Source organism: Podarcis vaucheri, assembly GCF_965113315.1.
Source record: "Podarcis vaucheri genome assembly, chromosome: 13".
Lineage (NCBI taxonomy): Eukaryota > Metazoa > Chordata > Lepidosauria > Squamata > Lacertidae > Podarcis > Podarcis vaucheri.
Window position 1 is genome coordinate 36,025,692 of NC_138751.1, and position 144,179 is coordinate 36,169,870.

The 144,179-nt window shown below is 47.6% G+C and overlaps 1 protein-coding gene and 2 long non-coding RNA genes across 4 annotated transcripts; 1 reads left to right on the forward strand and 2 right to left on the reverse strand.

Moving 5' to 3' along the window:
- Positions 1–4,086: 4,086 nt before the first annotated feature.
- Positions 4,087–32,103, forward strand: KAT7 (lysine acetyltransferase 7). 2 transcript variants are annotated; one of them, XM_082194376.1, is made up of 15 exons: positions 4,087–4,815; positions 8,316–8,463; positions 9,234–9,410; positions 10,269–10,508; positions 10,626–10,708; positions 12,171–12,260; positions 13,716–13,814; positions 15,223–15,351; positions 20,965–21,156; positions 21,349–21,438; positions 22,475–22,615; positions 24,975–25,068; positions 26,426–26,572; positions 27,366–27,472; positions 29,377–32,103. In XM_082194376.1, exons 1-15 carry the CDS (start codon positions 4,801–4,803, stop codon positions 29,476–29,478), a joined length of 1,854 nt encoding a protein of 617 aa, XP_082050502.1. In that variant the 5' UTR covers positions 4,087–4,800; the 3' UTR covers positions 29,479–32,103. The 2 variants fall into 2 exon arrangements, with proteins under 2 accessions (XP_082050502.1, XP_082050503.1); XM_082194377.1 differs by having other exon boundaries at positions 4,089–4,815; positions 15,223–15,333.
- Positions 17,263–20,951, reverse strand: LOC309516101. The gene is made up of 2 exons (XR_014212774.1): positions 17,755–20,951; positions 17,263–17,724 (listed from the first exon to the last, which is right to left on the reverse strand). It is a non-coding gene; the product is annotated as an uncharacterized lncRNA (long non-coding RNA).
- Positions 32,104–34,374: 2,271 nt separating the features above from the next.
- LOC309516069 lies at positions 34,375–80,304 on the reverse strand. The gene is made up of 4 exons (XR_014212743.1): positions 80,214–80,304; positions 40,162–40,242; positions 37,983–38,082; positions 34,375–34,604 (listed from the first exon to the last, which is right to left on the reverse strand). It is a non-coding gene; the product is annotated as an uncharacterized lncRNA (long non-coding RNA).
- Positions 80,305–144,179: the final 63,875 nt, after the last annotated feature.

Here is a 144,179-nt window from a genome sequence, read left to right on the forward strand (position 1 = left end):
TAAGAGGCAGGGATAAAGTAGCAGCAGGTGCTCCTGTTTCTGCAAGACAACTTCCTTGCACAGAACCTCAGGATAGATCTCCGCATCCTAGCCCCCCCCCAGTCTGTAAAGAGCCAGACGGTATACAAGAAAGACTTGCCAAGTGATTCACTGGATTTAAACCATTCTTGCAGGGCCAGAGAAGTCAACACCTAGCAGATTTACTTGCACATAAATTCCTTTGAAATGGATGGGCCTTGTTTCCATACAAGTGTGCTGAACACTAAAGCCTTGAGACTGCTATGCACATGTACTTAGATGTGACTAACCAGCCGGTTTTAAATTGTTTCAATGTCTTACAGGATTTACATTTATTTTATTTTTATAGCTTTATTCTGTTACAAGCCGCCACCCTGGACTCTATTAATGCTTGTCAGTAAACAAAATAAAAACCTACTTCAGTCTCTGGTCCTGACCAAATAAAAACAGGGGGGCAGCCATAATAAATCTGTTACAAGACTAACTTTCATTTTGTAGCACCTTAAAAAAACTAACAAATGTCTTAACATTGAAGGAACCCAAAGTCTCTGTTTTTAGGTGCAAGCAAGTCCCACTTAACTTAGTGCAATTTATTTCCAAGTAAATATTCAAAAGACTAGTGTGCACAATTTATTAATGTCACAGAAATGCCTTCACCTAAAGTACGGTAGGTCCTGCAACAATTGTTTAAAAAAAGAAAGAAAAATGGGGAAAAGGGGACAGTGTATGCCTACACTAGAAGTTTACGTTAATTCCACAGTTTAAATTACCATGGAGGAAACCACTCCACCCTTAAATCCTGGGAATTGTACTTTCGTGTAGGGGCAAAAATTCCATGCTACAGACCTCTTCATCTTATAGCTCAATTCAAGGTTCTAATACTGGAATACGGAACCTTTGACCTTCCAGGTGTTGTTGGACTCCAACTCCCAGGAGACCCGCCCAAGATGGCCAATGTCAGGGATGACTGGAGTTGTAGTCCACCAACATATGGTGGGTACCAGGTTCCCAAGTCCTTGTTCTAGTATGTCTGTAGTGTGCATGTGCTTGAGACGAGCTACATATCTTAAAATGTACATCCTAGATCTGGACACCTTGCATTTCCTTGCATCAAAGCTACTCACTTGCAAATGATTCTTATGTTAGGTTCTTATGCCTTTGGAACAACCCCCATTGTAATTCATATAAAGGGAAGATTGATAGCTTCTGCCTAACAGAACACTGTTGTAGTTTTGCCTGGGTAAGGAGATAGACGAGGGCAGCACTTGGCTTTTGTATTTTCAGAAATGAGGAATTAGCCATTTTATTTTTCTCTCTCCTAGTAGGCCTTGGTACAACCTGAAGCCTCCATATCATAGCCTCAATTGAAAGTCTGCTACCACCTCTCACATTCATCTTAAGATTCTTACCAGTTGCAACCTTTATCACTAGCTTCCTCCATTTTTGTCGGCCTGATGAAGGGTTCTGGAGAACTCGAAAGCTTACCACACTGTCTTGTGACATTTTGGTTGGCCTAAGAAAGGTATTACCCCAGCAGTGTTTTGGATTACGTCTTAAGGACCAAAACCGCAGCTTTGCTTTTTGTGGCACCCCGGAGTATATTATAATGATGAAGATGCATTCCTTATCCTGGTTTTATGGTTAGACTGCTGACCTACTCCCTCCCACGTCCTTTCTGCACCATATCCTGTCTCCACCCACTCGCACAGTTCAGGTTTATAGTGCAGCTGAGCCATTTAACCTCATTGCATCAATGATGGTCCAAGTGCAAGAACACTGACGTTCGCATCCCACCGCCCAACTGGCTGACACTTTCACACCAAACAAGCTCGGAGCATTTAGCTCCCTTTGGGGGTTGAACCACCATAAATTTAGCATTTGCATTTTTTAACTGCTTATGTCTGCATCTGGCTTTAACAAGTTTCCAGGTTTTAAGAGGCATAAATTCAACTTGTTGATAAGTTGTATGCCTACTTAAGGCAGTGGGGAGCTCACCCGTGGGTATGAGTAAGCTATTTATCAGTAGCACTAAGACAAGATAGGCTACAGATAGCTTGGATTTCAATATCAAAACTCTACTCATACTTAATTACAACACTATTACTAAATTCCAACCTTATTACCTGTTATTGTAATCTAGTTGTATTCAGAAACCTGGATATAGGATACACTGACTAGACCCACAAAGCATCTCAAACAGACTTACTATGCCACTGTCTTGAGTGCCACAAAGACTTTTTTTATTCTGCTTTGATTTTAATCTGTAAACCTCCTGCTGTGGCAATTTTTTTTTAAAGTGACACAGTTGTTTATGCCCCTCCCATGCACTGTTTTTTCTGTTTATGTATCGTGTTTTTTAAACTGCAAAAAAACCGAGATTTTAAAATCGACATCACCTCAGGGACCCATTTGGGGCTAAAAAGATGGGGGTAGAAATGTTGTGTGTTTGGTTGGTTTCCCCCCTTTATTTGAAGCTTTGAGCCAAATGCAACAACAGGGTATCTCATAGGGTATCTGAGTAACATGAATGTGTTACCATAAAGCAGCAATGCTGCAGCAAGCAAAGGCTCCAGCAGCTCAGTCAGCTGCTTGTGGCTGGAAAGCCAGACAGGATGTTTGTGACTGTTGCCATGGAAACAAAGGGGCAGTCCATTCTGTACTGAGCACCGGATGTTAGCTCAGTGTGTGTGTCATATGACCCGTACTGGAAGTACATGGGTGGAGTTTCTTCTTGCTGTTGTCGAGTGCAGACGTGTTTCTCTGTACTGATATGAGAGACAGAAATAAAAGATGTAAATAGTTTTCTGTCTGCTTCTTTCCCCTCCTGGGGGACACCAAAGGGGAGAGAGGATGAACGGTGTGTTCCTCTCACACATCTGAGATGAATCGCCGGGACCTCGCCTGCTTATCAGCAGAGTGGAGACGCGCGGAGGTCGACAGGAATATCTGCCGGTGCCTACGCTGTGGCACATTCCTCTGACCCAGGCAGAATTCCAACAGAATGATGGTGACTGGGGTGGCCCCAAGCTTGTTTTATACACACAGGAGTTCTTTAATTCTTTCTTTACTGAGAAATTGCAAGAGAGATTCCCAGGGAGTCTCTGCTTGAGCTGAAACAAAGCTGTGGGGCATACATTCTACAGTATTGGCAAATAAAGGCACAATATCTCAGGGAACAGTAGGGATGGCTCAAGAGCGTTGGTTCTGTGAACTTCATCTGAACCTCTGAAATGAATAAGGCACTAGGAACTGAAAGTAAAGAACCTGGAACAAGCCTCAACTGCAGGGTAGTTGTGAGGACAAAGAACAGAAAGATCACCAAGCCGTACAACATACACACTATATTTGAAGCATCTCCTGACCCCCAGCACAAGGAATTCTGGGCACTGTAGTTTGTTAAGATTTGCTGAGAATTCTGACTACTGTGCCTAGAATTCTCTGAAAGAATGTGCTTAAAGATAAGTGTGCTTGCAACTGTAGTCTGATCCTAAACAGCTAGTTAAGAGTGCGTTGCTGATAATATTGAGATTGCAGTTTCGATCCCTGTATGCGACAGCTTCTTATTCCTGCGTTGCAGGGGGTAGGATTAGAACTAGATGATCCCCAGGGTTCCTTCTAAATTTTATGAAGACTCAGAATTAAGCACTGACCTATGCATAGCTACCTGGTGGTGGGAGAACCCACTTTAATGGGGCTACTTCCAACCAAACATGCTTAGGAACAGGCTACAAATCTCAAGTAAGGCTTACAATTCATATTACAGTAAAAGATTTGCATTCAGGCTTCTTAGATGTAAGCCCCACAGAACACAACGGTACTTCCTTTTGCATAAGCATGCATTCAGGTAGGGGCCTGCCAAACCTGTTCTTTATAAATGATACAAGGCACCATATTTAATAATGATTTGCGTTTTAGTTAATTGACATATGAATAAAGCAGTATCGTTTAGTTTAGATTATGCATGCTGCTATACCATTAGAAGACTTCTCTCTTACTGTAAGGTAAAAAGCAAGGTTTTTCAGAAAACTACGACCTGACACCCCCAACCCCCAATGTACTTTATTAACTTCTTTTTTAAAAAAATGCATCGCTCAATTAGTCAGAAGTTTTAAACTGATTAATCGACCTAATCAGTCAACGAGATGGAGCCTTAGATTCAGTAATTCAGCCCTTTGTAAGTTCTCCAACATCCCAAGAGTTACTGAAAGAGATAATCGTGCACCTTTTTCTTACACATGGGGGAAGCACCGCCTCCGTTGCCCAAAGTAAAGATGGTTCTTCCACCACGAAGAACGCAGGCTGGGCCCCTAACCAAAGATGGCGGATCCAGCATCGGGGCGAGTGCGAACCGCACTGCACTTGAGGTCGCTCGACCTCGAATGCAGGAAACCACCAACGGTGCCCACCTCAAACATGGCCGCCCCCGCTATAGCGAGTGGAGGAGCTACCCACAACCAAGATGGCCGCAGCACTTCACCGGCGACTGGTTCTCGGAGGCGCCAATCCCGACTCCAAGATGGCGGAGCGCCGTCGGCGTGAGGTGAGGTTTGTCTGCGTCACGTGACAGGCAGGACGGGGGTGTGTGTATCCCCGTCGTGTGTCCCGGCGGAAGAGTGAAGGGAGTCGGCTGAAAGGTCGCAGCTGGAGGGAAAGGGAAAACAAAGCGGCGCGGCCTAGCGCTGGAGAACCGGAGACACGCCAGTCACCACGGATACAGCCGGAGCCAACGCGGCGGCCGGGGCGCAGCCACCCTCGCTGCCTCCGCCGCCTCCTCCGCCGAGGATGTCGCGTAGGAAGGTGAGAGAGCGCAAACCGAGCCAAACCCCCTTCCCGTCTCCTCTCCTTTAGCTGCATAGACCGTCAGGCTCGAAAACCAGTTAAAAACGTAGGCCTTCAAGCCCCTGCTTCATCTCGCGTCTTGATTGGTCGCCGCTGCCTCCCGCCGCAACTTCTATGGCCATCTTCGCCATCAGTCAAGCGCAGCCCCCACCCTCAACGGTTATTTGTTTCCCTCCACCCTTTCGGTGATTGTTGTGTCCCGCCTCCTTCGGTTGCTCATTGGTTCCGGCGCTGAAATGCCATTGGCTGCTTTCCCTATCACTTCCTACTGGCGCGGTTTTCTTTTCCCCTCCTCCCCCGTCGCTCCTGTTCCCAACGACTTCATACTTGGCTAGGTGCCTTGGGAGCGGGTGTTGAAGTAGCTGCTGATTGGCCGGGCATTCTGGCCTGAATTGGCGTCCAGGGAGTCCCGCCCCTCTCTTCTTTCTCCGTTTCCCATTGGGGGACAGGGTCGCGTAAAGGTCCTCCTCCTCGCTGTTATGATTGGAGGAGAGGGAAAATGGCACAGAGGGTTCAAAACACAGCAAGCAAGATGGACTGGGCCATGGGGATGGGTAGCAGCCATGGCTATAGTTTTGTGCCTACTCGGGTGTAAGTCCCATGGAATTCAATAGGGGTTTCTTATAAGTAAATCTTCTTACAATCGGTCTGCATGTATAAAAGGATTGATCATTCTGGATGCAAATCCAAGTCGTTTTTTGCAACTATCCAGTTTTAAGTACAGATAGAATTAGTTTTATTTCAGGAGAGTAGGAACTTTACACATTTTTTAGAGGACTTTCCATAGTCTCTTGCAACAAAGGAAGGGAGGCTGCAACGTGAATGACAATTCACCAAGAGGTTTAATAATAGGACATGTTTCGTAGTAGCTGTATTTTGAATTGGGCTGCAGTCTTGGTTTTGAACCATCGAGTCTTTTAATTTGGGCAAGAACCAAGTTTTGCTACGTTGTACAGATCTAGCTTAAAAGAGCAGATTTCTAGCCCACAACATGTTAAGCATGCAGTTGTTTCTCACAAGGAGCCTGGAAGGCTCAAAGTTCCAATCTTCATATTGCTTTTTAAAATGTATTTCTTTTATGAGACACACACATGCATATACACCATGGGGGTTCACCCGATTCCTACCTGCTTAGCATTGCTGTAGCATCTGCTCCTTCCAGGTTGTTCAGTGATCTCATTAGTCTGTATATTAAAAAATTTATGTTTCACTAAAGGTTCACAGCAACAAAATATAACATTTAGCAGACCAGTTTTTTACTTGTGCAGATTGTCTTAAAGCAACGAGTAATAACCTCATTTCATGCAAGTGGAAAGGAGGAACAAATATTGGGGGAAAGGAAGTCATGGGGGGGAGAGAGAGAGAGAGAGAGAGAGAGAGAAGGGGTACTTTAGGCTCTGGTCCTGACCACATTTGTCTCCAGCTGCACCACCCACCATGCAGCTCCACAATATATTACCCCCAGGTAAATGTGGCCCTCAACAGAAAAAAGGTTGACTGCCCCAGACATAATCAGAAATGAATTGGGATGGCACCTGCAGCATTCGAAGACCCAGCTTCATATCTGTTTGGAGTGCTATATAAATGAAATCCTCATTCCCTGCAACTCTTGATTATTTTCTGCCCCTTCCTTGGTATCCCTCTTGTCTCACACACATCCTTACAAGTGGGGAAATAGAGTTGGAGGGGGGGGGAAAGTGGGAGGAATTACAATAAAAATTGGAAAGCATGATGGAGGAATTTGCTCTCATGGTCAAACTTAAGGTCCTGAAAGAATCGTGAGTCAGAGGAGGGCTATTCTTTATGGTTGTTCAGTCCTGCAGTGGAAGCCAAATTGAGATGTTTGCCTTTCCCTGCAGTGTGCTGGCTTGTATCACATGCTTGAGTCTCTTGTAGAGCCATCTGGTCTGCAGCACACCTGTGCACCAGGTGTGTTGCATAGAGTGCAGCACACTCTATGCAACACACCTGGTGTCTGCTCCTGCTCTGGCTACTGAATATATTGCACTAGCTGTGTGTGAGGTGGGGTGCTTTCTGCTTGTGTACATGGATGGTGTGCAACTCTTCCTTTCCCACTTACCCCCTATAGGTAGCAACAGAACAGATTTCCCTATCACTGCATTTCTGTCACCTGTTATATTTCTGCCTGCCCGAACCAGGCAGCAACTCTTGAATGTGTGGGAAGTGGCCGATGGGTGAACGGTCTTTCATCTGTTGCAATGTCGTGATCCTACAAAAAGAGAATTGTTTTGTGACAGGTTCAAAATTGATGCCAATAGTAGCAGACTGTGAGTTCAAGAGCCAAACTTGGCTACTCTTTCCTGCAGAGTAGAGAATAGGCTTCCATGCTTGTAGTAAAAGATGCACTGTGCTGGCAAAAAAGGAAAAAAGTTATCGGCTTTAGACTGGCTATTTAAAAGGAGCGGCAGCTGCTTCTACAAATACAATGTTTGTTTCAGACTTGAGGAAAGCTAGTCTGTGTAGTAGGTTTGGCCCTCCAGATGTTGTTGGAGTATAAATTCCATCCTGCCTAACTGTTGGCTGTGCTGGCCGGGGCTGATGGGCATTGGAGCCCATCTGAAGAGCAACAGGTTTCCCATCCTTGCTGCATAACTTTCAGTCTTAAGTGGATTGCTGTGTGCCCCTGGATGAATTGCTCAGCTATAGCTTTTGTTCCCTGGGTTTTGAGATCTCATCCCTGTTTGGTGGCAATTGCAAAAACAGACTTTTGCTCAGAGTGTGTTGAGTCCTGTGATGTGAAGATTGTGGTATACACAGACTGGGTGGAGTTGCCACTTTTTGTCCGGTCCTGTGTCTTTTTAACAACAGAAATCAAGGAGGTGAACCTTTACCACTACATATCTTTATGCTAGGAAGAAGAATTGCCTGCACACTTGCGGCTTGCTAATGCACTGTACCATATCCTCCCCTATTGTGTTGACTGAATGAGCCTGAGACTTGGGTTACAGGCACAGTATGCTTCTCCTCAGGCTGAAGGCTGTTTTGAAGTTATGGTCAGCATACAACAGAGCTCATTTCTTCTGATGGGATTGTTCCTGTTGCCTTCTAGATAAAGTTCTGGAGAGTTTGGTTTGACCTATGCAATCCCTCTTGACTGAAATTAGAGATCAGTACCATCACCGTGTCCCATTGCAATCCCATATACTAAATGAGCACTCACATATAGCTGTATGCACGGTCCGGACAGCAAGAGCACAGAGAGAAATATTCTTGTGGATGTGTGGAGATTCATCAGTGCTTTAACCTAAGCGTTTTGTTCCAATCCGTTGTAAGAGGTTTCTGTTTTGGCTTGGTATTTCTGCAAGCACAGTGCGCAATACTTACTAGTTTACGATATCCGTTTTTCTGAAACATTTTAGTTAGTGCTGCTCCTCAAGGAGTAGGACCCCAGATAAATGATACATGTTGCTTATGTGGCTGAGTCTTTGGCCTTTCAGAGGAACGCGGGCAGCAGTTCTGATGGAACCGAAGACTCCGATTTCTCCACGGACCCAGAGCATACAGACAGTTCAGAAAGTGACGGGACGCCACGCCAGTCTGCGCGTGTGACTCGCTCTTCCGCCAGGCTCAGCCAGAGCTCCCAAGGTAGAGCCTTTGAATGTTTGGTCTTAAGCCTTATCCTAAATGGCATGAGCTGTATAATAACCCTCCCCACCCCACTCCAAAATCACAGCCAAAATCTTAATTGGAGACATGTTAGCCCTTAGTCCTACCCACCCCTGAAGCCCTGTAAGCCATTGCACATTCTGCATTAACCACCTTGTGGACATGCAACAGGTCAGTCTGTAAGAGAATGACCTCTAAATAATAACACCTTTAAAACGAGCTTGAGCATCAAGTTGAGGATATTGATGGGTCAATAATTAGGATTCTGTCTCCCTGGAGGATTTCCAGACTTCTGTTTGGTGTATGCAAAGAAGCAGCAAGGAGAGGCATTGCAAATGTTGGGTATTCCAGTATTATTCCTATATTCCAGAGAGAGGCTGAGAGAGTGGCTCTGAGATCAGAGCTGAACCTGGGATTTGAACCCAGGATCTGCTCTCTCACATTTGTAACTAACATTCACTCTCATATACTCAAAATCTGAACTTGGGCATGGAGTAGTATCAGAAAGAAGTTTGCTGTTCTTTGCTCCTTAACTTATGCTTTTGAAAATCCTGGCTATATTAAAATTATTAAATCCTCAGAACGTATGTTGATGATGTTGGGAAGGCAGGCTGCACTGTGTCCTTCCATGCAGGGGGCAGATGTTTTTGCAGTGTGAGTGTTGCAAATGGTTTCTCCTAATGAAGCACTTGCGTGCGTGTGTGTGTGTGTTTCCCCACTTCCTTACCTCCCCATCCTCTTAAAACTAGATTCCAGCCCGGTTCGCAACCCACCATCATTTGGAGCAGAGGAGCCTGTTTATTCCACCCGGAGGGTAACCCGTAGCCAGCAGCAACCCACACCCGTGACTCCCAAGAAATATCCCCTTCGACAGACCCGCTCGTCAGGATCTGAAACGGAGCAAGTGGTTGACTTTTCAGATAGAGGTTTGTAAATGGCTGGGCAGGATGTAGAGTGACTAAAACTGGCACAGTCTGGGATCATGCTGAATTTCTTTCTATCATGTTCTTCATTGGATTTCTTTAGAACTTTTATGACTTCTAGGTTAGGTTGAGGGGCACTAGCTTAGCCAAGGCTGCTTTCGAAATACTAGTTGCTGTGTTGATCCCAAAGAGAGGGAAAGCACAGCTGAGATGATGCCCAGTTGTAATCGTCTTTTATCTGCCCCTCTGATTTCTTTCTCCATCTCAAGATCACCCTGGCAGTTTTGGTCAGGAGAGCAACAATACATTTCCTAGTACAGTACAGTCATACCTTGGGTTACAGCTGCTTCAGGTTGCATTTTTTCGGGTTACGCACCCGCCGAAACCCAAAAGTACCAGAACGGGTTACTTCCGGGTTTCAGCAGTCGCGCATGCGCAGAAGCGCCGCTGCAGGTTGCGAACGTGCATCCTGCACGGACCACATTCGCAACCCGAGCGTCCACTGTACAGTGGTACCTCGGGTTAAGTACTTAATTTGTTCCGGAGGTCCATTCTTAACCTGAAACGGTTCTTAACCTGAAGCCCCACTTTAGCTAATGGGGCCTCCTGCTGCCGTCGCGCCGCCAGAGCACGATTTCTGTTCTCATCCTGAAGCAAAGTTCTTAACCCGAGGTAATATTTCTGGGTTAGCGGAGTCTGTAACCTGAAGCATATGTAACCTGAAGCGTATGTAACCCGAGGTACCACTGTATTGCTTTTTTAGGCCTGGCATTTTGACCTACAAGGGATTCTGGGGAGGACTCCCCCCCTCCCCAGTTTATTGGGCTCTGCTCACTTTTGTAACGTTGTGACTCTACACAGACACTAAAAACGCCGCCGACCACGATGAGTCGCCACCCCGCACGCCGACTGGGAACGCCCCGTCTTCCGAGTCCGACATCGACATCTCCAGCCCCAACATGTCTCACGATGAGAGTATTGCCAAGGATATGTCCATGAAGGATTCGGGGAGTGACCTGTCCCATCGTCCCAAACGCCGCCGATTCCATGAGAGCTACAACTTCAACATGAAATGTCCGACGCCCGGCTGCAATTCTTTAGGTAGGGTGGAACCTTCCATGATCTGAGATTTCATTAGCGGACTCTCCTCTTCCCCAAATCCCCCACATGCCCTTTCTTGTTACCAGCCCTAAGGCGTGTTCCTTTGGCTCTCCACAGGACACCTGACGGGAAAACACGAGCGGCATTTCTCCATATCTGGATGCCCACTGTATCATAACCTTTCAGCGGACGAATGCAAGGTAATTTATTCTCTTGGAAGATGAGCTTGTGGCAGTGGAAAGAGATCAGTCAGGAGGAATGGCATGGAGAGCGGAGAGAATTACAGCGCAGTTCATCCCACCCACCGTCTCTCCTCTTTTCAGTGCTGCTTTGCAGGAGAGAAGCGGTGCTCAGTGTTTGGACACACAGCATGGCCGTGTAATGTGCAGCACAGCCTTTGCCAACTTGCTGACCTTCAGATGTTTTGGATTACCATTTCTATCAGCGGTGCTGGCTGGATCTGATGAGAGCTGTAGTCAAAACCATCTGGAGAGCCCAGGTTGTCAAAGACTGGTGTAGTTCCTCTCCTCTGAGCGTTGTGATTTCTGAAACAGAAACAAACTCGGGGACAAAATTCTCACGGGAAGCACACTATTTGAAGCATACGTAGGAATTTCTGTTCTCAGGCTTGTCCAAAAATCCAGCAAGCCTATAATTTGAGTTTTAAAATGGTTATTTGAAACTTGAATCGAACCCTTCGTTTGTAGGCTTTGGGTGAGTCTGTATGTTGGTATTCAAAATTTCAATTTACAAATTTCCTTTTTGTTTTGTTTTTCCAAGAATGTTAACATTTAAAAAAAAGATAGTATGCTGTTGAACACCAGCTGTTTGCAGCAAATGTCTCTCTGTGCATGATATTCAGAGTCTTTTTTGCACGTGACTAAGATTATTTACTAGGGACTCTGGTAGTACAGTAGTGCCTCGCAAGACTAAATTAATCCGTTCCGCGAGTCTCTTCGTCTTGCGGTTTTTTCGTCTTGCGAAGCATGGCTATTAGCGGCTTAGCGGCTATTAACGGCTTAGCGGCTTTAAGAAAAAGGAAACAAACTCGCAAGAACTTGCAAGACGTTTCGTCTTGCGAAGCAAGCCCATAGGGAAATTCGTCTTGCGGAACGACAAAAAACCGGAAAACTCTTTCGTCTTGTGAGGCATTCGTCTTGCAAGGTACCACTGTAACTGCTGAAATGAACTTGAGGTGGTAAAATGGGGCAGGGAGAGGTGATCAGATTTTCTCATATTGAATGCGTGTGTAGGAATTAGTTAAATTATTCTTTATTTTGTAAAATTCTACACTACAACTTCAGCCACCATGGTTCCCGGGGCAGAAGACAATGCAAAAATACAACAATGAAATCTAAAATTCCACCTGTACTTTGGGGCAGAAATTCCTGATGGAGCTGCGTAGCTTGAAGCTGGGCTTGAGCCCTGCCACTTCTCTTTTGAAATATCAAACCTTGTTTGGTCAATTGCAAATTGAGGGCTTATGGCTCCTTGAATGTTCCTTTCCTGCTTGCAAGCCTGAGAGATGCCTGGGCTCAGGGCCAACAGTACCTTAACTCCCTCATATTGTGGTTTTGGTTGGACTGTTCTTACATTATCTGAGCAAGAATTTGCATGGCGTGAGAAGGGAAGGATTGATACAATCTCTCTCTGGATTTCAAGGTGAGAGCGCAGAGCCGCGATAAACAAGTTGAGGACAGAATGCTGTCTCACCGACAAGATGATAACAACAGGCATGCTACCAGACATCAGGTACTTCCATCTTACATTTTTACTGTTGCACCTTTATCAAGTATGCACTGGCTTTGACACCCCAACAGGACCATCTTTTTTCTAGTGATCATTGACATCTCAGTTTCAGAAGACAGTTAAAAAAATAAAAAACCCAGAATCAAAAGCAGTTTTGTGTGGAAATTCTGTCTGAACCTGTGTCTACTTATCTTGCTGACCACATTTTCTGAGTAATCTAAAACTCGGGGGGTGGGGGACAGGGATGATTCATTCTTCATTTTTACCAAGAAAAGAATAAATGTGTTTGTTTCTAAAATAATTGAATATAACTTGCCCCGTGATAACTTGAGAAGAATTCATTCTTTGTGCCTTGTTCGTGGGATGTGGTTCTTTAGATTGAGTTTACTCTGTGTATGTTCATCCTTCAGCAGTAGCAATAGATATGTGTGAAACCCCACCAAGATCTATGGGCATAGGGCAGTATACAAATTTAATAAATAATAATACAGTGGTACCTCGGGTTACAAACACTTCGGGTTGCAAACACTTCAGGTTACAGACTCCGCTAACCCGGAAGTAGTACCTGGGGTTAAGAACTTTACCTCAGGATGAGAACAGAAATTGTGCTCTGGTGGCATGGTGGCAGCAGGAGGCCCCATTAGCTAAGTGGCGCTTCAGGTTAAGAATGGTTTCAGGTTAAGAACGGACCTCCAGAACGAATTAAGTTCGTAACCCGAGATACCACTGTAATATGTTTTGTATCCTTTCAATTGCCATACACTTCTCTGAAGGCAGTTCTCACAGTCATCTTGTATGTTGCCATGTGAGGGACATGTAAATAATCCCTGATATTTTTCAAGCACAGTCCCAAGTATACAAGGCTCCTGGTTTGATACCATCTTGCTATACCGGGATAAAACAGACATAATACAATGCAGTGTGGCAAGAGTCCTGTTCTCCCATCCAGCAATAGTGCCCAATGATCAGGCTCATGTTGGTTTGCAAGGGATGGTCTGGACTGTTTGACATGGAAGTGCAATAGACGAGCATCTAACTCCTGCAAAAGCCTTTACAGTGGTACCTCGGGTTAAGAACTTAACCCGAGGTCCGTTCTTAACCTGAAACTGTTCTTAACTTGAGGTACCACTTTAGCTAGTGGGAGCAAAGTATATGCTTGTGCCATATTGCATATGTGACATTCGGTGCCAGAAAGGTGTGGCCTATAGCCCAGAGTTGGGGAACCTGTGGCCCTCCGGGTTGCTGGACTCCAGCTCCCGTCAGCCCCAACCAGCACAGCTTGATGGTCCTGAATGATGGGGGTTGTAGTCCAGCAACACCTGGAGGGGGCACCGCGGCTTCCCATCTCTCTTGTAGCAGATGAAGCAATAGTTGGCCTGCTTTGGGGTCAGATGGCTCAGGATCCCGGGCAGGTTGCCGCCTCCTATGCATGTCCTGTGTTTGTCATCCCCTGTGTAGGCACCAACTGAAAGACAGCTAAGGTACAAAGAGAAAGTAGCGGAGATGAGGAAGAAGAGGAATGCTGGGCTGACTAAGGAGCAGAAGGAAAAGTACATGGTACAGAAGCTTTCTCTCTCTCTCTCTCTCTCTCTCTCTCTCTCTCTCTCTCTGAGGAGTGTGTGTTTGGCAGAATCAGGCCACCCTTAATGTCATGGCGTATTTCACACCCTGCATAGAGGGAATAGTTGATTTCTAACTGCATCTGATCCCAAGATTCTAGGTCATAGTGCTATACAGTAGAACCAAAACAAGAATAGGCAGCCATGAGCCTAAACACTCCTCCAGTTATTTTGATTCAGTTTGTGAATTCCAGCCTTGCTGCTTCCCATCCCTTCTTGCACACAGACCTTCGTGTCCTTTGGCCCTGCGCGAGGCCATAGTTGGGGTGGGGGGCTTATAGGCCACCCAGCCCAGCCCCCTGTGCCATGTAAGAAATTAAGTGCTGGAGCAACCTCATCCGGTTCCTGCCGAGCCTCTGCATTGACTGCCTCCAACAAGGGAGAGCCAACTGCCTCTCTAGGTAACTGGTTCCCTTCCTAAACTGTTCTTACCAATAGGATATTTCTCTTAATGTTCAATCAATATTTATTCTCTAAATCCACTGGACTTAGTCCTGCCCTTTTGGACAGTAGAGAACAAGCCTCTGCCCTCTTCTGTCGAACAGCCTTTCATGCAGTTGAAGAGTGCTTCTGTAGAGTTCCCCTCTATTCCCCCCCCCCGGGTTAAACATAGTTCCTTCAGCCTTCCATCATAGGAGTTGTGTTCCATACTATATCTGTTGCCTCCCAGTTCATTCGGTCTCCACTGAGTGGGAAAGCTGTAGCCCTCCAGATGTCGTGGAACTACAGCTCCCATCAGCCTCTGCCAGCTGAGCCAGTGGTCAGGAATGATGGAAGCTGTAGCCCCAACAACACAGAGGAGGGCTGCCCCTTATCCACAGGCTTCTTAAAATGTGGTACCTAGAACTGGATACAGTACAGTGCTACATTGGTTCTCAAACGGCTTGGCTCCCAAAGAAATCGGTTCCCAAACGCCGCAAACCCGGAAGAAAGTGTTCCTGTTTGCGAACGTTTTTTGGAAGCTGAATGTCCGACGCAGCTTCTGCTTGAGTGCAGGAAGCTCCTGCAGCCAATCAGAAGCTGCGCCTTGGTTTTTGAACCGTTTTGAGAGTCGAACGGACTCCCGGAACAGATTAAGTTTGACAGCCAAGATACTACTGTATACGCTTCATCTCTGTATTGATTCCTTGCTTCTGCACTCACAACAGCCCACAACTCTTCTTGTCCTTATAAGCAATCCTGCACGAAGCTTTCCAGGCTCCCTCGGCCTTCTGCTTCCCTCAGAGCAGGAGCCAGTATAATTTCACTGTCGAGCAAGAAAGGGCAGAGGGTGGAGGCTGAGGGGATCCACTTTCCCCAGGACAGGCAAACTATTTCTAAGAGATCATTTCTTCTGTTTGCTGTAGGAGCACCGGCAAACCTACGGCAACACCAGAGAGCCCCTTCTAGAGAATCTGACCAGTGAGTACGACCTCGAGTTATTCCGACGAGCGCAAGCAAGAGCCTCTGAGGATCTGGTAAGAGGACTGGGCTGGGTAAGATACACATTCTTCCACCTTCTAGGCTTGAAGTAAAACCATTTGTACTCTTTTTTTGTACTAAGCTGAGTGTGAATCACTTGTGACTCAGTTTGGACAGAATCAAACTTCTGAGCAAGGGGTGGGGAGAAGTGAGCAGAAAGAAGGGAAAGCATCTTGGCGTATCCTCAGAGTCTAGATTTGGGCGCCAGCAGTTGTGTATAAATAAATGGGCTCCTTCCCCAAAAGGGCTCAGAAATTCAACAATATGCATTGCATGGAGGGAGAAAACAGGGTACGGAGAATCTGAGGCAACTGTTACTGGAGGCATTTGGCAGTAGACCCTCACCAATCACGGCAGCTGCGAGGGGAGTACAGTTGGGCAGGGGGCAGAAGCTGAATCAACAGAATGGACAGAGAGAGCCATGTGGTGTAGAGAATTGTGGTGGTCTCTCTTGGTTCCTGAGCCTGCGGAGGATTGGAGAAGCAATGATGGATCTTTAACTGGGTCCAGGTTGTGGGTTTCTGACTCCTCAGTTCTGAGAACAAGGTATTTGAGGAGCTGTATGTGGATTTTTTGTCTTTTGAGTTCCTGTTACTACACATGTGCTCAGTATTCTGAGCTTGGCTCAGCCTACTGGTCCCAATCTTTTGCTAGTCCGTTTCACTTGCTGTTTTTCCTGGGAATCACAGCTCTTGACCCCACTTTTGTTTGTGGGGATGGGGACCGCAAGCAAGTGCCTCTCCCACTTTTACCAGACTTAAGCTTGAAGAAGTGAGGAGAGGGTCTCAGTTTCCAATTGCGGGACACGCCCCACCTCTCCGTTCATTGATCCTTTTAGATTAATGTGAACTGAAGGCTAAGTGTATTTATGGCAGAACAGCAGAAGGAGATAAAGGAGCACCGTGCAACCATTCACATAGCAGAATGAAAGAGGATTGCCAGCTTCTCGACTGCTGTGCATCTGCTTATATTTTTAGAGTGTATCTATTGCCCTTCAGGAAACACTTCCAGATAGCTTACAAATAAAACCATTTTTAATAGTATAGAGGTACAGCAGGCCATTTCTTGGAAGCTGGACTGTTTCTGTCTGCTGTGGCCTTGATCAAGGTAAACTATGGTCACTCCCCTATTCTTATCTTCTCAGTGTCCTCTCCCCACCCCAAAATGTGGCCCTTTCTTGGATGTTTCCACTGCAAACCATTCACTAGATCAGTTAAGGTTTGCTTTTCTTTTTTATCGTATCTTTCTTTACAGTGGTACCTTGGTTTAAGAACAGCTTAGTTTATGAACAACTTGGATTAAGAATGTTGCAAACCCGGAAGTAGGTGTTTTAGTTTGTGAACTTTGCCTTGGAAGCAGAACATGTGCCGCTTCCTGTTGAGTGTAAATTGGGTCTTCCGCTGCTATGGGAAAGCACGCCTTGGTTTAAGAACGCTTTGGTTTAAGAAAGGACTTCCGGAACGGATTAAGTTCGTAAACCAAGGTACCACTTTTTTTGCAATTTAGATCACTCATAAACAGTGATTTTGGTTTTTGGTTTTACAATCTCCCCACCAGCATCAAATATCTATTTAGTTTTTCCCCTTGTGGGGGGGGGCAGGTGAATTCTATGTTTTTGACCAGGGTTTCAAGCTTTTTTTGGACTATGACTCCCGTGATCCCTGACCACTGGACCTGTTAGCTAGGGATGATGGGAGTTGTAGTCTCAAAACAGCTGGACACCCAAGTTTGGGAAACCCTGTCTTGGACGAAGGGCAGGTATTAAAGACACCGCAGTTGCAGTTGGAGGGAGCCTAATGCACCGTAAGAGCTGCGACAAATGTCGCATAATGGTTTTGCATTGGCCCCTTTTTAGATTTGTGATGAAATAATCAAAGCACATTTCCCAATGAGACCAGCCTCTCACTGTTTTCTTTTTTTCTAAAAAAAAAAATGCTAACAAAGGGCACATTTTTAAAAATGACAGCGAAGAGGCGTGCGGAAAGTGGACCGATCAATTGTGTGGGAAAGCTCTGGCAGCAGAACAAGTTTTTTTTAACCTGCCGATGGCAGCAGAACATGGATTCGGTCGGACCGGGGCTATGTCAGCTGAATGGCAGTTTCGCTGTAGATGCACTGGTCCTGCCAAAGGACCTCCAGAGAGAAAATGCCTAGAGAGAAAAGATGATGCTTTTGAAACCTCACTGCCTATCTGGAGATGCAGGTTTTAGGTTGCTTGAGGCTTAAGCTACATCTTAAGCGGAGTTGCGTCATTCTGTTTCTTTCTCAAACTCAAAGCAGGCTGCGGTGGGAGACTGTGCCTGAGAAGACATTCAGGTGGGAATATGCACCCTTCCCCTCCTGGTCCTTTACCAGCTCAAAACCTCCCTCCCCAAGCTTCTTTTCCACTTGAAGAGGATGTGGTGGCTCCTTCCCACCTCCCCAGAGTGAAAAAGCACCTTGAGTATAGCAATTTAGAGCTGCAAGACGACGAGAGCGCCATGGGTTAAGCAGGCTCTCTTGGCCTGCCCGTTTTCTGCTCAGAGCAGACCGAGCTGCTTAAGGTTTAAATAGAGAAGAAGAAAAGCCTGGAGGAAAGAATTGCAGAACTACATGTGCCATAATCTTTGGAAGCCAAGATATGCAGACGTATGTGCCCAGCCCCACTGTTTCTGAGCCAGCATTTCTTGGCCCTGCTGTTGGGGTGTGGATGGCTGTGTTGACGTGCCCTCGAGGACCGGCGCTGAAAAGGGTGAGAAGATGAAACAGCTTCGTAAGTGTTCTCATTTGGAAGAAGTGCCACTTTCTTTCCGCGGTGACAGTTACACTGAGCGCGGGCCTCCACCTCGCTGTCTTTTGCTGCGTAAGGAGGTGCCAGACTTCCGAAAGCAGTTGCCCGAGGTGCAGTCTGCATCTCTTTGGTTTCCCAGCTTGAAGAGTGCCAGAAGCCCTGGGGCAAGAGAATGGATCCTTTTTCATGTTTGATTGAAGCTCATTTGATGCTTTCCTTGTGATATGACCCCTCAGGCCCATGCTTCTCCCCCAGAAGATTAGGGAGAGACTTCTGGCTAATGTAGATCAAAGCATATAGAGCAAATCAAAACAACAAGAATCTTGGGGTTCTGCTGAGAGTGGACCACCGCTTCCAGAATAATGCTTTGGTACTTCTGTTAAGTCACGTGGAAGTGCTGAGCCCCCTATTCCACGTGGCCACGGCGGCTTTGAGAACAGCACTTTCTTCAGATTTGTGTTGGGAGTTAATCTGAAAAAGACTGCAAGCTGCAGGGACCTCCAAGCTCTCTGCATTGTTCAGGTCTTGGGGAGGGGAGCTTATTAACTGGCCTTCCAGATTTCCCGTCTCCAACGGCTAACTGCGATCAGAGCTGCGCAGCGGGTCAGGTTAACCACTGTGATGCCAGGGAGCCATGATTTACCACCAACTTCCTCCCCACAACCCCAGTCCTCGAGCCTCAGCAGGAATGCAGCGTTAAAAGCTACACATATGCCAGCTCGCCTCCGCTGCTGTGCCCTCATCTTGTTCACAACAAGAGAGGAAGAAAATACACACAGGCTTCGAAAATGAAAGGCAAGCAGTCAGTGTCTCCAGATTTTTCTCAGGACTTTTGAAAACCAGGCCCAGGATGTAAAGCACCAAGTCAATGTGGTCCAGGGCAGAGGGAAATCACAGAGCCCCAATAGCTGCTTGTTAACCACGCCTTCACCCACTTGTGCCCTCCTGCATCCTCAAGGAATCCTGCCTCCAATGAATGCCATTCAGGGGAAAGCAGGCATGCCCTTTGAAAGCATGTACAGTGGTACCTGGATTTACGAACTTAATCCATTCCGGAAGTCCGTTCTTAAACCAAGGCATGCTTTCCCATAGAAAGTAATAGAAAATGGATTAATCCATTCCAGACAATGAAAAACAATCCCTAAAACAGCAATTTCACATGAATTTTACTGTCTAACAAGACCATTGATCCATAAAATGAAAGCCTCTATATGGTACTATAAAATAATAAGACAGTATTGTAGATGATAAAAAAAAAAAATCTTACGTTCACTGATGATAATCATTGTTTGGATGTGGGGCTTTTATCTATTTCTGCAGTCACACAATCAACCAGTAACTGGACTGGGTTCCACACAGTCACAGAAACATGTCACAAAAGTGAAGTCGCAAGCCACAGTCACAAGTCAATCCCATAAAACAAAGAATAAGTCACAGTCAAAAAAATGAAATTCACAAACTGGAACACCTACTTCCGGGTTTGCAGCGCTCTTATTCTGTTCTAAAACCAAGGTACCACTGTACCTGAGACACAGAAGCTACAAATGTGTAAAGACATTGAGTGAACACTGAATAGAGCTCTTTGAATTGTTATTTTTTTAACTTGCCAAAAGACTCCTCTAAGACAAACACACTGGGAAATTTTATACAAGCAGTGAGAATATTTTAAATCCTTACTGCATGGATAGGCTGGAGTGTGTCCTGGGACTCTGATGATACTTGTTGTTTTCCTGGCTGTAGGAGGAGGATGATAATGATTATGATGATTTGGTATTATTTGGTATTTATATGCCGCCCACCAGACTGGGTTACCCTACCACTCGGAGAGGCTTCCAACAAACTAAAACACAACATATCAAACTTTAAAAAGTCTGCATAAAGGGACTGGTGAATGTGAGAAAACCTTCACTACTGCACAAAGGTGTAAATGACATGTTTTGCTCTGTCTGCATTTGCCTCTGGTCTCCTCCCCCACTATCATGTGATCCCAGAAGGTTGTTCAGAAGGGAATGGCCATCTGCCATGGATGCTTTAGCTGAGATTCCTGCATTGCAGGGGGGTTCGACTAGATGACCCTTGAGGTCCCTTCCAGCATTCTATGAATGTTGCCCTCAGGCTGAAGACAATTCCCTCCACAGCTGTTCTCAAGGCACCATGGTGAGGAAGAGGAGACAGAGGCTGTGGCTGCTGTCCTCTACCAGACACCTTCATGTAGAATTTACACACATTGGGCTTGATCCAGCCTAAATTAGATTGCCGTCCTACTTGTGCTAAACTGTGGTTAAGTCCCATTGAATTCATTGGGGCTGAGTAGACATGGCCCCAATGCCTTTGAACTCGAATGCCTTTGAAATCATTGGATCCAGCTAGTCTTGACTTTTAAATTCCATGGATTTGAAAGCACAGTTAACTTGGGAAGGATCCAGACCGTAGGTGGCCAATTCTGGGTTTCACAAGCTGCGGAGTTCAGTTTCCTAACAGTTTCAGTTTTCTGTTTGCAGCAAGTTTGTAGACCTTAAGGCTAAATAAAGAGAGGCTTGAATGTGGGTGGGGCAATTTGCATTTCCAAAGATCGGAGTGGGGCTTTGATGCTTTTTATAGCTCTGCCGCTCCCTGCGATTAGTGAAATAAACTGCAAAATAAGCAACTCCGCATAAATTTCCTTAATCTGTGTATCACTTATACAAAACTCAGTTCTTCCCGATACTGGAGTTTGTTTTGATTGTAGAGGAGTTTTTGGGGTGGGAGGGATTTTTTTCTGTTTTCACATGGGTCTAGCATAGATCGTATGAATAAAGAGCATGGTGAACTGTTTCTTTTTAAAAATAAATTTGATTCCCCTTCTCTCTCTCTATAGGAAAAGCTGCGACTTCAGGGCCAGATCACGGAAGGGAGCAACATGATCAAGACGATTGCTTTTGGCCGCTATGAGCTCGACACATGGTACCATTCTCCCTACCCAGAGGAGTATGCGCGACTGGGGCGCCTCTACATGTGCGAGTTCTGCCTCAAATACATGAAGAGCCAGACGATACTACGCAGGCACATGGTAAGTGTTGGGCACACCGCCTTTTTATTGGTTGAGCAGAAAATGCGTAGCTGCTTCTGCTGCTATGTTATTGTGCCCCCTAGTAAGTATCTTGTTCTTCCCCTCGCGATTCTCTCTTCCGCCTCTTTGTGCTTCTGATGCCGTTGGCCACACTAGGCAACTGTGCTAATGCTTGTGCAATGCTCTCCGTAGGCGAAATGTGTCTGGAAGCATCCTCCGGGTGACGAAATTTACCGTAAAGGCTCCATTTCGGTGTTTGAAGTCGATGGGAAAAAGAACAAGGTAACATACTTAACTGGAATTGGTTTCGGAGGAGGAGGAGGGGAGAATTTGTGCAACACGTTGTCTTTTGTGGGCCATAGGCAGGCTGCCCAGCTGGCTCTCCTTGAAGTCTGTCGCCCCAACTTCTCCCAGCTCTCTGTGAAAAATGCTAAGGCTCTCATTAGGACCAGTGCCAAGGGTTGGCATTACTGGGCATCTGGCAAGAGGTCATACACTAGCAGGGGCCCATTGACAAGAGCCCTGGGGCCTGCTGCAGGAGGTTGTCCTATAGAGGATGTCTTGCCCTAAGGCCTTTCAAAACCTGGATATGGTACTGGTCATTATATTGGTCTAACTCCATCGCCTTTGAGGGTATTAGACAGGTAGTCTTGCGTGGCTTACTAGTGTCCACCGAACCCCAGCATTATTTTTATTATTATTTATTTAATGTATATGCTTGTGCATGCTTGAAGCAGACTTTCTCTCAGACCGCTACCACAGTTTCTTTAAATAATTATATGCCACCCACTGACTAGGTTGCCCCAGGCACTCTGGGCGACTCCCAACAGAATATTAAAAACACAGTCAAACATCAAACATTACAAACATCCCTTCACAGGGCAGCCTTCAGATATATTCTAAAGGTCATATAGTTACTCCTTGACATCTGATGGGAGGGCGTTCCACAGGGCAGGCACCACCACCGAGAAGCCCCTCTGCCTGGTTCCCTGTAACTTCACTTCTCGCAGTGAGGGAACCGGCAGAAGGCCCTCGGTGCTGGATCTCAGTGTCTGGGCTGAATGATGGGGGTGGAGATGCTTCTTCAGGTCTGCAGGTCAGAGGCTGCTTAGGGCTTCAAAGATCAGCACCAACACTTTGAATTGTGCTTGGAAGCAAACTGGGACCAGTGCCAGAAAACCAGAGATGGGCCAGTCACAGTTTCAAAGAAGCAGATTTGGCCAAAGAGATTTTTCAGGATTTGGGGGCAGTGAGAGTGGTGCCTAGAATTGGCCACCTCTTCCCAACACATCCTTGACATGCCTTCTGGTTCTTCCAGATCTACTGTCAGAACCTCTGCCTTCTGGCAAAGCTCTTTTTGGACCACAAGACCCTGTATTACGATGTGGAGCCCTTCCTCTTCTACGTCATGACGGAAGCCGACAACACCGGCTGTCACCTGATAGGCTATTTCTCCAAGGTCGGTAACAGCCTCTCGAGCTCTGCTCCACAACCAGGGCACTGGCCACGACTTAGGCATTAAATCAGAACGGTGGGCCTGCTCTGGGCACTGAATCTGTAAGAGTTGGTTTGTGAAATATAGTTAACAGCGGAAAGCAAGCTTATAGTCCAAAGACAAATGAAAGCCAGGCTGCTTCCTGGAATCTTATTCAGGCTTTGTTACAAGTGCAAACTTCTGGTGCCAAACAGAGCCAGTTATTCTTGGTATTCATGAGGCTCCTCCACCCCACTTATAGTTGCATGTGCAAACACCTGCTTCCAGTAACATAAGAGCTGGGTTTCGGAGATATATAAATCAGAAATCAGGACTTTGAATGCGCTCTTGCATTGTGTGACAAGGAGCACCACACCCCGCCTTAGATCCACAGTGGGAGCAGTTCCAACTGTAAATCTGCTGAGCTTTCTTGAAAAGACTGTTGGGTAGGTAGTGGTTCTGCTCATTGGTTTGCTGGCTTAGAATTGGATCAACATCAGGTTTGTGGACTGAATCCTCATCTTTTAAACCGGTGGTGGGCAAACTTGGCCCTCCAGCTGTTTTGGGACCACAGTTCCCATCATCCCTGACCACTGGTCCTGTTAGCTAGGGATGATGGGAGTTGTAGTCCAAAAACAGCTGGAGGGCCAAGTTTGGCCACCACTCTCTTAAATAGAGAAGGTGACTTCTAGCCTGCTCCTCAGTAAGGGCTTGTTAGCCCAGGCAGCCAAACTCTCCATCTCAATCTTAGTCTCTGTTTTGTTGGCAGAGGAATATTGCAAGTCCAGGTGTGATGTGAGGATAAATGAAGGCCTGTTGTGGGTTCTGTTTGTTCCTTTACATTTGACCTGAATTCCCAGATACAGTGCTTTGTCATGCTGATCAAAATAGAGCACAGGAACAATTTGAATTTCACTTTTTCTGGCAGTGTGAGAGGCCATTTTCCAAAACGGCCATTAGAACTATTGATTCTGTTTAACTTTGGTCTCTGACACGTGCACCATGGCCGCTAGGAGTGCTGCATCAAAAAACTTTAATAATTTGCCATTGGAAGTGCAGCACTTTCAAGTTTTTGCCCCATTCATTTTTACATGATAGGTTGGTAAAATCACCGTTTTGGTACAGTTTCAGTGAAAATATTAAACAAATCCTGTAAGAGAAATGGACTGTTGCCCAACTCTCAATTTGTGCAGGTTTTGAACACAGCACTCTGAGAAATAGAGATGGTGCTTGTCTAAAATTCAAGGGGAGGGAGGTCCAAAGAGTAGATGCCACCACAGTAAAGTCCCAATTCGTATATCCTATGGAACAGACCTCCTAATAAGATGGTATCTGCAGGATGCCCTCTCCTAAAGTGTGCACTGATAGATTGGGCATAAGAAGGGGTAAGACTGTCTTTTAGGTATCCTGGTCCCAAGCTGTACAGGGCTTTGCAGAAGCACCTCAAACCTAGCTCAGTAGTCTTGTGTGCATCCTATTCCAGGTATTAAGGATGAAGTTGAATGTTACGATCACTCACTTCCTTTTCCAGTTTGGCATTTCCCCTCACAAATAGTTTGGAATCTACTCATCGCCCAGGCAGACATTTGGGGAAACGGCCACCACAGCCAAACAAGGCCAATTCAAGTTGTCTCTGTATGAGCTAATACCAAAAGAGCTTTCGCTGGCATTCTCAAGACCTGAGGGGAGCTGATGTTTGAGAAATGCAGGCCCAAAGCCGGGGTAGGGAATCTGTTTCAGCCTGAGGGCCACATTGCCTAGCAGGTGGGACAAGAGGGTGGAGCCAAAGATGTTGCTTTTGTATAGTAGACTGCATCCAGACCATGCAGAAGACCGCGTTCTTCACCCACACCTGTCCATCTAGGCCAGGCATCCCCAAACTCAGCGCTCCAGCTGTTTTCGGACTACAACTCCCATCATGCCTAGCTAACAGGACCAGTGGTCAGGGATGATGGGAATTGTAGTCCCCAAATAGCTGGAGGGCCGAGTTTGGGGATGCCTGATCTAGGCAAGCAAGAGACATTGTCACCGTTCAAGGACGCATTCCAGCCAAACAAAAGCGTTCAGAGAGGGTGTAGAGCAGGTCCAGTGAGGACTGTGGCCTGGGAAGAGTCTTGAAGACCACATAGAGAGAGGCCTTGAAGGTCACATTTAACTCCTGGGCCCGAGGTTCCCCACCCCTGGTCTCATGCCTCCTAGGGTGTCCAGGACTAGCTTTGTGATTCTTTGCATTGCAGCCATTCTGTTTTGATCAGCTTGCAAAAGCCATGCATTTGAACTTTTGCCACGATGTGATCAGTTCTTGTCAAACATGACCCTTCGCGGCTATACTGTTTACTTCCAGGAGAAGAACTCATTCCTCAACTACAACGTTTCCTGTATCCTGACGATGCCTCAGTACATGAGGCAGGGTTACGGCAAAATGCTCATCGACTTCAGTAAGTGTGGACGGACACTCGCTTTTGTTCTTAATCCAATGCTTACATACTGCCACAAATCAGATGGTTTCATAGCCTCAAATGTGACACAGAGCAGTTGAGGGGTTTTTTAAATGCAGCATGGTTGTTAGGGTTATAACTTTTTGACTATTTTTCTCTCAAAACAATGATTTCCTGTATCATATAGGGATGAACTTTTGCTTAGAAACACTAAGCAATTAGGGACTAATTCTTCTCAGTTGTGAAAAAAAAGGTCACCCCGAAATGAAAGTTGGAATCGCTGTATATGTAATGTTACTACTCAGAAGTATTAGCACTTTAAAAAACTTTATGGAACTGTTTAGGACTTTTACAGCTGTCTGGAACTTCCTGAAACTGTATTGGAGAATCACTGGAAGCAGGAGCCATCCATACTCCAGATACCAAGAAGTAATCAATGCACAATCAAAGCGATGCGGAAACTTTATAGTGCTTGCGGCAGAAACAAAGAAGAAACTGCAACCTTGGTTTATTCTAAACAATAAGAAATAATGTACAATGTACAAAACCTTATACAGTGGTACCTCGGTTCTCGTACAAAATCCGTTCTGGAAGCCCGTTTGGCTTCCGAAACGTTCGAAAACCAAGGTGCAGCTTCCCATTGGTTGCTTCTTGCACTCAGCGGAAGCTGCGTCGCACGTTCGGGTTCCAAAAAATGTTAGAAAACGGAAGCATTTACTTCCAGGTTTTCGGCGTTTGGAAACTGAAATGTACAACAATGGAGCCGTTTGGAACCAAGGTTCCACTGTACAAGTGTTAGAAAATTTGCAAGCTCTATTTTTCCTGTATTATAATATATGCTATGCATATTACATAATGCATTATACAGTTGCATATACAAAAATCAATTTATTGATTTCGGGGGACCTTTTTTCAAGAGTTTTGGAAATGCAATTTCATTCCTCTGTTTTTAGGTAAAAGTTCATCTAACTAATTTTAATGGAGCATCAGGTTGTAAAAAAGTTATAACCCTAGTGACCGTATGACCAGGGTCTCAGGGCTGTTAAGAGGTAAATAAATGTGGTAGCTGCAATCTTAGTGATCACCATCTTTCCATAACAAACCCTTTTTGGTCGAGGGCCTGTTAGCTTGGAAGTAAAATTTGGCCACCTCCAAAATAAGGTGTCTTCTACATTTTTTGAGGTGCTTTAGCTTTGCAGTAGCACAAGCTTTTGTGATGTTAAAAGAAAATGACTTTTTAAAAAAGACTTTAAAACGAAACTGCCTGACAGGGAGCTACGAGCTTTTGACAGCAGCTAGGGGATGGTTGACCACTTCATTCAGGTTCCAGAGAGTCTGCTTTGTTCTCTTTCTACAGGCTATTTACTCTCCAAAGTGGAAGAAAAGGTTGGCTCCCCAGAAAGGCCCCTCTCTGACCTGGGCCTTATTAGCTACCGTAGTTACTGGAAGGAAGTTCTTCTCCGCTATCTGCATAACTTTCAAGGCAAAGAGATCTCCATTAAAGGTGGGTTCTAGCTGTTCCTCCCCAGTGCATCAGTAGCAAACAGCACCTTTTTACAACAACAACAACAACCCTTCTAGTCCAGGGGTCAGCAACGTGTGGCCCATGGGTCAGATGCGGCCCACAAATACCGTTTTACTGGCCCACGAGCCACTCCCGAACCAAGCGGCCTGCTCAGCAAGTTCCCCATGCACAGTGCAGCACAGGGACTTGCTGAGTGGCGCAGGAAATTGCGTCTGCGCACACGCACATACCAGAAGTTGCTTCTGCGCATGCCCAGACGCCGAAAATCACTTCTGCGCAGGCATGATTTTCAGTGTCGGGGCATGCGCAGAAGCGATTTCTGGCACCCTGGACATGCGCAGATGCAATTTCCAGCATCGCACTACGCCAGTCCAGCCCACAGGCAATCTCCGCAGGAGTGATCTAGCCCATGGCCGGTAAGCCTTGCCGACCCCTGTTCTAGTCTTTCTTCCCCAAAACTGTGAAATGTAATTTCTCCCACCTTTGCTCCTCGAATGCCAAAGGAGCAATGTGGGGTGCTGAACCCCTGTTTACCTTCCCCCTGTATACTGAGATTCTGCTAGCCTTGCTCATCTGCTTCCAACCTACCTTTCTCAGCCATCACTCTCGGGGATCTTGTCTGGAGTCGTGGAAGACGTTTGGTCCTGATGCTTCTATGCATTTATAGCTGGAGTTGGCAGGAGACAGTGAGAGCTCTCTTGGTGGTTTGCCCCATATATCCCCCTCTCCCCCAAGCCCCTCAGTAAAACACACTCTTGCTTCTCTGTTTCAGAAATCAGCCAGGAGACAGCCGTCAACCCTGTTGACATTGTTAGCACTCTGCAAGCGCTTCAGATGCTCAAGTATTGGAAGGGCAAACACCTAGTCTTAAAGAGGCAGGTAAGTTGTGGGGCTAATACCTGCGAGAGAGGTATCTACCTCTCTTGGGTCGCTGTGTTTCTCTCGAGAGATTTCTAAGAAAAGCCTCACTCTTCCGCCCGAGATTTGCTGTGAATGAAAAGCAGAGAGTCCAGCTTAGCGCAGAAACCTATGGCAGGATTGTTTTGTGCATGTAACCAGTCAGTGGGGAGAAATTGCTATGTTTACAGTGGTGTCCAAACTTTTCCCCAAGAGGGCCAGATTTGATGAAGTGAAGGGCCGTGAGGGCTGACCAAAGGGCCAACTAAAGTTGTTGACTTTTTTTTGAAGTTGTTGAGGTTTTTGTAGGATTTTACCCCAGGAAATAAACTGCCACAGGGGCTGGATTAAACCGACCAGCGGGCCGGATTACGCCCTCGAAACAGACTTTGGACATGCCTGGTTTAGGGCTAGGGATGGCTACCAGGAAAAGCGGGTGTGTGTAGCTTCCCTGTTCCTTGACTCCCCACCCACAGAGTCTCTCTTTCCTTCCTTGCCTCTGTATTTCTGCTCATGATGGTTGCTACTGCTGCAGTTCCAGCTACTGTGGTTCTTGACAACGTCAGACATGCGCCCAGTTGGTCACAACAAAGCTGCTTTCATGGAGCAGAAAAGCCACGGCAGTTGAAAAGAACAAAGTGTGCCGTACAGACAGACTGCAGGAATGAGGTTCCAGTGAGCCAGTGTTTCTCCAGCTTGGGTCCCCAGCTGTCGCTGGACTACAACTCCCATCATCCCCCAGCTAGCAGGACAAGTGGTCAGGGATGATGGGAGTTGTAGTCCAACAACAGCTGGGGACCCAAATTTGAGAAACATTTCATTAAGGGAACCCTCTTGTGGCTCCCGTTGCATGCTCCCTCTGCACTGCGTATCTCATTTACCTGTCAGGAGATGTTCGGGTTGTTTCACCCATCAGTCTCTTGTCTACAGTGTCATTTGAAGTGCTTTAGAGTCAACTCACCTGGTAGCCACAGGTGATAAGGAATTGCATGCTGATGAGTGATGAGCCTGCAGAATGGGAGGTGCAACATTACATCCTTTTTCTGCACCAAGCAGGATACTAGAGAAGACACGGGGCCCTTTCACTCCTTTGTCACCCCCCAGGAGGCTACTAATATTTTTTGGGCAAGCTGGCGAGTTTTGTGGGCTTAGGCTGCAAACCTAACCCTGTCTACTTAGGAGTAAGGCTCACTGAATTCCAGTGGGACCTACTGCTGAGTAGACGTAGTTAGGATTGTGCTCACACGTAAGTCTCACTTGTTCAGTGCAAGGCTTACTCCCCAGTAACTGTGGTTAGGGTTGCAGCCTCAAATGTTTAATCGCTACTTAGCTAGCGCGCAGAAAACCCTGTCTGCTAAGCAAAATCGCCTCCTTGCTACATTCGTGATGGGGCTCAGCAAACATCAGGTTAAGACGATAACCAGAATGTGGAGAGGTCAACGAAATCAGCCTTCTTCCTTCGTTAAGTCTTCTCTGTCCTCTTCTCCTTCCATCTCTAGTCTCTCTAGCATAGCATTAAAACACCCAGATATTTCAGGCTCCTGCAATCCCCCTCTAAAACATTAAGTCTGAAACCCCCCAGTGACAAGATTTGACCTGCAGAAAACGCAACACAGAAGCAGGAAATGTCCAGCAGATTCTCGAAAATGGAGGTCCACGTTTGCACGATGGTTACTCCTCGGCAGTTACACAGAAAGAGAGTTCCCCAGTACGGAAGCCCCGGCTGTTTAAACTGGGTCATTTTGCAGCACAAAACTACTACTGTGCTTGTTTCCTTGAATTTAGGGGCATCCTTATCAATGCTAGACACAGCTCTGTCATCTTGTTAGCAGCTTCCCCCAGACTTTTAACCTGCACCTTCCCTTTTTCTCCCCCTCTCCCTTCAGGATCTCATCGACGAATGGATAGCCAAAGAGGCCAAGCGGTCTAACAGCAATAAAAGCATGGATCCCAGCTGTTTGAAATGGACCCCTCCTAAGGGCACTTAATTTGACCAACCTCTCTGAGAAGTGTGGACACCTCCTTGCCGCCGACCACCACCACCACCATAACCCCCTTTCCTTTTCCAGCATTAGGAACTGCCTTTGGGATCGCAGATTTGTGACTTGCTGTTGGTACCAACCCTCCCCGCCCCTCTTTCACATTCCTTCAGGATGTTTCTCTTCTCCCCGGGACCGTTTTGACCCAGGTCCTTCCTCCGCACGGCAAGGTCGGGAAGATCAGAACGGATACAGTGTCAATGTGGCCCCGGGAAGGGGCAGTAAGATCCTCCAGCGCACCGTTTCAACTTGCCGCTCCGTGAACCACAAGGCCCTAGTCCATAAGATGGTGTCGTAACTCGTAATTTCTTAGTCGTTTCAGCCTCCTGCTTCCATGCAGCCTTGAAGGGCCTGGTTGGCGCCTGCTGTGAGGTGGTGAAGGTCCTCCATGATACAGAGGGCTGTACTGTTTCAGATTGCAAGTGTGGGGCACCGCGATTCCCCATGCAAAGAATTCCCTTTCAGTGGAAAACCAGCAGTGACAGGGATAAAGATTCTAGAAGGCTCTCTATCTCCTGTCCTTAGGTTTCTACTCACGGGGGGGGGGGGGGGTTAATACAAAGGAGAGCATTCGGAATCAATTATCTCCCATCAGTCATATGAAATTTTGGTCCAGTCCATTCTACCCCACATTCCCACCCCCCTCTTATTCTGCTGCACCTTTGGATCCGGCCTAAAGGTGGGTTTGCGGGACCATCCCCCCCCCCCCCGTCACTCTGCAAGTGGAAATGATCAGACACCCCCTTGGGCTCCTTTGAGACCATCAATTTCTCATACCTGTTTGCAGGTCTGAGCACTAACTGGATATTGCACACCAAGCGTGTGCAAACAGCAGTTATTTCTTCCTTCCCAGCAGGCCAGGAAATCTCTGGGAGGCTCTGACTGAATGTGGGGACGCCCTTTGGCTGCTTCCCCTTCCCTTCCCCCGAAAAGTTTGAACGTTAAGGCCCTGCTGCTATCTCTGTGGGCCACACAGCTGAGTCCCCGGTGGGGGAAAGCGGCCTAACGGAAAAAAAGCACCACTTCCCTCACTCCTGCAGTAGTTGTGCCCTCGCCCAGTGTCGCCTAACATGGAGCTCCTTGCTCTTCCTCGCAGCTGCTTTTGAGTGCTCTGACCACAAACCCTTCTGAAGAGCCAGCTATAACTGTTCCTTTGCAGGAAGAGAAATGGCAGGACCAGCAGCCCTTACCAGCCCCCTTGTCCTGGGTGCCTCCTCACTGCTTCTGGCCTTTTTTGTCCTTTGAGCTTCCGCCCACTCCGAAAGAAACCTGCACCTGGCAGGCCAAGGAGCCACACCGCAGCGGCTGCTCAGAGAGCACTGCCAGCCGGACGCCGCTCCTTTTGCCAGCCCAGCTTTGGCACTACTTTGAATTGTCAGATCTAGGCGGGAGTTAGCTGCAGTCGGCTGGCTTGCCTTCATGCAGTGGTAGTTTAGTTCCCGCCGATACGTTTTGGCTCCTTTTGCAGTCCACACTCCTGCATCTCTTGAACCCTCTGTGCTCATCCGGGGACAACCCTGGACCTTTTCCCACCTCCATTCTGGCCGAGGCAAACAGCCGTTGTTTTTAAAGGATTGCCAGGGGGAAACCAGCTTCCATTTTCCAGAACGTGTGCTTATTTCACCCATAGATTGCAAGAGCCCCTGAGGGCCACCATGGCCAGGCAGCCTACCCCATTCATTTCTGACCTTCTCTACTGGTTTTGTTTGATGGTCTCATAGAAGCATGAGGTCCCCCAGAAAGGCTGGGTTTCTCCCACACTTCTGGGATGCCGTACCTGGTTGCATGTGGGTCCTCATCCCAAGGCAAATTCGCCCTTAGAAAAATGGTGAAAATAGTTCCAAGAGCCTGGAAAGTGTGTGTGCAAGCACACATAGCACCAGTTTGACACAAATAATGGGTGTGCCCCTTTTCAAGGGGAGCCCTCCCATCTTTTAAGTGATTGTCACTCCCTGGCTTGGGATGGAAACCCCTGCCTGAGCTGTGTGGCACTTGTTCCCAAGGACTGGGAGGGGAAAGGCAGGAAGCTGGTGGACCTGATAGGCTGTCTGTGAAGGGGGAGGGTGCTTGACCCTTTTAAAATGTCTTGTAAAGTCAGAGATGGGGACTGCAGCTCCCATCAACCCCATGCTTAGGGGATGATGGGACGAGCCACAGGTTCCCCATCCCTGCTCTAGGTATTAAGCTCACAAATTCGCCTTAAGAAAGGGAAGCCTCCACCGAGCACACGTTGCCTAACCTTGCTATTCACAGAGAGGACAACCCGTTGAAAAGCTGCAGCTAGAGAGGTCTCTTTCCTTACAGAGTCAGAAACCTCTTGACAGGTTCGCTCTTTGAAGGTCTGTGCCCCTCACACGCCATTGGCGTGCTTTCAGAATTGTGAATCGTCGGGTGGCATTTGCCCTGCGCTGCTTCCGGCGACCTTTTGTGCAGGGCCGAGTCGCCTGGTGACACCCCAGCATTTGGGGGGGCCAAAAGCCCGCTCGCTTGAACGCTGAGGTGCTTTTGCACAAAGCCCAGGGTCTGAGGGCACATGTCACGAGCCACAGACCAAGCTGGGCTGTGTGTGTGTCACATGCAGCACAACCAAAGAGGCCACAAAGGAGAGTGGGGGGTGTGTGTGTACGTCACATATTTGCCCCCCTGCACCACCTCACTCCAGGTTGCATCTTAGTACTGTTTGTCATCCCTAGAACATAATTTTCTTTCCTTCCTAGAGATTACCTTGGCACAAGCCTTTGGACCTTGGGGATGCCTGGCCAGAGAGCGCAGTGTGTTTTCACCTGTCTTTCAGACTGCCGTCACGATCCATTTCCAGAAAGTCTGGTTTTCGATTGTAAGGTTTGGCAAACAAAACAAAACCCTTCCAACTCGAAGCAAAACACCCTGTCTTTGGCCTCTAGTCTGCTGCGTGTGTGGAACACAACCTCTTTGTTTCTAGCTGAACTCTCCCCCCCCAAAAAAAGAGAAACGCCTCTCCTTGTCTCCCATCTTGGGACAAAATGGATTCCAGTCGAAAGCCGATCCCTCTAGCACAGATCTTTCCGCAAGCACTCCTGTGGTTGGCTCTCGTGTTTGGTTTTGTCTTTTCATTGTCATCCTAAATCTGCCAAAGTTTAGATTTCTGTGCACATTACTGGCAATTGTCATCCAGCACCCTCAGCTTCTAGTTTTTAGCAAATGGTGAGGTGGCGCCCTCTCAGGTGGGGAGGGGAGGTTGGCCATTCTTGTACAGAAGTGAATCTCTGTTTCCTGGATATGTTAGAATATGCTACCAGTGTATCTACTTCTCAATAAAGCATGTTCTCTGCTCTAGTATTCCAAGCATGATCGTTCCTGGGGGGAAATGTCTGTGCAATGTGTCGATCTGAGCTTTGGACTTTTGGAGACTTCCCTGCCATCGCCCGTTTTGCAACAAAACTGATTCCCTATAAACTACGCAGGTGAAGCCATTTGCTTGTATTGGCTTCTGGCACATGTTTCTTTCCTTTTTTGACTCGCATTCTTCCAAGTTCCGGGAATACAATGGTACCTCAGGTTACAGACGCTTCAGGTTACAGACTCTGCTAACCCAGAAATAGTACCTCAGGTTAAGAACTTTGCTTCAGGATGAGAACAGAAATCATGCAGTGGCGGCGCAGCAGGAGGCCCCATTAGCTAAAGTGGTGCTTCAGGTTAAGAACAGTTTCAGGTTAAGTACGGACCTCCGGAACAAATTAAGTTCTTAACCCGAGGTACCACTGTACAAAGGGAAAGATAAAATCTTACCAGTGGCACAGCACATTTTTGAATGCTCAGTTCAGGTTTGGGGCCCTGGCATCTCCAGTCAAAAGGATATCGGGAAGCAAACCTGGAAGTGTCTCCCACCTGATAACTTGGAGCCGAAGCCATTAGGAGAGGAGAGTACTGAGCTAAATATCAGTTCTTGTATCTGTGGTCTGGCAGTGTAGGGCGATATGGAGAGCTGAGGCCAAGGCCAATTTAAATGCTAAGCCTGGGATACCTATGCTTTTCTCAGTGTACTTCATTGTCTCTGACCATAGACCATGATGGTTGCATGCTGGAATCTCAGAATTGTAGAGTTAGAAGGGACCATGAGGATAATCTACTCCAGCCCCCTGTAACGCAGGAATCTTGCCCAACACAGGGCCCGAACCCATGACCCCAGCTCCGAGGGCCTTCTGGCGGTTCCCTCACTGCGAGAAGTGAGGTTACAGGGAACCAGGCAGAGGGCCTTCTCGGTGGTGGCGCCAGCCCTGTGGAATGCTCTCCACAATGTCAAGGAAATAAACTATCTGACTTTTAGAAGACATCTGAAGGCAGCCCTTTTTAAGGAAGTTTTTAATGTTTGATGTTTTATCATGTTTTTAATATTCTGTTGGGAGCTGCCCAGAGTGGCTGGGGAGGCCAAGCCAGATGGGTGGGGAATAAGTAATAATAATAATAATAAGGAATTAATTACTACTCTCAACCCCAGTGGTGTGTGGTCTAATGGAGACAATGGAGCACCTACCTCAATCTGTCCCCACCTATCTGCCACCTGACAACCAGTTCTGCGGGACGAAGGCTATTATCTGCCAACTTCTTGGTTTTGAGTCAAGCCCTTGCAAAACTTGGCAAGGAGCAGGCAGCAGACAAAACTTGGAATTAGTTGACTGTACCTGTCACTGGCTATGGCTTGACCTGCTCGTCACCTGACCAGTCCCAATGAATGCTAGTCGCCACTGCCAACCCCAGTTAAAGCCACAAACTCTACGATGGACTTTTTTCTTTTTTAAACCTGCTGCCTCTCCATCCTTGCTTTATTTCACAAGAACGTGGTGCAGAGAAAGCGAAGACAGCCCACAGATTCGCAAACACATTTATGCCACTAGACTGGTGCTTAACAATGGAAGGAGATACAATGGGAACTGTAAAACACACAAAATGTTTGCCATTCTTGGCTACTGGAGAAACAGGCGACGTAATATCCACGGAGGCTGTAGAGAAGAGGGGGAAATGGTACTGAGCAGTAGATCTCGCTTAAGATGCCCAAGGTGGAAGTAGCTCTCTGCTTGACCGTTCCTGTGTCGGCTCTGGGAGAAGAAGAAATTGGGGATCAGCAAAAAAAAATAAAACACAAAATACGTAATTTTTTGTCTTGCCTGAGGCAAAGATGTTGCTCTCAATAAAACTCCATAAGAACAACAATGCTTGACCTATTTAGACAAATTCAATCTAATCACTAGGAGCATAATAACCAGTGGCAGAATTTGTGCTTTCAAATTTTAGCAGGGTCCTGTGCAACATGGAACCTCCCATCCCCCCGCCTCTCCTTCCGCTGTAAGTCATTGTTACGGTGCTGGAGAATCAGTCAACGCTCTCCCAAATCGGCCTCTGATAATAACACCACTACTAACCCAAAGACAGTGGTACCTCGGGTTAAGTACAGTGGTACCTCAGGTTAAGTATTTAATTCGTTCTGGAAGTCCGTACTTAACCTTAAACTGTTCTTAACCTGAAGCACCACTTTAGCTAATTGGGCCTCCTGCTGCGCTGCCGGAGCACGATTTCTGTTCTCATCCTGAAGCAAAGTTCTTAGCCTGAAGCACTATTCCTGGGTTAGCGGAGTCTGTAACCTGAAGTGTATGTAACCTGAAGCGTATGTAACCCGAGGTACCACTGTACAAGCAAACAAATTAAATTATTTCTTTGAGCAGATAGACACTTATGATTATCGAATTCCTTTGTCGCATAGCAGAAATTTCTGTTGCTATTGTCTTTCCATTGCTTATTGCAAAATCCCTGGAAATTATCAACGGAAAGGGCAGAGTATACACACACACACCGTATTTTTCGCTCTATAAGACACACCAGACCACAAGACACACCTAGTTTTTGGAGGAGGAAAACAAGAAAAAATATATTCTGAATCTCAGAAGCCAGAACAGCAAGAGGGATCTCTGCGCAGTGAAAGCAGCAATCCCTCTTGCTGTTCTGGCTTCTGGGATAGCTGCGCAGCCTGCATTCGCTCCATAAGACGCACACACATTTCCCCTTACTTTTTAGGAGGGAAAAAGTGAGTCTTATATATATATATACGCATTAAAGGGTTGGGTGGGGTGGAAACGATAAGAAATGTAGGGAAATGAGACCCTCAGTCTCAACCCACCTCAAGAGGAGCACCATCATCCCATCAGCCCTCTAAACATCTCTCCTTGGTGCCCTAGGGTGGCAAAGAGAGGAGCACAGGTTGGCACAGAGATTAGGCACTTCCACTCTCAAATGCATTTGGGGAGGAAGACGGTTCACAAACATAAGCAATGTATTTGGGACACCCCTTTCGGTGTGCTTCTGCTGGATATACCATACCTTGACTGTTCCCTGTGAAAGCTGGACGTCTCTCCTCAAAATTATGGATACCAGGAAAAGTGGGGAGGGCCACTTTACGTGTCACAAACCTACATACCTATAAAGCAGAGTGGAAGAGCACCTTGGCATGCAGAATGGATCCTAGACAGTGCCAGATTTACGTATAAGCTAAACAAGCTTTAGCTTAGGGCCTCCCTCTCTTGGGGGCCCCAAAAAATTTAAAGGAAAAAAACCTGGATGTACATTTCCAAAATATAAGGTAAAAAACAAATAAAATAAAACCTACATACAGCAATAGTGTTTTGTGTTGTGTAGGCTCCTGTGATGTAAGTAATGGGCCCCGCCTGCTCCCTAAAATATCACTGGTTTGCTCATTTCTATATCAATTACTTTGATAAAATGCATATTTTGTTATGTGCAAATAGCTTTAGATACCTGTTAGGTCCATAATTTACCATACAGCATATATTCAACACAAAAAACAGTGACAATTTGTTGTTGGCAAAGGACAGCTGGACATATAAAGGGCCCCATCACCTTCAGTAGCTTAGGGCCTCATCAAACCTAAATCTTGCCCTGGTCCTAGACCAGTGGTGGAGCATCTGACTTTGCATGCAGAAGTTCTCAGAGTTGACCATCTCCAGTTAGGGCTGCATGTCATGGGCTGGTTGGATTAAGGTTACCAGACGTCCCCGTATTTATAAATCGGTCCCCATACAAAATCCACTGCAGTTGAAAAATGTCCTTGGATTCATTGGAAAAAATCTGGTAACCTTAGGTGGGATGCGAGGACTGGTGGTGGGATGATGATGAGTGGTAGGAGGGAGAAGGAGGGGAAAGACGGGGAAGAGGAGGTGTCAGAAGTAGCAGAGGTAACAGGGCTTAGTGAGCGGAGTGTGACTGTGGCAGGACTTTCCAGGATCAACTCAGAAACAGGGACGGCTTCTGCAAATCTGGGACTGTCCCTTTCTGAAGGTAAAGACAGGGATTCATTTGGCGGAGCTGTTCACAGCATGGAGGTGCCAAGAAAAGCAAGGTTTGGTTCATTTATAACCGTTGGCTGTTAAAGGTACAGATGTAGGCTTGAAACGGGGGAGGGTGTGTCTTTTGCAACCCAAGGGCCACATCGCCTTCCAAGGGCCACAGGCCAGCAGTGGTTTGAGCCCAGAGGCAAAAGTATGCAGGGCAATGAATGGAAATATTATATTTGTAGGCTAGTTTCCACACACAAACATACCCCTCCATCTTGGTGAGCTTGAGGCATTAACAGAGTGGGATATTTTTAATATATATTGTATTTTTCTGTTGCAAACCACCCTGAGATCTGTGGATAAAGGGTGGCAAACACATTCAATAAATAAATAATAGAAACACTCAATATGGATTACATGGAAAAACATTATAGCAAGAAAATAATCATAACAGGTTGAAAAAAATACTTGGCAGTAGATGTTACAACGTGAGATTATGCAAGGTAACGAAAATAATTTGGCAGAGTAAGAAAATGCAGTTAAAAGGATAGTATATAGGAAACCATGGAAAGAGTGGAAGGGAAGTTTAACTCAAGATATATTGGATTTAAATAATCTTGGAAGAATGTAAGTATGTTATTATTACTATAATAGCCTCCTGCAGCCAATCGGAAGCCACACCTTGGTTTCTGAACGTTTTGGAAGTCGGACGCACTTCCGGAAAGGATTCCATTCAACTTCTGAAGTACCACTGTAAACAACGCTCCATACCCTCCAACATTTCTCTGGTGAAAACAGGGACTTCCACCTTCCGGGATCAAATCAGAAACCGGGATGGCTTCTGCAAATCTGGGACTGTCCCTGGAAAATAGGGACACTTGGAGAGTCTTCTCTCAAGGAGGGTGCAGGGCAGGTTTCGTGGCTTGGGAAGAAGGGGTGAGGTTGAGGAGAATCCAGAGGGACACATAGCAAGACTTGGAGGGTCAAGGTTCTCCTCTGGGCTTGAGGCATCCCCACCCATTGTTTAAAATGAAAAATTAGACACCCTAACAGAGCACTCCCTGCCACAGACAATGCCCCAAAGCAAGGGGCTTCTGCTGGAAGGCCGACTTGCAAGGAGTCCTTACTCACCTCTGGCCCGTTTCCCCATCAAGCCATAGAACTGCTGGAGTTTCCCCCTCTTCACCAAGTCAGCAAAGTCCTGGAAGGCTTTCCTCTGCAGACGGTCATCCTGGAAAAAGCCAGAGGTATTTTGACTGAGGAGTAGCTTGAAAGGCAAGCAAGAACCCACTCTAGGGAAGCACCCCAAGGAATGAGGCCAGGATCACACCTCCTGATTATTTCTTGGAATCCGCACAGCAAACGCAGGTTCTCCATGTTTTCAAGAAGCAAGTTGCTAGTCCTCATGGCACGAACGTGCCCTCATACCTGATCCAGGGAAGCTGATCTCTGTAGGTGGAGCTGCTGCTTGAGGCACAGCAAAGCTGGAAGCTCAGGCATCTAGCCATTCTGGCAACACAGACAAGATATCCAGGGTTGCCACTGCCAAGTGGAAGCCAGAACAATTGTGTGCTCACAGCCTCTTCTAGCTCTCTAAGCTGTGGCAAGTACATATCTGCAAAACAGGACCCCGTGGGACATGGATGCTAAATTTGCGCCTCCCGTGAGATATGGCTGGACGTCAGCTCCTATCATACCTGACCATTGACTATGCTGGCTGGAGCTAGTAAGAACTGGGAGTCCAGCCACATTTGGACGCACACACACACTGCACTCTTGGACCACTTTAGAAGGCAAGGCAAATCCTGGGAACTCTTGAGGGGTGCTGGGAGTTGTAGCTCTGTGAGGCCTGCACCCGGAACAAACTGCAGTTCCCAGGATGCTGATCCATGGCTGTTAAAGTGGCGCAAGAGTGTTTCTAATGGGTGGTGCAAATGGCGCATAACATGTTCTCCAGCCCTGAAGCAGGAGGATTTCGTACAAAAGAGCCTGGGGCAGCAAAATGCAATGTTTATCAATGAGGGAATGTACGCAGTACCTCTGTGCCTTGTGTTTTGTGCCAGGCATGGTTAGGCACTGGTTCTGGGTTCAAAGTATGTAACCTTCCGAACAGCACAGCACACCTGATCCACCTGATCAGGCGTTCTTTGTAACTCGAAAGTGTCCCACCTTCTGTATTGATGAAAACGGTTTAAGGCAACCTCTTGGTTGACCTCTTTTGTGTTTCACAGCTGCCTAGCATGTAAGATTATTTCCTACGTGACTGTCAACAGGAGAGCTCCTTGCACACCACAGCCAGAGTGAAACACAGCGACCGATTTCTTTCAAACAGTCATACAATGGTACCTTGGGTTAAGAACTTAATTCGTTCTGGAGGTCTGTTCTTAACCTGAAACTGTTCTTAACCTGAAGCACCACTTTAGCGAATGGGGCCTCCTGCTGCTGCCGCGCCACCAGAGCACAATTTCTGTTCTCATCCTGAAGCAAAGTTCTTAACCCAAGGTGCTATTTCTGGGTTAGCAAAGTCTGTAACCTGAAGCGTCTGTAACTCGAGGTACCACTGTATATCCCAAGTTTCACTCAGAGGACTTTTACTGCAGCTTACAATTAAAAAACAACAACAACAACAACAACACGAAACATCACCAGTGGTTTAAAGCACATGCACAAAGGTCTATCTTGTCATATTTGACTGTGCAAAGCATCCTATTTATAATTTACACACTCCTGGCTGCCCGAAAATAATACCGGTAATTTGAAATTTTGGTAAGCCACCTTGCCGGCTATTATGCTAGACAGTGGAGCATAAATATATAATTATTTGACCTTATATATCTCTTTTATATATATATATATTAGCAGGTGTAGAACTTATTGCACAGTGTTGATTTGTTCAGTAAATCGATTAATGTATTAATCTATTTAAATACTTAAAAATCATCCTGGGGGGTTGGGGGGGGGAGAATGTTAGCAGTCGTGATGTTCTGTTTCCCCACATTTGCAGTAAAATACACCCATCAAGAAATTCACCACTACTTTCATTCCTTCAGTCTCTCAGTCTTTAAAACCACGAACCCCGAGGCTGCGATCCGAACCCCACTCGCTTTGAGAAAGGGAGCCCCACTGATTTCAATAGGACTTGACCCTGAGCTGGCATTAATGTGTTATCGAAAGAATTTCGATCGTAGAGGAACAAAGCGATACAAGGCAAAAAAAGAAAAGAGGGGAAAAAGAGAAAAGTTGACACAGTTAAGCCCGTGCTCTCACAAAATACCTCCCGTGCCCAAATCCAGGAGTATCCCAAAGTTACCTTGGGGGCTAGGTCTCTCAAAGAGGCCTCCTCTTCTTGCGATGCTGGCACAACCACTGCTTCCCCTTCGAAACGAAACATCTGCAAAGATAGGAGGATGAGAGCCAAGAGTAGTTTGAGAGTGCCCATCTTGCCTGGCTGATGATCCCTCCTTTGACACTGTCTTTTGCCAGTAATCAGAAAAGCAAGGGAGTTTTAAAAGAGGGGGAAGCTGCTGCTTCTCCCAGTCTCTCCTCTCTCTCTCTCTCTCTCTCTCTCTCTCTCTCTCTCATTGCAGAAGCTACAAGTGCATCAATTTATGTCTCCTGCTCTCTTCTTTGCTCCTCCCAGTCTTGTCAGTGTCCCCTGCTCTGAGCCCAACCCCTTTCCCCATCTTCTGGTTAGTTATTTAACCCTGTCCAGAAGACTTCCCCCTTCCCCGACCTCCCAGACCTCCATTAACCCGCCCCACATGGACTGAACTCAAGCTCTGGTGTAGATTCCCCTAGCCCCAACCCCCAAAACAAGAGCAAGGCAGAGCCCTGTGGGATCCAGGGGTAGGTTTGCCATATTTCAAGAAGTGAAAATCCAGACACAAACATTCTTAAGCCTTTGAAGCTTTTGAGCCATTTTTAAAGAAATTCGCCAAAATCTACACTTCTGACATGGGTTGCCATACGTCAGGACTTTCCAGGACACGTCAGCGATTTCCAGCCAGACACTGATAGTGACTGCTGTGGTTTAAACCACTGAGCCTCTTGCGCTTGCCAATTGGAAGGTTGACGGTTCGAATCCCCGCAACAGGGTGAGCTCCTGTTGCTCTGTCCCAGCTTCTGCCAACCTAGCAGTTTGAAAGCACACCAGCGCAAGTAGATAAATAGGTATTGCTGCAGCGGGAAGGTAAATGCGTTTCCGTGCGCTCTGGCTTCCGTCAAGGTGTCCCGTTGCGCCAGAAGCGGTTTAGTCATGCTGGCCACATGACCCAGAGAGCTGTCTGTGGACAAACGCTGGCTCCCTCGGCCTGAAAGCGAGATGAGCGCCTCAACCTCATAGTTGCCTTTGACTGGATTTAACTGTCTGGGGGTCCTTTGCCTTTTACTCCAGCTGTGTCCGTGAAATAAGTAATTATGTATGGAAGTCAGAAAGAGGAGCTGGGAGAGGTCGATGCTCTGCTAGAGCAATGCTTGAATTTATTGTATTATGTATTGAAACTGTGATTATGATAAAAATGAAAAAGCAATAAAATTAGTATATATAAAAAAGGAATACAGTGTCCAATTCTGGGCAGCACAATTTAAGAAGGAGGTTGACATGTAAGAGCTCTTTGAAGCCCTTGTAAGGTGATGGACTCTCCTTCATTGGAGATTTTAAAGCAATGGTTGGATCACTGTTTGTCAGAGATTCTTTAGCTGAGATTCCAGCTTGGACTAGATGAGCCTTCCAACTCTATCGTTCTGTGATTCTAGGATCCTGATCCAAGCTGAGCATATGAAGCTGCCTGATAACCGGATCTGAAGTGGTGGCAGGTGGCAGGACTCAGGAAACGGCCAAGTGATTCGCTGCAATTCCTGCCTTGCAGGGGGTTGGTCTAGATGACCCTTGAGACCCCATCGCTGCACTTCTAGGATTTTACAGCAGCTGCCTGTCATTAGACCAGGAGGTGGGTGGCCTGTGGCTCTTGGACTAGTTTCAAGTGACTGGTGGACTAATTTCTAAAGCACTCTTCATGTTCTCAGTCAGACCTCTGGCAAGTGTGTTCTGTTCATCTCCCCACGCTTTGCTTGGCATCAAGAAAAGGGAACCAGGGCAGGGAGAGGGAGAGAGAGAGAGAGAGAGAGAGAGAGAGAGAGAGAGAGAGAGAGAGAAGGGGGACAGAGAGAAAGAGAAGTGGCAGAAAGAGGGTGGGGAATGGCCTTGGTTCCTTTTAGTTCTGGCCTAACCCCATAGCTGTCAACTTACAGATTTGAAAATAAGGGACCAGCAGCCTCGAAAATAAGGGATCGGCAGCCAAAATAAGGGATTTTAGTCAACCAGCTGAAATACCAAGTTTAAAGGGACCAGATCATTTGGGAGAGCAGCGCCACTTTTTAGCCCTTCATTTCCAGAGGTTGCTTCTCAAGACACCAGCTGATGAAACACTGCAATTAAATAACTACAAGCAGCAACCACTTTTCGCGCAAAACGAAGTCCAAGCTACGATGCTGCTGCTGCAGTTCTGTATCTTTTCTCTCATGCTCCATCTGCGGCTCTCAGTTCCATCAGGCGGGGGGCGGGAGGAAGGGGGGGGGGAATAAATAGCGCCTGAAGTAAACCCGCAGATCAGACCATTTTTGCTAGTCTACCACTACAAATCTATGGGAGAAGCGCTTGCGGTCCTTCCTCCGCTTCCCCCCTCTATGGCTAGCCCTTGGAACAGCTGCCTGCGCCTCCGCCTCCTCCTCCTCTTTCTGAACTGCTTTCTCTGTGGTTGCCCTCGCTCTCCTCTCAAGGCTCCTCAGCAATTCATAGAGCACAGCCGCAGTACGGCCTAGCGGGAGCGGCGGCGGGCAGAGGGGAGGTCCCAGGCAGAGATGCTCAGTTTGGCGGCCGCGAGGAGGATGGCGCCGGAACGGCCCAAGGCTCCCGCCAGTCCCAGCGGGGAGGGGCTCCTGGGGGCCGAGGAGGGAGGGGGGGAGAGGACCTGCTTCCTTTGAAACCCGGGAAATTTAAGGGACATCATCAATAAGGGACAGCAGCGGGACACAGCGCTGGGATAAGGGAGTTTCCCGCCAAATAAGGGACAGTTGACAGCTATGCCTAACCCACCGCTGGGTTCAATCCCATCCACCACCAGCAGATACCCCTAAGAGATTAACAAAAGTTTGCCCACCCCTGCATTGGACAGATGGTCTCCATCAATGACTGCAATGTGACCATGTTACCCAGATCTTGGCCGGAAAGAAGAGTTCTGTGTAACGCCAAAGCCTGCATGCTGCATTGCGAACATCCATAGACTGCTCGATAATGTAACTTGCAGTTGTTGGCATCCATCTGTCTTGAGCATGGGTAGGCAAACTAAGGCCCGGGGGCCGGATCTGGCCCAATCGCCTACTAAATCTGGCTCATGGATGGTCCAGGAATCAGCGTGTTTTTACATGAGTAGAATGTGTGCTTTTATTTAAAATGTATCTCTGGGTTTTTTGTGGGGCATAGGAATTCGTTCATCCCCCCCACCCCCAAAAAATATAGTCTGGCCCCCCACAAGGTCTGAGGGACAGTGGACCGGCCCCATGCTGAAAAAGGTTGCTGACCCCTGGTCTCGAGAGAAAATGAGCGGTAAAGTCAAACCACAGTGTTAGCAGCATCCCTGGTGCACAAACCTGGGCAAGTGTGTATGGCAGCCCTGGGCTGCTCAGATGACAAGACCTCCCTCTCGGCCTCGCTGATGTGGTCCAAAGGAAAGCAGAGCAAGACGTTCGGGGCCAGTTGGGCTGCCGGAGTTGCCAGAAGGAAGCGTACAAGGCGCCATCCAACTGTCTTAGGGATTCCACTCTGGATTTGTGTAGTGTTTACTCCTGAGTCGTTTCTCCTCCCGAAGATACCCCACAAGACAGAGGAGGTTGGGGATCAGAGCTTTTCCTTTCCTGGATGGGCTCCCTTCCCAGGTGGACAAGCCCCCCTTGCTCCTCACTTCCTTCTGCAGCATGCACAGAAACTGCCTTCTTGACCACTGGACCCACTATTGAAGAAGAAGAAGAGGAGGAGTTTGGATTTGATATCCTGCTTTATCACCACCCGAAGGAATCTCGAAGCAGCTAACATTCTCCTTTCCCTTCCTCCCCCACAACCAACACTCTGTGAGGTGAGTGGGGCTGAGAGACTTCAAAGAAGTGTGACTGGCCCAAGGTCACCCAGCAGCTGCATGTGGAGAAGTGGGGAAGCGAACCCGGTTCACCAGATTACGAGTCCACCGCTCCTAACCACCACACCACACTGGCTCTATTGGTCTTCTCCGCTCAATCTGCTGGAGCCTGTCCTTGCATGCAGGAGAAATCCCTCTCATTGAGCGTTGGAGACCCATTGGCTACCCTCTCCTGGTTTAGCCAGCCAGCCGAAGCCATTTCCCATGGTGTGGCTGTTGTCGCATGCTGGCAGCTTCTAGGAGCCACAGGTGAGAGCTGAGTCTGGGACGGGGAGCCAATGGTGGACAAGCTACTCCAGCAGGAGCACAATATTGTTCTTTATAGCTGAGTAGGGCAGGTGGCATCTCTCCAGGAAGAAGGCAGGCAGGTGAGGCAAGAATGAGGACCGACGGCCGTTGGTAGGGCAGGGCCCTGTTTGCCCTAACAAACCTGCCTCCATGGTCCACACACTGCAGAAAGAGATCTTGTTTTTACCAAGAACCGCATTGTATTTATGCAGAGCTTTCAGGGTTTAATGGAGCCGGTGGGTTTCAGCATCTCTTTTTAGAAATGAAATCACAGCTTCTGGGTCAAAACGATGCATCACTCCTTTGGAATGTGTCTGCTTGGGATGCTGCTATGGAGAGATCCTTGTATGGTGTGGTTTCAGCCCAGAACAGACTGGTTCTCAGCTTCAGAGGACAGGAAGGAAGCCAGGAAGCAGCTCAAATGTGCAGGTAGCGTGAATGTGAGACAACCCAGTTCCAGAATGCAAGAAGAGCCAGTTGGATCAAGCCAATGGGCCGCCTAGTCATAGAATTATAGAATTGGAAGGGACCCTGAGCGCCATATGGTCCAACCCTCTGCAATGCAGGAAATCTCAGCAGATGGTCCCCATCCAATTTGAAACCATACTGGACCCTGCTTAGCTTTGCAAATGTGCCAGCAACTTTATTGCTGAACCATTAGGAGGTACATTGATTTCAATGGGTCGACTCGGAGTAAAACTTAACCTGTTCTGTTTTTGTTTTTTTTTTTCTAGTGAGAAAAGAGAAGGGAGGAAATGAAGACCTGGTATATAAAACATTAATACCCTTTTTTGTTATTAGCAGCATGCCTGGAAATTGCAAAACGTTGGAAACCAGCAGACAAATGGACTTTTGAGTTATGGCTCCATAGACTATTAAATCATTTTGCTCTGGGAGGAAAAACTGACGTTCAGTATAAAAATTGGCCAAAGGCAAAGCAAAATCAATGGACTGCTGTTGTTTTTTGCCACCTGGAAGCCGTTCATGGACTACAATTGAGATGCAGAAATGGAAGCTGCACGTCTCTGCTGCCTTTTTGAGACTGTGGGATGCTGGTTAAAGCGATGATCATCTGGTTGACTTGTCACTTACCTCCTTGATTTCCCCCCCCACTTAGATATGTCCTCGAGTGCACTGTGGACGCTTGTTTTCCTGGGGGAAGGCATTTACCCTGTTTAACACTGTTGCTGTTTTGGTCTTCTGAAACTCAGGCTGAATTCTGTTTTGAAGCCAGTCAGGTATCTGAAACACACAGTGGCGTAGCGTGGGGGGTGCAGGGGGGGGGCCCGGCCGCACCGGGCGCAACATCTGGGGGTTAGGGTTAGGGGGCACAAATCCACGGGTTGGGGGTGCAAATCCACAGGTTAGGGGGCGCAAATTACTTGCCTTGCCCCGGGTGCTGACAACCCATGCTACGCCACTGGAAACACACAGTCCCTTCTTGTGTGGGGCACAGAATAGAGTCCCAGGGTACAGAGATGAACGAGTAAGTATCAAGGAAAGAACTCGGAATAATCTGCGACAGCAAAAGCAACAACTGAGGTTTGTTTGTACATGGTCTAATAATAATAATAATTTATTATTTATACCCCACCCATCTGGCTGCGTTTCCCCAGCAACTCTGGGCAGCCCCCAACAGAATATTAAAAACACGATAAAACATCAAACATTAAAAACTTCCCTAAACAGAGCTGCCTTCAGATGTCTTCTAAAAGCCAGATAGTTGTTTATTTCTTTGATATCTAATGGGAGGGCCTTCCACAGGGTGGGTGCTACTACCGAGAAGGCCCTCTGCCTGGTTCCCTGTAACCTCACTTCTCGCTAGGAGGGAACCCCAGAAGGCCCTCCTTGGAGCTGGACCTCAGTGTGTGGGCTGAACGATGGGGGTGGAGACGCTCCTTCAGGTGTACTGGGCCACAGCAGCCCTTGGTTTGAGGGTTATGTTTACTGAAGGTTACGTTTACTGGGAGGGGGGAGTCTTTGGGGAAATAGAAACAGCTGACCCAAGGGATCGTCATGTTTCTTTTGCTGCCTTCCGAATATCAGTGCATTTCCAAAAGGCATCGCTTGCTCACAGCCCCAGACATGGCATTGCTCAAAATCAGCAGAGCATCGATCTGTTTGCACTGCGGCAGCTAAATTAGGCACATTCAAAGCAGTTGTTAGGATTCACCTGGTTCTTTGTTTGTTAAAAAAAACATTCTGTCTCAAATAGGAAGCGGACGGTTCAACGAAAGCATTTGCCAATGGCGCCATCTAGTGTTTTCTGGTTTATTGCTTCAAAAACTTTGTTTTGCAGGAGGGGTTCCAATCGCATACAGTGGTACCTCGCGTCAAGTACTTAATTCGTTCTGGAGGTATGTTCTTAACCTGAAACTGTTCTTAACCTGAAGCACCACTTTAGCTAATGGGGCCTCCTGCTGCCGCCGCGCCACCAGAGCACAATTTCTGTTCTTATCCTGAAGCAAACTTCTTAACCTGAGGTAATATTTCTGGGTTAGTGGAGTCTGTAACCTGAAGCGTATGTAACCCGAGGTACCACTGTACCAGATATTTAGGTCTGTGCGATTTCTTTTATTTATTTAGTGAAATGCATATGCTGCTTGATTGCAAGAAAAACCTCAAAAGGCTTTAGAAAATATATATAAAATATATAAAATAAAACTGTAAGGTATGAACAGTTAAATAGGAATGTCCTAAGGAACAGCAGGGATGCGGGTGGCGCTGTGGGTTAAACCACAGAGCCTAGGGCTTGACGATCAGAAGGTCGGCGGTTTGAATCCCCGCGATGGGGTGAGCTCCTGTTGCTCGGTCCCTGCTCCTGCCAACCTAGCAGTTCGAAAGCACGTCAAAGTGCAAGTAGATAAATAGGTACTGCTCTGGTGGGAAGGTAATCGGCATTTCCATGCGCTGCTCTGGTTCTCCAGAAGCGACTTAGTCATGCTGGCCACATGACCCGGAAGCTGTCCGCCGGCTCCCTCGGCCAATAAAGCGAGATGAGCGCCGCAACCCCAGAGTCGGCCACGACTGGACCTAATGTTCAGGGGTCCCTTTACCTTTACCTTTAAGGAAAACCAGGCTCAGATCAGAAACCAGGATGGCTTCTGTAAAACCAGGACCGTCCCTGAAACAAAAGGGGCCCTTGGAGGGTCTGTTCTGTTTTTTGCAGTGACTGTATTGTACGATAAAAAATACTTTTTCTAAAGGAACATTTTAAAACAAGTATTTGAAAATATTCAGAAGGTGATTAAAACCAACAGTGGCTAAAAAAGAAACATAGCACATGTAACTTCTGCATATCTGCATAGGCTTGTCTAAGGAAAAATGTTTTAAGCAGGAGCTGAAAAGGTTACAGTGAAGGTCGCTGCCTGGTGTCAAGAGTCAGGGAGTTCCAAAGTCTAGCTGCTGCCACACTAAAAGATGGATTCCTTACAAGTGTGGAATAAGCATTTTGTGGCACCTGAATCAGTGCCCGTTCCACAGATTGAAGTGGTTGAGTGGGCATATATGGGGGGTGTTTGTTGCTCTGGCACATCAAATCCAGTTACCCCCCCCACCAGCCTATTTGTGATTAGGAAAGTGGGGAGATACACTGAAAAGTGTGGGGTAATGACTGAGGGGTGCAAAGACATATTGCCTCTGTTATGTACTGAAGTTCTCACCCTGGGCCAGCAGGGGGATACTGTAGATAGTTATGCAAATAAGGGATCAAAAGTGACGTTCAGTGATTGGATAGTTTTAGAAAGTTGTTACAGTAACGTTGTACTGGAGCTCTATATAAGCAGGCTGACTGAACCCTTCAGTTCAGTTCTGTCCTGGCCTGTGAATAAACAAGAGCTGTTTCAAGAATCGCTGTGTCGTCTGATATGTTCACCCACAACTTAACAGCCTCTGCGCAAACAAAGCAGGATGAATGCTCAGTATCTTATATCCTCCCTGCAAACATGTTTTCTCAATAAAGCACAGGCATGTAAACTGCTCTTTAAACTTTGTAAACTGTGTGCAAGCAAATCAGAATGAACGCTCCATAAGCAGGTCATTCGAAGGAGCCCATAATCTCCACAAAACGGTTATTGCACAGGCACGAATCCCTAAAATCTGAGCTGTCAATTCTGCTTCTGATCTTGTCCAGGAATTTAGAAGGCTCTGGAAGACGGGCTACAACGCCCTGTTTGCTCCTGGAGTGAGGATCTTCTGCCTGTGTTGTACAAATGCCTCCACTTCTCCCTCTGCGGTAAATAAAGCAAATATTTCAAAGGCACCCGCCGTCTCTGGTGCTCTCCCATCCGAAAGGAACTTGGATCAACAGCCTTTGAGCTTCTCACTGCTTGGCAAAGTGTGTGTGTTTGTGCAACGTATTGATTGCTACTTCGTTATAAATGGCCCGCTTTGCTATTTTTGGGAATTTTAAATGGCCTTGAATTCTCGTCTAGGAAATGCAAGTTTGTGTGTGTGTGTGTGTGTGTGTGAAAGAGACAGGTGGGCAGCTAGGGAGAGGCAGATCTCATTTTCTCACACACAAGGGATAACAGCAGGGCTTGGGGCAACTGCAAGGTTTACAGAAGTACAAAATATACCGTATTTATTGCTCTATAAGACTCACTTTTCCCCTCCTAAAAAGTAAGGGGAAATGTGTGTACGTCTTATGGAGCAAATGTAGGCTGCGCAGCTATCCCACAAGCCAGAACAGCAAGAGGGATCGCTGCTTTCACTGCGCAGCGATCCCTCTTGCTGTTCTGGCTTCTGAGATCCAGAATATTTTTTTTCTTGTTTTCCTCCTCCAAAAACTAGGTGCGTCTTGTGGTCTGGTGCGTCTTATAGAGCGAAAAATACGGTATTTTAAAGAAAAACAATCCTGACTCAATGAGGACAGAGTATGCTCCACAGGCATGACTGAGGCCCCATCTGAACTATACATTTAGAGCAGAATCATACCACTTTAAACAGCCAAAGCTTCCTCCCAAAGAATCCCGTAGTTTGCTAAGGGTTGTGAGGAGGCCCTCACAGAGCTACAATTCCCAGAGTCCACAGGGAACCATAGCTCTGCGAATGATAAAGGGTCTCCTCTTAACTCTCAACACCACCACCAGCAGCAGCAACAACAAAATTAATTTTATTATTTGTACCCTCCCCATCTGATTGGGTTGCCCTAGATTTTTGAGGGAAGCCACAACTGTTTACAGTGGTACGGTATTATTGCTTTAAATGCAGAGTGCAGATGAAGCCTGACTGTTGGGGTGCTGGAGGAATAGAGGAATGCCGGTGATGGGAATGAACAGTCTGGAAACCTGAACAGGAGCATTCCTCCTCGTAACAGTTCTGTTGGAAGCCCCACTTGCATGTTTCTGTTTGCAGATAGGAGGACACAACACCTCTGTCCCCTTTGTGCTCTGCCCCCTAGTGGCATTGGCATGTCAATACCCACCTGTCAGAAACGCTTTATGATTTTTTTTCATTTCTCCTGAACATCAAAGATCCTTTTTTAATGTGTGTATTGTTGAGATGGATGAAGTGAAATAGCCTTGGACAGCGCAAGCTAGGGACTCCTGAATCCTAGTTCCACTCCTGCCAAGTACTATGAATCTATCTATCTATCTATCTATCTATCTATCTATCTATCTATCTATCATCTATCTATCTGTATTCAAGTGTGTTATGCACATTTTGGAAATACAGTGGTACCTTGGGTTACATACACTTCAGGTTACAGACTCCGCTAACCCAGAAATAGTACCTCGGGTTAAGAACTTTGCTTCAGGATGAGAACGGAAATTGTGCTCCGGCGGCGCGGAAGCAGGAGGCCCCATTAGCTAAAGTGGTGCTTCAGGTTAAGAAGAGTTTCAGCTTAAAAATGGACCTCCGCAACAAATCAAGTACATAACCAGAGGTACCACTGTACTTGCCATTCTTTGTCCCTGGACCAACTTTTTTCCCTGGAAGGGAACCCAAGGGAAGGGAACATGAAAACAAGGACAAATCGCCAGGTCTGGATAGCACCTACCTTAGAGTTTTTAAAGAACTCAAATGTGAAATTGCTGGTCTTCTTTGGAAAATATGTAACTTGTCCCACAGAATCAGCCTTCAGACCTGAGGACTGCAAAGTGGACCAGATAACACCAGTTCCTAAATAAGGGGTCCAGAAGGGAAACTACAGGTATATTAGCTTAACACCTGTTCTGGGAAAACTGCTGGAAAGCATTATTAAAGATCATAGAATCGATAGTGTCGGAAGGAACCCTGAGGGCATCTAGGCCAACTCCTTGCAACTCAGGAATCCTGCCCACGGCTGTCCCTGGTTGGGCTCAAACCACCAATTCGGTAAAGTATGAGACTCTTTGTTGGGCAAAAGATTCCTGCATTGCTGGGGGTTGGGCTAAGATGACCCTCACGGTCCCCTTCCAACTCCACAATTCTATGGTTCTATAGACAGATCTGGGGAGTTTGCACAATTGCCCAAATTTTTCTCTCTCCCCCCCCCACCACATCCTGTTATTTTTAGCACCCTGTCCGATGGGGAGTTCTGGAGAACTTGAAAAGCTCAATCACTTATTTGGTGAAGCTGTTGAGCTGATCTTAACAGAGGTTTTTGTTTTACTGTGGATTTGGCGGGCAATGAATCAATATGACCACTTTTTGTAGGTGAAGATGTAAAGGAAGAAGATAAAGAAGAAGATTGGCAAAATAAATTATTGAATTATGCAGGACAAATTATTACAAAAAAGGGGAAATGTTTAATGCATATTTTAAAAAAGCTTTGGGTATAGATTTTTACATTAGTATAACTTTTAAAAGTCACTTGTAATAAGATGGAGAAGGTTTTAAAATTGGATCATTGAGGATATAAGGTTTTATGGACGTGCATGAACAAGCATATTGCAATGGAACCAAGAGGGAGAGTGGAGGGAAATCGACCAAAAAAACCTGTGGTTTAAAAATTTGGTTATGATTTATTTATTTATTTGTTATTTTTGGAAAATCAATAAAATGACATTTTAAAAAAAAGTATGTAAAGACCCTCCCTGCAAAAGCTGTGAACTGGTTGTGGCGCTCTCTCCCTCTCTCTCCCTCCCTGTGTGTGTGTGTGTGTGTGTTTGTATGTGGAATAGAAAACAAAAGGGAAACAGTGTTCACCCTTCTTCCATATGTAAGGGGTTACTTTGGCCCACAGCTGTGCAAAATCTGGGATGGCGACAGGGTGCATGGGAAAAATTGCTCCACCCCAAACTGTCTGTCCTTCTGAACTTCCTTTTTTATATAAAGTTTTTTATAAACAATTTCAACACAACAATATCTCAAAACATATCATATTCATTATTCCCCCCCCCCTTTCCCCATCAAAATGTACAAAACCAGGTCAAACATATGTTGGAAATGTAAAGAAAAGGAAGGGACCTTTTATCATATGTGGTGGGAATGCAGAGAAATTAATTTTTTTGGGGAAATGATATATAATGAATTGAAGAAAATGTTTAAAATGACATTTGTAAAAAAACCCAGAAGCATTTCTGTTAGGGATTGTAGGACAAGACCTGCCAAGGAAAACAAAGAATTTATTCATGTATGCTACAACAGCAGCAAGAGTCTTGAAAGCACAAGGATGGAAGAATGAGGAAACCCCGACAAAGGAACAGTGGCAAGAGAAATTGATGAACTATGCAGAATTGGCGAAACTGACATACAAATTGTGAGATAAGGACAACTGTGACTTTAAAGAAGAGTGGGAACTTTTTACAAAGTATTTAAAATATTTAAAAAGGCAACAAAATGAACTGGACTCCTTGGCATGTTTTGAATAAACATCCACAAATTTATTGATTGATAACATGGTAGATAGGTAATATAAGGATTTATATAATTTTATAATATGCAGAGAATAACATGTGCTGAGAAATCAGAGAGAGGAGCTGAGGGAAGTCTTGACGGGGGACATCCTTCTGAACTTCTGATACAATCGTGCTGATTTCCTTTCTCTGCTTTCCCAAACAATCAGACCGACACAGGCAGATCTCTCTCTTGCGCATCAAGTGAGCATTTCCCCTGGACTCTGCCCCTGCCCAAGGGACATGGCTCTTCATGCCTTTAGGCTGCCGGAAATAGAGATCGCTAATGGATGGAAGGCTAGGAAGCCAAACTCTCCCCTTGCCTGAAGAACAGCCCTGTGTGTAATTACCTCGATGTTTGTGTCTCTGAGATCCCATCTCTCCTAATGATCTGTGCGGCCGGAACCTGGTTTTGTCCATGTCGGGTCTGATCACTTTTCAGGCTTTGCAGCCAAGCAGAAAAGCCTACATTTGATCGCATTTGATTGCTTGCATGGCCCTGGTGCTTTTCCATTCTGACTCCGAACCTCTCTATCTGAGGTTTAACATGTCAGAAAGGACGGCACATCTAATTATTTGAGGTCTTCTTTAGGGTGACCTGGGTACTACTTTCCAGAAGACTCTTATCCAAAAGGCGGATGCAGAAAGCCATCCAATTAGACTTTCATTTGATTTGACCTGTTTTTAGGAGGTAATTTAATTGTTGTTTGATTTTATACTAATGTTATATATCTGGTGTTAGCCGCCCTGAGGCCCGACTTCGGCCAGGGAGGGTGAGATATAAATAAAAGTTGTTTGTTTATTATTATTATTCTTATTATTGTTGGGAGCACAATCCTCTATTCTCATAGAATTGGAAGGGACCCCAGGGGGCATCTAGTCCAACCCACTGCAATGCAAGAACCTCAATACACAGTCCCCCATCCTAGTTGCTCTGGCCTAGGAAGGGAATTCTTACTGAAGCTGAAGTGTAGACAAGACACAGTGATAACAGCAAGAACCATTATTGAACTACATAACTGGGAAACAGGGGCAAAACAACTGCTTATATACATTTCTGAAAAGCCTGGGCCGCTCCCACTCCCAACGTGATTGGCTGTCTAAACTTCCAAGCTGCGAATCACGACTCAGAGTTCAAAGGCCAATGGCAGAGGTCCAAGTCCTGAAATGTTCTGTGATTGGCCATCATGTATTGAATCAGAGCACAGGAGCTCAGAATCCTTAGTCCAGACTGAAGCTCAGGCAAACACAGACCCCACTGAATACATAACAGCAGCCAATCAGGATTCTGGGATTCTGATAGGATGCTTGGTCCATCTAGCTTAGCATGGTCCACTCCAATTGGCAGCAGCTTTCCAGGGTTTCTGGCAATGGCAATGAAGCATTCTCATCCCTATCTGGAGACACCAGGGTTCGAACCTGTGACCTTCTGAATGCAGTGCAGATGTCCTGCCACTGTCATGGACTGGTTGGATGCAGAGGAACGGTGGGAGGAACCAGCTGGGAAACCCGCAAGGGAAGGAGGTTCAGAACTTGGGGAATGGTGGTGGGATGACGATGAGTGGTCAGAGGGAGGAGACTGGGAGGAAGAAGTGTCAAAAGATGAAGAGGGGACAGGGCTTAGTGAGCTGGGAGAGTCTGGGGCAGAGAGAAGTCCAGAATCAGAGGCAGAAGCTGAAGCCAGTGAGTGGAAAAGGGAGGCCAAGAGGCAGAGATGAGCCAGGCCGGTGAAGAGTCACAGCTGCCTCCCCCTCCTGCTGCGACAAGCTCCCTTCTTCCTCATTCCCCCCCGCCTTACAGAACCAGAAGAGGGCTGAAATGGGCAGAGCAGTCTTGGCAAAGGATTTTTATGGGATAAGACCTACTGGGCATGAGCTGTTGCGCTGTGCTGGTCCCGGGGGAAGGTTACCGTGAGGCGTGGTCAGAGTCCGGTCCTGGGTCAAGGGTCTGGAGACTGTCCACCAAGGGGGAAGCGGGGTCCAAAGCAAGAAGCCGGGCGTGGTCGGGAACTCTGGAAGAACAGGTCTGGGTCTGGGAAAAACAGGCTTCCAACGACGTTGCTCCTGCAACCTGGGCTGACTGGCCTTTATTTCCTCTGAGGCCAGGGGCGGTCCCGGCCCACAGGTGACCCGCCTCTCCTGGCCTTAAGGCGAGCACTCCTCCTGAGAGATCCCAGTTCCCTCCGCCTCTCTGCCCTGAGCCTCTGCAGCTCAGGAGAGGCTGGAGGGCTAATGGACCCAGGGGCAGCTTCACCTTCCCCTGACAGGGCTGGGAGAGGCGTACCTGCAGGCAATGGGTCCTCAATCACCTCCGGAGCCAGAGTGGATACATTTGGTGCCTGCTCCTGAGGATCTGGCACAGGTGCAGGCCCTTCAGATTCAAGGCCCTGCCCCGGCTCATCCAGCCCTGGAGGCGGGGACTCCTGTGCAGGCTGGGACTCCTCAGGTTCAGCTTCTGAATCAGACTCCCAGGCCACCACATGCGCTCATTAGGCCTGACACTCGGCCGAGTCTGTGGAGATCCTGTTTCTGCTAATAAAGAGTTAAGTCCGAGGTTGACAGTGTGATTTACTGCCGGCTCGCTCTCTGGCAGCCACTGAGCTACGACCCTTCGCTTAATGGAAAGGGAATTCTTAATGCTGGCCCTTCAGGCTGCTGAGATAGACTTTTGCTCTGATCTAGGAAGGGGATTATTCTGGGAAAAGGGAAGGGTGGGATCGCCAAAGCGCCACTGCTGCTGAGAGATCTGTTGTGATCTCTCTTGAACGCAGGGGAGGTGGTTTGTGTGACTTTCTCCCTCCCCTTTGCCATTTTCCAGTAATGTGGAACACGAGAAAAGGCAAAATGCTTTGTACCTGAGGAGGGTGAAGCAGCCGATACAGCCGCCATCACCGCTTTGTTTTTGGAAAACACCCCCTATATATAATTAAATCCACTTTTAGCCTGCTTCCCTATCGACGTGTCACAGGGAGAGGGGAAAACAACAACAACGCCTTATCAGAGTCGGAGATGACAGCATCTTCCCAGGGGAAGGGGAAGAGGTAGGAGTGGAGAAGAACGAGAGGACAAAAATAGAGGCAAGAAGTAATTAGTCGCAAATAATTCACAGCAAGTCTCCCCCACTGCCACCAGTCTTCCAAGTCACTGAATAGATTCTGAAGGGGGGGGGGGCAGGATTGGAGACAGGGCTGGCCCTACCATTAGGCAGAGTGATGCAGCTGCTTCGGGCGGCAAATGTGGAGGGGTGAGTGCATAGTTTACAATCTGCCCTAAACTAGAGAAAGCCCTCTGGTGCCGTGCGGGATGCTGCCACAACTCCAGGGTTGAAGTAAGAGCCAACTAGCAGGCTTATTGGGAATGGACACATTGGGAATGTCCTCTGCCTCAGGCAGCAAAATGTATTGGGCTCCAGGATGGGAACAGCCTAAACAAAGGACACACAATGGCCGTTGAAATGCATTGGTTTCCGGACTAAGAAATAAACAGTGGTACCTCGGGTTGCAAGCACCTCGGATTACAAACACTTCGGGTTACAGACTCCGCTAACCCAGAAGTAGTACCTTGGGTTAAGAACTTTACCTCAGGATGAGAACAGAAATCGTGTGGTGGTGCAGCAGCAGGCCCCATTAGCTAAAGTGGTACCTCAGGTTAAGAATGGTTTCAGGTTAAGAACGGACCTCCAGAATGAATTAAGTTCGTAACCAGAGGTACCACTGTACTGGATTTCTAAAGGGTGGTTGGGTGCTATGATTGAAGTCAGGCTGATCGGTTGCTTACCTCAGTGGTTTTCAACCAGTTTGCCAGGGCACCCTGGGGTGCCTTGAATGATAGTCAGGGGTGCTGCGGACAACATTGACCTCTGCCTCTCTTTCCTTCCCTCCCTCCTCTGAAACCCTCTCCTGTCTCTGCCTCCTAAAGGCTTGTGTGGCTACAAGCTCCGCAGGCGAATGGTGCCTCTGGGGCTGGCCAGGGGGTGCTGGTTGCCAGGAGCTGAGGCGGCCTCAGAATAAGCAAGCAGGCGGGTGAGGGAGGGAGCCCAGCCAGCCAGTCCACCAGCCCTTGCTGTTGGGAATGGACAGACAAGTCCCAGGCCCCTGTGGGGCAGTGTGAGGAGGCACCTCTCTTTGGGGCGGTGGGGGGCAGCTCAGAGAACAGGGGTGGCAGCAGCGGCGGCTGCCCAGAGGACTCCCAAGGAGAGGGGAGAGGAGGCTGAGGGAACCCTCCACAAGGGAAAGTGTTCAAAAAAGGGTGAGAGGCTGCCAGCTTTGCAGGCGAGGGGTGACATAACTGGGCTCCTGAGCCCCACAGGGGTGCCACAGAAAGAATGTTGTTGGTCAAGGTAGCCATGGACTCAAAAAGGTTGATAACCTCTGGCTTAAAGGTAAAGGTAAAGGTTGTTGTCGTTTAGTCGTGTCCAACTCTTCGTTACCCCATGGACCAGAGCACGCCAGGCACCCCTGTCTTCCACTGCCTCCCGCAGTTTGGTCAGAAGGGTTACCCCTGACCAAAGGTAAAGGTACCCCTGACCATTAGGTCCAGTCACGGACGACTCTGGGGTTGTGCGCTCATCTCGCTCTATAGACCGAGGGAGCCAGTGTTTGTCTGCAGACATCTTCCAGTTCATGTGGCCAGCATGACTAAGCCGCTTCTGGAGAACCAGAGCAGCGCACGGAAATGGCGTTTACCTTCCTGCCAGAGCGATACCTATTTATCTACTTACACTTGACATGCTTTCAAACTGCTAGGTTGGCAGGAGCAGGGACCGAACAACAGGAGCTCACCCTGTCGCGGGGATTCGAGCCACTGACCTTCCAATCGGCAAGCTCTAGGCTCAGTGGTTTAGACCACAGTGCCACCCGCTTACATAGGGATTTATAGGGAATTCTCACTGTTGGGAGTAACGCCTCAACACCTATGTGCGCTGTATTAGAAGGATTTTGGGCATCACACGGCAGGACAGAATTCCAAACAAAGATGTTCTCTCCCAAGCCTATATGCCCATAACGTTCACAGTCCTGTCACAGAGACGTCCACACTGGCTTGGTTGTGTCCACAGAAATGGAAGATGGGAGCATCTCCAAGGCCGTGCTCCATGGAGAGCTGGCATCAGGCGCCAGGCCTGTTGGCAGAAGAAGAAGAAGAAGAGTTTGGATTTGATATCCCGCCTTTAACTCCCCTTCAGGAGTCTCAAAGCGGCTAACATTCTCCTTTCCCTTCCTCCCCCACAACAAACACTCTGTGAGGTGAGTGGGGCTGAGAGACTTCAGAGAAGTGTGACTGGCCCAAGGTCACCCAGCAGCTGCATGTGGAGGAGCGGAGACACGAACCCGGTTTCCCAGATTACGTGACTACCGCTCTTAACCACTACACCACACTGGCTCTACTCTTCAAAGATGTCTACAAATGTGACAAGAAGGCTGGCAACATCAACCCTGCCCCGTGGGAATCTCTTGTGGACAACCACAGTGCCTGGAGACGGGCAGTTAAGTCATACGCTTATAGCAGTGACCAGAGGAGGGATGACCGCTGGGAGGAGCGCAGAGAGAAGGAACGCCATGGTGTATCTGCAGAAGCACAACCGTACGCCTTCACCTGCCCCAGCTGCAACAAAACATGTCTCTCCTGTATTGGTCTCTGCACCACAGAAGGCGCTGCAACCTTCCAACAGCTCGGCACACTCCTCCATTGTCTCCTGAGACGGACGGATGCCAACAGATCTCTCCCTCCACCAGTACCCCAAATAAGTCCACTTGGTCTGGAAACAGCACACACAGGCCACACCCCCAGCAAGAGTGTCGACAGAGTACATGGTTCCAATTCATTCGTGGTTCCTTTAATACTTTTTCTTAGCAAGGGAGCAGATCTTGGGAGAGGGAAAAGCTCAGTTGGGCTGCATAACTCCAATGGCTAGTATGGATCTGTCCAAGGTCCTGCTAATTTTTGAGTGACCCAGCCTACCAGATTGACAGTGATCAAGCCCACCGCATGCCTTTAAAGCACTCTGATGCCACTGATAACAGTCAGGGCTCACCCCGAAGAATCCTGGGAACTGTAGTTTGCTAAGGGTGCTGACCTCACCCACCTACAGCTTCCTGCACCCTTAGCAAACTACAGTTCCCAGCATGCTTCATGACTGTTAAAGTGGTATATGAGTGTATTTGGTGGATGTGACCTGAGAATTAGCCTGACTACCTTGGACTGAGTCAGTCCATCGACACATCATCTCACAGCACCCCATGCCCTTGTTAGTTTCTGTTTTGCCACTGAGCAGCTGCTTGGAGTCACAGGACTCTGTTTACATTCCAGGGCTTCCAGACTGTTGGAAGTCTCACAGGAGAGGAGACGGGATGTGACGTTGGTGGTTTCCTGTTTCCTTTGTTCCTTTGTCCAGTTGCTCTCTGCTTTCATAGAGAGAGGATGTCTTTTCTGACTGCGTAGCTTAGAAATAAACTCTTTACAATGTAGCCCAAACCTCTCGTCTCTTTCCTGTGCTGGAAACTCTGCTGAATGGAACATGCCTTGGAGCCTTATCAAAGGCTCAGGTCGTTATACGTCGGGAGGCGATTCTGAAGACTCGGGGGAAGAAAATGAGCTTTATCAGCTTGGCCGAGCGGAGATCCCGACAGCCCTGTCGGCTTCTGCTAGTGGTCAGGACAAATTAGCACCCATGCTCTGTCACCATTCCTTCCAGACTACTGTGTCGTGTTGCATGTGGGGCTGTCCTTGAAGACAACTTGGAAATTATAGAATTGTAGCTTTGGAAGGGACCACGAGGGTCATCTAGGCCAATCCCCTACAACGTAGGAATCTTTTTTGCCCAGTGTGGGGCTCGAACCCACAACCATGAGATTAAGAGACTCATATTTTACTAATGGAGTAGTAAAAAAACAAACAAACCCCACAGCAGCTAGATTACTAACCAGGACTATTAGCATCTAGTGCTGGTCACACTGTTTGGGCACCTGAAGCAGGAAATCCCACTTCCTCCCCCGCTTCCTGGTGGCAAAAATAATAAAACATGAAATGAAATAAAAACAAAACACCCCAAACCAGCTGCCTGAGGTAGCCACTTTCCTCTGCCCAATGATAGGGCCGGTTCGCAGGCCAGAATACTGTGAGATGTGATCCATGAGAGGCAGTCAAGTACAACATTCCATGTAACGCTAGAGAAGACATGCGAGGGAATGTTTGGTCCAGCCAGTCGAAACTTCCTGCTCCTCCTGGCTGGAGCATCCTTCCTTTTGTATGTGGTAGAAGGTGGGTGTGGCCTTACCTGTCCAGGTAACAAAAGGACGAGTCACGTAGCACCCTTCCCTCTTTTTCGCTTCCTTTTTCGTTGGACCAGCTTTTAGCTAGGACTGCTCTGCTAGCTCTCAGCTAGCAGAAGCACTGAGATTATTCCCCCATATGGGGTAGATTCACATGTACATATTTGCAACTAAGTCTGCCTCTTCAGGAATCCAACTGTGAACTGATGTGAGTAAACTTCTTTTATTGACTTTGAATAAGATTGTGGCGTCTTTATTCTTTTAAGAGGGGTTCAAGGGAGTTTACCAGGAATGTACAATTCAATCTGAGACAGATTGAACTGTATAAGAGTGAGAGGTTCACATGAGCCTGCAAGCTGCTATCTGCTGTGCATAAAAAGGGCTGGATGAATCCCAAGCCGGAATTAAGATTGCCGGAAGAAATATCAACAACCTCAGATATGCAGATGACACAACCTTGATGGCAGAAAGTGAGGAGAAATTAAAGACCCTTTTAATGAGGGTGAAAGAGGAGAGCACAAAATATGGTCTGAAGCTCAACATAAAAACCCCCGAAGATCATGGCCACTGGTCCCATCCCCTCCTGGCAAATGGAAGGGGAAGAAATGAAGGCAGTGAGAGATTTTACTTACTTGGGCTCCATGGTCACTACAGATGGTGGCAGCAGCCAGGAAATTAAAAGACACCTGCTTCTTGGGAGAAAAGCAATGACAAACCTAGACAGCATCTTAAAAAGCAGAGACATCATCTTGCTGACAAAGTTCTCTATTGTTAAAACTATGGGATTCCTAGTAGTGATGTATGGAAGTGAAAGCTGGACCATAAAGATGGCTGAAGAATGGATGCTTTTGAATTACGGTGCTGGAGGAGACTCTTGAGAGTCCCGTGGACTGCAAGAAGATCGAACCTATCCGTTCTTAAGGAAATCAGTCCTGAGTGCTCACTGGAAGGACAAATCCTGAAGCTGAGGCTCCAATACTTTGGCCACCTCATGAGAAGAGAAGACTCCTTGGAAAAGACCCTGATGTTGGGAAAGATGGAGGGCACAAAGAGAAGCGGAAAACAGAGAACGAGATGGTGACAGTGATCACCATCTGTCTTCCACTGTGGGAGGCAGTGGAAGACAGGAGTGCCTGGCGTGCTCTGGTCCATGGGGTCACGAAGAGTCAGACATGAATAAACGACTAAACAACAACTCTGCTACATAAAGGAACTTGCTAGTGCAAGTTGGGAAGGATATTAATAAACAATATATCCGCTCCTGCCACCCTGAACATTCCCACAAATGCTTCAGGCCAACACTCAAGAGAAAGTAGTTTGGGGAAGGGCTGCAGCCGAGTGGAAGGGCACCTCCTTTGATGCAGAAGGTCGCAGGTTTAATCCCCAGGCAGGGCTCTGTCTGGAGAGCTGCTGCCAGTCAGTGTAGACAGTACTGATGTATATGGACTGTGGATCTGAAACAGGATAAGGCAGCTTCCTCTGTATCGGCCTTGCTTTCCTGCAGCAGTTTGGCTGCTCCATCTTTCTTTCACGGACCTCGGAGTGAGCAGGCCCAGGAGACCAACGGTTTCTTGTTTGCGCAGTGCCAGCCTTGTGTTTTCTGACCCTGGATTTCCAGGCAGCTGGGAACAAATAGCTCCTAGTTACGCGCTGGAGCGTCTCGGATTGTTTCGGCTGTTCCCATTACACAGAAGGCTGCACACACATCGCGGCAGTCACGGTAGGCAGCGCCTAATGCACAAACTTCGGAGAGCCCAGGGTCCCCGGGGAGAGTGCTGTGTGTGCTCCAAGGTTGCTAGTTGTGATTTAGTCTGCTTCCATTCCTCCTTCAGGCGACCCACGCTGGTGCACATATAGCATTCTTTGGGGTCTGTCCATCTCCAGCACTCTCGGCTCCAAAGCAATCTGTCTCTGTTAAATGCAGGGATGGAGGGCTGTTTCGTTGTTGGACTCTGGATGCAAGGATGGCCCATGGTCAGGAACGATGGGAGTTGTAGTCCAACCACATCTGGAGAGTCGCAGGTTCCTCGCCCCTTCTGTCAAGGCTGCAAAGTGAAGCGGAATGAGAAATACAAGGCAGCTCGGATAGCTCAGTCAGTAGAGCCTTAGCTTCTCAATCTCAGGGTTGTGGGTTCAAACCCTACATTGGGGTAAAAGATTCCTGCATTGCAAGGGCGGGTTGGACTAGATGACCCTTGGAGATCCCATACACACACACACACACACACACACACACACACATATATATACATATATATTCAAATTTACATTTCAAAATATTCCTTTAAACAACCTTAAATCCATGACTTCCCTTCTTCTCTTTCCGTGGTTCATTTTGCATACCACACATCCCTGCACATTTGACGTGAACTAAACCATTCAGTAATCCATGGTTACATCCATCAAAACTTATTTACACTGTTGAATTTATCTTAATGCTACCAGCGTTTTTAAATAAACACAATTTTCACCCATATATTCAGTAAACATTTTTCAGTCTTCTTTAAACATGCATTCTTCTTGTTCTCTTATTCTAGATGTTAAATCTGCAACCTGCGCGTATTCCATCAGTTTAAGTTGCCATTCTTCTTTGATTGGGACCTCACTCTTTTTCCATGGGATCCCTTCCAACTCTACAATTCTGTGATTCTATGATCTTAATCTTTATTGCATTTTCACTTGCAAGGCAGTGTGGCCTGAGTTTGCTGGGTGAGTCCAAGCCCCTGTGCTGATTCTGCCCTGGGATGAGAGCTAGCTTCCCTTCTCATCTGTAAACGAAAGAGATTATTTTTTTATGAGATTGGTGGTTGTACTAAATTGGGGTTAGCCAAGTTGAATTTCACAGCCTGACCTTTGATATTGTTTCTTAGAGGTTGTGCCCAGCAGGTGGCAATAGACTTCCATCACTGGATCCCTATTTGTTTAAACGAAGCCCCACCACCTTTAACCATTTAATGTCAAAGAAACCAAAGAACCCGCCACCCTAGCAACTGAATCACCAACCATCCGTATAGATTCACTCTGCGACGTTGCTCTTCTTCCCTAAAATAAATGCTTGTATTGAAGAACAGTGCTGTTATTTTTAAAAGACATACTGGATTCTTGTATTAAGGCAGCGACTTTGAAGGCTACAGCTAGAAAGAAGAAGAAATAAAACAACCGTAGGCATGCCTGAAAACCCCCCTCCTCCATTTTTTATTTTATTTTATTGATTTCAGGCCTAGCATTCCAAACAGCACCACAAAGCTGCGCCTGGGCCATTTTAATTTCCCACAATGCCCCAGAAGTATTTGTGCTTTGTGGGGCATTGTGGGAACTTAAAATGGCAGCGATATGGGTCCTGCCCTCTGTTAATTGTTGTAACGTCTAAGGGATTATGTACGTTATTGGAAATGTAGCAGGGGAAAAGAAACCCGACATCAGCTCACATTAACAATCAGAATAATCCATCAACCATCCTAAATTAAGCATATATATTAATATGAGCAGTCCACATATCCAAACAAATATCCAAATGAAACTGATGATTATAGGATCAGTTCAAATAGAGGCACCTCCAACAAAATCAGTGGGGTCTTGGGGGGGGGCAAAAATTTTTTGGGGGAGAGATCAGGTCCCCAGAATGTGATTCACAGACACACACTGGTGTTAAAGTGACTGAAAGAACCCAGAATTAAGTGAAGAATAAATGTGATCAGGAAGGAGAGATGAATTAGTTCAGACTTACTTAATTTACACTTCCTGAACCACAACAGGTCCTGAACCACATTGATTTTTCAAAATTGACACACCTCCAAATGTTACAATTCAGTCCTGCACCCCAAACTGCAGATATTTGTAAAAATAAAATATAAAAACATACAAAAGCTCATTATATTAGGAAGAATCATTTCCCAAACGGTGTATGCTAGGCAAAGATGCATACAAAACGTGCATATTAGAGCTGTGCATGAACACATGTACAGATTTCCTAAACAAACCACGCAAGTTGGTGCTAAAGCAGGAGAAACTGAATTTTAAGGTTGGAAAAATGAGAAACTGACCAAAGCCAAAGGGAATGGATTTTAAGCAGGATTCTATTTTGCAAATTATCTCTAAGCAGGATTTTATTTTGCAAATTAAAAAACGCTGTGGCTCTAGGTTGACTTAGAGACAACTATCCTAAAACCCAAGTGTGTGTATGTGTTGCGTTTGTGTGTTGGGAGGGGAGATCTGGCTTTTCCAATGACAAGGGTGCACCAACTCTGCACGGAGCCAAAGGCTCGTGTGTTCCTTATCATTTCGCAAAATCTCAGGGCTATCCATCCAAAATGGGTGCTGGGGACTGAGCTTCGGTAAGCCCAGGCTCGATTTGAAACCCTGCTGTTGGAGGGTCTCACCGCAACAGGCGCCCGTCTTGCAGGAACCGTCCTGGGAGGAAGTGTGGTTTCTGCCACTGCCGTGTGTGTCCGTGGGAGCTATTTGGAGATGCGGCCCCACCCTCAAAGGCCATGATGGATGACCAGGCTGGAGGATAAAAGGCTTTCCTCCGAAATCGGCTCTGCTAAAAATAAACCACGGCTGGCTTTCATGTGTCTCGAGACCTAACTGAAACCAGCTGCCGGGGGGCAAATGCGGCCTTTTCTGGTGCTGCTGCTGCTGTGAATCCAAAAACACTGCAAACGTCGCGTAGGGACATGGAAGTTGCAGAAATCGGATGGTGAATGTGAGATGAGTCTAAGGCTGGATTCGAACACTTGGCAGAAGACTTGGGTGTGAGTCAGCCCCCTCTCTCAGGCAAGGAAACCATGACCCAAGAATGGCAAAGCTGGGGCTCTATAGATCAGGGGCTGGCAAGGTTTACCGTATTTTTCGCTCTGTAAGATGCACCAGACCATAAGATGCACCTAGTTTTTGGAGGAGGAAAACAAGAAAAAAATAAATATTCTGAATCCCAGAAGCCAGAACAGCGAGAGGGATCGCTCTTCTGGCTTCTGGGATAGCTGCGCAGCCTCTTCAGGGCAGCGGGATGAAGGCTCCCCGTGCCCTGAAGAGCCTTCGTGCAGCTAAGCCAGAAGCTAGAACAGCGAGAAGGAGCGCTTGCAGCGATCCCTCTTGCTGTTCTGGCTTCTGGGATAGCTGCACAGCCTGCATTCACTCTATAAGATGCACACACATTTCCCCTTACTTTTTAGGAGGGAAAAAGTGCGTCTTATAGAGCGAAAAATATGGTACCTAGGCTGGTTCACTCCAGCGGAGATCCCTCTGTGGCCTGGATCGCGTGCGTGTGTGAGAGTGTGCGCCCGCGATTTCCTGCATCTGTGCAGACGCAATTTTCAGCGTCTGCACAGATGTGATTTCCGGTTCCACGAAAGTGAGTCCCCACACTGCGCTGCACCAGTTTAGCGCAGCGTGCGGGGGCTCGCCGAGTGGGCAGCTCAGTTCAGGGGCATCTTGTGGGCCGGTTAAACGACCCCCGGGGGCTGCTTGTGGCCCATGGGCCTTAGGTTGCCGACCCCTGCTACAGATGTTGCTGGACGCCCCCATCATACCCTTGTTTGTTAGCTGTGTTAGCTGAGGTTGGAATCCAACAATTCTTAATCTCAAGGTTCTGGGTTTGAGTCCCATGTTGGAAAAAGATTCCTACATTGTAAGGGTTGGACTAGATGGGACTCAGGGTCCCTTCCAGCTAATTCTATGAGTGAAACACCCACATCCACCCACCCACCTTAAATACACACATATCTTATACAGTGGTGCCTCACAAGACGAAAAGAATCCGTTCTGTGATTCTCTTCGTCTAGCGGTTTTTCCGTCTTGCGAAGCAAGCCCATTGACGGATTGACGGATTAGCGCTATTAGCGGCTTTTAGCGGCTTATCTGCTGATCGGATCAGCTGATAAGCAGCTTAGCGGCTTAGAAAAAGGGGGGAGGGGAGGAAAAAAACCCACAGGAACTCGCAAGACATTGTCGTCTTGCGAAGCAAGCCCATAGGAAATTCGTTTTGCGAAGCACCTCCAAAACGGAAAACTCTTTCGTCTAGCGAGTTTTCCGTCTTGCGACGCATTCGTCTTGTGGGGCACCATTGAATATACATATGCACACAAACTACTGAACAATAAAAAGTACAAAATTACAACTGCGCAGAGTAAGATAAGATACAAAGAAGAAGAAATAGTACCAATGTAGAAAACAAAACAGTGCAATAACAACAAAAAAAAAAGATATTGTGTACATTACAAAAAGAGAGACTGGGAACTTGTTATTGTAGATAACCAGACCTTAATCTAATATGGGATTTATAAAAATCAATTCCAAATACAGCCGTACCTTGGAAGTCAAACGCCTTGTGACTCAAACGTTTTGGCTCCCAAACACCGTGAATCCGGAAGAGAGTGTTCTGGATTGCGAATGTTCTTTGTAACCTGAACATCCGATGTGGCTTCCGCGGGTTCCGATTGGCTGCAGGAGCTTCCTGCAGCCAATCACAAGCCATGCCTTGGTTCCCGAACATTTTGGAAGCTGAATGGACTTCCGGAATGGATTCCGTTCGACTTCCGAGGTATGACTGTATTGTTGAAAATTGTCTATGGCACGTCTGCATTTGTACACAACTTGTTTGTGTGTAGTGAAACATCTGGGAAGTTGAATGTTTCCCCAGCTGTGCTATAACCACTGAATCTTTTCCCCTGCCCACCAGTGGAGAGAAAAGTTAATAGGAACATAGGGAGTTGTCTCATACAGAGTCAAACCATTGTTCCATGTAGCTCAGTGTTATCTACACCGTGGGTGGGAAAACCTCGAGTTCGCAGGCCTAGTTTTGCCTACCAGGCCACCCCTAGTTGGCCTGCGAGGCTGTTTTCCCCAAGCTAAGTCAACTCCCATCAGCCCTAGTAAGTTCAGCCGATAGCCAGGCATGATGGGAGTTGTAGTTCAGCCATATCTAAAGGGCCAAGGGTTCCCCACACCTGTTTTTAAAATATGTACACCCCACCTTTTCTTACATAGTTCAAGGCGGATTCCCAAAAGAGCAAAACAAAACAAGCAGCAGTAAAAGCCAGCAGTAAAATAGCTTAAAAGCCACTGCGCTAAGGAGCATAATAAAACAGAGCACAATGCCGGAGCCAAAACCCAGAAGGATTGTGTATAATTATGGGTAGGCAAGCAATAAAAAACCCAGCAACCAATGCCCTTTCTAAATACGGAGGCCTTAATACTGTAGGGTAAAGAGAGCAGGCAAAGCAACTTTCCCTAGGAATTGAGATTGAAAGAGTGGCTGCCAGAACAGCAGAGGCCCTCCTCTCATTTGCGGCACCTTGTGTGTTAATTTCTGTGGAAATTTATTCATGGCTGCATGATAAATGTACAGAAACAAGGAAGTACATTTAAAACGGTTTCAGGATTCTGCATTTATAGACAGTGAAAGGGAAGCAGAGCAATGAATGTGCATGTTATCTTTGGACAGTAGGCTGGTTTCTCTGCAAAAACCCCACTCTGTCCTGCATCCAGGCTGGCATGATCAGAATTCAAGGACTATTAGAAGTCCTAAACATCTTCCAGGATAATAATGCCCACTCACATCACAAAGAACTCATAACCCATCTACTCTCAGCAGCCAGAAACATCATAGCCAGACACTGGAGAGACCTGTCAGGAGTAAGCAAGGACCAGTGGTACCAAATAGTATGGGAAACAGCCTTACTAGGAAAATTAACCAATAAACTGAAACTGACACAGGGACAAATTGAAGAAGACGCCTTCACCCTGGTATGGCTCCCCTTTATCACATACACAGCCCAACAAGACAATGACAAGAATCCGCCTGCAGCATACGAATCAATATGGCTGACCTGATTCACCCCACACTCTCTCACACAAAAAAAGTTCACCACAGCCAACCACAACCAACCAACCCCACCCCAGGCCAACCCCAACCTCTCTCACCGCCAAAGGAGCACAAGCAATTAGCTTCCCTTTTTTAAAAGGGAAATTCTCTTATTCCAAATAGTATCCCTCACAAGAAAAGGGAAAGGTTGACAGCTATGGAACCCGCGCAAGCGATGCTGACATAAAACTCCACACATACATTAAGTAAAATAAAAGCACCGCCAACCGACCCCACCCACCATCTGGGCCGCCTTACCCATAGGCGCTAAGGGGTGTGGGGCACCCGGGTGCCGGGCTCTCAGGGGCGCCAGGCCAAGAGTCTGGGGCTGAGATTTGGAGCCCGGGGATTGGGAAGAGCCGACGGCCGCTGCCGAGTGGACCAGAGCCTGTCGGAGCACTGCAGCTCTTCTGCTATGGGCGAGCGAGGCGCTGAGGCAGCCAGCCGGCTCCGCTCTCCTGCGCACCTGGGATTGGCGGGCCATCGAGAGGCATGCCCAGCGCACGCTACTCACACAAGGCACCCGGCTTTGCTCAGTCGCCCCTGCCTCCGCCTTGGGCTCAGCTGTTGTTGCGCTGGGCTCTGCTTGCCCACCCGTCCCCAGGCACCCGGCTCTGGCCTTGCTCTGCTGTTGCCACCGCCTCGGGCTCCTCTGTCGCTGCAGAGGCGGCCAGCCAGCCCAGCTTTGCTGTGCGCGCCTTGCCGGCCCACCCGTAAAAAAAAGGTCGACAACTCTGGGTAACGGGCACCGGGCGGATCTCTGCACCCTGGCGCCGTATATGCTTAAGACAGCCCTGCCCACCATGGTGCCCTCCACCTCTTTCCCCCTTTTCTTCCTAAGGTAACACTAATGTCTCAGCAAATGAAACTGACACGTAGAAAATCTAACTTGAAAAAAGAAGCATTGCACATACTTTTGTAAACCAATAAATCTTTAATAAAAACTATATTAAAAAAAGAAGAATTCAAGGACACATCCCAGCAGGGCAAACGACTCAGGAAGCAAGGGCAGTGGTGGGTGTGGCCTGTTTAGAGGGGGTGTGGCCTGGGAAGAGTGCCAGGGGCCGGAGAGAGGTGCCTGAAGGGCCGCATTCAACTCCCAGGCCCGAGGTTACCCACCCTTTTGGGCTTCCCATAGGCAACTGGTTGGCCACGGTAAGAACAGGCTGCTGGAGTTGGAAAATGATTTATAATGAATTGAAAAAAATGCTTAAAATTACTTTTGCAAACAAACAAACAAACCAGAGTCCTTTCTGTTGGGGTTAATCCAAGCCGAAATTCTCAGGTGTCAGAAAAGGTTATTTATGTATGCAACAACTGCAGCCCGTGTTCTGTTAGCCCCAAAATGGAAAACGAGTGAGGTCTCAACCAAAGAAGACTTAACATATGGAATAAGAGAAGAAGAAGAAGATATGTTTAAGGAAGACTGGGAAATGTTTCTTGAATATTTGGGAAATAACTGTGTTCAGCTGAAAACACCGGCAGCATTAAGATAAATTCGACAATGTAAATAAGTTTTGATGGATGTAATAATGGAAAACCGATTGGTATAGTTTTTGTAAAATATGCAGGGATGTAAGATATGTAAAATGAACCATGGAAAGAGAAGAAGGGAAGCCATTGATATGTTAAGTATGTAAAATGTTTATCGGAAATTGTAAAACAGAAATTTAAATAAAAATCATATTTTTTAAACAAAGAGAACAGGCTACTGGAGTGGATGGGCCTTTGCATATCACATTGTGTATAACAGGAGAAATTCACATTACTACTAATGCTGATTAATTTTCATGAGGACTAAAATAAATGAATGAACGAATTACATACGGATATGGAAATATGAGATTTGAGACTGGAAGAAGAAAATGAGAGCTTTCTCACATCCCCGGTGACCTGGCCATGGCCTTTCCCCACCAAGAGACAAGATGTACTTCTGTTTAAACTGCAGTAAAATGTAACGGCAAAGGGACCCCTGACCATTAGGTCCAGTCATGGCCGACTCTGGGGTTGCGGCACTCATCTCGCTTTATCGGCTGAGGGAGCCGGCTTACAGCTTCCGGGTCATGTGGCCAGCAAGACTAAGCTGCTTCTGGCGAACCAGAGCAGCGCACAGAAATGCCGTTTACCTTCCTGCTGGAGTGGTATCTATTTATCTACTTGCACTTTGACGTGCTTTCGAACTGCTAGGTTGGCAGGAGCAGGGACCGAGCAACGGGAGCTCACCCCGCCACGGGGATTCAAACCACCGACCTTCTGATCGGCAAGTCCTAGGCTCTGTGGTTCAACCCACAGCGCCACCCACGTCCCTTAAATTGCAGTAGCCCTCTCTAAATTTGCATCACCATCCATGAATGAGCACCTGCGCACTAGACGCAAACGAGGCAACGGGATAATAGCTCGGTCAGTAGAGCACGAGACTCTTTATCCCGGGGCTGTGAGTTCGAGCCTCATGTTGGGTGAAAGATTCCTGCATTGCAGGGGGCTGGATCCCTGTGGCCACTTCCATCTCTACAATTCTATGGTTCTATGGAATCTGTGCCCCCCACGACATTCACTTCAGCTCAGCCTATGAGCAGCTGGACCAGGAAGAGGGCAGGCATATTGGTCGGTCCTCGCTTGCGTAGGCCGTTCGCATCTGGCTCCGACGGTCGGATCCACAACAGGGGAAGGGGGGGGGGAGGAGGACCTGCTTGGAGCCTCCGTCCCCGCATCTCTGCACGCTTTGAACTCCAGTCACCCTCTTCCTCTGTAATTAAAGCTTTATTTTTAGGCACCCCTTCCTTCTTCTATTTTAAGCCCAGCAGCCTCCTCGGCACAAGGCAGGGAAGGGAGCAGCGCTGAGCTGAGCCCGCGGTGGGCAGGGAAGGCAGAGCAAACGAATCTCCGAAATGGGGAGTGGGCGGTACCAGCAACCGCTGGCAGGGAGCCCCAGGCCACAGTTCGGCCGACAGGACTTTGCTGGGGAGCCACCGCCAAGATGGAGGGGGTGGGAGGAAGTTGCCCAGGGCTCTTTTCATCCAGAGAGTGGGCACTGATGGAGACATATCTTCTGTTATCTTACAACACGACGGAGAGAGAATTATAGGGTTGCCACCTTCTTCCGGGTTTCTTTTTTGCCTACTTGGGCCTAGCTTATTGGCTTTGAAAGAGCAGCCTGACCAAGACCAGGCTGGCAGGGACGCTTTTCCCTGGCAGGACGATAAGCCGCAGTCGAAGTTTCGCTTGCAATATTCTGGGGCGCCGGGTTGCTGCTGAAAGCACAGCAGGAAGGCCTGTTAAAAGAAATTACAGTGGTGCCCCGCAAGACGAATGCCTTGCAAGACGAAAAACTCGCTAGACGAAAGAGTTTTCCGTTTTTTGAGTCGTTCCGCAAGACGAATTTCCCTATGGGCTTGCTTCGCAAGACGAAACGTCTTGCGAGTTCTTGCGAGTTTGTTTCCTTTTTCTTAAAGCCGCTAAGAGCTGCTAAGCCGCTAAGCCGTTAATAACCGCTAAGCCGCTAATAGCCGTGCTTCGCAAGACGAAAAAACCGCAAGACGAAGAGACTCACGGAACGGATTAATTACATCTTGCGAGGCACCACTGTAATAGGTGGCAACCCTAGGAAATTGACTGGCACCAAGGGATGCTGTGCTGGCAGGGTACATTCAGGCCTATTGTTGGACCTAGTCTACCTGAGATGCTCAGCGTGTGAAAAGGTTTGAGCTGGTTGCTCCTGCACAGCTGCATGACTCTCACTAACCCCTCTTGAGTTCCTATACCAATAAGCTCAGAAAGTTCACCACTAAGCTAAGTTTTCTACTGCCTGTGCAACTTTTCTGGTTGATGTATGGAAAAACACATGAATCTGACCTTTGGAGTGTTTGTAAGTTAAACCACAATTTTAACTGACCAAATGTGTGGTCTTTCTCTATGCAAGGAGAAGTGGGGAACCTTGGAAGGGACTTGGACATATTTTAAAGCTTTAACGGCCTATATTTGCATGTTTTACTTTGCCGCATTTTTTGGGACTTTAAATCTCTGCTGAGGTTCTCTTACTCACTTGCCCCAAATTTGGATCTTGGCATCCAGGAATTCTCCTATCTAGACTTTATTATTCTGGACCAACGTTCTCAACCTTGGGGTACTTTCTTTGGTGGCTGGACACGGAGGGGGATACAACAAGCCTAACGGTCCAAAGATGGTAGAGGACACAGTGAGATCTTACGACTGGTGACCTGCTGGCTAGGTACCTTGCTGTGCTGGGCCTGGGGGTACCCAGGAGCCGCGGTCCAGGTCCGGTCCAGAATCCATAGGTTCCGCTAGGAGTCAGTTTGACGGTGTCAAGGCAGGACACAAGGCAGGAAACCAGGCAAGGACAAGTACAGGATCTCAGGCAGGGTCTAGCATACAGCAATGTTGCTCCCACAACCTGGGACAGGGTCCAACAGTCTTTTATCTTTGTTGGGGTAACGGCTGGTCCTGATCCCCCAGCAACTCACCTCCCTGTTTTGCCCACAGGTGAGCACTCCTCCTGCGAGTACTCAGGTCTCTCTTTCTCTCAGACCTCAGTCTCTGCAGCTCGGGAGACATCGGTGGGTTACTAGACCCAGGGGCCACCTCAGCCGCCCCTGACCAAACCGGTAGTGGAGCAGCCGTAAGTGATGGCCCAGCTGAAGGCAATGAGGCAATCCCCACATCTGGAGCCAGGGCAGGCTCAGGCCTCTGACTTGGCCCAGCTGGTGTTTGTTGCAGGGGAACCTGTGCGGACTGGGACTCTTCGGGATCAGGCCCCAGACTTGGTTCAGATGATGCCTGAGGCAGAGGATCCGGTGTAGACTGGTTCCGACACTGAGCCCGAGTCCCAGGCCATCACACTTGCTCAGACCTGCACCACCACTCTCTTGGTAAGGTAATGGCCAACCATTACCTTAGACCAAGCCTAGAATGCTGAACGTGATTTGAGGCCCATGTTGACTTCCATGATGTGCGAGGAAGGCCATGACATATGTTGAAGAAGGCAAAGGAAACATTGCTCAGGTAGCTTCACAGTCACATTTCCTCAGACGCCTCACCTCACACTTTCCTGTTGCCAGGTGCTGGAGACGCCACAACATGTCTGGGCCTGAGAACCCTGAAAGGAGGCAAAGGGGAGACTGCAGTGAGCCGACTGTGTTGCGTTCTGCTCACCCGCTGGCTCCACACAGACACCACTTGGGCCTTTTCTTTGGGGTTTGCTAAATCCCCCCTCCTCCAAACCACCTCGAAGTAGGAGATAACAGAGGGTTATGTGCTTAGAAGAGGCTGAGGTGGACATTTGAGGATGTGTGTGTGTGTGTGTGTGTGTCTCGCAGGGGAAATGTTCTCTTGTAATGCACCCTACATCATTTCTTCCCTCAACAAAAGACAGGCTCGAACCTGCAATTTGTGGGGACGTAGACTCAGAGACTGAGGGTTGAGGGAAGGGGGAAGAGATGCTTCCACCCCCTTCCTCCAGTGTCTGTCGCCAGAGCCTCAGGGCTACTTCCCTGGGAGGTCTTCAGATGCGGATGATGTCGGAAGATGAATGCTTATGGAGGAAAGGGAGTCGAGGAACAAACACATTTTCTCCAGGCCAGCTTCACACACTCCCATGGACAGATTTTTAGACGTAGACGATGGTTGCCCATCCGCACCACACATTTAAAGCACTCTTATACCACTTCAGCAGTCATGGAGAATCTTGGGAACTGTAGTTTGTTAAGGGTGCTGGGAACTGTAGCTCTGTGAGGGACAAGTTGCCAGGATTCTTTGGGGGGTAGGGTATGTCATGTGATTTAAAGTGCTTTAAATATATGGTGCGGCTGTGAACTTTTTCTCTGTGTCTCACTACCATGTTTCTTTCACAGACGCCACTCTTGCCTTGAGGGAGAGGGTGGGAAAACAAACCTTCTACCAAAGTGGGGTCTCCCTTCCAGAAGTGACCCCCAGCTGTTTCCTCAGTAACTGTGGAACATTTACCTGTCGTTTCCCCAAGAAAGAGGGACCTGTCAACTCTGCTGGGGTCATGAGGCAGCCTTCCATAGAATTGTAGAGTCGGAAGGGACCCTCGAGGGTCATCTAGTCCAACCCCCTGCAATGCAGGAATCTCAGCTAATGCTTCCATGACAGATGGCCACCCGACCTCTGCTTAAAAACCTCCAAGGGAGGAGAATCCACCACCTCCCGAGGGAGACCGTTCCACTGCCAGACAGATTTTACCAGGGGTCAGCAAACTTTTTCAACAGGGGGCCGGTCCACTGTCCCTCAGACCCTGTGAGGGGCCAGACTATATTTTGAAAAAAATAATAATGAACGAATTCCTGTACCCCACAAATAACCCAGAGATGCATTTTAAATAAAAACACACATTCTACTCATGTAAAAACACACTGATTCCCGGACCATCTGCGGGCTGGATTTAGAAGGCGATTGGGCCGGATCCAGCCCCTGGGTCTTAGTCTGCCTACCCATGACCTCTACTGTCAGAAAGCTCTTCCTGATGGTAGTACTGGTCACTTAACCCTCTCCTACCCTGTCAGGGAACTGACATCGGAGGAAAGGGAAGTGGTAAGGCTCCCAGAGACTGGGAGAGAGTCAACAGCCAAAGCAGGGACCAGCAGGGGGAGCGCGGGGTCTCTGGAGGAGGATCTCAGTAATGCTGAGAGAGACGCAGCAGCCCAGGCAGGAAGCAGCAGGGGAGAGAAAGGGGTGAGAGACACTTCGAGCGAAAATAGCGGGGAGGTGTCAGAAGCAACTGCAGGGAGACCCATACTTCGCCGGAAGCTGCCACGTCGTGAGTCCAGGAGACGCGTTTCCGTTAAGGAACTTCTTTGCTGGAAGCGCTTCCGCAGACAGCCACTGTCAGACACTACTAGTGACTAGAGCAGACATGTCTGAGGAGCTCTGTCACACACAGAGGTTTGTGGGGTCGCACAAACTCTGAAGGGGCACAATTTTAAGCACAAGCAGCTAACCATCCCCTGACAGCAGTCTGACAGTCTCTGTACGCTGCCTGTGCAGGAGAAAGCATCATGAGCAACCCAGTCGGAACCGGAGACGCAGGGGTTGGAGCTGGTCCAAGTTTGGAAGAAAGGTATCAAGCTCTGGAGGTCCAACTTGCGCTGCAGACGGCGAGGCTCGAGGAGAGAAGGGCTCAGGATGCTGACAAAAAGGGGAGAACCACTCAGTTCCCCAGAAAGGTACCAGGATTGGTGCAGAAGTTTGGGGGGGACCCCAAGGATTACCATGCCTTTAGGACTGAGATGCAATATGCTCTGAATGTGCAGTTTGATGAGTTCCCTGATGAGGAATCGCGAGTTGCGTTCGTAATTGGGCATCTTGAGAAGGGGGCGCGGGACTGGGTTCGACCCCTGATGGCAACGCACAACGATATCCTAAAGGACACTATGAAATTCTTTCGTGCAATGGATATCATGTTTTCCAGCGATATTGAGGAAGGGGCGGTACGCAGACAGCTAATGGCTTGCAAGCAGGGAAGCAGATCTGTCCGTGAGTACTGGACTGAATTTACCATGCTGATTCACAGATTGGGGTGGGATTTATCGGCGGCACCCATTCAGATGCTATTTGAAGAAGGTCTTTCTTCAGCTGTGAAAGACGAGCTGGCCAGGAGCCCCAGGGCGGGGTCTATGGATCAGCTGACCAAATCTGCGCTGACCATTGGAGCGCGCCAGGAGGCAAGAGCCTTGGAGAGGCGGGAAGGGAGAGGGGAACGTTGGAAGGAGTTACGCATTCCAGACATTCCTGAGCCAGCTTTCCCGCCGGCAGAGCCGATGGAAATCGGAACAGCCCGCGCGCGCGCAGTTTCAAAGCCCAGTGAGGGGGCGAAGAAGGAGGGAAAGGGAGCCCGGAAATGCTATCTCTGCCAACAGCCAGGCCACTTTGCCAGAGTCTGCCCCCAGAGGAAGGAATGGCAAGGGATGGTGGGAGCTGTTGAGGGGGAAGAGCAGGGAGAAACGGAGCAGGTAAAAGCCAACGCCTGGTTGCCAGCAGGGCACTGCAGCCAGGCCAAAGAGCAGTGAAAGTGCCCCTTCCCCAAGTGCCAGTGCCAGAAGCTCCTCGACCTGCTCTAGTGATTGAAGTGTCGCTAGAGCTGCAAAATGGACACCCCCTAAAAATAAAGGCGCTGTTGGACTCAGGCAGCTCCTGCAATTTCATGAGCAAGGAGTTTGCTGCTGAGCACCAGATACAGACTATCCCTTTAAGCAACCCCCTGCAGGTGACCACGATTGATGGCAGGGAACTGTTGGGAGGAGGCGTCAGCTTGCAGACCGTCCCAATGATAATGAGGGTGGCAAGGCACACAGAACTGATAGCGTTTAATGTGGCCACCTTGGGAGGCGCTCCCATTATTTTGGGAATGAGCTGGCTAGCCCTACATGATCCGCTGGTGGGCTGGCATCAAAGAGTGGTTTCCTTCGGTTCCGCACACTGCTTAGAACACTGCAGGGCGGAAAAGGGGTCAGCAGGGGCCCAAGCCACCCTAGCAGGGACGGAAGTGATGGAGAAGGGGAAGGTGCCACCACAGTATGCTGATCTCAGCGACGTGTTCAGCGAGAAGGAAGCGGACCAACTACCCCCGCATAGGCCCTTTGATTGCCAGATCAATTTACTCCCTGGAGCACAGCTTCCTGTAGGCAAGTTGTATGCCATGTCAGACAGGGAGATGCAGGAGTTGCGAGCGTTCATTGACAAGAACCTGAAGAGAGGCTTCATCAGAGAGTCCAAGGCAGCGGGGGGTAGCCCAGTGTTTTTTGTGGATAAAAAAAACACGGACAAGCCGAGGCTGGTATGTGACTTTCGGGCCCTAAATGCAGTGACAGAGCCGGCGGCTTTTCCTATGCCCAGGATTGATGATATTTTGACCAGGGTGCGAAAAGGAAAGATTTTTACAAAGCTGGACCTAAGGGGGGCGTACAACCTGATACGTATAAGGAAAGGGGATGAATGGAAGACCACCATGTTCACCCCTTTGGGGGCATTTGAATACCTCGTTATGCCTTTTGGATTACAAACAGGCTCCGCGTGTTTTCAAGCCTTTATGAACCATGTACTGGGGCCTTTGCTCTACAAGAATTGCGTGGCCTTCTTAGATGACGTGTTGGTGTATTCGGAGAATGAGGAGCAACATGTGAGAGACGTCAGAGAAGTGTTGAGCAGGCTGCAAGCCAACAGACTGTGGGTGAAACTGGAAAAGTGTCAGTTTCATACCAAGGAGGTGGAATTCCTGGGGTACCGCTTGTCAGACAAGGGGTTGGCCATGGACCCCGGCAAGGTTCAAGCGGTGCTGGAATGGAAAACACCCAAGACCAAGAAGGATGTGCAGAGGTTCCTAGGGTTTGGAAACTTTTATCGTAAGTTCATCCGAAACTTCGCCCACCTGACGGCGCCCATCACGGACTGTCTCAGCAGCAAAAAGAAGTTTGTTTGGACGGGGGAGGCGGAGCGAGCGTTTGAGGAACTGAAAAGGGCCTTCGCCTCTGACGAACAACTTCTACATGTGGATTTACAAAAAAAGCTGAGGGTCGAAACAGACGCTTCTGACAGAGCCATAGGGGCGGTGCTTCTTCTGCAGCCGGGGAAGGAGGGGTCAGAGTGGCGACCGTGTGCCTTCTTTTCGCGAAAGCTGAACAAATCTGAGAGAAACTACACGGTGCACGACCGGGAACTTCTTGCTATTTATGAGGCCTTCCGGAGATGGAGGCACCTACTAATTGGTGCACAACAGAAGGTGCAAGTGTGCACGGACCATAAGAATCTAGAGTATTGGAGAACTGCGCGAGTGCTCAACCAAAGGCAGTTGAGATGGGCCCAGGAGTTCTCCAAATTTAACTTTGAGATTTGTTACGTACCAGGCCCGGAGAACGTTAGGGCGGACGCTCTCTCACGCAAACCTGAATATTTGGAGGGAGAGGGTGCACCCGAAGAGACCCATGTTATTCCCGAGGACCGCTGGGTGTGTGGGGCGGCTTTGGTGGGGCAAAGGGAACTGGTAGAGGGAACGGTGCGGGATGAATACGCCCAGGACAAACTCAGGGGTCTCAGGAGGGAGGGAGACAAACCCGGGGGTTTTGAGGAGAGAAACGGGGCGTTGTATTACAAGGGAGCGTTATACATACCTGAAGGGGAATTGAGGGAAAAGGTACTCAAGCAACTGCACGATAGCCCCACAGCAGGGCATTTTGGGCAACACAAAACCATGTGGCTGGTTACCAGGGAATTCTGGTGGCCCAAGGTCAGGGAAGATGTGCGTGAATATGTGAGAGGGTGTGACCGATGTCAACGAGCCAAGGGGGAGAGGCGGGCACCGGCAGGTTTATTAGAACCACTACCCACGCCGGAAAGACCATGGGAGGCAGTGGCAATAGATTTCATGACTGATCTGCCCAGGTCCAAAGGGAAGACAGCCATTATGGTTGTGGTAGACCTGTTAACCAAGATGGCCCACTTTATAGCCTGCTCACATGCGGTCACAGCAGAAGAAACCGCTAGATTGTTTGTGGAAAATGTGTTTAGGTTGCATGGTGCCCCCTTGAGGGGGGTTTCGGACCGAGGGAAACAATTTACTTCCAGGTTCTGGAGGAAGCTCATGAGCTTATTGCATGTAGAGGTGAATTTTTCCACTGCCCGTCATCCAGAAACCAATGGGCAGGCGGAAAGAGCTAATGGTGTCCTCCAGCAATATTTGAGATGTTATGTGAATGACAGAGAGAATGATTGGGTGGAGAAGCTGGCGTTGGCAGAATTTGCCTATAACAATGCAGAGAACGTGTCCACGGGGATGAGCCCTTTTTTGGCCAATCACGGGTGTCATCCCCGAGCCTTCCCAGGGGGGGAGGGGGAGAACTGGAGCGTTCCTGCCGCAGAACAGTTCGTTGAAGAAATGGAAGCGATCCATCGCCAGCTCCAACTTAATTTAAACAGGGCGAAGGAGGAATATAAGAGGCAGGCAGACAAAACCAGAAGGGAAGGGGAAAGCATTAGGGTGGGGGACCAGGTGTGGCTGTCCACCCAAGGGTTACCATTTAAAGGAGGTTGTAAGAAGTTAAGACCCAAAAGACTGGGCCCATTTGAAGTCACGCAACAGGTCAACCCAGTGGCTTTCAGACTCCGGTTACCGAACCACATGAAGTTGCACCCAGTGTTCCACAGATCATTGCTGTCACCGTATATAGGGGACAGAGAGGGGAGGGTCAATAGGGGACCAGCTATGGAGGAAAAAGAACACAGCTACCATGTAGTGGAGATTCTCGATTCTAGGTGGAGGGGAGAGCAAGTAGAGTATTTGGTAATGTGGGAAGGGGAGCCGGAGTCGGAAAACACCTGGGTCAGGGCAGAGGATGTAGATGACGAGGTTTTGATTGAAACTTTTCATCAGAGATTCCCTAGAAAACCCCAGCCAGTGGCGAGGTTCCGGAGGGAATACTTCGCCACCACCGACGACGAAGAAGAGTTGGAGGGGTTCGCTGATTCCGAGGTGGAGGAGGATTCAGCGAGTCGGAACGAAGACCGATGGAGGGAATTGTTCGAGACGTCTGAAGATGAAGAGGATTCTTTTAGGGGTTTCAGCTCCTCACCGCCCAGAGGAGAAAGTAGGGGCGGGGGAGAGGGGGGCCCTGGAGGGGAGGTGGATGTCAGGGAACTGACATCGGAGGAAAGGGAAGTGGTAAGGCTCCCAGAGACTGGGAGAGAGTCAACAGCCAAAGCAGGGACCAGCAGGGGGAGCGCGGGGTCTCTGGAGGAGGATCTCAGTAATGCTGAGAGAGACGCAGCAGCCCAGGCAGGAAGCAGCAGGGGAGAGAAAGGGGTGAGAGACACTTCGAGCGAAAATAGCGGGGAGGTGTCAGAAGCAACTGCAGGGAGACCCATACTTCGCCGGAAGCTGCCACGTCGTGAGTCCAGGAGACGCGTTTCCGTTAAGGAACTTCTTTGCTGGAAGCGCTTCCGCAGACAGCCACTGTCAGACACTACTAGTGACTAGAGCAGACATGTCTGAGGAGCTCTGTCACACACAGAGGTTTGTGGGGTCGCACAAACTCTGAAGGGGCACAATTTTAAGCACAAGCAGCTAACCATCCCCTGACATACCCAATGCCCAAACTTACAACAGTCTTATACAGGGTCAAATTATAAGCCAGTTAGTGCTTAGTATTTTTACTAGAGCAAGCATATGCATACCTGTTTATAAGGTACACTGTCCTGCCCTGTTTGCAAATGGGAATCTGCTTTTCCTGCAACTTCTGAAGATGGCTGCCAGCAGGCTAAGTATTTGGATCTGGTAAGCTGAGGCTGTGTGCAACACAGGATATGCTGGCCAGCAGGTGGAGAATTTGCGGGTTGCACATGTGTGCGCACTGAGATCCCATTCCCTCGCAACTCCCCAAAGTGCTGCAACCTTGCCTTGAGCTGTCCTTAACAACAGGGTCTTCTGACCATCTTTCCACCTAAGGATCCATTGTGTACCATCCATTCATTCTATTTTTCACTTGTTCATTGCAAGAATGGGGAGTCTGGACCACAATTCCCATCATCCCTGGCCTTTGGCCCTGCTGGTAGGAAGTGATGGGAGTTGGAGTCCTCTAACCCCCTGCAAGGGCAACAGGCCCCCCCATCCCTGTCCCCCATCTATTCGTGCTTTTAAACCTCTCTGTCTTTCTGCATATCTGTTTCTTCTTTCTCTCTTTATGCCTATTTATTTGCTTTCTTTTCCTGTCTATCAACTCATTATCCCTCCTTCACTCGCGTCCAGCCTTGGGATGCCATCAAACCCGAACGCACCACTGAGCAAAGTGACTTGAAAGGCAGCTGTTCCTCGCACTGGGTTCTTCCCACTGGTGATACCTTTGGGTTTCACTGAGTCATGTTTGTGGTTGAAATTTGCACCCCCCTACTTTAGCAACCAGCCTGACTCACCCGTTCGGAAGGCAGCCACGAAGCAAGGCGAGAGGGATATGTATCTCTGGGAGATGACTGATACGCGTCACTCAAAGCAATCTGAGCTGGCTTGGTTTGTCAGCCCGAAACACAATATCTAGATGTGACTTAGGGTGAGTATGTCTCCTGCTTTGCATGGGACACACCTCGGTTTAAAGGCCTCCCCAATCAAAGCCTGGTTTCAAGATCAAGAACCCCTCAGCCTTCCCCACAATCATGAAATGGATTGCATTGCCATTTAAACTTCTAGGAATTCTTTCAATATTCGCACCTGTGCACATGCAATGCTAATTTTGTGCAAAGTGGCGCCCTCATTCCACACACACACACACATTTTTGGCAACTATAAGTGGCCATCCTAATGTGACTTCTTCCCTTTGGCCTGGTGTCAGCAGCGTGCCAGCAGTAAATCACACTGTGCAAGTTTGGAGTTAACTCTTTATTAGCAAAAACGCAATCTGCACAGGAGTGTCAGGCCTAATGAAAACAGCAACTCATCTCCAGCAGGTCTTGCCCTCATGAAGCAGTCGCTGAGATGGAAATTCCCTGTTTCCCCAGTGCTGCCAAAGTCTCCTCCTCACCAAGGCTTTTCTCAAGCAATCTGTGACTACGCCTGCATGAAGCTACATAAGTTAAAGGTAAAGGTAAAGGGACCCCTGACGATTAGGTCCAGTTGTGACTGACTCTGGGGTTGCGACGCTCATCTTGCTTTATTGGCCGAGGGAACCAGCATACAGCTTCCGGGTCATGTGGCCAGCATGACTAAGCCGCTTCTGGAGAACCAGAGCAGCACACAGAAACGCCGTTTACCTTCCCGCCGGAGCGGTACCTATTTATCTACTTGCACTTTGACATGCTTTCGAACTGCTAGGTGGGCAGGAGCAGGGACTGAGCAAAGGGAACTCACCCCGTCGCGGGGATTCGAACCGCCGACCTTCTGATCGGCAAGTCCTAGGCTCTGTGGTTTAACCCACAGCGCCACCCACTTCCCCTACATAAGTTACCCTCCGCCTTTTTCATGCCTCTTCTGGTTCTAGGAGACAAGGGGGGAACAGAGCTTGTTGTAGCAGCAGGAGGAGACACCTTTGCCTCTTCACCAGCCTGGCTCATCTCTGCCTCTTGGCCTCCCTCACCCCACTCTCCTTCTGATTCTGGACTTCTCTCCATCACAGACTCTCCCTGCTCACCAAGCCCTGTTACCTCTTCAGCCTCTGACACCTCCTGCTCCCAGTTTGACTGCTCATCACTGTCCCACCACCGCTCCCTGGACCCTGAGCCTTCTTCCATTGGTAGTTCCCCAGCTGGTTCCTCCCGCCATTTCTCTGCACCCAACCAGTCCACGACACCTGCCATAGCTGATGCCAGGACCTTTTTTGGGTGGCTGTGGGTGGGGTAGAGAATGGAAGCAGGGCACAGTTGTTGAAGGGCATCAGTACAGACCAAGGGAGGGGAACCTGCAGCTTCTCTCAGATGTTGTTGGGCTCCAACTCCCATCAGCCCCATCCAGCACGGCCAATGGCTGGGGATGACAGAAGTTGACGTCCAATGGAGAGCCGCAGGATAATGCCTGACACAATGCAGATGATGGGTGTTGATGCCAGTATTGCAAGAGGCCTGTTGTTTGGCCTTCCGGCTTGGCACTTCCTCAGTTCCTGAGATGGAAATCAGGAGAGTTTGCAACCTTGGAAATCCTCCGCCCTTCTGAGTTTTCCAACAGGACCAGATGAGGTGGCTTTCCAAAGGAGGAGGTGAGGCATCAGTGTGCCCAGAGCCAAGCTTGGAAAGACCTAGATGGAAAGGGATGGAGCTCTTCCCGAGACTCCAATTCCAGGAGGAGCTGTGGCTGGAAGTAGATGCCAGATGCCTCCTTGTGGGCAGCTTGCTGGGATGGCTGCCATATTTCTTGATCCAGCACGCCTGCGGTTTCAAGTTGTTTAGACACTGCTGGGAACGCTAAGAGGAAGTAGCAGGATTAAAGTTGCAGGACACCCCAGAAGGTTTCTAACCTCCCTTTGTGAGGAAGGGGCCAACCCTCTTCCACACAGCAGGGCTGAGGATCTGGTGGCCCTCCGGAAGCTGTTGGACTACAACTCCCAACATCTGTGACCATGACATCCCATACTCTACTGCGGGAGTGGCCAATGTTATGCTCTCCAGCAGTTGCTGGGCTCCAGCTCCCATCAGCTCTTGATATCAGGGCCGCTGGTCAGGGTTGTTGGGAACTGTAGCCTGACAAAAAGCCCATCCGTAGTGAGATTCTTAGTGGGGAGAAAAATGGATAGCTCAGTTGGTTAGAGCATGGTGCTGATAACACAAAAGTTGCAGGTTCGATCTCCACATGGGGCAGCTGCATATTCTTGTATTTATTCCCATTCCTGTTTTTAATATTTAATGCTGTATTGCTTTTAACACTTGATTGGAAGCCGTCCAGAGTGGCCGGGGAAACTCAGCCAAATGGGCGGGGTATAAATAATAAATTATTATTATTATTATTATTATTATTATTATTATTATTATTATTATTATTGTTGTTGCATGGGGTTTGGACTAGATCAGTCCCAACTCTACAATTCTATGAGTCTATGAGTCGCCCTTACTGATACCATACAAAAATACACGAAAGGCCCTCCCTCTCTCACATGCACAGTGTCAGACTATGTCCTGGGTTCGAATCCCCACTTGGCCACAAACTCACTGGGTGACCTTGGGGGCCATTCACAGCCTCTCTTACCTCACAGGGTTGTTGTGAAGATTAAATTGGGAAGGAGGAAAATGATGCGTGCCACCATGAGCTCTTAGGAGAAAGGGCAGGGGTAGAAACGCAATGATAAATAAATAGTACACATGTGGGGCTTTTTTTCTGGGTGTACTCAGGGGTATGCCGTACCGGCGCCTCCCCACCCAAGTTAAAAGTGTGGCACTCACTGTAAAAACTTCATGGTTAGTACAGGAACCTGTTTTCCTAAAGAAAAAGAGATTTCTGAACACATTCTGCAGGGGAATAGTTGCTAGCGACAGGTGCTATGATGGCTAGCTGGCCAGTCTAGGAGTTCAAAGTGAGGAGAAGGAGGAAAGAGGAAGAAGGAGTGGGGCTGTAGAATCAGACACACCTTGCTCCAGGTGGATGCAGAGTTCTTGCCCGCTCCCATCTGGCTCCTAAGAAGCTCTCTCTTGCCCAGAGTCACATACCCTTTCACCATCTATCGGGGGATCAGTTGCTCACATCTCTGTTATCTTGACCAAAGCCTGCCAACACAAGGCCAGAGCAATGCTAATTTTGTTCAGGGGCGGTATTCAACACACTTGTTCTGTCCGTGGATGCAGGTGGCGCTGTGGTCTAAACCACTGAGCCTCTTGGGCTTGCCAATCAGAAGGTTGGCGGTTCGAACCCCCGCGGTGTGGTGAGCTCCCGTTGCTCGGTCCCAGCTCCTGCCAACCTAGCAGTTTGAAAGCACACCAGTGCAAGTAGATGAATAGGTACCGCTCCGGCGGGGAGGTAAATGGTGTTTCCGTGCGCTCTGGCTTCTGTCACGGTGTCCCGTTGTGCCAGAAGCAGTTTAGTCATGCTAGCCACATGACCCGAAAAGCTGTCTGTGGACAAACACCGGCTCCCTTGGCCTGAAAGCAAGATGAGCCCCCCAACCCCGTAGTCGACTTTGACTGGACTTAACCACCCAGGGGTCCTGGTCTAGTTACCGTAAGTGGCACAGTTTAGCATATATATATGCAAAAAGGTTTGCTCTGCAGCACAGAAGCAAAGGTGAGGGCTTTTCCCTCCCAGGAGAACAATAGCAGAGTTGTTTATGTATGTGACTTGAAAGCTGGGGGCAGGCAGTGGCAGAGCTTCATGCTTCGGCACGGGGGTGGGGGGTGGAGAACAGGTGGGGGCAGGGCTGGCGTGTGTCCCGGGGGCATGGCGCCCAGCGCAGGTGGGTGGAGCAGCCACGATGACACCCCATCGGGATTGCGCTGCTGGGGGTGGTGCGCTTCCCCCGCACTCCTCTTCCTCCACCAGTGGGGGCATGGACAGATCCTACTCTGTGCTGGATCCAAAGCTGTGACCAACTGAGAGGGAGGAGAAGTTTCATTGCACAAATGGAAAATGCATTGGATACACCCCCTAAATACATGCTGATATTGGTAGGGACATAGCTGGCATTTGGCCCATGCAAACAATGCCCTGAAGGACCGCCTCTTTCCATATGGACCTACCCGGACCCTGAGATCATCTTCTGTGGCCCTCCTTCGTGTGCCTCCTCCTCAAGAGGTCCGGAGGGTGGCAACACAAGAACAGGGCCTTCTCTGCAGTGGCTCCCCGTCTGTGGAATGCTCTCCCCAGGGAAGTTTGCCTGGTGCCTTCATTGCATACCTTTAGGTGCCAGGCAAAAACGTTCCTTTTTAACCAGGCCTTTGGTTGACCTGACTGACATCCAACACCCTTTTAAGATGCAGCTTTTTTGGGGGGGGGGGAGTTATTGAGTTATTGCTTTCAGTTTCATTTTATATGTTGTGGTCTTGTTGTGAACCACCCTGAGACGGCCGGGTATAGGGAGGTGTATAAGTTGAATCAATAATAACAATAACAGCAGCAGCAGCAGCAGCAGCAACAACAACAACAATAATCACTGAAACGTCTGGGAAAATCTGGACGTACGGCAGCCCTTGTTGGAAGCATCGATTTTGGCGAATTTAATTTATAAAAAAGCTGCAAAATGCAAAACAACAACAACAACAAAGCTCTACAACCTACCACTTCCAAAACCAGTGATTCTGTATCTGTGAGGGTAGAATATAGAAGAGGAAGCTTGCCAAACCTGTTCCTTTGTCAAGGTAATTCCTTTGTCTGCCTAGTTAAGTGGCACAGGTTAGCATATGTAGGCAAAAAGGTTGCTCCGTGGCATTAGAAGCAAAGGTGCATGGGTAGGCAAACTAAGGCCTGGGGGGCCAGATCCGGCCCAATCGCCTTCTAAATCCAGCCCGCGGAAGGTCCGGGAATCAGCGTGTTTTTACATGAGTAGAATGTCTGCTTTTATTTAAAATGCATCTCTGGGTTATTTGTGGGCCATAGGAATTCGTTCATTTATTTATTTTTTTTCCAAAATATAGTCTGGCCCCCCACAAGGTCTGAGGGACAGTGGACCGGCCCCCTGCTGAAAAAGTCTGCTGACTCCTGGTGCAGGCCTTTCCCTCCCAGGAGAACAATAGCAGAGTCTTTATGTATGTGAGTTGAAAGCTGGAGGCAGGGACAGGTCCTTCTCTCTGCTGGATCCAAAGCTGTGACCAGAAGAGGCAAGATCTTCTGGGGTGTTAACGTCCTGAGTTCCCTCCATCCTATGCTCAGATTGTAGATAAGCGTAAGCGCGATCATATCTCCTAAAGACACCACAGTCTCCATTGACCTTCACTCCAAGCAAGCTGAGCCCTGGAAAAGCTCAGACACCTTCAGAGTCTCTCACCCGTCAGAGTTTGGGGATGGTGCATAGCAATGGCGAACTTAATAACATGAGTAACAGGTCTTCCCCAGCACATAAACCTCCTTTGCACTCCTCACCTTGTCTCTGGGGCATCAAAATTGGCTGTTTCTGGGGTAAGGATGTAAAGTGGCTTGGAGATGAGACCAGTACAATTTCTCTTGATAGGTGAGTTTAGACGATGCTCAGCATCTGACACCGTCACCTATTTACAATTATGAAAAAGGGAACTATAACCAAGTGGCAGTGATATATCCTGGGACTTGGGGTTGGGAGGGGAATATCTCTTGCAGCATGTGACTTGAGGTTGTTTGGTTATTGTTCATTGTTCGGCATATTTGGCATGAAACTTCTCTAGTTTGTTTGTTCCTTCATTTCATTCATGGTGGTTTCCAAATGCACAGGTGCCATTCTGGCCCAGTTGGGCTCTCATGAAAGCTAAAAGCAGCAGCAGAAGTAGCAGCAGCAGCAGCAGCAATAAACATATAACAACAACAACAACAACAACCATATCAAAACACCAACATCCAAAAACTACCAAAACACCAACATATAAAAAAGAGAGGAATCAGAATTAAAAACAGGCACAGCCATTACAGTTTGGCTTGCCAAAAACCCATCTGAAACAAAATGCTCTTTGCCATTTTCTCAAAAGAAAGCTGATAGTAAATTGCCTGGCAAACTGTCCTAGGTAAGCAATTCCAGAGAGAGGGTGCCACAACCAAAAAGGCCCCATTCCGTGTACTCAAGTCACTAGCCTTTTTTTCAAAGTCTGGGACACCTGGAGTGAAACTATTTCACTCTATGAGTCGGTTTCAGTTTCTCTTGGTTCGTCATTTTCCCATTCTTCAGTTAGCCGCATTTCTCCATCAGTTGATTTTTAAAACCCATCAGTATCTGCCCCTCCAGTATATACATTCTTTGCAAGGTATTTCCCCTAATGAGACACATTTTTTAAAGTTGCTAATATATGTGCTTTTATGTACATTTTCCTCAAACGCATCCATCTTTTCTTGGATGGAGTATTGCATACAAGGTAATTTGGAGAAACACAAGTTTTAAAGGATAGCTCCGTTTTGGCTTGCGAGTTCCTGGGAGTGCGAACGAGAGTAGGCTGGCATGAAAATGCGAACAGACTTGCCTCCATCTCTAACCATCAAATACCTCTCTTTCTCTGGCGCCCATAGACCTGCACCACGTTGCTGTGGGAGGAGGCGTAGCTGGTGGCTGGCCGAGTTGTGCTTTTCGCCCCCGCACCTGTGGTCCCCTGTGGAATGTTTTCCCCGGCAGGTGTAACTCCTGAGTCGATTTGTTCCACCAGGATGCTCCTGAATTTCTGTCTCCAGCCTCCCCCCTCCCCAGCTCTTTGATGCCTCTGTGCTCCGAGATAACTTCAAACATCTGCACGAACCAGCACAGCCCAGGCTTTTTAATTACACCCTTCCCAGCTCCCTGGTACTCTCCAGCCCCTTTGATGTTCTCTTACCACCCAGCGCTGTCGCCAGCAGCCACACACATACCATAGAGTTCAGTCTGCCCCGAGGGGAGGATGGTGGGAAGGTGGGAGTGGAGAAAGGAGGTAGAGAAGCAGGATGAACCAAGCTGGTCCTTTAAACATCCTCCGCACAGCCCATAGACCATCTGGGGAATATTCCAGGTACCTATATGTGGCTTAGGCCCTATTGACATCAAAGCCGATCATCCGCCACATCCCTGTGTGCTGAGTCCCTGAAGCAAGGGTGTTTATTTTTAAATATATGCATATTTGGGTCCAAAGAGTCTTCACTGAGAGCAAGCATCCTAGCTGGTTCATCCTTTCCCTGCAAATGGACCAGAAAACCCAATCAGTGCATTTTCCCAGGAATCCTGTTTGTCTTTCTTGTTTAAATGATGGCATGAATGCGACCTAAAACAAGTACAGTCATACCTCGGGTTACAGACGCTTGCGTTTTTTTTGGGTTGTGGACCAACAAAACACGGAAGTACCAGAACAGGTTACTTCCGGGTTTTGGCGGCCGCGCATGCGCAGAAGTGCCAAATTGCAACCCGCACATGCGCAGACGTGGGTTGCGAATGCTGCAGGTTGCGAATGTGCATCCCGCATGGATCACGTTCACAACCGGAGTGTCCACTGTACGTTTAAAGCCCACACCACAGCCAGAAGGTATCCCTGTCCTTCACAGGGGTACACATTACTTATGTATGTCCCATTCTGTTCAACACAGAAAATAATCTTCATTCAAAAATAATTAACCCACCAAAAAAGTCTTACTCCTGTTTACATGCACAGCTTTACAGCCCGGTTCTGTGCATGTGTATCAATGGGGAGCAACACCTACATAAAATCATAGAATTGGAAGGGGACGTAAGGGTCATCTAGTTCAGCCCCCTGCAATGCGGGAATCTTTCGCCCAACATGAGACTTGAACCCACAACTCTGAGATTAAGAGTCTCACCCTCTACCAACTGAGCTAGGACTCTGCTACATTAGCAAAACAAAAGAAATGGTTTTTAATGGGTTATAACACGGTGACACCAGGTGGCACTGAAGAATTCCGTCTTTCGGCAACGTGATTTCCCATCGTGAGGTTTCAATGCGTTTTCCTGAAACGTTTTTTCTGGATGCATCTAGATCCAGTGCTAGTCATTGCAAAGTCCACCGGTAAGACTTGAGCTCAGAGAGTGCACAGAGAGTGTGCCCCCCCCCACCCACACCATGGAACCGGCTGTATGTATGATGTGTTGTTCTTACAAGCCCTGGGCTGGATCTAGACACATTTTTTTATAAAAAAAAAACATTTCAGGGAACTGTAGGTTGTAAACCTCATACACAGTGGTACCTCTAGATACGAACAGGATCCATTCTGGAGCCCCGTTCGCATCTAGAAGCAAACGTAACTAGCGACGGCACGTTTGCGCACGGCGCTTTTCACCGCTTCTGCGCATGCGCGTGACGTCATTTTAAGCTTCTGTGCATGCGCAAGTGACGAAACCCGGAAGTAACGTGCTCTGTTACTTCTGGGTTGCCGTGGAGCGCAACTCGAACGCGCTCAACCCAAAGCGCATTCAACCCGAGGTATGATTGTAGTGGGAAATCATGCTGCCGAAAGACGGAATTCTAAAGCGTCATCTGGTGTCACAGTGTTATGACGCATATAAAACACTTTTCCATTACAGTGTACCTTGGGTTAAGAACTTAATTTGTTCTGGGGGTCCGTTCTTAACCTGAAACTGTTCTTAACCTGAGGTACCACTTTAGCTAATGGGGCTTCCTGCTGCCGCCGTGCCTCTGGAGCACGATTTCTGTTCTCATCCTGAAGCAAAGTTCTTAACCTGAGGTATTATTTCTGGGTTAGTGGAATCTGTAACCTGAAGCGTCTGTAACCTGAAGCGTCTGTAACCTGAGGTACCACTGTGCCAATGTAGTCCGTAATCCCGGGCAGGAATGTGTCACAGAACTGCAATGGCGCCTCTTTTTTTCCTGGAGCAAGGTGTTGTATTTTAGCCCCTCAGAGCTCTGTGCAAACAAGTGTTCAGCCCATAAAGTAGTGACATACGAGAAAGCGGCCTTGAGCATGTGCAGAGTGCCTTTCCTCACTACAACTAGCCTGAACACTTCTGCAGTTAAGGCACCTTCCAAAGAGGAGGGCAATCTTGAGCCCTGGCGCCTCTCCTTTTAGAAACAGAATTAAAGGTCTGAGACCCCAAGGGCATTGTTCTCTATTAATTGTTCCGCTCGATGCTTTGTCAGGGATTGCCAAATGTCATGTGCGCATGAGAGAAAGGGGCTTCCCCTTTCTGCCCCGCAGCATCCTGGGTAATGGCACGGAAAGAGATGTGGTCCGCCGGGTGCGAGGAGCTTTGGGGAGGCGAAACAGGGCTGCCTTCTTTTCTTCTGACCTGGGCTGCAAACACACCAAACGTCGAAAGCACACCTAAACATGTAAAGAACATTTAAACAGGAACACCCCCTGCCAACAAACAAACACCAGAAATGTAATTTACCTCTCACAGTACTACAGTTCCCAGCACCACACACTACAGTTCCCAAGTTTCTTTTAGTGTTTGACTGCGTGTGCTTTAAAGATATATACGTATGCAGCCTTAGAAGCTTTGGGACTTATTTCTAGCCTTATTTATTCTCGTTGCCGTCCGTTTGTAGGCAGCTCAGTGCTGTAACTGACCCCACAGCAGTTCAACTACCAGCCTGGCCTGGCAGAAACCCCCCAGGTCGGGCGCTTTCCATGGCACAGAGAGGCAGAGCGGGGAAGTAGCACCACCTGGATTCCTGCCTGTCCTCACGTAGGTGCTACAAGCCGCGGGTGCCCTGGCGGTTACCTCGCGGAGGAGCTTTGGGGCGCAAGATGGGGAGCCCTGTCTCGTCTGATCTTTCCAGCTTTGAAGCACATGGCCCCGGGGCCAAACATCGCGGCTCCGAGGAGGGCAGGACCAAACAGCCTTCCTGCCTCTTCCCTTCCTCGCAGGCCTCCTGGGACTCAGATATCCCACATCCTGGCACCGATGCTCTCTCTCAGCGGCGGGTTGCCGAGGGCCTGGCAAAGGCGAGGGGGGCGGGCTGGTGTTACGTGTATCGGGCAAGGGTGAGCCGGAGGCACCCGGGTTGGCTGCTTGTTTATTTGGTTACTGCTTTGTGGTTTCCACAAGGTGCCTGCAGGTCTGTGAGGAGATGCGGCTTCAAGATGCGTCTCGCCCTGTTCTCGTCTCCTGCTAGGCCTCAGACGGGCCCGGATGGCGCCCGTCCAACTCTGTGTGTGTGTGAGAGAGAGAGGAGGGAGGAATGGAAGGAAGAAATGAAGAAGAGAACTAAGGAGAAGGAGAGGGAGGGGAAGGGAAACAAAGCTCGTGAGTCACTTCGGAACGTCAGAAGCTGCTGCTGGGTCCCTCTCCGGCTTCAGTGTTGCCCACACTGGCTGGCAGCAGCTGTTCAGGGTTTCAGGCAAGGGACATTCCCAGCGCCACCTGGGTATTTCAGGATTTGAACTCGGGACCTTCTGCATGCATGTGGGAAGGTGTGCAAATCCGCTAAGAAGTGAGCCCCATCATCCCTGACTTGTCCTGCTAGTGAAAGCAATACTGAGGTGAAAGCAGTATTGTGTGTTGCCTCATCAGGTGCATGACAAATATGCTCGGGCCACCATGATATATTAGGGTTGCCATATGTCAGTAATTTCCCGGACATACTGGGAATACTGCATTTGGAAGCAGTGTCCGGGCGGAAATAGCAGCAAATAAAATCCGCTCATACGTCAGCGACTGATAAGACTTGTCACCCAGTTCTTCCAAAGTCTTCCTAAATTATAAAGCTCCAAAATAAAGGCCGAAAGAGAGCAGGTCTGGGAAAAGGGATCCATCCAATGGGCACCACCAGTGAAAAGGCCCTGCTCCATCTAGCTCCTGCCCTGTCATTTGATAGGGTGCTCACTTGCCCTTCTTCTTGACATGGAATGCTCTCTATTGGAGTCTCCAGGTCCAATATAAAGACCATAAGACGGGAGAGCAGGGGCCTTGAAGTTTCCAACAGCTGTTAAGCAAGCAAGCAAGCAAGCAAGCAAGCAAGCAAGCAGACAGGTCACCTTTGTCACAGTCAGGAGGCCTATGTCCTGGCCAGACCTACATCCAATCTTGTTTTTGTACAATCTTGTCTGTTCTCAGTAACCAAACTTATATTATCAACATATACAAGCAGAAAAGTTGTTTTAATTCATTTGCAAGGAATCGTACAAAACAAAGTGGCACTAATAAAGTTCCAGGGTGGCAACAGAAAGCAAACTGCAAATGCTTTTGCAGTTCATCAGAAATACCCAGCAATATCAAGTTATAGGAAAACTGGTGCTATTAACAGTAATCCTTCTAGTTGGTTAATTGATTTGGCAACTTCCATGCACATGACGTGTGATGCTAATTTCCTCCCCAAAGAATTGAATGATAACTAATCAGAGGAATCCACAGTTGCAAATGGCAAAAAATATCTGTGAAAGGAAGAGGAGCAGGTTTGCTCAAGTGTGTTACAGGTGGAAATACTGTTTGAAATGAAGTGAGAGCAGGAGTTTACTTGCTCGAATTAACCAATCAGAAAGTTTCGAGAATTTACATGCTAGATTAAAACAGATTAATTCATTGAGCAGGCGATTGTAAGAAAAACACTGGGACCTAATTTGAACAGTAGAGTGCCTGGTATCTGGTGGGCAACCTCATTCTTTATCTCCACACTGTGGCTGCAAAGTAAATCGCAGGAGAGCGATGAGATTCAGGTGAGGGTCAGATGCCTTGCCAATTCCAGCAGGTATATAACAGGACAAAGAATTTACTCCTGCAATGAGCCAATCAATTGGAAAATGAGAAGTTTGTTTGGAACCCATACTAGTCAGAATTTCACAGTTTAAAAGCAGCATTCAGAGAAATCTTATGCAACGGGTTAGGAACGTCTACCCTCCTCAGTGGATTCTTCCAGCTTCTTGCAACTACTGCCCACTTTCTTTCTCTCTTTCTTTGTCAGTGTTCCCAATGCAGCGACTCGAAGCCTCGGCATCATCCATGGGACTTGCAACGAAACCAGCTTAACAGGCTTGGGCTGGCCTGTACTTGAGCGGGGAGGGGCGGGGGAGGAGTGCTAAGGAACACCCAAGCACTCCAGGAAGTGGAACAAGATGACTCAGAAGCTTTGCCTTGGCCTCTGGCTTTGCTGACACGAGGCCAGCACTAGGGTTAGTCTTTAGAGGGCGCTGTCCCCAGCAAAGGGAATGTTGCAAATTGCTCACATGGTCAGCCGTTGGGACCAGATCTGGGAAGGGTCGTAGGTCAATGCTGGGGCATCTACAGGTTTAATCCCCAGGTTGTCTTGTTGGCGGTACTTTTTACGAGATAGCATTGTAGCTGAACGCCATTTCAGCTTTTAAAGCTTTCGTCAGCTTACTTGAAAATCAAGGTGGGATTGTGCTTCTTTTCATTATTTCACCATTTGCAGGGCGTACAACAAAACAGAATAGAGAGCCTTAATAAGGAACAATCACAATAAACTGATCTGCTCGATAGGCCGTAGATATGTCAAACTCTACAGCAACAAAATGATCAATAAAACCCACACAGAGCGAAATATATATACAGCTGTAAGCCAGTTGTAGGATCATCACACAGCAGGGTTCCTGAAGAATATGGGAGATATTTTTGCAAAGTTCCACATTCTTATTTCAATGTATCAGAAAATATACATTCCACCAAGTCAGACCATTGGGGCATCAATGACGGACAGCAGCTTGACAGGGTTTCAGACATATATCTTTTCCCAATCCTACTTAGGAGATGCCATATTGACTTGGCAAACAGAGTGTAGATTTTGAAAGATATTGTTGTGTTGTTGATACAGCGTTATTAAGGATTTGATGTATTGACTCAGAAGTATATGATGTAACTCTTTGTGGCATTTTCTTGGCTGATTCTTCATTTAATAGCATTTTGCTCTCGAACGTGAGGCTTCACAACATCAAAATACCAGATGCATGGTGCAGATGCAGGCTCGTAGCTACTGGAAGCTGTGGTAGTAGGCCGAAGCCTGTGGAACTTTCTCCCTACTAATATTGGATAGGCACTCTCCTTGATCAACTTGAGATGTGAGGCTTTCTTGTTCCAGCAGACATTTTAATGTAGTGTTTGATTTTATGGCAAACTTTTATTGCTGCCTTGTCCCACTTTCTACAGATTGTTTTTATTTACATAGCTTAGAATGTGTTAGGGACCGTGCTGAGGAAGGCTGCACTGAGGAAGAACGGTGAGAGCCTCTCCCTCCCCCTGCTCCAGATCCTGAAACTTCCCAGGAGCAGGAAAACAGTATAGATTTGGAACACTGGTTTGCAGAGGGACATAGTTCAGAAGGCAGAAGCTGGGAAATACTGAATAGGGAACAGCTAGGCGAGGAAACACTGGGAGAGAGAGAGTTAACAGATTCACTGTCTCTGGAAAGCATTCCTCCGCTCTTCCCAAGGTCAAGAAGAGCTCAGAAAGGGGCAGAACAGGAAGCACAGAGGCTATAAACTCAGATTACAAGACATAGAAGTGACATGGATTAATAGGGACGGAAGAGGATGGGATTCTTAACCATCATTTCTAGGAGATGGGTTCTTTGTTCTCTTGCTGTGATTATTAAAAGTTTCTAACTGGTAAGAAGACTCCTTTTCCTTTGTTCTGCTTATCTACTGCCATGGGAGGAGGAAGGCGATTCCCTGAAGCCTGACAGAATGTGAAACAATTAAGTGGTATATTTGTATGGGTGACATTTAGTTATATCTGAGGTCCAGGACTAGCCTAGAACATCTCACTGTGCCTGAAGTGGAAAACCCAACAATGTCCCAAGACTAAGTGATATGTGAATAAATGTCTTAAATCAATCAATAAAGAGCTGGGGCATCCTCAACAGATGCCCATCCAGCCTTTTTCGGATGATCTCTAGCAAGGATGACTCCACTGCTCTTCTAAGTAACAGGTTCCATTGCTGAACTGCTCTTACCATGCTTCTCCAAATGTTCAACCAAATCTACCCTCCCATGACTTAATTCCATTAGATCTAGTCCGCCCCCCAGGGGCACTTGAGAACAAAGCGTTGCTCATTTCTACGTGACAGCCCTTCAGGGATTTGAAGGGCTTGGCCAAAACAGGGAAGGCAGAACTCCTGATGGGAGACTACACAACTCCACATTCCACCATTAGATGAGATTCAAGGTCCCTCCAAATTTTTTTTATTGTGAATTCATGCTCCTGATGGTATTGGGGCGGTTGTACACAATCTGGATTTCAGTTCTGTTTGTGCCTCCAAAAGCTTCAAGGGTAGACATCCTGCTTCATTTTCTCAAGCAATGCATGACTCGCAACGCCCAGCTGAAATTTTGTAACTTTTCACACCAGGAATGACCTGGGACTCAGCTACTTTAGTCAAGAAACACATGTTTTGAATGTGTTATAAGCATCCAACACCAGATTGCACCAGAAAGCAGAAAAACTTTCGAAGTGATTTTCCATAACGTTTCCCCCCCCCTTTTTGATTTCTGACTTATTTATAGCATTTCCTCCATATGTGTAGACCCAACGCTGGTTTATATACCCCCTCTTCTTTCGTTGTGTTATAGTGCAAGGCTGTCCTTCCAGAAGGCAACAACGCAATAACATTGGGGAAGCATCACATAATGACATATAAAACAGAACTATGTGTAGATGCTTCACCATGAATGCGCTATTGTTGCATCAGTGACATGTTTCAAAATGTTACTGTTGTTTAGTCATTTAGTCGTGTCCGACTCTTCGTGACCCCATGGACCAGAGCACACCAGGCACTCCTGTCTTCCACTGCCTCCCGCAGTTTGGTCAAACTCATGCTGGTAGCTTTGAGAACACTGTCCAACCATCTTGTCCTCTGTCGTCCCCTTCTCCTTGTGCCCTCCATCTTTCACAGCATCAGGATCTTTTCCAGGCCAGGGAGTCTTCTCTTCTCATGAGGTGGCCAAAGTATTGCAGCTTAAGCTTCAGGATCTGTCCTTCTAGTGAGCACTCAGGGCTGATTTCCTTCAGAATGGATAGGTTTGATTTTCTTGCAGTCCATGGGACTCTCAAGAGTCTCCTCCAGCACCATAATTCAAAAGCATCAATTCTTCGGCGATCAGTCTTCTTTATGGTCCAGCTCTCACTTCCATACATCACTACTGGGAAAACCATAGCTTTAACTATATGGACCTTTGTTGGCAAGGTGATGTACCACAAACAAACAACAACAACAACAACAACAATAACTAGTCTGGAGGAGCCCCAGGAAACATGAGGAACTGATGTTCTAGTTGCCTCTATTTCTTTGAAACAGCTTTATGCAGTTCCTGACATCACAGGTCACCTTTGAATGAACAATGCACGATACTTTACTCCAGTTTTTTCATGAAAATCAAGGTGGTTTTTCTGCTCATATTTCGGCCATTTCCCTTTTAATTCCCATTCTTGATCGCAAACATTCCCAGCTCATTCTCCTCATTGACCTTTTAAGGTCTTAAGTGCAGAGGGTGCTTGGCATTTCAGGGTCAATCTAAAACTCTGCTTGGTCAGATATTCTTAGGAGGAGCTGTCGGACTGGGGGAAGGTTCATGAAGTCACGTCTGACCCAGGCTCTGCTCTACCCGAGGAAAGCAAATGACAGGCTGCCATCACCTTGAAAGCTGCAATTTAGTGCTGCCGCTGTGATATCCTCCAGAAGTTAATAAGCACCCTGCTTGCATGCGAGGAGGCCATGGTGGTTTGGGAATATGTAAACCTGGGGAGACTTGGGCTTTTGAGGGAAGGAGGTGGTGGGGCTGAGCTATTGGTCAGGAAATGCTCCGGCTGTGGGATCCTAGATTACCTTTTGTAAAAAGCCCACCCCCCACCCCAATTCAGTGGATTCATGTAGCTGACATGAATCTGGAATGACTCAAGAGTGCTGAACGATGTGCATTGGAATCAAGCATATTTTTGAAATTGTGAACCTTTTTTTACTAGGAATTTTAGATGCAGAAATACCAAAGGACCAGAAAAGACTATTTATGTATGCGACGACAGCTGCCCAGATCCTTCTAGCCCAGAGATGGAATGAAGACAACGTCCCTACCAGAGAAGATTGGTTGATAAAGATGATGGACTATGCCAAAATGGCGAAAATGACCGGGAGAATTAGAAACCAAGAAGACAAAAGCTTTTAATATAGAGTGGGGGAAATTTATAAGTCACTTAGGAGAACACTGCAAACAATTAAAAACATTGGCAGGATTGGAATAACACTTGTAGTGTAGTAAGAACCAGGGTCTAATGAGGATTTTAAGAAAAAATGGAGGATAATATGAGATGAGGATAATATGGGACATGGGTGGCGCTGTGGTCTAACCCACTGAGCCTAGGGCTTGCCGATCAGAAGGTCGGCGGTTCAAATCCCCACGACGGGGTGAGCTCTTATTGCTCTGTGTCAGCTCCTGCCAACCTAGCAGTTCAAAAGCACGTCAAAGTGCAAGTAGATAAATAGGTACCACTCCAGCGGGAAGGTAAATGGTGCACCGTCCCCAGCACCACGATCCCGGTGGGGTGCCATCATGGCTGCCCCCCCCCCGTGCTGGGCACCACACTCCTGGGACGTGTGCCAGCCACGCCCACACCTGCTCTCCGCCCCCAGTGCTGGAGCATGAAGCTCCACCACTGCTGAGCACTGCACAGTACACATTGCTTTATGCTGCCCTTTTGGACCAGAGCTCTTGCGCTGCTTCTGCATTGTTGGCTTATCATTCTTATATTGCTCAATCTTTGCTGAACAACAACACACAGTCATGGCTCTCTTTCTAGGCACGACATCTTGACATTACTGGTTCCTTTTCTGAAGTTTGACTCTGTCACGAGCCCACTGTATACATTTCTGTAGAAAGCACATTGAACGTGCCCCCCAGCAAATAACCCTAGCAATTGTTGTTGTTGTTGCTGCTGTTTTTTAATAATATTTTTATTGACTTTCCATTTTATAATATGTAAATATATCCTTATTTTGCACATTAGTTTTTGCCCATATGAGCTGGTTGACTTCTCCCCCGCCACCTCATGGTTACCGTATTTTTCACTCTATAGGATGCACCCGACCATAGGATGCACCTTGTTTTAGGGGGGAGAACAAGGGGAAAAAAATTCTCCCCCTCTCTGCTCAGCGCCCCTTCAGTGAAGCGGCAGGAGAAACAGAGCCCCTTCCATTTCTCCTACCCCTTCACTGAAGGGGCGCTGCGCAGAGAGGGGGAGATTTTTTCTCTCTTGTTCTCCCCCTCTAAAACAAGGTGCATTTTGTGCATTCAAGGTGCGTTCACCCGAAGCCTCCGGGAACTTCCGCTGCGCTCTGGAGGCTTCAGGGGCTACCTTGGAAGCCTGGAGAGTGAGAGGGGTCACTGCGCACTGACCCCTCTCGCTCTCCAGGCTTCAGTGAAGGCAACCCGAAGCCTCAGGAGCACGGTGGGAGTTCCCGCTGGGCTCCGGAGGCTTTGGGTTCCTTTTGACCTGCTCTTTGGGGCTTGCGGGGGGAAGCGCTACTTTCCCCCACCGCCAGCCCCAAAGAGCAGGTCAGGGAGCAGCGCAAAGGCTGCGTGCAGCCTTCCCGCTGCCCCCCAAGCTTGTGGGGCTGGTGGCGGGGGGGGGGGGAGCGCTGCTCCCCCCCAGCCTCAAAGATCCCTGAAGCCTTCAGAGCGCAGCGCGAGTTCCCGCTGCGCTCCGCAGGCTTCGGGTTCCTTTTGCTGAACCCGGGAGAGCAAGACTCTCCTGGCTTCAGTGAAAGGAACCTGAAGCCTCCGGAACGCAGCAGGAACTTGCGCTGTGCTCCGAAGGCTTCAGGCGGCTATCCCTGAAGCCTGGAGAGTGAGATGGGTCGGTGCCCACTGACCCCTCTTGCTCTCCAGGCTTCAGCGAAAGCAACGCAAAGCCTCCAGAGCGTGGAGGGAGTGCTCCCTCTGTGCTTCGGGGGCTTCGCGTTGCTATCGCTGAAGCCAAGGAGCCTGCATTCGCTCCATAGGACGCACACACATTTCCCCTTCATTTTTGGAGGGGAAAAAGTTCGTCCTATAGAGCGAAAAATACGGTACCTTAATTCTTTACTATATCATCACATTTGTACCTCTTTCTGTTTACATTATGTCCATTTCAATTATTACATTTTTAAAAAATATATATAAAAAGGTAGAATCATCAACATTATAAGTCTTCTTAAGTCAATCCAGCTAGTGTTGTTAATTGTTTGCAATTGTCCTTCAAACATTGTATAAATTTACCCCAGTCTTTTTGGAAAGCTTGATCATGCTGGTTTTGGATTTTCCCAGTCAGCTTCGCCAGTTCTGCATATTCCACCATCTTTGTCTGCCACTCTTAAATTGGAAGTGACAGGAATTACCAGCCTAGCAATTGTTGTTTACCCTGCACAGAGCTACAGTTCTCAGGACCCTTAACAAAACCCATTTCCCAGGATTCTTTGGGGGTGTGTGGACTGGCTTTAAATACCTGGAGGAGCTTCTCCACCACCATCGTTCAGCCCGGAAATTGAGGTCCAGCGCCGAGGGCCTTCTGGCGGTTCCCTTGCTGTGAGAAGCCAAGTTACAGGGAACCAGGCAGAGGGCCTTCTCGGTAGTGGCACCCGCCCTGTGGAATGCCCTCCCACCAAATGTCAAAGAGAAAAACAACTACCAAACCTTTAGAAGACATCTGAAGGCAGCCCTGTTTAGGGAAGCTTTTAATGTTTAATAGGTTATTGTATTTTAATATTCTGTTGGAAGCCGCCCAGAGTGGCTGGGGAAACCCAGCTAGATGGTTGGGGTATAAGTAATAAATTATTATTATTAAATGCAAGGCGTGTGGGCAGCCTGGGCAACTGCAATCTAAGGATCAAGCTGGGCTATACTGCAGAGTTGTTGTACAGATTAGTGGGGTGATGCATGTGGAGCTCTTGGGACACCCCAAAGGCCCGTCTAAACACTAGACTGTTGAACGATTGCCAGACAAACAAATACAGAGCCTCAAGAACCAATGCAACGAGGAACGTTGAACTGCGAAACCTGATCGAGGCAGGATGTGGAACGATCTGTGAACCGTACAAGTGGCGAGATCCAATCCTCCGCCCCACCCACTGCGAGAAGACCGAGACAATGCTAACATTGGGATAAGACAGATTGACATGATGTCATTGCAGGGAGGCAGACAGTTCAAAAGCTATTGAAGCCTTTCTCCTGAAAGCTCCTTCGAGAGGCGTTGCAGACCGATTTGGCTTTAGATCCAAGGCTTCGTCAAGAGTCCATAATCCCCTCGCTTTGCATGACCGACCGTCTATGCGGTTGGCACTTCAACACGACGCTGAGCTGGGCAGACGCTTGGCGGGGAAGATGAAGACACTGCCTTGTGTCAGCTAAGTGGCGTCTCAGAGGGCTCTGAGCACCTCCGGGGTGGATTCCTCTCTGATGCGCAGGAAAGTTTTACCTTCGACTCTCTAGACTGCTGACCAGCTGTTTCTGGGGCAACCATAAGCCGAGCATAATGAATATCTTTTGGCTGAGACAGAAAACCTCAAACCAGGTTCACTTTGTGGACATTCGATATTTCGTGGGTTATGGTCTGGCCTAAGCCCCATCCCTGGCCATTGCTCACAGCCTGTCTATGTGCGCAGATTTGCTGTTTGCAGATGATTTTGATCCCGGCTCTGTGGGTACGACAAGATCGCTCTCGAACCCATTCCACATAACAAAGCTGACCAGATGGGCTGCTGCTGCATCTCAGCTAAGGTATCCACAACAGATGGTTGTGAGTCGAGGACCCACCACCCGCATAGGAGTATAATAAGACACAAATACACATTATTTTAGGTTAATGGGCAAAATTAGGCCACAACTTTTATTGGTTACAGCATGTGAGTAGTATTGGCCTAGGCACTGGATGAAATAGCAATACAAGACTCCATGGGAGTCATATCAGGGTTAACAACCAATGGGAGGAGCTTGTTGATGCAAATACAAGTGGAAGCTCTCCATTACATCACCGGGGGTCATGCCCTGGCTCTAGCCACCAGGAGGGCATCGGACAGGATCCACGACTGCCGGATTCCTTTAATGGAATACCCCAAAGAGGAGGGGTAGATGATGGCCCATACCCAATCCTCCAACACAGCACACATATTCCAATGCCTAACCGCCAATACCAGAAAGTTGTGACGAATTGCTATGAGGTAGGTGAAAAAAACATGGTTCGAGTCCTGTCCTCCAGAGCAGGAGAAATCAAGCTTGTTCCCTCTCTCACGTGACAGCCCTTGAGATAGTTGAAGATGGCTATCATATCTCCTCTCAGTCCCCTCTTTTCCAGGCTAAACATACCCAGCTCCTTCAACTGCTCCTCATAAGGCTCTGTTTCCAGACCCGTGATCATCTTGGTTGCCCTCCTCTGCACACATTCCAGCTTGACAACATCCTTCTTAAATTGTGGAGCCCAGAATTGGACACAGTATTCCAAATGTGGTCTCACCAAGGCAGAAGAGAGTGAGAATTTCTTTAGGATTGCAGTGGGCATGGTTTGGGTGGGTGGGTGGGGATGCTGCGAGATGTCCCAGGGTAGTATTTTTCTTGTCTGGTAAACATCTCCCATCACTCTGAAGCTTCCCTGGATGTCTGTGGGCGCTTCTTGGTGGTCACTGCTTTTGAGTGGGGTTCAATCACACATTAGCAAATTCAGACGGCACAATTAAAGTTGATTTTGCACTCTTATGCAGCAATTCCCTTCCCCCTCCAAAAAACCCAACATCCTGGACTTTTTGTGATAAGGAAAATACTGGGGTATATATGCTGAAAATGATGATAATGATGGCTTGATGCCCTGTAAGATCCCCAGAAACAAAATCAAAATGAATGTTCAGTAGATAACTGGTGATGTCTAACCTCCCCACCAACTTTGTGTGAACAAATTAGGATAAATGCTGAGTAAACTGCTCAGCGAAATATACTTTCTGATCTGAAAAAAAATATCAGTTTTACTCCATGCTGTCTCCCCTGAGCTTCCGTGGGGCCTTTTCTGTTGGGGTGGGGGTGTTTTGGTTTCTCACATTTTTCACTCACATAACCAGCTTCACCTTCACAAGTAAGTTAAGCGCACCAAACACCCTGCAGTCTACGCATGAGAATTTCATCAACATTTTCTCTCATATTTGACAGTGTTCCTCATTAATCAATGGAGAATATTTTTAAAACAGAGAATTTTTCAGCAGAGCATTTGTGATAAGCCCTGGTTTCCTGGTGGCATTTCATAGAATCATAGAATCATAGAGTTGGAAGAGACCACAAGGGCCATCGAGTCCAACCCCCTGCCAAGCAGGAAACACCATCAGAGCACTCCTGACATATGGTTGTCAAGCCTCTGCTTAAAGACCTCCAAAGTAGGAGACTCCACCACACTCCTTGGCAGCAAATTCCACTGTCGAACAGCTCTTACTGTCAGGAAGTTCTTCCTAATGTTTAGGTGGAATCTTCTTTCTTGTAGTTTGGATCCATTGCTCCGTGTCCGCTTCTCTGGAGCAGCAGAAAACAACCTTTCTCCCTCCTCTATGTGACATCCTTTTATATATTTGAACATGGCTATCATATCACCCCTTAACCTCCTCTTCTCCAGGCTAAACATGCCCAGCTCCCTTAGCCGTTCCTCATAAGGCATCGTTTCCAGGCCTTTGACCATTTTGGTTGCCCTCTTCTTTAATAATGTCTGAGGTACAGGACCAGTCTAGAACATCTGAAGAGGAAAACTCAACAATGCCCCCTGATTCCACCCACTCCTTGCTGCGGTGTCGAGCTAAAGGGCATAGCATCAACTTATTTTGGCACCTGAGCCAGAAAATACCACAAGTAAAATCACAATAATAATACATTAAAGCAACTAACAATTTACAGTCCTTTCATGACACCCAGAATCAGCTGCCTGAGGCGGCTGCCTCACTCTGCCTAATAGTAGGGCAGGATGAGAGGCCTCTGTTGAAGCCTGGTGGCCTCATTTCTGCAGCACACACTGGTGGGTCAGTGGCCTGGGGGGGGGTATGTGTGCACACCAAACATTTAGATCACATGACTTCTCCCAAAGAATCCTGGGAACTGTAGTGATGTTGTGTGTGTGTGTTTGCCTATCTGCATTGGATTTCAAATAGTTCTTAAGTAGGTAAAGGTAAAAGGTAAAGGACCCCCGGACGGTTACGTCCAGTCAGATGCGACTATGGGGTTGCGGTGCTCATCTTGCTTTCAGGCTGAGGGAGCCGGCGTTTGTCCACAGCTTTCCGGGTCGTGTGGCTAGCATGACTAAACCACTTCTGGTGCAACAGGACACTGTGTCGGAAGACAGAGCGCACAGAAACGCCATTTACCTTCCTGCCTCAGCGATACCTATTTATCTACTTGCACTTGACGTGCTTTCGAACTGCTAGGTTGACAGGAGCTGGGACAGAGCAACGGGAGCTCACCCCATCGTGAGCTCACCCCATCGTGAGGATTCAAACCGGTGACCTTCCAATCAGCAAGCCCAAGAGGCTCAGTGGTTTTGACCACAGCGCCATCCACGTCACTACCAAGTATGAAACAGTTCCAACTCTTTTTACACGATACAGTTTTATTTGCTTTCACACATGCCCTTGTTTTCGGTATGAAATTCCTTCGATTTATTTTTCATTTGTTTCTGTTTCTGTTGCTATATTGCTTTGGTATACAGTAGTACCTCGGCTTACATACGCTTCAGGTTACACACTCCGCTAACCCAGAAATAGTGTTTCAGGTTAAGAACTTCAGGATGAGAACAGAAATCGTGCTCTGGCGGCACGGCAGCAGCAGGAGGCCCCATTAGCTAAAGTGGTGCTTCAGGTTAAGAACAGTTTCAGGTTAAGAACGGACCTCCAGAACAAATTAAGTACTTAACCCGAGGTACCACTGTATTGTATAAGAAGTGAACCGTATGCAAAAATAGCAGCAAATTTTTTAAAATAATATCCTCAATGCATGAGCCCAACAGGTCCCTCTTTTACCATGCAATTCTATGCATGCTTACTTGGAATAAATCCTGTTGAGTTCCTTTCAAAGTAAATGGGATTTCTTTCTTGGCAAATGACAGGCACAAAATGACAAGCCTGGAAACTAGATGCTTACAAAGGCCAGGCCTCACCTCTCACATCCTGCCAGCCATTTGCCCACTTCTCCTACCCATCTGGCACCCAAGTGTGTTTTCTAATTCCTTGTGAAATCTGGGATGAACAAGCCAGCAGTCATCGTTCAGATCACTCTTGGGGTACTGGTTGCATTCAGGAAATTGATTCAGCCTAAACACCACAGGAGGCATCATAGACCGGGCAATTCTTTGGTCTTTCTTTTGGTTTGCTTTGAATTGTGTCTTGCTCTGAATTTCCTCATCCACTAGAGGCCACTTCTGCCTCACTAATAAGACAGCTCATAAACCTTCTACGTTGGTCTCATAGGCAGGGACTGCTTTCAGTAAAATGCATACCGTCCAACATTTCTCCGATGAAAATAGGGATGATGATGATGATAATAATAATAATAATAATAATAATAATAAAAATAATAATATCCTACCCATCTGATTGGGTTGCCCCAGCCACTCTGGGCAGCTTCCAACACTTATAAAAACATAATAAAGCATTAAACAACTTCCCTATACAGGGCTGCCTCCAGATATGGTTGTGTAGTTACTTATCTCCTTGGCACATGACTCCAGACCCTCTGATGAAAATAGGGACGTCCTAAGGAAAAGCGGGAGATTCTGGAATCAAACTGGAAACTGGGACGGCTTCTGTAAATCCAGGACTGTCCCTGGAAAATAGGGACACTTGGAGGGTCTGTGCCTATCATCCCCCCCCCCCCGCTTTCTATCCTACCATATCCAGGATGACACATTTGACGCCATGTGCAATTTGATGCTCAGAAGCAATTTACTTCCAGTTTCTGGCTGTTAAAAGAAGAAGAAGAGTTTGGATTTGATATCCCGCTTTATCACTACCCGAAGGAGTCTCAAAGTGGCTAACATTCTCCTTTCCCTTCCTCCCCCACAACAAACACTCTGTGAGGTGAGTGGGGCTGAGAGACTTCAGAAAAGGGTGATTGGCCCAAGGTCACCCAGCAGCTGCATGTGGAGGAGCAGAGACGCAAACCCGGTTCACCAGATTATGAGTTTACGGCTGCTAACCACTACACTACACTGGCTCTCTATGAGGTGTATAGGAACCTTGTCCTGCAGATGCCCACCTTTCACGTCTATCACAGCGATGCAGAATGGAAGCGCACATCTTTTCATGGGCCAGTGCAATGGGGCTGCCCCATTTTGTGGGGTGGTGGAGTGAAATAGCAGGAAGTTTAATCTGGAAACACCCTTGGGCTGAGATGGTCAATTGGCTGGTCAGATATCGCTGACTGGTCTGTCTATGATTTCACAAGCTTTGACTGTGGTCAAATATTCCAGGAAGCCAAGGCAGGCCTTGTGTAGGTGTCAGACTCCATCCTTAATTGCATCACCAGATCACCTGACTGTAATGTCAGGAATGTGGTCTCCTTGCTCTTGCAAGATTCAGGCTTGATTCACCACACATATACTCACCTTTCGTTTTTGAGGAGCAGGAGTTTCTTGGCACTTTATGCTACAATAAAGACATTAATCATTGATCCTCTTTGTATTTTATACTTGTCGCATGTTTCTTGTTTCATTGAATTTTTAAAAAATGTTGCTAATTGTTTGTGGCTTTCCCTGGGATCCCGTGATAAAGATCAGGAGCTGTTCAATCTCTGGAACTCAGTTAAATATTGCAGATGGTGTCTAATGAGAAAAGAAACCCTCACAACAGTCTACTAAGAAAATTGAACAAAACCCATAGGTTTTGTCTTGCTTACTTCAGGTCTTGGACATAGCAGGAAGAATCCCAACCAAACATATGGAGAAGAACTCCTTCAGAACTACACAGCCAATCAGAGTACATGCTACCTCGGTAGAGATCATGTGATTTTGCCTGGTTGCTAGGCAATACCTCACCCCGTTTAGCCGACTTGCTGATAACAGAATTAACCCTTACGTTACAAACTTTGCTTTGATTGCTGCTGTCACACTTCTAACAGTTCCCAGGGATTTATATTTGCGTAACATTGTTATAAATACTAATGGATTACGCCTGTTTAGAATGTAACCTCATTGGCTTATGACACCTTTTAAAATTTTTTTTATTAATTTGCATAATCTTTTCATGGGGATCATTCTAATAAATGAATTCCTTTAAGCCTGAGCCAGAACAACATGGGCAAATCCCATCTTCCATTGGATGATGTGATGTCATTGGGATGCCTATGTGACCCCTGATTGGCTGGAAGTCAGCATCATCTCAGTTAGAAACCAGTGATGTAGTTTTTTTTTAAAAAAAATAACACCACGGATGCAGCTCAGAGAAAGAAGCAGCTGGGAGCGGCATGCAAAGAATGAAAATTTTGTTTCTTGAATACCTAAGGTAAAGGGTAAAGGGACCCCTGACCATTGGGTCCAGTTGTGGCCGACTCTGGGGTTGTGGCGCTCATCTCGTTTTATTGGCCAAGGGAGCCGGCGTACAGCTTCCAGGTCATATGGCCAGCATGACGAAGCCGCTTCTGGTGAACCAGAGCAGCGCACAAAGCGCTGTTTACCTTCCCGCCAGAGCAATACCTATTTATCTACTTGCACTTGACGTGCTTTCAAACTGCTAGGTTGGCAGGAGCTGGGACCGAGCAACGGGGGCTCACCCCGTTGTGGGGATTCGAACCGCCGATCTTCTGATCGGCAAGTCCTAGGCTCTGTGGTTTAACCCACAGCGCCACCCGCGTCCCAGTTCTTGAATACCTACCCCCCCAAAAAAAAGAGAGATCCAGTGTGTTGTAGTGATCAGAGTGTTGGACTAGGATCTGGGAGACCAGGCTTCAAATCTCCACTCCACCATGAGGCTCATGGAATGACCTTAGGCCTGTCACTGTCTCTCAGCCACTCCTACCTCACAGGGTTGCTGTGGGGCTTAAACGAGGAGGGGAGGAGAACTAAGAGCTCCTAGGAGTGGGGGGGGGGGGAGTGGGATATAAATGCAACAAGTAAATAAATAATAATAAAATATTTTGGTGAAGCCCTAAATTCTTTAACCATGTGGCCACTGTTTGGCAATGTTAGATTGGTCCATCGACCTAGTTAATTTTCAATGGTCAAATGATCAGCTCTGATGCACCCTGCCCTGGGGACAAGGCAGTTCCTTCCAGGACACAGAAGCATTACTAAGACTGGCAACCACGAGATGCTTCCTTTCCACCTTGTTGGGTCACATTTACACCATACATTTAAAATACATGGATTCTGCCCCCCCCCCGCAAAGAATTCTAGGAACAAATTTACAGACTGTTCCCTGTTGAAGGAGAATTATATGAAGATGGTGTATAGATGGTATATGACACCAGTGCAGTCAGGGAAAATGTACAAAACTAGTTCAAATATATGTTGAAAGTGTAAGGAAAAGGAGGGGACATTTTATCATATGTGGTGGGATTGTAATGTAATTAGTTTTTTTGGGGAAATGATATACAATGAATTGAAGAAAATGTTCCACTTGACATTTGTTAAAAAAACTGAAGCATTTTTGTTAGGGATCGTAGGGAAAGACCTGCCAAAAAAGTTGAAAAACATCTTCATGTATGTGGCAACGGCTGCGAGAGTCCTCATAGCACAAGGATGGAAGACTGAAGAAATTCCAGCTAAAGAATCATGGCAAGAGAAACTGATGGACAACGCAGAACTGGCAAAATTGACACATAATTGACACAAAATTGACACATAAGCTACAGGACAAGGATAACTGTGACTTCAAAGATGAATGGGAACCCTTTACAAAGTATTTGAAGACGCAACAAAGTGAATTGGACTCTTTGGCAGGTTTTCAATAAACACTCACAAACTCTTTATATAAGGATTTATACAAGTTTGCAACATGCAGAGAATAGCATTTACAGAGAAACCAAAGATTGGAACTGAGGGAAGTCGGGGTGGGGGTGGGTTTTGTGGGGGGGGGGAGGGAGGAAAATGGGGGAAAAAACTAACAATGATGTATTTTTGGATAATATGTTTGGTTTAAATTTCTAATAAAAAAAATATTAAAAAAGAAGAATTCTAGGAACTGTAGTTTGTTAAAAGTGCTGGGGAGCTGTAGCCCGCGGAGGGGGTAAACTACAGTTCCCAAGATTCCTTAGGGGAAGCCATGTGCTTTAAGCGTAAGATGTGGGCGTGGACCCCCCCCCGCGCACTGTCCCCAGTTTGCAAAATGACCAACCGCTTCCTTTGCAATGTACCTGCCTTCCAACAAGCAGGAATTAACCTGGGACCTTTTGCAGGCAAACCTCATGCTCTGTCACGGCGCTACCGCCCATCCCGTGCTCCCCGCACTTCCCCTTATTTCCCTCTCTTCAAAACCCACAATTTCCGTGAAGCCTTGGGCGCAGCTCCTTAATCCCCGTCCGCAGCTGGAACGAAGTACGTGCAACTGACAAACCCGTGCACTTCCCCGCTCCGTCACGTTCTAATCCAGACTGTAAGATTACCAGGGCAGGGACCTGCCGTCCTCTTGCATATTTGCAAAGCATCGTTCACGTTGATGGCACTGTGCTGTGTGTAGGATCAAGGCTGGAACGCAACCCCACCAACCCACTGGAAAAGTCACGATCTGCACCCTTCCCCAACCCCCGTTTCTCTAACTTCATTGAGTTCTGCTCCTGCATTTCCAAGCATATTTCTGCAACCCTGCGGGCTCAAAGATTTGGCAAAGGCTCGGATTACGCCTGGTATTAAGCCCACAATTGGCCCTTAGTTTTTTGTTGTTGTTCTTAAATAGCAGACCCTCCAAGTGTCCCTATTTTCCATTTAGAGAAAGCGGTCCCGGTTTCGGATTTGATCCTGGTATGCCCCACTTTTCCTTAAGACACCCCTATTTTCATTAGAGAAATGTTGGAGATTATGGTAGGGTGTCTCTATTTTCATCAGAGAAATGTTGGAGGGTATGGAGTTATCCAAACCCCAAGCTGTCTGAAGGCAATCCTGTCTAGGGAAGGTTTTTTTTTTTTAAATAATAATAATAATGCTTTATTGTGGTTTTATATACAGTGGTACCTTGGGTTACATACACTTCAGGTTACAGATGCTTCAGGTTACAGACTCCGCTAATCCAGAAATATTACCTCAGGTTAAGAACTTTGCTTCAGGATGAGAACAGAAATCGTGCTCCGGTAGCGTGGCAGCAGCAGGAGGCCCCATTAGCTAAAGTGGTGCTTCAGGTTAAGAACAGTTTCAGGTTAAGGACGGACCTCTGGAACAAATTAAGTACTTAACCCGAGGTACCACTGTATGTTGGAAGCCGCCCAGAGTGGCTGGGGCGACCCAGTAAGATGTGTGGAGTATAAATAGTATAATTATCATTATGGAATGGGACGTCCCTATTTTCATTGGATAAATGTTGGAGGGTATGAAATAGCAACCTAGAGGGGAGATCTAGATCAGGTCCACTGCATGGGGAATGAGAGGGATGTAATCCTTGCCCCTATTGCCAACCTGATCTGGATTCCCTGAGCCCCATAGCTGGCATTTGCTCCCAGGAGAAACTGGTGCAAATGATCTGAGCAGGTTCTGACGCTTGGATTTACAGCAACTACAGTGGTACCTTGGGTTAAGAACTTAATTTGTTTTGGAGGTCCGTTCTTAACCTGAAACTGTTCTTAACCTGAAGCACCACTTTAGCTAATAGGGCCTCCTGCTGCTGCCGCACCGTTGCTGCACAATTTCTGTTCTCATCCTGAAGCAAAGTTCTTAACCTGAGGTAATATTTCTGGGTTAGTGGAGCCTGTAACCTGAAGCGTATGTAACCTGAGGTACCACTGTACTGCTTTTACATAACCCAGGCTTCATGCTCCCTTTCCCACCATAGCGTTGAGCCTCTGCTGATCAACAGCTCCCAACTCCACCATGCATAAACTTCCTTCGGTCTGCTCCAGATTCTTCCCCTATGTAATTTTCCCTGCGTCACTCATCAAAGCTATGATTTGCCAGGGAGTACTGAGTGTGGTGCAGCAAACAGGGTGATTATGTGGCCTACTTTACAAAGGGCAAGCTCTCTGTTGGAAGGGCTCTGAATTAAGATAGACATTCAGAAGAGAACAAGGACCTTAAAAGTTGGCAGTCAATGATACCTGCGATAAACATGCGCTCACAGGTGCCCTGGCCCTTAATCAGTATGGGGACCAGTCCCAATTGATAAGAGTCTTGAATTTGAATGATTGTTTGATCCATGTCCAAATTAAAGACAATGGATCCCAAACCCTCTAACATCTCTCTGATGAAAATAGGGACATCCTAGGTGACATGGGTGGCGCTGTGGGTTAAACCACAAAGCCTAGGACTTGCTGATCAGAAGGTCGGCGGTTCGAATCCCCATGACGGGGTGAGCTCCCGTTGCTCGGTCCCTTCTCCTCCCCACCTAGCAGTTCAAAAGCACGTCAAAGTGCAAGTAGATAAATAGGTACCGCTCTGGCGAGAAGGTAAACGGCGTTTCCATGCACTGCTCTGGTTCGCCAGAAGTGGCTTAGTCATGCTGGCCACATGACCCGGAAGCTGTACGCTGGCTCCCTCGGCTAATAAAGCGAGATGAGCGCCGCAACCCCAGAGTCGGTCACGACTGGACCTAATGCTCAGGGGTCCCTTTATCTTTTACTTCATCATCACTTGGAGTGTCTGGCATAAGGACCAGAAGGTATTATGTGATATGATATGAGCCTGGAGAGATGGGGTTTGCTGGGAGGGTGGGAGAGAAGGCCATGGAAGCTTTGAAAACAGTCAGTGCTAAGATTTAAGTAGAAGCAGGAGAAATTAGGAGGAAGGGAGAAAACCGGGATGTCAATTTTATTCGCTTTGCACAATTCTGTCTCCCTTGGGACAGAATGTGGATTGACCGATGGATCTTGTAGCGCAGGGAATAATCACCCCTGCCTATGGCACACCAGGCCACAGAGAGGTTAGGCTGGCCTCAACCGGAGCCAGGGCTTTTTCGGCTGTGGCTCCGATCTGGTGGAACGCTCTGTCACAAGAGACTAGGGCCCTGTGGGACTTGACATCTTTCCGCAGGGCCTGCAAGACAGAGCTGTTCCACCAGGCCCTTGGCCAGGGCGCAGCCTGACTCCCTCCTTTGGCAATCTTCACAGAACTCTAGCTCAATGGTTGCCATCAATTTGATTTGAATTAATTTTATAATGAAATGATTTTAGAATGTTGTATTATTTTATTGTTGTTAGCCGCCCTGAGCCCAACTTCGGCTGGGGAGGGTGGGATATAAATAAAATATTATTATTATTATTATTATTATTATTATTATTATTATTATTTGGAGTTAGGCTGGATGCCCTGGCATCAACTGCGTGTTGCTACGTGCAACAGTCTCACCATCTCTTTCCTAGGCTTGGCCTTTGGGAATTTGTTGCCGCTGCTGTTCTTGCCCTTTTTGTTGTTTGCCACGTCCGAGCCAATGTATCCAGCAGAAGGGTTTGGATTGTGCGTGCGTGCATGAGTGTGTGTGTGTGTGTGTGTGTTTCGGTGTGCGCTCATGCATCTGTGAGCCGCTGGAACATCTCGCAAGCACATTTCTCCCTCAGAAAGGGGTTATTTTAGTTCCTCACCACCCACGGCGGATGATGTCAAGCGCATCAGCCAGGATGCTGGACAAACTTCTTTTTAAAGATAGATTGGGGATGGGTTGTGTAGGCTGTTGCCAAGTGCATTTTAGAACTGGATTGTTACCACAGGTAGCAGCAAGTCCTGAAGGGAAAGAGAACGCCAAAGATTTATGGGGCCCCAGAATATATTTTCCAAAGCAGCAGCAGAGGCAGTGTCTCCCTCCTTCCCTCCCTCCCTCTCTCTGTGTGTATTCATTCATTCAGATTTCCTCGCTTATAAAATGAAACCAAAATTGGCATTTAATACAATCTCTGGCAACAATATCTCCCCACTCTGCTAACTACCTGAGATTCCTTTTTTTAAGGAGTTGCTTAAACTTGGCAGCAGTGCTTTTTTCTTGGGGGGGTATGCAGGGGTACGCATACCCCTAAACATTTTGTGAATCATTGTACAGTGGTACCTCAGGTTACAGACGCTTCAGGTTACAGACTCCGCTAACCCAGAAATAGTACCTCGGGTTAAGAACCTTGCTTCAGGATGAGAACAGAAATTGTGCAGCGGCGACGCAGCGGCAGCAGGAGGCCCCATTAGCTAAAGTGGTGCTTCAGGTTAAGAACAGTTTCAGGTTAAGAACGGACCTCTGGAACGAATTCAGTACTTAACCTGAGGTACCACCGTATTTGGGTTAGTAGTGGTGTTACTATCAGAGGCCGATTTAGGGGAGCGTGACTGATTCTCCAGCACTGGGCGCCATAACAATGACTTACAACGGAAGGAGAGGCAGGGAACGGGAGGTGCCAAAATTTGGTGTTGCACAGGACCCTGCTAAAATTTTAAAGCTTAAAGTCTGCCACTGGTTATTATGCTCCTAGTGATTAAATTGAATTTGTCTAAATAGGTCAAGCATTGTTGTTATCATGGAGTTGGAAGGGTTCTGCAATATAGACATTCAGAAGAGAACAAAGACCTTAAAAGTTAAGGTTTAGCCCCATTAGCTAAAGTGATGCTTCAGGTTAAGAACAGTTTCAGGTTAAGAACGGACCTCCGGAATGAATTAAGTACTTAACCCGAGGTACCACTGTACTTTTGTCCGTTTACTGTATTTGTTTCACTATAAAATGGTGATTTTCTGGAGTCAAAATGAGAGCACCCCTAAACATATTTTTAAAGGGGGGGGGGGAAAGCACTGCTTGCAGTGCTTGCAAGAAGGCACGCGATCTACCAAAGTAGGTTAAGCTCTGCCCCCTCTTGTCCTTTGTGATCCACCCCAGCTCTGTCTTCTTCTCCTTCGCTTCCTATTCTTCTCCTGTCTACGTGGGGGAGAGAGAGAGACAGGCCTCTGGGATCAGTTCACCTCTTTAGGGCAAGGAGACATCCAGACTCCCTCCCGCAGCAATCTGAGCCTCTGCCTTGATCTCAGCAGAAAGGCTGGGGCAGCCCAAGGGGCGGGGGCAGACAAGGGTGCCGATGGGGTAGGAGTGGCTTCCCTTTGTTCTCTTGCAACCTCCCCCACCTTGGGCGGAAAACGAAAACCTGCACGGAGGGGAGAGTCGAGTGAAGATTCTTCCCTCTCTGCCGGAGGGGATCCTTTCTAAACTTTGCAAGGGAAGAAAGAAGACAAACTGGCGCATAATACACGCCTGCGCTTTCTTTTGATCGGGAGCGGTTCTAACTGGAAGTAGGCGCAATGTCGCTAATGGGCTGGAAATGCTGGATTTGGGAAAAGAGGCACCCCACACGGGACACAGGTCCTCATTTGGTCTTTGACTCAGTTCTTCATCTGTGAAATGGGCATCTTACGATATGAGCACAGGTGTGCTGGAATGTTGCAGGGTGGAGTGTTCTTCCTGCTCTAGCCAACCATACACACTCTCTCAGGATATTTTAATTCATTTGCTCTCTGCTGTGGTGTCCCATCATCCCTGCACCCCAAAAGCCACTTAGCATCTTGCGGCTACTAAACCTGCACAGTCCTCACTTAAAAGGTAAAGGGACCCCCGACCATTAGGTCCAGCCGTGACTGACTCTGGGGTTGCGGCGCTCATCTCGCTTTATTGGCCAAGGGAGCTGGCGTACAGCTTCCGGGTCTTGTGGCCAGCATGACTAAACCGCTTCTGGCGAACCAGAGCAGCGCACGGAAACACCGTTTACCTTCCTGCCAGAGTGGTACCTATTTATCTACTTGCACTTTGATGTGCTTTCAAACTGCTAGGTTGGCAGGAGCAGGGACCGAGCAATGGGAGCTCACCCCGTTGCGGGGATTCAAACCGCCGACCTTCTGATTGGCAAGTCCTAGGCTCTGTGGTTTAACCCACAGTACCACCCGCGTCCCTCACGTAGTCCTCACTTAGACCTCAGCAAATTAGTGACCATGGATGCAGCCACCCATAGGTGACCATGAAGGTTCTGCATGTTTGCCAGCTTCTTTCCAGGCTGTACTGGTGGGATTCCTGTGTTGTTGTTGTTGTTGTTGCAGGGCTGACATTTGGGTTGGGCATTGCCTGGCACCTTCCAAGCCCCATTCTCCTCCTGTTCCAGGTTGGGACTCCTTCAGGCCAAGAGTACATGAGTGGTGCAGGTCAGGCAGCTGAGGATCAGGACCATGGAGAGCGACAAAGAGCCCTAGGCCATGGCAACACAACCGTTGACCCTTCTGGTCTGCCTGCTCCTTGCTGTCATAGCCTGCCTACCTGCCTTCATTGGGCATGCATGCAGAGATGGGCATGTGAGATGGCGCCACCTCTTCCACCTGCTTTGCACCCTGGGCTTGGGCACAGAAGAAGAGGGGGCATGAAAGGGCAACAGTGGCTGCGTTAGGGTCCACTTAGGGAGGGTCCACCTTGCCCATGCATTGGTAACACCACAGCTAGATCACTGTAAGGTGCAATATGTGGGGCTTCCATTGAGACTGTTACAGAAGCTACAGCTGGTGCAGGACACTGTGGCCAGGTTGTTGAGTGGAATACCCGAATGAATACACATCGTGGGTGGCGCTGTGGTCTAAACCATTGAGCCTCTTGGGCTTGCCAATCGGAAGGTTGGCAGTCCAAATCCCCATGTCAGGGTGAGCTCCCATTGCTCTGCCCCAGCTCCTGCCAACCTAGCAGTTCGAAAGCACGCCAGTGCAAGTAGATAAAGAGGTACCACTGTGGTGAGAAGGTAATCAGCATTTCCGTGCACTCTGGTTTCCGTCACGGTGTCCCGTTGCGCCAGAAGCGGTTTAGTTCTGCTGGCCACATGACCCAGAAAGCTGTCTGCGGACAAATGCCAGCTCCCTTGGCTTGAAAGTGGATGAGCACCGCAACCCCATAGTCGCCTTTGACTGGACGTAACCTTACAGGGGTCCTTGACCTTTACCTTTTTACACCTGTGTTGAGGGAACTGCACGGGCTGCTGATTAGCAACCAGGTCGTGCTGGTATCAGCAAAAACCCTGAACAATTCAGCAGGTTATCTGAATTGAATATGACCTCTGTATAGGATCACTTAGCTCACGTGGTAAAATGGGCCTCAGAGCACTGTGCCTGACAGAGTACAGTAGTACCTCGGGTTGCATACACTTCAGGTTACATGCGCTTCAGGTTACAGACTCTGTTTACCCAGAAATAGTACCTCAGGTTAACAACTTTGCTTCAGGATGAGAACAGAAATCATGCTCTGGCGGCGCGGCGGCAGCAGGAGGCCCCATTAGCTAAAGTGATGCTTCAGGTTAAGAACAGTTTCAGGTTAAGAATGGCCCTCCAGAACGAATGAAGTACTTAACCCGAGGTACCGCTGTATCACAGAGCAGTCACGCCCCCCAAAACGGACATTTTCTGTCACTGCACGGTGGAATGCCTTTTCATCTACCGCACGGGAAGCATCATTTGTCGGTTGCTTCAGATGTCTTGTAAAGGCAAATGTTTTTGCCCAGGTTTTCCTTGACCCAAAGCATTGGACCCTGTCATTACTGAATTCCTGGTTTTATTTGATTTTCTTAAAAAATTACACACACACACACACACACACACACACACACACACACACACACACTTTGCAGGCTTATACATTTCACTAATTTTACAACCATTTTGACATTTCAAAACTTGCTCCCCCCCTTTCTGCAGTTCCTTAAATTTATTTTTAATATCTTCTGCATATCCAAATTAATTTGCTCATTTATTCATCTTCTTTAAATATAAACTGCAGGCTATTACAACAATCCTGCCAATGTTCTTATCTGCTTACAATTTACCTGCAAATATTCCATAAACCATTTCCATTATTTTATTTCAAAAGTTTGTTATCTTGATTTCTTATTCTCCCCGTAAGTTTCACCATTTCTGCATATTCCAGGTTTTATCTGATTTTCCTAATACTGTTTTATTTTAGTGGTTTTCAAGTTGTATCCCTGTTTCTATGTACCTCTTTGTTTTTATGTTGTCTTTTTCTCTACTGCTTAGAGATTTTAAGATATTAATAAGCAAGGTCACTCCCGCCCCCCACCCTGCTGAAAGATCGTGAGTTACCTTGTCTCACCCTTTTTGCCCACATTTCCTATTTAATTTTTCTACCACCGAGACTCCTGTGGCACCAACGATTCTGAATTATAATATATTTTGTGTGCCTGCATCCTGGCTTAGCTGAAGTTTTGGGTGGGGTCCCTTCTAGCATGGAGGTGCGCGCATATATATATATATATATATATATATATATATATATATATGCTTTCGTAGATTTTCACGGGTACAGGAATGCAGGTTTTGGTGTCTTCGGGTGTCTTCCCGTGTAAGAGTCGGGGTGTCTGTGCGACGTTCCAGTAACAAGAAGCCGAAAGCACCAGCTCTGTTCCAGTAACAAGAAGCCGAAAGCACCAGCCTGAAGATGACGAGTGAGACCTCGTCGAAACGTCGCACAGACACCCCGACTCTTACACGGGAAGACACCCGAAGACACCAAAACCTGCATATATATATATATATATATATATATATATATATATATATATATATATATATGATGAACTGTCAGACTGAGACAGACAGATCAAGGAGACAGGTAGAGTCAGGGCTCTGACAGGTGAATGGATGAAAGAGCAGCTTCTGCCAGTAGAGCAAATCCATTGAAGTTTTTATAATCTTCCCCAAGTTCACATCTCTTTCACACATCGTCAGATGCCAGGAGGTTTCAGCCTGAATTAGTTGAGGGGTGCATGTGTACCTTGCAGGAGAATCGGATTGTGGAAAAGTTTGTTCTCGTCTCTGCCAAGCACAGTTATATGTGCAGCTCTGAGTCGGAACTTTGCTCCATCTCCTGCAAAGCTGACAGCGAAATTAAGAGATCAAAAATGATGAACTTTTTTATATATATAGAAGAATGGAGTATTAAAAAAAAATTATTACAGCCAAATGAAATTGTGAGATAAAAGCAGGAGGAGAAAAACGATAAGATAATTGTAACAGTAGAGAAACTTTTTGTAATGAAGATATAATGCAGTAGAAAATGTTTGAGGGGGAAAAAACACTGTGGAGGTGAGAGTGGGAAGCCCAACTTACGAAATAATGCAATTGTTTGACTTGAAGGTTATTGTGAAAATGTATGAAAAATTTAATAACAAGTTATATATGGTTCTATGGTAAAAGGTAAAGGACCCCTGGATGGTTAAGTCCAGTCAAAGGCTGGACAAAGGCTGGGGTTGCGGCACTCATCTCACCTTCAGGCCAAGGAAGCCAGTGTTTGTCCACAGACAGCTTTCCGGGTCATGTGGCCAGCATGAATAAAATGCTTCTGGTGCAATGAAACTCCGTGATGGAAACCAGAGCACATGGAAATGCCATTTACCTTCCCATCACAGCGGTACCTATTTATCTACATGCACTGGTGTGCTTTCAAACTGCTAGGTTGGCAGGAGCTGGGACAGAGCAACGAGAGCTTACTCTGACGCGGGGATTCAAACTGCTAACCTTCTGATTGGCAAGCCCAAGAGGCTCAGCGGCTTAGACCACAGCACCACCTGCGTCCCACGTTTTGTATATACACACACACACACATATATGAGAAGAACTTTTCTTCATCTCCACCTCTGCTTCTGCCTCCAGCTTGTGGCGGACCTAGTTGAGCTGTCGCTGCTGAGAAAACATCAGCTTATGGACCAGCTTGCATAGGAGCTGAGCTGTTGCACAGCCATTTGGGACGGATCATGCAGCTTAACTCTCGTCAAGTGTCGTTCGCTCATTATAACAGCCAACGGTATAGGTGGAGAACTGCATGTTTGCAGCCCGCTAAGGCGAGCTTTGGCTTTGCAAGGGTGAAGTTGCGCGATCCAACCAGGAAGCGTTGCAAGAGTTTGGCCTCTCTGTGAGAAGTGACATACACATGCTAGAAGATTTCGGCTGCAATTCAGTTAAGAACAGAGCATATAGGCAGAGACTTCCAAGTCAAGGCCCCGATCCAGAGACGTACAAGTGCATCAGCTTGCACACTTATCAAATGGCTGGTATGCCCGGTTTGGATGGGGACAGTTGGCTATTCAAGAGTCCTGATCAAAGCTGCATGTGTAGCATTAGGCCTCTGTATCCAAGAATTTATCCTTGAGTTTGCATGTGCAGCTTCCGTTTACATATGCTGTCTCTGGGGCTAATGCGCCTCATCCTTATGAGACAGGAGTGCAAGTCTTCTTCTGGGCTTTCAGCGACAACACCAGGAGCCTAAATATTTCGAGATTTGCCTCCGTATAGGATAATTCGTCTAGTTTGTGTCAAGATGACCAGTTCCTGTCATCTTCTCCTTGCTGGATGCTGCCTGGAAAAGAAAGGTGCCCTAGCTCAAAATTGTCCACGTTTGGTAGAGATTGGGCACTTGGTAGTTGGAGGGAAAGAACTCTGCACATGGTCAGAGGCATTCCTTTTATTGCGTCAGCACAGGTTACCCCCAATTACACCAGCAATTTTATGTTGTGAATTGCCCTGAGATCCACAGGTATAGGGCTGTATACTACTACTACTACTACTACTACTACTACTACTACTAGCCTTAGTCACCTTGTCCTCCTGTTTTGGGAGTCCCTAGGGACTCCTCATTCTCCCTTGCCTTCCTTTCACCCCTATAAATCATCAACCCATGCTGGCATCAGATATGAGGGCACCCTGGGCATCCTGGTAAAAGGTAAAGGTAAAGGGACCCCTGACCGGACGACTCTGGGGTTGCAGCGCTCATCTCGCTTTATTGGCCAAGGGAGCCGGCGTACAGCTTCCGGGTCATGTGGCCAGCATGACTAAGCTGCTTCTGGCAAACCCGAGCAATGCACGGAAATGCCGTTTACCTTCCCGCCGGAGTGGTACCTATTTATCTACTTGCACTTTGACGTGCTTTCGAACTGCTAGGTTGGCAGGAGCAGGGACTGAGCAACGGGAGCTCACCCCGTCGCGAGGATTCGAACCACCGACCTTCTGATTGGTTAACTATGGTTTAACCCACAGTGCCACCCGCATCCCAGGCATCCTGGTAACCCCCCATTAATTATGGTGTGGCAGGAGGTGGCAGCTCTGCAATGAGCAGCAGCAGCAAGGACAGGTGGCAGGACATTTCTCAGGGCTTCAAAGAGAAATACCAAGCCATTTTTTAAAAAATGGGGCAGGCCTCATCATGTGTCGCTCCTCTGGCATTTGCGCCATCGTGCTGACGCTGGGCCTCTTCTCAGCTCATCTGCCTGCCCTATTGCCCCAGCACTGCTCATAAGGTTTCCAGCAGAGAGAAACCATCTCTTCTGCATTGGTACAGCGCTATGTAAAACAATCGCGCGCTGCGTCCGGCGGCCGAGGCGACTGGCAAAACGCATCGTGCCTGCACTCTGCGCAACCTCTGGTCGTCGCTCGGAGTTTGGGGGGGTCGGGACGCTCTTGATGTTGCCTTTTTTATTTTTTGGCTCGTCGGAGATGTTGAGAGCCGCGGTAATAAACGCAGGTGAAAGAAAGGGTGTTGCTGTTGAAAAGCTGGCTCCTCCCAGGGTTTTCTCCTGCTGCTGCTGCCTTTCTTCCCCGTCCAAAATCTCGCTGGGCACATCCCATGCCTAACCGCAGACAGATTGAAAATCCTTGACGGGAAGTTCTCTCGGCACCGCCGGGCGTGTCAGGACGGGGCCGGCCCCATCTGAGTGTCTCCGTGTCACCTATCAATCCCGGAGCCGCCTGCAGCAGTGGGGGGAATCTCGGGTTACTCGAGAGGAGCCGCTTGCAGGCTCAGCGTGGTGGCGGCGACGGCGGCTCCAGCCGCGCAGGAGGCAATCTACCTTGAGCTTCAATAAAAAGAGAGAGAGGCTGGGAGGCCTTTGATCTCGCCGCCCAGTCTGTGGCACTGGGAGACAAGGGGTGGAGGAGGAAGAGGAGGGAGAAGGGAGGTGGTTGGACATCATAAGCTGCCCCTTAAGCCAGCCTCTCCTCCTGTCCTCGCCCCCCACCCAAAAAATAAAATCAAAGGGGGTGGGTCTGGCACCTGCGATGAAAGAAGGAGGCATGAATACCTGCCAGCCTCCTCCTCCTCCTCCTCCTCCTCCTCCCAAAGGCAGGGATGGCTCCAGGAAAGGTGGGACCGGATGGCTGGGAATGCCAAGAGCTTTAGGTCACCTGGTAAGCACCCAGGCTGGGAGGATTTGGGGGCAAAGGGTGGGAGAAGAAGGATGACGAGCTTCCCACATTGCGTGGCGGCCTGCAAGAGCCCGGAATCACTGAATCGTAGAGCTGATGGGATAGGATAATCTTTATTGTCATTGTCCCATGCATAACAACGAAATTGAAAAAATCTACATCAGACATTCAAAAACCAGCAAAGCTACTATCCCAGCTATCCCAACCTGGTGAACCCCCTAAAAACTCTGATACCCCATAATTAAATACAATATGCTCCCATAGAGACTACCTTAGATAAAGGTAAAGGGACCCCTGACCATTAGGTCCAGTCATGGCTGAGTCTGGGGTTGCAGCGCTCATCTCGCTTTATTGGCCGAGGGAGCCAGCGTACAGCTTCCACGCCACGTGGCCAGAATGACTAAGCCGCTTCTGGCGAACCAGAGCAGTGCACGGAAACGCCGTTTACCTTCCCGCCAGAGCGGTACCTATTTATCTACTTGCATTTTGACATGCTTTCGAACTGCTAGGTTGGCAGGAAGAGACTACTTTGCACTGAGTTTAAAACCAAAATTGCATTTGCTCTTGGCAGATGACCTGATGGTCACAACCCCAGGCCCCCATAAACACAGCAACCACTTTATCCAAAGAACTTAACACTTTCGCAACGGTTTCGAGTCTACAGGTGAACTCTGCAAAATCTGGAGGGGAAAGTGGGGAGGTCTGCTTTGAACAGACGCGGAGTTAGGAATGTGGACGATTCAAAGAATTTCGAGCTAAGAACGGCATTCTCCCAATTGCTTCTCCAAAATGTTTCTTCTAGATCTGCATCATAAAAGGGCGGGCCATTTATTTTGTGTGTTACACTGGGTCAAGTTCAAGGTGTCACTGTTAGTATATACTGTTTAATACCTCGGGAACAGCTGACTTGCTGGACTGCCTGACCCCTTCCATGCCCACTTGACAGGGGTGTGTAGTCACTGGACTTGGGGGACTAGACTAGTCCCCTAAATGTTCCCAGTAACATTAAAATATTAATGCCTGGAGCTTTCTTCCCAAAGCCCAGGAAGCTTCTGCCCAGCTTAGGAAGGCGTGATGCTCACATATGCAACTTCACCTCCCCAAATCATTCTTCATTCTAGCACTGTGACAGGTTCCATACTTTAACAAATCAATCTCTTAGCCAAACTGTGGAACTCCCTGGTCATTGACATGAGGCAGACACCTTCTCTCTATTCCTTTTGGTGCCTCCTTAAAACTGTTTTGTTCAGGCAAGTCTACCCAGACAGGTAGAATGCTGACATGTGTTTTTAATCTTCCTGTTTGTTTACTGTTGATTTTAATTATCCCAATGCTTTGAAAGACCTGCTTCTAACTGCCTTTTGGAAAAAACGCTTATGGGTTTCATCGCAATCCCGTATACAAACATAATGCACATTTCAGGGGGAAATGTGTGCAGCAATGGCAATGGGAATATAACAAATTAAAAAAATCCATTATATTAGGAGAAATTGCTTGCAGCAATGCGTTTGCTGGGAGAAATTCACCCAAAAATGGTGAAGAATTTTCACGGGGATTTATTTTTTTGCAAAAAGAATTCGCGAATTGCTGTAGAAATGTGGAAAGCTGGATTTTAAAATGAAAACCAGAGAGAACCAGAGCTGACAGGTCGCTTTTGTCCCTACCAGTGACGTGCTAGAGTGCAAGGGAAGCAAAAGCCATCAGCTGGGAAGTTGGAAGGAAGAACCAAGGACAAGGATGGAGCGACAAGTTCCCAACTCCAAAATTCCGCCACTCTCCAAATGCCCCCTTCCGAACCCTTCTTTTATGTCCACACAAAATAGCATCAAGATTCCCTTACGCAAAGTGGCAGGTAACATCTAGATGGTCCCATCATAGTTAATTAAGCAGGGGCTCAGTCGGTTAGAGCATGAGACTTTTAATCTCAGAGTTGTGGGTTTGATGACTCTCGTGGTCCATTCCCCCCTGCAAGTCTAAGATTCTAGGAAGGGACATTTTGTCATGTTTGGTGAATGTTTAAAAGAGCCAGAAAATATTGGATACAAATGCATACATTGATACAGAGAATTTTGAAGATTAACTTTCAAGCCAGAATTCGTCCTGCTGGGACTTATACAGATATATCATTGGGAAAGGACTATGGACGTTTGCTTCAATATATCATTATCCATACTCAACGTGTCCCACAGTTCAGTACCGGATCAAATTATGCCTTGCTTCTGCTTGCTTTCCTGTATATATAATTTTTATTAACCTTTCTGTTTTACAATTTAGAATATGAATTTAAGCAACCTTAAAATGTCAATAACTTCCCTTCTTCTCATTCCATGGTTCATTTTGCATACCATAAATCCCTGCATATTTTACATAAATGAAACCATTCAGCATTTCATTATTTACATCCATCAAAACTTATTGTTGAATTTATCTTAATGCTGCCAACGTTTTCAAGTGTACACAATTCCCCCCCCATATATTCAACAAACATTTTCCAATCTTCTCTAAATGTATGTTCTTCTTGTTCTCTTATTCTATATGTTAAATCCGCATGCTGTGCATATTCCATCAGCTTAAGTTGCCATTCTTCTTTAGCTGGGACCTTGCTCGTTTACCAACTTCTGTTTGCTTTCCTGAAGCACCATGCTCTGTTTCCCTTGTGGCCTGCAACTGTTTCTACAGAGTAGATTTCCACAGGCCAAGAGGAAAGTGCAGACAAAAACCTGCTCCCATTTTTGCCATTGCAGGAGAAAAAAAAAAGGTCTCTTTCAAAATGCTCCTTTAGAAATACTTCCCTTGGATCTACGGAAGGTGTCCAATCAAAGTTCTTAAGGCAAATTTTCTCTGTACCACCCTGTGTCCCAAACGCATCATTGCGCCTAGAGACTAATCTTCCCTCAGTAGAATTATGGATCTGGCATAGGGCACTTAACTATTGGCTTTGCCTAAACTCAAATCCCCCCAGTCTAATATCCCCAGTGCTGCAGGATAGTCACAAGAGCGCCTGGACTAAAATTGTCTATCAAAAACTTCACTCTTGTGGTTTATCACCACAACAGCTACTCACTTCAGGTTTTAGTAAAGCAAACAGTCTAATTTGTCAGCGCCTAAATGATATCGAGCGTCAGAACAACTTGGCCACAATAAGGAAATTTTGCCCATGTTATGACTATTTCCCACCTTCCCATTTCGACTCTCTGGCACCCTATCTGCATAACCTAGCAATTCTAAAATATAGACGCTCTTTTACTCTCGCAAGATTGAATGCATTGCCCTCGGCTGTACTTGAGGGATGATTCCAACAGATTCCACATGAAAAACGCTTATGTCCCTGTGAAGATGGCAGTACTGAATCGATGGTGCATGCCCTTCTGGCTTGCACTCTTTATAAAGCCTTGAGGAATGAGATTATCACCCCTCTTTTATTCTCCAGGTTGCCCAACCACTGCCACAGTGTCCCTTCTCTTGGCAGATCAAGATGAGCAGGTGATAGCAAAGGTTGCAAGTTTTTTAGCTGGGGCAATCAGAATAAGACCCACTATTTGACTACCGATTCAAAACCCTAAAATGTATTTTATAGAATTGACTTTTTATTTCTATTCTTTGTATATCGTATTGTTGTTTTATTGCTCTGGCCGATGGCTGACGCAAATAAAGATTCATTCATTCATTCATTCATTCATTCATTCATTCATTCATTCATTCATTCATTTCATTCATTCATTCATTCATTCCCAGTGTTGCATCAATGGTGAAGCATTATGTGGTCAGCAGAGGGGGATGCTCATATTAGTCATGGTAGATTGTCAGGCAACAACTGAAGACACTCAGGCTCGATCCCTGCTTGAAATGCAATGTTCCCTGGGTGGCTTGGTCCCAGCCAACTTCTCTCAGCCCAGCTTACCTTGCAGGGCTGTTAAGAAGATAAAAGGGGGTATGTATGCTGCCTCGAGCATCTTAGAAGAAAGAAACATAGAATCCTAGTATGTAAGAGTTGGAAGGAACCCTGAGGGTCATCCAGTCCAACCCCCTGCAAGGCAGGAATCATCTGCCTCCATGAGATCAAGAGCCTCATGATCTATGGACTGAGCTGTCTTCACTGTAGGCTGGGATATAAAAGAATAATGATAAAAGAATAAAAGAACTTTAACCATTAGGACGCGGGTGGTGCTGTGGGTAAAACCTCAGCATCTAGGACTTGCCGATCGTATGGTCGGCGGTTCGAATCCCCACGACGGGGTGAGCTCCCGTCTTTTGGTCCCAGCTCCTGCCCACCTAGCAGTTCGAAAGCACCCCTAAGTGCAAGTAGATAAATAGGTACCGCTTTATAGCGGGAAGGTAAACGGCGTTTCCGTGCGCTGCGCTGGTGCTGGCTCACCAGAGCAGCTTCGTCACGCTGGCCATGTGACCCGGAAGTGTCTGCGGACAGCGCTGGCTCCCGGCCTCTAGAGTGAGATGAGCGCACAACCCTAGAGTCGGACACGACTGGCCCATAAGGGCAGGGGTACCTTTACCTTTACCTTTAACCATTAGGAAAGGTCCTGAATGGGGCCGACGAAGGATGCATAAACATCAGCATTTAAATCGCCCCCTCAGAGCAGTAGTTTACCCTAACAGAGCTACAATTCCCAGCACCCTGAACAAACGACAGTTCTCAGGATTTGGGTGTGGGAGCTTTAAATGTATGCATGTGTACGCAGCCTGAGTGCTATGGCTTTTCTTGTCCAAATCCGAGGCGGAGCTGAAATTTCCGCCTCCCTTTGTAGGCTTCTCACATTGTCCAGCTGCTTTTAAATAAGCCGCAAGGAGTCATTGGTTGTGCCAGTCAACAGATGATGATGAAGAGACAATGTGCTTCTCCCTCCCACGCCTGCCCTCGACTTCCTTTCCAGTTTTCCCCTCCAGCAATTTCTTCATCAGCTTTCCCTCACTTATGCACCCGTAATTCTCTCTGACAGGTCTTGGAAAGGAGGCCTGGAAAGGTTCCTTTTCTCCACAGGGCCTTTAGAAATCCCACGTCGCCATGCCAACGCCCATCCCCTTTCCCCAGAATGGGCACCGGGCCTACGAGGTGTGTGTGTGTGTATTAAACACAACGGGGTTGTTTGCTACCGAAGTGTGTCTCAAAAGCAGAAACTGCCAGGAACATTTATTTACAGCCATGTCTCCCTGCTTATTTAACTTATATGCAGAATTCATCATGTGAAAGGCTGGACTGGATGAATCCCAAGCCGGAATTAAGATTGCCGGGAGAAATATCAACAACCTCAGATATGCAGATGACACAACTTTGATGGCAGAAAGTGAGGAGGAATTAAAGAACCTCTTAATGAGGGTGAAAGAGGAGAGCGCAAAATACGGTCTGAAGCTCAACATCACAAAAACTCATCACAAAAAATCATGGCCACTGGTCCCATCACCTCCTGGCAAAAAGAAGGGAAAGAAAAGGAGGCAGTGAGAGATTTTACTTTCTTGGGCTCCATGATCACTGCAGATGGTGACAGCAGCCACGAAATTAAAAGCTGCCTGCTTCTCGGGAGAAAAGCAATGACAAACCTAGACAGCATCTTAAAAAGCAGAGACATCACCTTGCCAACAAAGTTCCGTATAGTTAAAGCCATGGTATTCCCAGTAGTGATGTATGGAAGTGAGAGCTGGACCATAAAGAAGGCTGATCGCCAAAGAATTGATGCTTTTGAATTCTGGTGCTGGAGGAGACTCTTTAGAGTCCCATGGACTGCAAGAAAATCAAACCTCTCCATTCTGAAGGAAATCAGCCCTGAGTGCTCACTGGAAGGACAGATCCTGAAGCTGAGGCTCCAATACTTTGGCCACCTCTTGCTAAAATTGGGGAAAGACAGGGAGGGCATGTCCAAATTTTATGAACGACCCCCTCCCTTTCCACATTTTAATCTGACCAGTGTCACAGAGCCCCATGATGTGGCAAAACAGGAGCATCACAATCAGGAGAGCTCCAGAATTCAATGCAGAGAAGAATCAATAAGTGGGAATGTGCGTGTATGTCGATTTTACTCTTCTGCGCAGTGGCGTAGCGTGGGTTGTCAGCACCCGGGGCAAGGCAAATAATTTGCGCCCCCTAACCCATGGATTTGCGCCCCCTAACCCGTGGATTTGCGCCCCCTAACCCTAAACCCCAGATGTTGCGCCCGGTGCGGCCGCCCCCCCTGCACCCCCCACGCTACGCCACTGCTTCTGCGTTTTTGGTTAAAAACAAAATCCCAACTCTGCTGGGAAGCAGCTCAGCAGATTCTGGTGGCCCAGCTCAAGCTCTGGAAATAGGTGTGTTACTTTTTGTTCTGGAGAGAAGCTCCCTTTCCTTTCACAGCTGCGCCTTAGAAGTGCCGCAATCTCAGTTTGCCAGAACTTGACCACTAAGCGAACAGAAAGGAGCACTTAGGAGGCAGAACCTGCAAGCTCCATTAGGTGGCGCTGTTCCTTTGCGTTGTTTGCAGCCCTGCTGATTTTGGATGCCATTGAGTACCGGTACATCCATTAAAACCAGTTGCTGAATTTCATGGTTCTCAGTGGCTTGACTCTAACTAACATTGGATCTCATTCTTTGACTTAAGTAGACTCAAACTAAAACGACGGGTCAAAGCTAATATAATTTTCCAAATGTTTTTCCTCCTGCACTCATAAGAATGGCAGGCTGGGATTATTTTGTTCATCTCCTGTTGCTGGTCAGGGGAGATGTGCTCTTAGCGGAAGGTCGAGAGGCAAATGAAAGCTGTGAAGCCAAGAGCTTTATTATGCAGTTATCACTTGCATATCCCGAAAAGTGCCCCCCCCCTCACGGCATGTGAGTCAGGAGTTTGTCTGATTTCTGCACAGTCCTTCTTTCCAAAAGGTGGAAGGGTCACAGAAATCTGGCGGCTTGTACAAAGACACACACCCCTGTTCACAAGTGATGCTATTTGAAAATAGAATATTGGATCTGAATATAAGAGAGAAAACAGCCTAGTCAGAAGGTTAGGTCCATCAGCTCCGTATTGTCCATAACAGTGGCTCTTCAAACTTTTTTCTATGAGCCACACTTTCAGAATAAAAAACTGCTTGTTCACGTGCTCAGAAATACATTGGAAAATGAAAATAAACCACTCCTCGCAGTGCTTGATTTATAGCACAGAACAGAAGTACTTTATAATACGATCACGGGGCATCAAGAATGCAATACAGCTACATAAGAACATGAATCATTCTCAAAATATAATTATAAACAAGACTCTTACATGTGTACTTTAAGTATGCGTACACACTCAGTGAGAGGTGTGAGCTTGCTTTTGCTGGGTAATCTCATTTATAACAGGTGTAATTTGAGACTGACAAACTCTCATTGACACAAAGAAGCCTTTCTCTTTTCTGATCTTTCATATTTGTCAGAATTGAAAATCCCTGCTCACATCATAGGAGTCAACCCTTAGGGGCCAAGGCTCTGTGGCCCCCCCCAATAAAATATTTGAGGGGGCCAAGTCCCCCCCCCAAGTTGATGGCCATTGCCATTCAAATGGTGTGTCTTGTGATAGATTTTGAGGGGCGGAGCTTACCTATCCCCAAATATTTTATTCAGGCTGGCACCCCTGCTTCCTACTATATTTTTTCTGCGCCCCATAAAAATGTTAGTGCAGAAATGGAAACAGGAAGAGATGCCCACGAAAGAAGAATGGAGGATGAAACTGATGGAATACGCAGAAATGGACAGATTGACAGGGAGAATTAGGAACCAACGTGACCAGAGATTCTCCGAGGACTGGAAGAAATTTACAGAGTATATCAAAAATTTCTGTGATGAGCAAATAATGTTCGTTGGCTTTCAAGAAGCTCTGTGAAATTACTATTAGAAATATTGTTTAAAGATGTGATTAAGAGTATTTGAGTTCAATATAATATTGGGAAATGTGAGACGAGGATAAAAAAAATAAACAGAAAATTATCAGACAAGCTGAGGGAAGTTCTGGAAAAAATGGTTTAAGTTAAAAATGGATGTATAATTATGTAAAAATGTTTTTTTTGATGGAAAATCTAATAAAAAATATTTATTAAAAAAATAATGTTAGTACAGCCCTGCTGAATCAGACTTAACATCATCATCAACAACAACAACCACAACAGGATAAAGCAAAACAGGATATTGTCAGATTAACAAACATCAAAGGAAAATAAATGAGGAATGAGATAGGTTTTAGGTTATGTTATGCTTTTAATAGGTCATGCTATATTCTGGATTATGTTATGTTTTATAGATTATGTTTAAATAGGATGAGAGTTCGGAGATACGTGCAAATGTATATGTGAACCCGGTCTTTGGGTGGGTGTTTGATTTTCGTTGTTGTGTATACTGTGTATATACGGACAATGACAATAAATTTATCTAAATCTAAATCTAAATCTAAATATCCAGAACGAGAAACAGACAAAAGAAATTTAACTGGTCAGATATGGCAGATCAAAACCATAGATTTCTGAGTAATGCAAATGGGTTTACATTATCCTGAACCTCATTATTCCAGTAAATTATAAAAATACTTCAGTTCCCCACAAATACATTATCTGCCTGCCTACCTTCCCTGGTTCCCGCCACATTTGTAAGCTTAACCATACATGCAATATCCTAAAGCTTGGTTATCTGTTGATTCCTGGAGCGTGTGCTCATTTTCTTCCAATTTTGGCAAATGACCATTCTGGCAACCACCAGCAAATGTTGCATTAATTCCCCATTAGTACACTATGCTTAACATAGCCAAATAACAAAATTAGAGGATCCATAGGTAAAACACAGCCTGTAATTACTTCTATTTCAGTTATTACAGCCTCCAATAATTTTCTAATTCTGGGACGCATCCAAAAAAAATGCCACATCCCAGCATTTACGCCTTTGCATGTCTGACAGGCATCACTTGCTGTACTGTATATTTGATTAAGATGTAACAGTGTTAGGTACTAGCGGAATAAGAACTTGTAAAAACCTTCCGTGTTTGCTGGAGAATGTCATGCCAGATACACTTCCATTGGTCTGATAGAAGATCTAGCCCCCCCCCTCTCTCTCCACCAGCTATTTTCAATATGGATTTCTTGTTGGATCTAAAACCAATATAATCATGCATATTTTACTTGATACAGTGGTACCTCTGGTTAAGAACTCAATTCATTCTGGAGGTCCATTCTTAACCTGAAACTGTTCTTAACCTGAGGCACCACTTTAGCCAATGGGGCTTCCTGCCGCATGATTTCTGTTCTCATCTGAGTAGAGAGCTCAGAGGGCGCTTCTCAGCACCCGTAATGATGACGCATTAGAGGATAGGGATGGAGACTCCCTGCCATTATTCCGAGAGGCCACATTCCCAAGTCTCTCTCTGTGAATATTGAATAAAAACAGATGGTAAGGCTTCTCTCTAGTCCATTCCTGGCAATCTGCCATGGGCATTTGTTTCTCTGCTGCCTGACACCCCCCTGGACTGGTTGTAAGTAAGAAAATAGGGCAGGTAGAGGGTGGCCAAGAACAGACCAAGGTTTGCTGGGCAGGGTCCTGATTGCTCTCCACTGGCTGTGGTCAACTTCTCTTTCAGCAGAGGCACCTAAGCCTCTTAATGGCGGCAAGACGGGAGCAAATGCAACAGGGCAGCGAGCTCGGTCCTGGGCTAGCTCAGTCGGTAGAGCACGAGACTCTTAATATCAGGGTTGTGGGTTCGAGCCCCACCTTGGGCAAAAGATTCCTGCCTTGCAGGGAGTTGGACTTGATGACCCACAGGGTTCCTTCCCTACAATTCTATGATCCCTATCTCTATCTGCGCTGGATGGATCAACCTGTCCGTTTTGTCCACTCAGTTTCTCATTTTTTCCATTCTTAATTCCTGTTTGCTACATTTATGATTCATTTGTGAATTTCTTTTTTAAAAAGTACTCATGATAATTCACCATTCTTTCACAATGTACACCACCTTGCCTAAGATATCGAGCAATTCTCTGTTTTAAATTGCATTTTTCACACGTTATCTTCACTTATGTCTTTTTATGTCTCTTTCCCCTCAATATAGAACACTTTGAATGCAGTTTTCAACTGGAGAACTTGACTCATAGATTTCTTTGGGGGGAAAGGCAGGTTTCAATGGGTAGCTGAATTTTGCTTTCTGTATTCTTTTCAGAAATTACAAGTTAGGTACATCTACATTACAATTGTTTCTCCCCACCTATCTGTGACAGGGAGGTAGCTGGACAAAGGCTCAGGAACTTCTGGCAGGAAAGGAACTGTAACAAAATAAATAAATGAGCGAAACCCTGAAATGCTCTCCAAAGACCAATAGGAGAAGATGAGACAAATTAAACAAGAGAACGAGAACTGAAGGTTAGGAAAGGGCCAAGGGAGAAATCTCCCTTTGTGGCTTATTAAATCAGCATTGTGCCCAAACCCTTATTAATCCAATTAAGCATAATTGTATTGTTTTCATTAAGCTTTACTGCTCCTGCACGTCGCTGTTTCCCTTTCTGACACCAAAGGAAAGGGAAAACAAGGCCCAAGGCATTCTCTGTTTGAAATCGGCCGCTCCGTCGCAATCGGGGAAAGGTGCTCAGGCAGTGCCGAATTTACGTATAAGCTAAACAACCTATAGCTCAGGGCTCCACTCTCTTGGGGCCCCCAAAAAATTAAAGGTTAAAAACCTGGATGTACGTTTCCAAAATATAAGATAAAAAACAAATAAAACAAAACCTGCATACAGCAACAATGTTTTGTGTTGTGTAGGCTTCTATGATGTAAGTTATGGGCCCCACCTGCTCGCCTGCTCCCTAAAATATCACTGCTTTGCTCCTTTCTATATATAGGGTGCCTACATTCTGTGTGGACTGGTTGCATGACAATATGTGCAAATGGCTTTAGGTACCTACGAGATCCATAAATTACCATATAGCGTACATTCAACACACAAAAAACAGCGACAATTTGTTGTTGGCAAAGGACAGCTGGACATATAAAGGGCCCCATTACCTTCAGTAGCTCAGGGCCTCATCAAACCTAAATCCAGCCCTGTGTTCAGGATATGGAGTTTGTGGAGGGATTGCTTGTTTGTAGCAGATATTACAAAGGTAAACCTTTGGGTTGCTAAAAACAAGAGATGTGCTGCAGCAAACATTTTCTGCTTAGCGGATCCTCTCATTTCATGCCAGCTTGGGAGGGGGACTTAAGTTGTGGCACCAGAAAAGCTTTGCAACAATGTACTTTGAGTGTTTTGGCCATTTCAGCCCCCACTGGCTGCTCTGCTGTATTGCAGGCAAAACAACAACATGCCCTCCAATAATCCTCAGATGAAAATACAGTGGTACCTCGGGTTAGGTACTTAATTCGTTCCGGAGGTCCGTTCTTAACCTGAAACTGTTCTTAACCTGAAGCACCACTTTAGCTAATGGGGCCTCCTCCTGCTGTTGCGCCGCTGGAGAACGATTTCTGTTCTCATCCTGAAGCAAAGTTCTTAACCTGAAGCACTATTTCTGGGTTAGCGGAGTCTGTAACCTGAGGCGTATGTAACCTGAAGCATATGTAACCTGAGGTACCACTGTAGGGGCATTTTATTCTACATCAGTATCACTGCATGAGCACATACCCTCCAACATTTCTCTGATGAAAATAGGGGTGTCCTTTTCAACAACAACAACATTTATACCCCGCCCATCTGACTGGGTTTCCCCAGCCACTCTGGGCGGCTTCTAGCAGAATATTAAAATACAGTGATTCATCCAGTATTAAAAGCTTCATATGTCTTCTAAAAGTCCTCTAGTTGTCTATTTCCTTGACATCTGATGGGAGGGCGTTCCACAGAGCGGGCACCACTACTGAGAAGGCCCTCTGCCCGGTTCCCTGTAACCTCACTTCTCACAGTGAGGGAACTGCCAGAAGGACCTCAGAGCTGGACCTCAGTGTCCGGGCAGAATGATGGGGGTGGAGACGCTCCTTCTGGAGTCCAGCAACATCTAGAGGTCCACAGGGTCCTCACTCTCCCACCCTGATTTATCTTCTTTATATCTCAGCTTTCTTCAGTAGAAATCAAGGTGGCATCTGTAAGGCTCCCAAGTCTCCCAGTCAGGCACTGACCAGACCGACTGGCGTCAAGCAGGCTGTGCCTTCAGACCATGTTGCAGTTCATACTTGCAGATTCTTCCCATGAAGTTGCCAGTAGACTTGAAACATGTTGGGATTTGTTCCGTGTTAATACGTTCCCTGCAGAGCTCGTGCAAGCTACTATTTCCTGCGCCGTGTGCTGATTTGGGGAATTTGCCTCTCCCCTTGCCATACCGTAGAGGAGTGTTGACTACAGTGGTACCTCAGGTTACAGACGCTTCAGGTTACAGATGCTTCAGGTTACAGACTCCGCTAACCCAGAAATAGTACCTCAGGTTAAGAACTTTGCTTCAGGATGAGAACAGAAATCGCACGGCAGCGGGAGGCTCCATTAGCTAAAGTGGTACCTCAGATTAAGAACAGTTGCAGGTTAAGAATGGACCTCCAGAACAAATTAAGTTCTTAACCCGAGGTACCACTGTACAAACGGGGGGGGGGGGAGGTCAGCCAAATAACTTTATCACATCTGGCATGAGAGGCAAGGGTCTGAAGGATGACAGTCTTTGGATAAGTCCTCCAATTGGGTATCTAAAGGAGAAAACAAACATCTAGGGAATGGGCTTGTCAGAATGGTATAACCCACGCAGCTCAACCCTAGGAGTTTGTGTGTGGCCTGCCTAGAAACAGCCTTCTGGGCTCGGACGGAGGCGAGTTAGTTGCACTTAGTTCCCATTGAAATCAATGGGGGCAAATCCATGACTGATTTCTCCCACTGGGTTTCAAGAAGCTTCAGCTAAGAATGTAAGCAGATCCTATTTACAGAAGGTAGTTAACACTGAATAGGCTGGCTAAGGTTGAGGGAACGTTCTTTCGTGTGTGGTGGACTTGTAAAAGGGTAAAAGAGTATTGGGAAATACAGTGGTACCTCGGGTTAAGTACTTAATTTGTTCCGGAGGTCCGTTCTTAACCTGAAACTGTTCTTAACCTGAAGCACCACTTTAGCTAATGGGGCCTCCAGCTGCCGCCGCACCGCCAGAGCACGATTTTTGTTCTCATCCTGAAGCAAAGTTCTTAACCCAAGGTAATATTTCTGGGTTAGCGGAGTCTGTAACCTGAGGTACCACTGTAATCCTGAAGCGGGGAAAATGCTTAAAAGTACTTTTCAAAAACAAAACAAAAACAGAGTTCTTTTTGTTGGGGATAACTCAGATGGAAATTCCCAGGTGTCAAAAAAGGTTATTTATGTATGCCACTACTGCGGCCCGTGTTTGTTAGCCCCCAAAATGGAAAACGGGCGAGGCTCCAGCTAAAGAAGAATGGCAATTTAAGCTGATGGAATATGCGTAGCTCGCGGACTTAACATATAGAATAAGAGAGCAAGAAGAACATATGTTTAGAGAAGATTGGAAAATGTTTATTGAATATATGGGAACTGTAGCTCTGGGAGGGGGAATAGATGTCTCCTAACTGAGTGCCCTTAACAAACTACACTTCCCAGGATTCTTCGGGGGAAAGCCATGGCTCTTTAAAGTGCTATCATACTGCTTTAAATATATAGTGCTGATGGGGGCCTTTGCTTTTGATAAGAGGGGAGATTTGCAAGGTCCTCCAATATCTGATGAACTGGACCCGAAGAGGGCCACTTGATTTAAGAGTCTTGAATTTCCAAAATCTCTGGTTTGCTTTAGAGGGGAATCAGATTGTACAGCATACAGGCTGCCCCCCTGATCTGCATCTCTGCCCTGTCCCTGCAACTTCCGCCAACATCCATAATCTTTCAAACACACCTGGAGGAGCTGCCTCTTTCAGTTCAAAGGCTGGATAATCTGGCTTGGAAGAGGATAAGGCCCTGCCCTTGATGCAATAATCCAGTGGATTCCATGTGATGGTTGGTGCAAGCATTGGTGGAGCAGCTTGCAACAGGGCGACGAAGAAGATGCCTGAAGAACGAGACATTGCGCTGTTCTCCAGGTGGAAAAGAAATGACGGATGTTATGAGCATCTGAGGTCAAGGGTGACTCATGACTTATTGGCGAGGGAGGGAAAGGGCTGCTCTCTTTCTCCCCCTTCTAATGTGATTCATGGGAAAGCTGGACAAACCTCCACCAATTACTCTTCATCCTGTTGGGATGAAGGGAGGCAGATCAGATCCCCTAGGCTGTGGTGTAAATAGGCAGCATTGGGTAACAGCAAGCAGAGAGGTATTCCTGTTGTGCCTCTAAGCCCAGGAACTCAAAGGGAATGTCTTCTCAGGCCATATTGCTGAACATGTAGTCCATATTCAGTTGTGGGTGATGTTCTGGATTAGGGCTCCACTTCTGGGTTTCATCCATATAACATTTGGGTAAGTTATATGGATGAAACCCAGAAACGGAGCCCGAGTCCTTGCAGATATCTGTCCAGGTCTTGCAAACAATACAGTTCCTATGAACCTTGCTAAGAAGCGGCAAGATGGTACCCCATTATTGCAAGTAAATCTACACTCAAAAGCAGGGCTGGATTTAGGTTTGATGAGGCCCTAAGCTACTGAAGGTAATGGGGCCCTTTATATGTCCAGCTGTCCTTTGTCAACAACCCCGTTGCTCTGTCCCAGCTCCTGCCAACCTAGCAGTTCGAAAGCACACCAATGCAAGTAGATAAACAAGTACCGATGCGGTGGGAAGATAAATGGCGTTTCTGTGCACTCTAGTTTTCGTCATGGTGTTCCGTTGTGCCAGAAGCGGTTTAGTCATTGCTGGCCACATGACCCGGAAAGCTGCCGGCCTGAAAGCGAGATGAGCGCTACAACCCCATAGTCGCCATTGTCCGGACTTAACCGTCCAGGGGTCCTTTACCTTTTTACCTTATCTGTGGAGTGACTCCCAAATTATAATGTGGAGTAACTCCCAAATACTTGCAATTAGCTCATCGAAAAAGCTTTTGAAACATATTCCCATGCTTTGATTCTGATTTGATTTTACGATGTATTTTAATTGATTGCTTGATTTTATGGTAATATGTTATATATTTGATGTTAGCCGCTCTGAGCCTGGTTTTGGCCAGGGAGGGCGGGGTATAATTAAATTTGTTGTTGTTGTTGTTGTTGAAGTAAAATTATTCAGATATTCTGGACCAGGGTCTTTGATATCATTTCTAAAACCGTTAAGCAACTTCCTTGCCAAATCTAGCTATAGCCCTGCTTTCATTAAACATAGGTTCTGACCTCACTATTTGACATACAGCTTTAGGGTTTTTTTCTACTGACAGACACACATTTGGTGATGGCACACTTTTGGAAATCTGAGGCTGAGCTACCCTTTCAAGGTATGGTTCAACAGCATTTGGGATGTGGCTATCTCAGAGCAACTAACTGGGCTTAGAAGCGTAGCAAAAAGCGTAACAAAGAGAGATACCTTTGTTGAAACCATGGACTCAGCTACACTCAGTCAGTTATATCATTGTAACGTCATTGTAAAGATGTGGCACCAGATGGCGCTGTAGAGCAAAAAACTTGTCTGTGCGATTTTACGTAGGGGTCCCCCCCTTTTGTTATAGCAATCTAATTTATTATAGCACCCCCCACCCCACTGTGTGTAGATCCAGCCCTGGTGCCCTTTCTTTTCATATGTAAGGAAAGTAGATAACAATTCTCTCCCCCCCCCCCACTATTCTAATTTGTCTGTGGAGAGGCTATATTAACCGTTGATGTCTTAAGAATCTGCTTGACGCTACAAATTCAATGTAATTTTTTTGGTGGTGATTGCATTATATAACTAGACTAGTACCCAGTTATTGTTGTTCAAAGTTTTATTATTTGGGGGGTGGGGTTGCCAAAAAAAAAAAAAGGATGCTGAAATTATAGCAGCTGGAAAAACAAATGAACCTTGAGAAATTTAGGCTACTGATGCAGAATCCTCCTTCCTAATCCTTGTTTGTGTGTGTGTGTGTGTGTGTTTAGCTCCCTATTTTCAAATGCATGACTTGGCGAAGGTTTTGGATCATTTAGGATTCTTTTCAGCAGCCAAAATACAGAGGAGGAGGAGAAATCGTAGAAGAGTTGGAAGGGACTGTGATCATGGACAATCTACTCCAACCCTTTGCAATCCAGGAATCATTCGCCCAACGTGAGGCTCGAACCCTCGGCCCTGGAATTAAGAATCTCATGCTCCTCCTGACAGATTGGAGCATTTTTCCTTTCTCCCACGGTTGCTGTTGGCAATGACAAAGAGGACTAGAAATACACATTCTTAAAATAAGGAAAGAAAAATAATAGAGCTTTGGACTCTCTTCATGAGGGGTTCCAGGCTGCAGTGGGCCGACACCTCTGTTTTAATGCTCCAAACCTGCCCCCTTGGTAGAGTTTGTACTCCTTTGGGGGGGGGGAGCTTGTCAGACTCCCCAACCTGTTATTCCGGCCCTCAGTGGGACACTCTAGTGCCTCCAGATTGTAGGAGAGGCTCCGCCTGGAGGCCTTCCTGCTTCGCAAGGTACCAAGTGGCTTGGAATGTAGTGGAGCCAGTTGCGTCCTGCCAGCCTTCTCCCAAGAGGCAACAGGAGGCCTCGGGGTTTTGCCTTTCCTGGTCCTTCCTAACGCAGAAGGATGTTCAGGTGGAGGGGGGGAGGGGAGTGTTGGAGGAAATGAAAAGGAGCGAGATAGGAAGAGCAGCTGAGTGATTGATGCTCCTGTTTTCAAATGAGCTTCAATGCCCTGATCCCAATCACATTTTCTTGGATGCAAGTCCAAATCGACTGGATGGCAGCCTTCAAAAACAAGGCAAATAGGGAAGAGTTCAGAAGGTGCACACTCCGGGAAGGAGGAGAGATCTGAGTTCCTCCCATAGCTATCAACTGTCCCTTATTTGGCGGGAAACTCCCTTATCGTGACCGACTCTGGGGTGGCAGCGCTCATCTCGCTTTATTTGCTGAGGGAGCCGGCATACAGCTTCTGGGTCATGTGGCCAGCATGACTAAGCCGCTTCTGGCGAACCAGAGCAGCGCGCGAAAATGCCGTTTACCTTCCCGCCGGAGTGGTACCTATTTATCTACTTGCTCTTTGACATGCTTTCGAATTGCTAGATTGGCAGGAGCAGGGACTGAGCAAAGGGAGCTCACCCCATTGTGGGGATTTCAACCACCAACCTTCTGATTGGCAAGTCCTAGACTACATAGGTGTCAACTGTCCCTTATTTGGCGGGAAACTCCCTTATCCCAGCGCCATGTCCCACTGCTGTCCCTTATTGATGATGTCCCTTAAATTTCCCGGGTTTCAAAGGAAGCGGCTCCTCTCCCTCCCTCCCTGCCAGCCAGGGAGGAGAGAGGCTCCAACTGTGTTGCTTGGCTGCCCGCCCCGCCCCCCTCCGGCCTCCTCTCACCAGCCTCGGCCCCCAGGAGCCCCTCCCTGCCGGGACTGGCGGGAGCCTCGGGCCCTTCCGCCGCCATCCTCCTCGCAGCTGCCAAACTGAGCGTCTCTGCCTGGGGCCTCCCCTCTGCCCGCCGCCGCTCCCACTAGGCCGTACTGCGGCTGCGTCGCCAAAGGACCCAGATGAGATGGGCAGCCTGGCACGGCCTATGAATTGCTGAGGAGCCTTGAGAGGGGTGCAAGGGCAACTATAGAGAAAGCAGTTCAGAGAGAGGAGGAGGAGGCGGAGGCACGGGCAGTGTTCCAAGGGCTAGTCATAGAGGGGGAAAGCGGAGGAAGGACCGCAAGCGCTTCTCCCATAGATTTGTAGTGGTAGACTAGCATAGATGGTCTGATCTGCGGGTTTACTTCAGGTGCTATTTATCCCCCCCCTCCTCCCGCCCCGCCTGCTGGAACTGAGAGCTGCAGATGGAGCACGAGAGAAAAGATACAGAACTGCAGCAGCATCTTCGTAGCTTGGACTTCGTTTTGCGCGAAAAGTGGTTATAGTTATTTAATTGCAGTGTTTCATCAGCTGGTGTCTTGAGCAGCGACCTCTGGAAATGAAGGGCTAAAAACCGGTGCTGCTCTCCCAAATGACCTGGTCCCTTTAAACTTTGCATTTCAGCTGGTTGACTAAAATCCCTTATTTTGGCTGCTGATCCCTTATTTTTGAGGCTGCTGGTCCCTTATTTTCAAAGTTGACAGCTATGAGTTCCTCCTTGGTGGGCAGTTGTTGGCTGCAAGTTGCTGTTTTTCAGCTTCAAAGCCCATTACAGGAGGCTTGCAAATAGACATGCACAAATTACTAGTGTCAGGGGTTCAGGAGCAGAGGCAAGGGCAAGGGAGGAAACAGAGAGCGAGGGGGAGGAGGCAGAAGAAAGGATGAGTGATGACGACGACCCGAGATCTCCGAGTCTTTCCAGTGAATCAGAAGATTCACAGAAAGGAGACCAGTGGCCAGGGCAAGGGGGGAGCCTAGGGGGACACCCCAGGAGGAAAGGGGGCTCAGAGGGGAGCAGTTGGAAATCGGGACCAGCGTCACCAACAGAGAGCAGGGGAGAGGAAGGGCGTCAGGTATCAAGCGCTGGCAGCTCACAACAGGAGGGAGGGCACGAGTCAGGAGTGGCCACACCTTCATCGGGGAGCGAAGTGACGGTTAGACGGAAAGTGGAAGGTTGGGCGCGCGCGCCAAGTTCAAATGCACAGGAAGGTGGCGCAGTAAGCAGCCCGGAAAGGGAGCCAGGTCCTAAAGCCCGGCGCAGGGAGACAGGAGGGTCCGGGGGGTCGGCGTCAGAAGAATCCAGGAAGGAAGAGACCCAGGGGGGCAGAGGGACCCAGAGAAGAACAGTCAGGCGGAAAAGGTGGAGTAAGGCTAGGATATTAAGTTGGTGTACAAGGGGCGGAGACTCAGACGGAGCTTCGCCGGTCTAACCCATAAGACGTAGAGCTGCACGCAGCAGCTGGAGAATGGAAACTGTAACTCAATAAAGACTTTTACAAAGTGATTGCTGGCTAGCGTGATCCTCTGTGAGCTAGGATCTGGAAGCAGCTCTGACAACTAGCCTGCCATTTATTTATTTTTGGGGGGTAAGTTACTAGCCCGCTAGGGACTAGCACATGAGCAGAGAGCCCTATCCCTTCTCTCGATCATTTCTATGCTAATGATCCATCGCGCCTGTGCCAATCTTCTCGCTCGCCTGTAGACTGTTTATTTAGTTAAGTTAGAAAGTGCTGAATGCCAAAATAGGCTTGGAAGAGGATTACAGCTACAAAAGCCAATTGCGCCAAGTGTATCAATGCCGCGTACTTGCTGACGTGCAATTCCTTGTCACCCACGGCTACCAGGCAAATGCTTAAATGCAAAGCTCCGTTGCAGTGTTGTTCTGTGGATGAGATGGATGCAGCCATAGCAGGCTGCTGCTATATTGGTTGGTGGAGGTATAATGGTTGGTGGCGATCATCCATGTTTTTCATTGGGTTTTTCTTTAAAGTCCATGCTCACAGATTATCTGTTAGTTTCAACAAGATTCAAGGTGCTGGTTTTGACCTTTAAAGCCCTTTGTGGATTAGGGCCCTTGTATTTACAGGACCGCCTCTCCTGGTATGACCCGCAGAGGACCTTAAGGTCCATGAATAATCATAGCTTAGAGGTCCCGAGCCCTAAGGAAGTCAGATTATCCTCCACCAGGGCCAGGGCCTTCTCAGTGATGGCTCCGACCTGGTGGAATGCTCTGTCCCATGAGACCAGGGCCCTGCAGGATTTAAGTTCCTTCCGCAGGGCCTGTAAGACAGAGCTATTCCACCTGGCTTTCAATTTGAACTTAGCCTGATCTTTTATTCCCCTTCCTCCCCCCCCCCTTTTTATGAAGATTACGCGCTCTGGGATCCCACAGCTAATTTTCCCCTGGTCTCCTCACTGGCTCAAATAGGACTAACTTGGCCAGCCAGCCCTGGTGATCATCTAATGTTCATTGGATGGATTTCCCCCCTAAATTGATTTTTGCATTCTGAATTTATTGTTATTCGTGTTTTGTCCTGTATTTTGTGCTGTTTTTTGTTGCATCAATTAAGCGTTTTAAATTTGTTGTTAGCCGCCCTGAGCCCGGTTTTCTGAACCGGGAAGGGCAGGTATAAATAAATTATTATTATTATTATTATTATTATTATTATTATTATTATTATTATTACCTTTAATGTGTGTGGAGACTTCTGTTTGAGGTGTGTGGGTCCCCCCCAAGAGGGTTTCAGTCATACAGATACGTAGCAACTTCAAAGGCGAGAGCATGGAGCCAGCACCCCCAATATTTGGCCTAAATTTACCCTGCTGAAGAACAGATGACACAAGCTATAAAAATGCCTTTCTAGGCCAAAATGTCCCACACAAAGCAGAGATGAGGCACTCTTCGCCCTCCAGGTGATTTGATGGACTACAACTCCCATCATCCCTGACCATTGGCCATGCTGGTTGGGGCTGCTGGGAGCCGGAGTCTCAACAAAATATGAAGGGCCACAGGTTCCTCACCAGGGGTTTAGTCTGCCCATCTGACTTTCACCTCTTTGATCCCAGAGCATCACCTTTCCACATGTTTCAAAATGGCACCCAAGGTGAAGCTGGAGGCCTTGTTGTCCCAAGCTCTTCCATAATCTCCCTGTTTTTGTTTCATGTTGGCGATTTTGCCTGAGGAAAAGGCCCAGAGGCATCTGAATAATTAGTATTGGGGTGTATAATGATGACGCCTCTTAGTCATGAAGATTCCTGAAGGGAGATGCAGTATCATCTATTCCAACCCAGCCCTTCAAAATGGAGGAGACAGCCAGAAGAGGGTTCCCCTGATGGAAGAGCTTCAGCAACGCACACTTTGCTTATCCTGGTTTTCCACCAGGTCAGAAAGAAATTGAGGAACACAATCCCCCTACTAGATTTTGGACACAGTTCTCCCATAATTCCTTGAGTGATGAGAAGTATAGAGGATGCTGCAATGGATGTGGACAGATGCTATTCAGGGGATCACTGCTTCTAATACTGGAGGCAATTTATAGTGATGGACCTAACATTTGGGGCGCTCTGAAGCTTAAACTGTCACGGGGGGCCCTTCACAACCAGTATGAGGTGTGGGTAACTATGGTTGTCTTCTGCAATGGGGTCGTTCCTCCACACCTTTACAACAACTGTGCTACTGACGCTCAGGCTTTGAGATTATTGAAATATAGACAACAAGAAAAATAATCAATGTGACTCAGTTCAATATGACTCAGGTTGGCTCTACTAGACCCCAAAATTTTAAGCAATGTTCACTAAAGTCGCTTCTGGAGCTCCTCTGGGATCAGGGGAGATGATCCATTCCATAGTCGATGCATACTAGATCCCTAGGTAAAGGTAAAGGGACCTGTCAGGGAACTGACATCGGAGGAAAGGGAAGTGGTAGGGCTCCCAGAGACTGGGAGAGAGTCAACAGCTAAAGCAGGGACCAGTAGGGGGAGCGCGGGGTCTCTGGAGGAGGATCTCAGTAATGCTGAGAGAGACGCAGCAGCCCAGGCAGGAAGCAGAAGGGGAGAGAAAGGGGTGAGAGACACTTCGAGCGAAAATAGCGGGGAGGTGTCAGAAGCAACTGCAGGGAGACCTATGCTTCGCCGGAAGCTGTCACGTCGTGAGTCCAGGAGACGCGTTTCCGTTAAGGAACTTCTTTGCTGGAAGCGCTTCCGCAGACAGCCACTGTCGGACTCTACAAGTGACTAGAGCAGACATGTCTGAGGAGCTCTGTCACACACAGAGGTTTGTGGGGTCGCACAAACTCTGAAGGGGCACTATTTTAAGCACAAGCAGCTAATCATCCCCTGACAGCAGTCCGACAGTCTCTGTACGCTGCCTGTGCAGGAGAAGGCATCATGAGCGACCCAGCAGGAGCCGGAGCCGCAGGGGGTGGAGCTGGTCCAAGCTTGGAAGACAGATACCGAGCATTGGAGGTCCAACTTGCGCTGCAGACGGCGAGGCTCGAGGAGAGGAGGGCTCAAGATGCAGACAAGAAGGGGAGAACCACTCAGTTCCCCAGAAAGGTACCAGGATTAGTGCAGAAGTTTGGGGGGGACCCCAAGGATTACCATGCCTTTAGGACTGAAATGCAATATGCCCTGAATGTGCAGTTTGATGAGTTCCCTGATGAGGAATCCCGAGTTGCTTTCGTAATTGGGCATCTTGAGAAGGGGGCGCGGGACTGGGTTCGACCCCTGATGGCAACGCACAACGATATCCTGAAGGACGCTATGAAATTCTTTCGTGCAATGGATATCATGTTCTCCAGCGATATTGAGGAGGGGGGAGTGCGCAGACAGCTAATGGCTTGCAAGCAGGGAAGCAGATCTGTCCGTGAGTACTGGACTGAATTTACCATGCTGATTCACAGATTGGGGTGGGATTTATCGGCAGCACCCATTCAGATGCTATTTGAAGAAGGTCTTTCTTCAGCTGTGAAAGACGAGCTGGCCAGGAGCCCCAGGGCGGTGTCTATGGATCAGCTGACCAAATCTGCGCTGACCATTGGAGCGCGCCAGGAGGCAAGAGCCTTGGAGAGGCGGGAAGGGAGAGGGGAACGTTGGAAGGAGTTACGCATTCCAGACATTCCTGAGCCAGCTTTCCCGCCGGCAGAGCCGATGGAAATCGGAACAGCCCGCGCGCGCGCAGTTTCAAAGCCCAGTGAGGGGGCGAAGAAGGAGGGAAAGGGACCCCGGAAATGCTATCTCTGCCAACAGCCAGGCCACTTTGCCAGAGTCTGCCCCCAGAGGAAGGAATGGCAAGGGATGGTGGGAACTGTTGAGGGGGAAGAGCAGGGAGAAACGGAGCAAGTAAAAGCCAACGCCTGGTTGCCAGCAGGGCACTGCAGCCAGGCCAAAGAGCAGTGAAAGTGCCCCTTTCCCAAGTGCCAGTGCCAGAAGCTCCTCGACCTGCTCTAGTGATTGAAGTGTCGCTAGAGTTGCAAAATGGACACCCCCTAAAAATAAAGGCGCTATTGGACTCAGGCAGCTCCTGCAATTTCATGAGCAAGGAGTTTGCGGCTGAACACCAGATACAGACTATCCCCTTAAGCAACCCCCTGCAGGTGACCACGATCGATGGCAGAGAACTGTTGGGAGGAGGCGTCAGCTTGCAGACCATCCCAATGATAATGAGGGTGGCAAGGCACACAGAACTGATAGCGTTTAATGTGGCCACCTTGGGAGGCGCTCCCATTATTTTGGGAATGAGCTGGCTAGCCCTACATGATCCGCTGGTGGGCTGGCATCAAAGAGTGGTTTCCTTCGGTTCCGCACATTGCTTAGAACACTGCAGGGGGGAAAAGGGGTCAGCAGGGGCCCAAGCCACCCTAGCAGGGACGGAAGTGATGGAGAAGGGGAAGGTGCCATCACAGTATGCTGATCTCAGCGACGTGTTCAGCGAGAAGGAAGCTGACCAACTACCCCCGCATAGGCCCTTTGATTGCCAGATCAATTTACTCCCTGGAGCACAGCTTCCTGTAGGCAGGTTGTATGCCATGTCAGACAGGGAGATGCAGGAGTTGCGAGCGTTCATTGACAAGAACCTGAAGAGAGGCTTCATCAGAGAGTCCAAGGCAGCGGGGGGTAGCCCAGTGTTTTTCGTGGATAAAAAGAACACGGACAAGCCGAGACTGGTATGTGACTTTCGGGCCCTAAATGCAGTGACAGAGCCGGTGGCTTTTCCTATGCCCAGGATTGATGATATTTTGACCAGGGTGCGAAAAGGAAAGATTTTTACAAAGCTGGACCTAAGGGGGGCGTACAACCTGATACGTATAAGGAAAGGGGATGAATGGAAGACCACCATGTTCACCCCTTTGGGGGCATTTGAATATCTCGTTATGCCTTTTGGATTACAAGCAGGCTCCGCGTGTTTTCAAGCCTTTATGAACCATGTACTGGGGCCTTTGCTCTACAAGAATTGCGTGGCCTTCTTAGATGACGTGTTGGTGTATTCGGAGAATGAGGAGCAACATGTGAGAGACGTCAGAGAAGTGTTGAGCAGGCTGCATGCCAACAGACTGTGGGTGAAACTGGAGAAGTGTCAGTTTCATACCAAGGAGGTGGAATTCCTGGGGTACCGCTTGTCAGACAAGGGGTTGGCCATGGACCCCGGCAAGGTTCAAGCGGTGCTGGAATGGAAAACCCCCAAGACTAAGAAGGATGTGCAGAGGTTCCTAGGGTTTGGAAACTTTTATCGTAAGTTCATCCGAAACTTCGCTCACCTGACGGCGCCCATCACGGACTGTCTCAGCAGCAAAAAGAAGTTTGTTTGGACGGGGGAGGCGGAGCGAGCGTTTGAGGAACTGAAAAAGGCCTTCGCCTCTGACAAACAACTTCTACATGTGGATTTACAAAAAAAGCTGAGGGTCGAAACAGACGCTTCTGACAGAGCCATAGGGGCGGTGCTTCTTCTGCAGCCAGGGAAGGAGGGGTCCGAGTGGCGACCGTGTGCCTTCTTTTCGCGAAAGCTGAACAAATCGGAGAGAAACTACACGGTGTATGACCGGGAACTTCTTGCGATTTATGAGGCCTTCCGGAGATGGAGGCACCTACTAATTGGTGCACAACAGAAGGTGCAAGTACGCACGGACCATAAGAATCTAGAGTATTGGAG

Excerpts from the sequence above, each read along its gene's own strand:
- KAT7 (XM_082194376.1), top strand. Across the intron at positions 10,509-10,625 it reads GCCCGGCTGCAATTCTTTAG|GACACCTGACGGGAAAACAC; the intron begins GTAGGGTGGAAC and ends GGCTCTCCACAG. Across the intron at positions 21,157-21,348 it reads CGATACTACGCAGGCACATG|GCGAAATGTGTCTGGAAGCA; the intron begins GTAAGTGTTGGG and ends TGCTCTCCGTAG.